Source organism: Centroberyx affinis, unplaced genomic scaffold (assembly GCF_046629955.1).
Source record: "Centroberyx affinis isolate AG114_WGS23_722 - 3 ecotype Tasmania unplaced genomic scaffold, CSIRO-AGI_Caff_v1 ptg004049l_1, whole genome shotgun sequence".
NCBI lineage: Eukaryota > Metazoa > Chordata > Actinopteri > Beryciformes > Berycidae > Centroberyx > Centroberyx affinis.
Window position 1 is genome coordinate 193209 of NW_027281845.1, and position 104147 is coordinate 297355.

General features: G+C 40.8%; 6 protein-coding genes across 9 annotated transcripts; 3 read left to right on the plus strand and 3 right to left on the minus strand.

Moving 5' to 3' along the window:
- Nucleotides 1-1015: 1015 nt before the first annotated feature.
- snrpc (small nuclear ribonucleoprotein polypeptide C) lies at nucleotides 1016-6056 on the minus strand. Of its 2 annotated transcripts, none has more exons than XM_071542321.1 (6): nucleotides 5976-6056; nucleotides 5167-5209; nucleotides 4929-5037; nucleotides 4538-4597; nucleotides 2923-3027; nucleotides 1016-1597 (listed from the first exon to the last, which is right to left on the minus strand). In XM_071542321.1, the coding sequence occupies exons 1-6, from the start codon at nucleotides 5981-5983 to the stop codon at nucleotides 1476-1478; spliced, it is 447 nt and encodes a 148-aa protein (XP_071398422.1). In that variant the 5' UTR covers nucleotides 5984-6056; the 3' UTR covers nucleotides 1016-1475. The 2 variants fall into 2 exon arrangements, with proteins under 2 accessions (XP_071398422.1, XP_071398421.1); XM_071542320.1 differs by having other exon boundaries at nucleotides 4511-4597.
- A 702-nt stretch (nucleotides 6057-6758) lies between these two features.
- Nucleotides 6759-17407, plus strand: ilrun (inflammation and lipid regulator with UBA-like and NBR1-like domains). 3 transcript variants are annotated; one of them, XM_071542297.1, is made up of 5 exons: nucleotides 6759-6958; nucleotides 8218-8372; nucleotides 8581-8778; nucleotides 11471-11775; nucleotides 14756-17407. In XM_071542297.1, the coding sequence occupies exons 1-5, from the start codon at nucleotides 6801-6803 to the stop codon at nucleotides 14789-14791; spliced, it is 852 nt and encodes a 283-aa protein (XP_071398398.1). In that variant the 5' UTR covers nucleotides 6759-6800; the 3' UTR covers nucleotides 14792-17407. The 3 variants fall into 3 exon arrangements, with proteins under 3 accessions (XP_071398398.1, XP_071398401.1, XP_071398400.1); XM_071542299.1 differs by lacking the exon at nucleotides 6759-6958 and adding an exon at nucleotides 7364-7451; XM_071542300.1 differs by lacking the exon at nucleotides 8581-8778.
- Nucleotides 17408-27718: 10311 nt separating this feature from the next.
- Nucleotides 27719-36827, plus strand: LOC139663602 (SAM pointed domain-containing Ets transcription factor). The gene is made up of 6 exons (XM_071542324.1): nucleotides 27719-28076; nucleotides 32902-33355; nucleotides 34132-34329; nucleotides 34629-34676; nucleotides 35069-35203; nucleotides 35575-36827. Exons 2-6 carry the CDS (start codon nucleotides 32911-32913, stop codon nucleotides 35751-35753), a joined length of 1005 nt encoding a protein of 334 aa, XP_071398425.1. The 5' UTR covers nucleotides 27719-28076; nucleotides 32902-32910; the 3' UTR covers nucleotides 35754-36827.
- Nucleotides 36828-40249: 3422 nt separating this feature from the next.
- On the minus strand, nucleotides 40250-68185 carry pacsin1b (protein kinase C and casein kinase substrate in neurons 1b). The gene is made up of 10 exons (XM_071542313.1): nucleotides 68118-68185; nucleotides 48771-48896; nucleotides 45741-45897; nucleotides 44875-45110; nucleotides 44250-44405; nucleotides 43486-43661; nucleotides 43235-43355; nucleotides 42843-42967; nucleotides 41522-41718; nucleotides 40250-40359 (listed from the first exon to the last, which is right to left on the minus strand). Exons 2-10 carry the CDS (start codon nucleotides 48828-48830, stop codon nucleotides 40250-40252), a joined length of 1338 nt encoding a protein of 445 aa, XP_071398414.1. The 5' UTR covers nucleotides 48831-48896; nucleotides 68118-68185.
- A 1196-nt stretch (nucleotides 68186-69381) lies between these two features.
- rps10 (ribosomal protein S10) lies at nucleotides 69382-72690 on the plus strand. The gene is made up of 6 exons (XM_071542314.1): nucleotides 69382-69474; nucleotides 69984-70133; nucleotides 70424-70598; nucleotides 71579-71656; nucleotides 71976-72031; nucleotides 72609-72690. Exons 2-6 carry the CDS (start codon nucleotides 69984-69986, stop codon nucleotides 72648-72650), a joined length of 501 nt encoding a protein of 166 aa, XP_071398415.1. The 5' UTR covers nucleotides 69382-69474; the 3' UTR covers nucleotides 72651-72690.
- An 886-nt stretch (nucleotides 72691-73576) lies between these two features.
- On the minus strand, nucleotides 73577-82680 carry nudt3b (nudix (nucleoside diphosphate linked moiety X)-type motif 3b). Its single transcript, XM_071542312.1, has 5 exons — nucleotides 82438-82680; nucleotides 80870-80980; nucleotides 78291-78335; nucleotides 78096-78180; nucleotides 73577-77763 (listed from the first exon to the last, which is right to left on the minus strand). Exons 1-5 carry the CDS (start codon nucleotides 82534-82536, stop codon nucleotides 77567-77569), a joined length of 537 nt encoding a protein of 178 aa, XP_071398413.1. The 5' UTR covers nucleotides 82537-82680; the 3' UTR covers nucleotides 73577-77566.
- Between the last annotated feature and the right edge of the window lie 21467 nt (nucleotides 82681-104147).

The window sequence follows — 104147 nt, forward strand, 5'->3', positions numbered from 1 at the left end:
AAAATGACATCACCACTCCTAGAGGATCCCGTGGACTCTCTCTTTAAATGGGCCTATCCTTTTCCAAAAATTCCATCTACAAAACATGGCATCCATATTAATGATACAGGTCTAATATAAAGAACTGTGCAGGTAGTGAATGAATGGCTGTTTGCAGGGCAGAAACCGGCAGAACCACTTTGCTCTCCACAATGATTTATTACAGCAGAGATAAAATAAATGTTTGTGGTGTTTCCGGGCCATTTGACCACTCTGGCTATAAATGATGGCTTCCATCAAATAGCAGGTAGTTTTATATTAGTTGACTATATCAGCAATGAATGAAAATTCCGGTTACATAGGCTATTGAGTGCAGTGAAAGTCTTTCATGGGATTCCCGAGAGTGATTTGTTCAATAGATTGCACTCATATTCCCATCACTGCAGCCCTGGGGAACATGAGGCAGATTTAGTGAATTGAAAATCTTTCCACAGCCTCATTGCGGCAACACAATTCTCAATGAAAAGCATGCCTACTCTGCCTTAATAATGGCCAGTGATAAGCCATTTATTTACGCAATAAGCAATTTTTCCTCCTGCAATCCTTTCACCTTGCCAGCAGCAACAGTGTTACTTTTCACTGTTATGTTTCGTATTCATTACAATAGTTTGTTCTTCTTGAGACAGCACAACTTTCACACACCCACTTTTACAGTCTGATTAACGTGACATTGTCAGCAGGATTGTTTATTATATCATTATCTACTAATTGGTTGTTTATTTTTACATTATTGTTCTGGTCTTTATGCCCGACATCATAAACTAATTGTATTTCCCATTGCAATCAAAAGAATACATTCTGCAGAATTCTGGATCCATCATGGCCTATTCCAAAAGAGAAGTATGACTCTTCTGAACACAAAATAGTGAAAACTCAGCTCAAAACAATTCTCCACAACCTTTTTGGTTTTAACAAAAAAAATCTAAATGAACCGTATCTCACTGTGTCATGCATATTAACTGCTATCCAGAAGAAAGAAGTTTGAAATCACTGTTTATTTCTCAAAACAATGCATTGAAATACAAAAAAAATACATGGTGTAGACCTAAAACAAAAAAGCAAGAACATAGTTACAAAATATTGTCAAATCAAACATGTTCTTTAGGACGTGCATGCTGAACAGTATGTCAGAGTGAGAAAACATACTTAAAACATATTCAAGAGTGGAGAGACGATGTTTCATTTAAAAAAAACAAAACATACAATATAAAATCTGACCTGCAAGAGGGGGATCTGAAATTATTTTCTGATGAACTAAATTGTAATAAATACCGGGACTCAAACAGAGATTAATTAGACAGACATGGCATGACTACATCAGGGACCGAAGTTCAAGGTTGAGAGAGTGGGCATTTAAAAAAACCTGCTGGATTGTTGTGTCCTCACAAGACAATGACTGTTCATGGCAGCAAAGAACATGGGAAATCCACTCAGTCTTATCTGTCCGGTCGCATCATGCCGGGCCTGACTGGCATCATCATGGGTCGAGGATGACGCATCATGTGTGGTGGTCCTGGCATCATCTGCATGTGTCCTCCCATTGGTGGCCTCATGCCGCCTAGACACGACGGTGAAGAAACAGACAGCTTAGGTATCGCTTTTTGACATTAGCACATACATGGCCAAGCATGAATGTCTACAACACAGAATATGTCCAATAAAATGTTTGTGATACAGAGTCCATCCATTGAGTCCATTTTCAACATTGGCTACAGTTACATGCAGAGAATTCAATGCATGTAAATATCATAACTCATTTAGAATAACCTGAAGCTCATACTCCAATTTTACGTTTACTGTGGCATGGAAACATCTTACTCCTTTGACTTTTGGTTCTCTCTGTCAGTGGCTGAACTTGTTATTCATGCCAGGGCAGCTCGGGCTTGACGTAGACGGAGTTCGCTGCTAAATTCAAGTGCAAAAGACACCTGGCGGGTGTTGCTTGTATATCTTACAACAAGAATCCTATTTCAGCAGCTATGCGTGGTGTAAACACAAAACATGTTGGCACAAGGATAGAAAAGCATTATAAGCTAAATCACATCTTGCAAGAGAAAACGTAAACCTCTGCCTGCTTGTGTTTTGTCTGGTTCTCTTTCTAACTCCGTTCAGTATCTCAGCCAATAGGAGAACGCTGGTTATGTCAGAACCGGTCTCAGCCGTCAGGTTGAAGCGGGTCATCTGGCGCACACCGTGGCGTAGCCAGTTTTAATATCAAGTGCTGACTCGGTCCACCCGGGCCAGTTTCGGCGTACACCGGTGGCAATTACAAGTGGACCCAGTGCAAACTCAGACTTTCACCATGTTATGGGTACATTTTGATGTCAACAAAACACACGGTGACAAGCAATATACTATTGGGATTATTGTTTCTTTCTCTTGTAGTAGAAATAACCTCAGTTAAATAGGTGGTGTTGGCTGGCAGCCACACCTATTCATACTTTTTTGCTGGCAGGCCGTTTTATGTGAATGGGATACCTTAGGTGGACAGCAATATTTTGTTAACTAGTTTATTCATGACAACAGGGATGCTCAATCACATCGTATCAAAGGTGCATGTAAACAGATTAACCCAAATAAGACCTTAACGTATGCATGTATGTTGTATGGCCAGAAGCCGGGTTACTCTGTGCATATGAACGTAGCTGTTGATGGTTGAGTGAATTGCTGCAATATCTTGACAAGCTTGTGTCTATCATGAGGTAATGGCAAAATGGAATAACTTATTTCTCTGTCTTTTAGCTTCTGTCTTTGTTTAGCTGAAATATCTTTAATACACACAACCATAAAACCACACAGTTTCTCCCAGCACTCTGAAATGTCAAGTAGCACAGATTAGGATTTATGAATCCTTTTTGTCCATCAAAGAATAACATCTCTTACCAGGTCCACCAGGCATCATTCCATGGGGTGGAGGTCCCATCATGGGCATCATAGGAGGACCTCCCATAGGGGGTGTTGGCAGCATGCCTGGGCGTGGAGGACCACCTGTGGAGCAAATGTCAAACATTAGCCTAAAATCCATGTAAAGGCGAAGAAGAAGTACATGGATCAGATGCATCCCTTGTCCATGAACAACAGTAAGTCAGGTTACATTTGGGAGCTGAATTTCAACTGATTTCTCTGACGATTAAACATATAAGTTATAAAATTGTTCAAATGTCTTGTCTAAAAATATTAAATTGCCAAACATAAATAAGTGACTGCTGCTTCTCCAGCATTATCTGCCAACACAAATGTAGCAAACTTAAGTTGCCATCATGTCTGAGTGATCCATTAGCATTGAAAACTTCACATTTTTGGTTGAGGCTATTTTACTGAAATGCTTTCCAATGCACTTGCACAGTTGCATGACAATGTTCAAGAGGACACAGATAACATGCCTGATCTAAAAGCTAAAAATGTATCTCTATATCAAATCAGAACTGAATGTGACGAAAACAGAAATTGTGCGACCTGGAAAACAAACTTGAGCGCACCGTTGTGCATACAAATAATTATCTTGGCGTCATGTTTTTGAAGAACTTCTTTACACGGAGCATGGTAACTCCTCTCATGGTATCTGTTCTGGTCAAATGTGTTTACCTCATAGCTGTTTTTGTTAATTGGCTAGAATCAGAACTCCTTCCTGAGGCTTTCTCTCAGACAGTTTTCCACAAGTGCCGACTGCTGGCGAGACAGGTAATAACTGACTCCTGTTCAGGTAGAAAGGTAATTCGTATTTCTAATATGGGAAAAGCTTAGCGAGGAGAGCTAGATCTCCCATACAGCTGTAGCTTTGGGTCAAAGAGTCTGGTTAGGACCAGGCATGGTAATGGCCATAAATCAATCCAGTCTCCAGGTTTGGTTTCATTTGGTTTTACAGTCAGAAAGCACAGACTGTTAGCATGTATTTGTAACGGTGTGTGTTAGACAGAAACTTGACTTTTTTGTTGTACAAGATTGGACTTGCAAGAGAGGCTATAAAATTCCATTATATAACACTATACGGTGCCACTCATTGTCCCAATCTAGTTTGATTCAAGTTGACAGTCAGGATTTTCTGTGATAGCAGAGTTGAGATGTGATATTTAGGGGCTGAGAGGATGGAAGCCAGGTAAACAACTGATGGTAAAAGTGATGTGTGTGTGTGTGTATAGATATATATACAGTACTGTGCAAAAGTCTTAGGCACCCAAGAGGTTTTTATATAAAGTGTGTCTTAGATGTTTATTAATTTTTTTCTGCATTAGTGTGTCAGTAGACTGCTCTTTATAGTACATTTTTTGATATTTAGAAACTTTTCATTTAATTATTTTTGAAAGCATCTTCGCTTTACTTTGTTTCTTTTACATGTGCCTAAGATTTTTGCACAGTACTGTATATTATTATTATGTTGAAAAAGAGCCCTGATGAAGCTGATAATCTTTCCTATATGAGAGTGAGGGGAAAAGTATGAAGAATCATGGTGCATGTCGTGGTTAGTAATTACTGTGGAGCTGAAGGACGACGGCCTCACCTGGGGGAGGGCCACCAGGGAACGGCGTGGGAGGAATCTTTCCCTGTTGAAACGCAGCCGCTGTTGGGTGAGAGGGACAAAGCATTAACACACAAACTGCCACACAGTACTCTCTCTCCCATGTGGTACACAAATAATCATCTCACTGCTTAAGTGTTTAGCAAGGAATACATTTCCTCTGACAGCTAGTTTACCATCTACATCTGCGAGGCTACCAATTTCAGATACAGTTGTTAAGCATGCAGTTCCCACATTAGAAGTGTGGAGAGGTTCGATTGCATTATCAAAGTCTGATATTTGTTGATTTTGACATACAACCAAGGCAAAGCAGAACAAAACCATGTTGTACTATTTGTTCTACGTCAATTCTACGAGACAATTATTTGCTTACTTGTTTTATCGATCAGGCTCTGAGCTTGCTCCTCCATCCATTTCTGGTAGTAATCTTTCACATTTTCTTTGTGTTTTCGACCACTGCAGTGGGTTTTCCTCACCGATGGCTAGGAAAGAAACAGAATAAGAAAGTTGGGGATATTTATCATGAGCGGAACAGATCAAAGATATGACCCCCTTATGCTTTTCAACTATTTGATTTTGTGAATTATGTGATAAATGCAAACAAATCTTACCGAGTCATGTGTAAGGTAGGTGTCACAGTAGTCACAGTAAAATCTGTGGAAGGTTGAAAAGACAGAAAATTAACAGTATAAATAACAACTGATACATAAAACAAAACCAGAGCTGCAGTCATGACCTGTCCTGTCTGCAAATTGTACTTTAACTATCAGATTGCATGCTGATTTTCTTACTTTGTACTTATTTTATTATTGTGAGTTGTTGATCTTGAGTTTAGGCATCAATCATTGGCCATCAAGGGAGTGGTGGTCCAGAGTTACAGCTGCAGTTACGACGTTAACGTTAGAGGTAAGTGAATGTCACGATGCATCAGATCTTGTGTTATAATATCAATATCGTCACTGAAAAATAATCAAATCAGTACCAACAGTAGCATTGCAGAGCCACAATCCGTCGGACCCAACATTACTGATAACCAACACGACTAATAAAATACATTAACGTTAAATGTTTGTTAGTAAGCCAAGTCGTTGTTTAACGTGGCCTATATTCCACAATACTATATACCGAGTACGTTTGACTGCTGCTGATTAAAATGATTTAAGAGCACAGGACCCTCTTTTGTGTACCAAGCTAATGTTGGCTAAGTTAGCTACCGTTAACGTTCCGGTTCATCCCAGCAAATAGGCTGAGCCAACACAAGGATCCGCGCTTCCATTCGGAAACGAGACGGTCCGTTTCGTTATGGTTTTCAACTTATATCAAATCATCATTCATCAATTACAAACATAAATCACAATATGGTTTGAGAAACAGTGCGAATCAGGGATTAAACATAACAAGAGATGATATGTTAACTTACTTAGGCATGTTTCCTTGCGGTCTCCGTCGAGAGCGCGATTCCGGTGTTCCTAATAAATGTTCCTACTAGAAACGAGTCCAGGCCACATTTAGTTCCGTCTGCACGCTATTCATTGTAAGGCTCCATAACAACGTCGTAATAAATACTGTAACCAGGGATGTAGCGGAGGGTAAACTCAATTTACCAATGTTTTTATTCTTTGAATAATATTTTACAACCTTTTTGGGCTGGCATAAACCTTTATGGGATAAATTTGTAGTATACACCATTGTAACACAATGGGAGATCACTCTATTGTTTATATTGGTTGATGTTTGCCTTATATTGATTATCGAGTGGAGTTCATAGTTTACCCACACTTTTATTTTTTTTTGTTTTGTTTTATTGTATTTACTACTTGCCTAGATCAGTGTAATTGTTTTTTAAATATAGTTTTGTTGAACATATCTCTCCTTCCCTGCAGGTACAATTCTGCGGATAAATCTTGCTTGATTTGTAATGTACATTTTATGATGATGTAGGTTAGATCATTTCATGTGCCAGATCTATTTATCGATACACCACACCGAAGCCAACTTTCATTCATTGATAAACCAATGAAAAGGTGGCTTCAAATAGCAACAGATGACGTTGGCGCCCACATCGTGATTCGTGAAAACTGACGTGCGATTTTGTAGTAACGTCAAACGTTGTCCCCTCCTGCCATGCGTACTGAGGTTGTTGTTGTTGAACTGGTTGTTATGGCTGGACAAGGCCTCGGACTAAATTGAGAGAGGACCCCCCCCCCCCCCGTCACCCGTCTCCGCTACGGGACACCTGCCATCCATGGAGGGCATGGATATGGACGTAGACGCGGAGCTCATGCAGAAATTCAGCTGCATGGGCACCACGGACAAGGACGTCCTCATTTCGGAGTTTCAAAGACTGCTGGGGTTTCAACTCAACCCCGCTGGCTGCGCCTTCTTCCTGGACATGACCAACTGGTGAGTGCGGGGATATGAGGGCCTGTGGTGGGCAGCAGCGTGAAGCTAACCTAGCCATCTAGCAAGCTAGCATACGTTAAAGTGCTACAAAAAGGCAGACATGGTGCCAGGTTAGTGCAGTTCAGAGCCGAGGGGGTTGATTCATCATATACGGGAAATGGCAGTTAACTCCTAACGTTCATCTGGCGCTAACGGAAGTGAAACGACAAAGTTTGCCCTCCCGACTGTGAGCTGCGTTCACGTAAAAAAGCAAAGAGCAAGCCAGCTAACTAGCTAGCTCAAGTCCTTATCTGCCATGTTACATAATAGTCTTCCCAGGCAAGAATGGTCCGCAGCTAAGCTAGTTAAACCTGCTCTTTAGGAGGAAGCCACAACTCACGGCAGCACCAGTCAGTCAGTGTGATGACGTAACCGGTCGTGATCTGCGGACGGCTGATAACAAGTGGTCTTTGTCACGACTTCTTTGTATCCCTGATCAATCGATGCCAGGCTTGTAAGTGAACAGTGGCTCATGACCTTGATCACTAATTTAATTATCAATAGCAGAAGAGTAGGCTCTTTGATTGATGGATTAGTTCATGGGGCAGCAGAGTAGCCTATTGGTTAGAGAGACAGTCCTTAAACTGGAAGACCAGGGTCCAAGCACCCAGATGAGTCAACACGTATCCTATCCTACCGTCCTACTGAAGTGTCCTTGAGCAAGCCACTGAATCTCTACCAGCTCCAAGTGCTGACACTGTGCTCTGACATCCCTGGAGTAGAGGGGCAAGCGTAAAGGGAATTTCCCTACAGAGATCAATGAAGTATCAGATTGTATGTTATTACATGATTAGCTCTTTCAATAGGACTGTTTAGGGATGGGACGATATGCTTCTCTCACGATTCAATCTCACAATTCAATGACGACAAAGCTGACTGCAGAATTATGTTTATTTCTGAGCCACAAATCTTTCTAGCGATGGCATTGGCTTTGTAGAATGTAAGCAACAATTTAAAAATGTCATTACAAGTGCAAATAATATAATTTGGATGAAGAGCTTGTGATGGGCAAGCCGTCTCTCAGCAGAATAAAATGTAACTAATATCACGATTCATTTTTCTGCCCCACGATAGGTGTTGGCTAATTTTTGTATCCCGATATGTTGCATTTCTATATATCATCCCATCCCTAGTTTTGCTTAGTATTACCAAAGATTGCAGTGTCAACCCACCATAACATCACTCTCATGTACTCCCCATCCCCTTTTGTGTTGGAACAGGAACCTGCAGGCTGCTATCGGTGCATATTATGACTTTGAAAGTCCCAATGTCAACACGCCATCTATGTCCTTTGTTGAGGATGTGACAATTGGGGAAGGAGAGTCTGTTCCCCCAGATACACAGTTCACAAAGACCTGGAGAATACAAAACACAGGTGTGGAGCATGTCACTACATTCACACATTTATGAAAATAGCATTTCTGAATGATTGTGTGTGTGTGTGTGTGTGTGTGTGTGTGTGTGTGTGTATTAGCACACAGTTATGCATGCATGTATGTGCAGTTGCAAATGTCTTGCAGTTATACCTTCATGGTTATGTCGCTGAACTGCGTTTTAACTGTACCCCTTTGTGTATATTACAGGTGCTGAGTCATGGCCGCCTGGGGTTTGTCTCAAGTACATCGGTGGGGACCAGTTTGGGCATGTAAACATGGTCATGGTGAAGTCTCTAGACCCCCAGGAAATATCAGACGTGAGTGTGCAGATGCGCAGTCCCACAGCACCAGGCATGTACCAGGGCCAGTGGAGAATGTGTACAGCCACCGGATTATTCTACGGAGGTAGGAAATCGGCAAAGATGAAACTTATCATGAGGAATGTGTTAGGAGGCCAGACCAGAAAGTTAATAACAAACAAACAACGTTTGGCACATCCACTCTGCTCCCGTTGGTACTTTTGGGGCAAGCAAATTTAATTATAACCATATATTAGCGTCCGTCCTAGCGTCATTGGTTGTAGTGACAAAAATCAATGATATACAGTATGTGCAGTTCAAAACCTGTCTTGCCATTGTGATGGCAAACAACTACCTGGGGTCTGTTTCACAAAGTTCACAGAGGTCAACATAGGCTATCTTTGCAAGCTGGCTTCACAAAACCTAACATTGGCGACCCCGGATAACTGGTCTCACGTAAGCTGGTCATCAACTTGCTCTGTCAACCCAGGTTTTATCAATCCAGCTGTGAGTGTGTTCATGAAAGAGGCGGGGTTTGTAACAAATAGCCAATCACATGCAACACGGAGAGAGCAACGTATTTAATATGGGCCCACTTGTTATTCACGCTGGGGTGCACAGGCCCGACGTAGGCGGTCTAGGCGGAGTTCGCTGCTAAAATCAAGTGCAAAACGCACCCGGCTGGTGTTGCTTGTATATTTTACAACAACAATCCTTATTTCAGCAGCTGTGCGTGGTGTAAACACAAAACATTTTGGCACAAGGGTTCAAGAGAAAACGTAAATCCTCATAATGCTTGTGTTTTTGTCTGGTTCTCTTTCTAACTCCGTTCAGTATCTCAGCCAATAGGAGAGCGCCGTCTCAGCCGCCAGGTTGAAGCGGGCCATCCAGCATACGCCACGGTGTCGCCCGTTTTAATATCAAGTGCTGACTCCGCCTACCTGGACCAGTTTCGGCGTACGCCAGGTGGAATTACAAGTGGACCCTATGAGATATAATTAAACTATTGATCTCTGAGGGGAAATTAGGTTGTTGTAGCGGCAAAAATGATATGATTCTGCAGGGAAAAGGAAATATCATATAAGCACACAATTACAATTAAAAAGTATCAATAAAAATGGTAGAAAATAATAAACAAACCATAAAATAATAAGCTATAAATAATTGTGGGATTATGTAAACATGCTGCTGACACTGACAATTTCAACACGTAGCCTAGTAGATTGTAAAAGTGGGTGAGGGAAAGAAATGGATAACATTTGTGTCTTTCTCTCAAGAAGAATAAACTGTTGTAATAAATAAATATGAGCAATACAAAAACATTATAACAGTGAAAAGTAACAGTGTCACTGCTGCCAAAGCTAGGGAAATTGCTGGAGGAAAATTACAAATAGTATAGATGTATAAATTCATATCGCTGCCATCATTAAGACACAGTGTTCATTCTTCTCATTGATACAATATTGTGTCACATTGAGGCTGTGAAAAGATTTCATATTCATAAAGACCGATGGTGCCCAGGGCTTTGGTGATGGAATATGAGTTCAGTCTGTTGCATTAATCACTAAAGAATTCCAGCAGACTTGCAGACTTGATATGCAACAGTAGGCCTAAATTTCATTCAGTATTGATAACTATGGTCAACTAATGTAAGCTACCTGCTGCTTGTTAGAAGCCCTCTGTTATAGCCAGACTGGGCCAGTGGCCAGTGGAAATGCTACAAACATTTATTATATTTTGTAGCCTAATAAATAGCCTATCTCTGATAAAATAAATGATCACATAAAGCAAAGTGATTCTACCAGTTTCTAAACACAGTCACCCTGGTAACAGCCCTTCTTACTATCTGTTAATACAATAGTTACCTATTTATAACTTTCATTTGAATTGAATGCCTTGAATTGAATGAAATGTTTCTGTTCATATGGGGATCTTGTAGGATTGGTGATTCCAAGTTTCCAGAGAGCTGATTGGTGAGGAGGCGGGCCTTTTATACATAAGATCACTTATATAATGGTTGTTTCACAAAGTATTTGAAAGTGACCAAGAAGAAGAGGTATTAAATTCAGTGTGAAAAGATTAAGAACAGTGTGCCTGTTCTACACCCTGCTGCCTTGTATTTGAAAGAACAGTTCCATAAATAGCAAGTTTTGTCCAAAGTGTTGCTAAAGGCTGAGCTATGTTGAAACAAAGTACACAATGTAAATTTTGAGGGAGGTCAAATTTTGGGCCAGTAAGATAAAAGATAACCTTTTAAGGGGGGAAGTATAAAAGAATGACTGTAAAGTGGAGCAGTACTACGTGAGGCCCCACCGACTTTCTGAGCATATCATGATAATAAAGTAATATAGAATGTGCAGAATGCATGCATCACTGTCCTGAAATCCATATAATTTGTGTTTTCAGGCCTGGAAAAGGATAGAAAATGATATACTGTATGTGTAAAAAGTATTGGAAAAGAGAATGGACATTTTTTCAGCTTGGCTGCTTCTCAGGTGGTGGCACCTTTTTGAAGGAATATTAACCCCAAAAAGCACATTTCATAGTTACGTAAGTGGCAAGACAGTGGCAAATATCATCATGGAAATTGTGCTCTGTCAAGGAATTTGGTCAGGAAAAATGTGTCATAGTAATCCATCCAAGTAATTGTCTATCTCCTGCCTTGTTGCAGAATTGTGGACAGGTCAGTTTTATTGCTAATATGTAATTGCATGATTGATTGAAGTTTTTTGATATCAGCTCTGCTTTCTCATTCATATAGTGAGCCTGTGTTTACGCGTGGCTTCTTTTCTTTACAGATGTGATCTGGGTGATTCTTAGTGTGGAAGTAGGAGGTCTCCTCGGCGTGACCCAGCAGCTGTCCTCCTTCGAGACAGAGTTCAACACCCAACCCCACCGCAACGTGCAGGGAGACTTCAACCCCTTCGCCTCGCCACAGAAGAACAAGCATGACGCCACTGACAACAGCTTCAAAGACCCTGGCGGAGCCTGGGAAGGCACGCAGGAGCCAATCCAGCAAGATCAAAATGGACTGTCTCACAATGCTGTAAATAGGGCATCAAATGGTCTCCAAACCAATCTGTCGGTGGTGACTTACGGTCAGGTATGTATGCATCAAAGTTAGAAGTAATTCACTTTTGACTGGAGTTAAAATTCATGCTTATCCAAAGTCATCCAGCTAACTCTCCACTTGAAACCATCATGTCAGTGGAAAATGGCTCCTCCTTGGGCAGCACAATTAAGCGTAGATAATCACATAGCACGATTTTATGTTTGCATGACTATTTTTTGTGTAAGTCAGCAATATTGAAGTGTTTGTTATATCTTCAGTTCCCCCAAAAGCCCTGGTATGGTATATCAAGCGCTTCCATTACATCTGACTAGGGATGGGACGATAGGATGCCTTACGTGATATGGGGTTCACGATTCGGTACAACCACGATGCGATGTAATAAATAGGCCTGAAAGTTCAATGAAAACAAAGTATGACCAGAATTTTGTTTATTTCTGAGACACACATCTTTCTAGCAATCGTAAGCAAAAATTTAAAAACATCATTACAAAGTGCAAATAGTATAATTTTGATGGAGAACTTGTGGAACTGTGATGGGCAAGCCGTCTCATTTGTGATTACTACAGCAGAATAAAATGTTGCTAATATCACAATTCATTTATCTGCCCTACAATACGTATTGTCACATTTTTGCATTGCGGTATAGTGAATTTCGAGATATCGTCCCATCCCTACATCTAACCAATCGCAACCTTTGAATGCGCAACGTACACTTACTGTATGTGACCAATTAAATGAGAGTTAGGATGAAGAACAAGGCGGTTCAGGGGGAGAGAAAGAGGGAAAACTTGCATAGTCTATCTTTTGAAAAGCGACAAACAAAGCAGAAGAGAATCGTTCAGTGTTGCAGAGGAAAATCCTTCTCCTGAATCTGGACATGAAAACATTGTGTTAGTTCCTAAAAGTGGATCCTTGTCTGTCATTTGGAGATTTTAAACCATCTTAAAAGTGCAATAAAATAATTTTGTTACCTGAAACCGAGACAAATAATCCTGATAAATAATCATCATCACAATAAAGCAAAATAATTCTGATTATCATTTTTGCCACTGCAGCTGCACAGTCTGACCATCCAGGGAGAGGAATTGCTGTGATCATTCAGATTTTGTTCTCTTTTCAGCAAGTTGCAGGGAATAGTCTGGCAATCAGTTGTTTTAGAGAAATAACATTTTTGTCACAGTATGCCTATTCAGTTCAACATTTGAGAAAGAATAGGCTGCAGTGGCTGCTGTTGCACCAATGCAGGACAGATAAAAGAGAAATCTATCACTGGGGATTTCTATGATGGCTGGTGCTGTATATGGGAGTTTTTTATCAAAGCCATGACCACATTTTCTGGACTTTACCATTACCATATATATGATGTGTTTGAAGTGGGGGAGAATCAATAGCGCTTGGGGCTGAATCATGTTGGCAGGACAGCCAGATAGTTCTCTGTGAAGTGTTTTTTTTGTTCAAGCCATCTATGAGAGCCGTTGTTCTAATTAAATTACTCAGGTTTTATCTTTTCTAGGCTGATCAAAGGTCTTCTGGCTCATCAAGTTCAAAGTTTGGGCTACTTTTACTTTCCACACATTGCACCACCTTGCACTGCATACCATAAGTAGCGAGACATTTTTAAATTAAAACCTCCATTCTCAAGCTGATAATCTCAAATTCAGCCTCTTCCATAGAAGATAGTAGATATATTTATTTTATAGAGGTGAATTGTCAAAGATTGCCCAACACAATATTATGATTCTTGGGCCACAGTACTATTACAGTATAATCTTTAATATTTTGTGAAACATTAATTACTTAGTTTTGGATTGGGTTAATGTATTGCAGTTTACTGTTCTATTTTTTTCTCCATTTGTTCATTTTCATTTCATTTCATTTGCTCTATGCCTTTTCAAGTGGAACAGTTGGAAAGTTTTGGAGTTTAATTGGCTGCAAATAAAATTGAATTCTTTCTGGTAATAAACTATAACTGAAGCAAAAGCAGCGAGAGGGGACATTATGAAATCTTATGATAGAAAGAATCTCATAGAGTGTAATATACTGAATTATACAATGCATAGTTTCAGCCAAGTGCTCTTGGTTGGTGAAAGACTCATTCCAGCTGTGCTGATAATTGCACTAACTGGTTGCCAACTCTTTTAATTAGTGAGCTTAGTACTAAATTTCTTGCTTTCTTGTGTTTTTTTTCTTATGTACGTTATTTATACTACAATGAAGAAAACTTTTTATACAGTGTGCATGTGTTAGACCATTATAAGAGAAGTGATATCAGAGGACGTTGTATACTGTGATTATACAGTAGGTGTGATTTGCTGACGTATGAGGCAATCCCCACTTGGGTATTATTACTTTTATACAACTGTGCATCGCTTCTATCGCTAATTTATTGTGACATGTGTGTTTATATTTAAACCAAGTTTTATTGTCCCTGGTGATGAAAAGTCCTTAGTCACTGCATCTACTTGTGAGTGTAACAGCTCATTAAGTAATCGTGAATCTCTCAGCTGCGGTCACATTATTACAATTATCACCTCATACCTGTAGTAGTTGATTCTTTGTTCGGGTCTCACACCCACTGGCTAAACTGGACTGTTCAGAAACACTTGGCTCTGCCAGCCAGTCGGGGCTTTTTAAAACAAGGCAGCAATTCAAAGGGACATTGCCTGAGGTATTTCCACACAGACTGCAGGTTTTGTTACAGTACGGCACAAATTGCAGAGATGCATTCTGTGGGTATCATAGGTTGCAATTTGCCCTGTGCACAGTAGTGCGCCTCTCACATGCTGGTTAGAGCAGGGATAATTATGTTTACAGTATACACCACACCCTGAAGTTCTTCGCACCCATTCCTGTACTCTCATTTGCATTCTGTTGGTGTGAGCTTCACCTCCAGGCTTCATTCAGTTTATTCATTGCTATAAAGCTCCGTCTTTGTATACCTTCATACATTCAGTTTCCGATGCCCTTACAGCTTTTGTTCACGTTACCTCTCTCCCTGTCTTTTTTCCAGGGTATTCATGGACCCTATCCATTTGGACAGAGCTAGAACGACAAAGACCCCCCATGGTGGATGATGAGCTGAACGGCCTGGGAGTCCTTGAATGCAGGGGAGTCGGAGGGGGGGAGGAACAGTTGTTTTATATTGACTCTTGACAACCCTCTCCCCAGCCCATGGCCCCAATACCCACAGAAACACAAACTACAGTGAGGACATGGATTACATCCGCTACAGCGAAACGTCCCACCTAACATCAACACCTGGATCCGCATGTGTGAATGCTTCATTTAAGAGTGCTATAAATCCTGAAAAAAAAAAATATTAGATACACACAGCTATTTTTTATTTCCGCTGTCAAACACACTTAATTAAAGGGAAAATCGGCCCTAAACACTTTACATACAGTTGGTTATTCCCATGGACGGTCGGACAGTTGAATACTTGTGAGCATGAACAACTCTCTCAAGGGTTCTTACACAGGTCTGGAAATGTGGAAATTAATGAGAATATTAGATAATTGAATAATGAGATCATTGAAAAGTTTGGGAATTGGACAAAAAGACTGGAAAATTAGGCGGGGGAAAGTTCAGTCTTGATTCAGGCTCGATAGACTTTTGACTACACACTGTGTAATTTCTAGCATTTCTCAAATCATGACATTAGTTGTTGTGAAGAGTGATATGGCCTTAGTGTCCAGCCAATATCGGCGTACATCATATTGAACACTGACCAAAATTTTCAAATCCATTCAAGAAATGAAGATATGGGCAAAAATCTATGGAACTTTTTCATAGAAAATGTGGAGGAACCCTGTGTAGGAACCCTGTCTCTCCCAAAGATAAAAATCCAGAGAACCAAGACACTAATCTGTGATGTCATCAAGCCAAACTTTCTGGAGGTGCCCAATTGAGACTGCATGGGAGGCTGACGATGTGTGTGTTTTTTTTAGGGTGGGTTTTCGCTTTAAGGAGATGCCGATGAGCTTAGCAAAGGGATGTGAGTGAGTTTGAGCAAGTGAGGTGTGAGGGAGTTGAAAAAGCCATCAAAATCTATTTTGCCTGGTGAATGATTGTAGTTTCTGAATCCATGTCTGAGTATACTAGATATGTGTATGTGTGTATATGTGTGTGTGTGTGTGTGTGTGTTTGTGCGCGCGCTTGTATGTGTGCATGTATGTTATGGTTTCCTTTTGGATTTAACTGACATCAAATGGTGTATACTACTTGGGCAAGGATGTTGTGTCTACTCAAATACACATCTATATTGAGACAGCCTCGTTAGGCAAGCACCGCCTCAGTATTGTTAATTGATATGTCACCGATTTGGATCAACCGACTCACTAATTGCCCTAATGTTATTCATTTGCTGTATTAACAATACACTTCAATTGCAAAGATACCCTTATATAGCCAGCAGGTGGTGCTAATAATCAAACGACCAAGTTAAACTTGACACATCATGCTGAATACATCAAGTTAATGAGTTATTTGATCTTGGAAAGACTACCTGAACATGGGATTTGACAGTGTACTTCGGCATTACCAGTACCGATGTTCTGCCTCTGCTATTTGCACAATGCTGTACGCCACTTGTGATGATTAAAAGTGGTGATTTTCTTTCCGGAAGCAGCGGGGTTGTGTGTTGGGCTTATTGTGCGTTGTTGAGCGATACCAGCATTTTCCAGAGAGTTTGGAGGGGTTTGTTTTGTGCATTTTCCCTCCCCCTAAAAGCCCAAAGTTCTTCACGGCATTCGGTGCTGTTTTAGTTGTCATGTTACCCATACAGTTTTTTACAAAAGTCTTATCATTGTGCAGTGTATGTTTATGAAACTGAAGATAGTTACATTCAATCATGTTTGTCTTGATCACACATTCAGGCTATATGTGTCTGAGGATGAATTAACTTCACATAGTTTGCTATCGGAACTGACATATTTAACTCTTGCCACCTTTATCATTTCATCTTAATGTATTTTGGGCTTAAAAATAAAATGGGGATTGTTCTTGAAGGAGCTTAATGTTATTGTTAAATTTTTTTTCTGAAGGGTATTTCAAAAAGGGGGATTTCCCAGGTTACCAGACAGTCAAAGTTCTTGATGTTTTGAATAATTTGTCAAATTTGCTCCATCTGTCTTTAAATACCTCTGTGATTAGAATCCCTTTTTTAAAAAAAGAAAAAAAGATTCACCAGCATACTGTGTTTCTGTGTTTCAGAGCTGCTGTATTTGTTGAAAGTTGAGCTGAGTGTCCTCCTCCCAAACAGTATACACTGTTCTGCCTTGCTTCTTTTTAATCACGTTTTTTTTTGTTTTTTTTGTCTGTGTGCTTATGTGTGTGTGTGGATGCGTGATGGAGAGGAAAGAAGAAGTCTTTTAATTTTGCTGGATTCATTCTTTAGTTTTAGTTTGTGACTATGTACAGATCTGAGATGGGTGGCATGGTGAATGGATGAGCTGAAAGTTTACATAGAGTCCTAAGATAGCACATTTATCTGAAGAGAAATTGTCAAAATAAAGCCTTTTTTTCCTGTATCTATAAATAAGCATTTGTATGATTAAATTAACACTGAAACAAGGTTTGCATTGGTTAGTTGTCTTTTTTCCTGTTTTTTTTTCTATTTTCAGGAAAGAAGGAACATTTCGAACATATTTAGATATTCTGTTACTTTATGTGATCTTAAAATAAAAATGTTGTTGCCATTGCATATATTGTAGGCCCACTTCTAGTATTTATTTATCATTGATGACTAATTCATTCATAGAAATCATATTAATCATGTGACATGGTATTAGATTAGATTAGCTACAATTATACAGACATAGGCTTTCATTTGGCACTCCTTTAATAGATTTTGCTGACAGGTTTTTTTTTTTTTATTATTCTTCGTCCTCTTTTATTGGGAAATCTGAAATAATTGTGAAAAGACAGAAACCGGGAATCTACAGGGAATCTTTCCAACATTTCTTAGACAGTACGTCGCTCTTTCAGAAAAGCAACGGTTTAACGACGAGTCCATGTCCTGCTTTGTCCCGGCTCAAGTTTCTTTCTAGGGAATCAAAGAATTTGGTTATAAAATGAGACGGGCACCATTCCAAACTGACATTTACAAAACAAATGGCACCTTTTAAAGGATGCTAGCTAATCTGAACTCCTTGACTGACAAAATGATTTAAGCACGTATGAACTTGAACATTATTTTAGATATGAATGAATTATGAACTCTATAATGTCACTCTCCTTGTCCAGAGTGTTGACATATCAGATATCACCATTAGTCACTCTCTAATATGCAAAACATAGTTACACAGCTATTTCTGCAAAAGTGTTAACCATTATCTATACGCAGAGATCATATTCATGATCTACAATGTATTCTAAACTGAAAAATAATGAAAACCTGTTTTTTTGCACTCTGAGGGAATCTTTCTGACATTTATGAGACAGATGTTGCCTCTTTCAAAAATGCACTGGTCCATAACTTATGAGGTATTCAACTGTGAGCCATGGAGGGCCGAGGGTATGTAGGTTGCCAATAACCAAAAAAAGGCTGCACCAGGTGATTTCACTGATAAGCACACCTTCAACCAGAGAAGAGGATCTAATCAGTGAGCTCACCTGCTGAAGTCTTTTGTTCTAACGAAAACCTGCATACTCCCGGTCCCTCCATGGCACACAGCCACTGATGTTTGTCTCTGTTTAGGGTCGGTTCGGGTTCAAGTGGAATTAATGAAAAGATATCAATCTTTCACCCATATGCAGATCATAGTTTCCACATAAATGTTGACTATAAAATGCCTGCAGGCTCAGAAATATTCAAATTGCCAACTCTGTTTGTTTAGGGATGGTATATTTGACTGTTTCGGGAGTCATTTGTACTCTTGTGATTTATCTTGATTCACTAAAAAGATAAAGGGTCAGTAGGGATTATTTATAGGGTCAGTAGGGATTATACCACATGTTTATATTAGATACATATAGATTATACCACACCTTGCACTGGTAGATTTTCAAAGAAAATATGCAACCAGGAGCAAGTTCACATTCAACTTTGTTTATTTATATAGCCCTTTATCACAAGCATGTGTCAGAGGACTTTACAGAGAATGAGCCTAACTAGATCTAACTTATCAAAAATCAGTGGTGAACAAAATTATATAGTACGACAAACATAGCAAAAAGCAAGACAGACAAGAGCAGATTTTAGCAAACAGACAAAACAACCTACCTATTCTACATAGCCTAGCCCACCCAGCACCACCAGCCTTAGACCCTCATTGCACACAAGGAAAAACTCAGAAGAAAAAACCTTGGTAGGAAAAAAAAAAAAATGGAAGAAACCTTGGGTGGGCCAAGGTGAGGAGGGAGGAGCTGTTTTTAAACATCCGCATAAATACATTTCTTCCACTAAAAGAATTGCCAAGTAGGAATATTTAGCCGTTATAAATAAATAACATCAGCTGAATTTAAATGAACTGAATTGAAGTGATTGATACTGGGCCATGCAGTTTTTACTATCTTTAAATGCTGTCATTCTATCATATGGTACATGCCCCGGGGGAGAATAGAGTAAATCATGAATACAGGTATATGTAGGTGTGTGTGTGTGTGTGTGTGTGTGTGTGTGTGTGTGTGTGTGTGTGAGCGTCTGGGTGTGATGTATGTGTGCATGCAGGTGATGAAAACCAAGGTAATTATTTGAATGGGTTTGTACAGACATTGTGTGACAGGGTAACTAAGAACAAATATTGACTTTAGCTTGCACTGTAGATTGTGTAAACCTCATATCGTATCTCAGATCTCCCACAGCACTTGAGTCAATAGGTTTTGTTTTGTTTGATAACTGCCCATCATCTCTGTCAAGTCAAATAGGCCTCGCTTGACACTTGGAAAATATAAAAAGTGAAGGAATGAAACAGGAGTAGGGCAGCTTCTTGCACTTGGAAAACAATAAACAAAATATTATATATAGTAAAAAAAAAACCATTCCTTTGCTTGTGAGAGTTGGATGATTTTTGGTAACTTTGGTGACTTAAGCAGGTAGAGAAAATGAATGAATGTCTGTATCTGTTTACAATTACTTAAATAAGATGATGAGCGAAGAAGTGTCTGCTGTGAGACAGTAGGAAAACGCTTGAGGCAAATCAAAACGTTTAATTTTAGAATCTCTTCCTCGGATCATTATCAGAAAGGATTTGAATGAAGCGCTCCATGATGTGATGCCTCTGGCAATGCATGTCAAACAAAAACCACAGACCAAACATATAGCGGTTCTACAGATATTTTTTCATTCCTTCAGCTGATTCGTGCAATTAATGATGAGACACATTAGTCTTGGTGACAGTGATGGTAGCTTTATATCAGCTATTCAAGGTCAGATATTAATTGTTTAAAAGATGACTCTTCACAGTGACTCATTCGGTAAAATATGGGCCACATATGTGAAGAGAAGGGACTTCCTCAATGGCTCTATAGGGCAGATCAGTGCTGAGAAGGGGCTAGTCAAGTGCAGCAGTCAAACATGCTGGAGACAGGGAGCCGCCTTGTGCCTCCACACACCATATGGCTGATAGGCTGCCTCTGCCTTCTGCCTCGAAAGTATCAATGTGATTAGATTAGGGATTTTATTTGTCTGGGTGGGAACCCTGTAAGTATCATAAACGACAAGCAACGTGAGCCAAACATTTTGTAGAGGGACGGCTCAGAGCATCACACACTCAGTTTAGAGTTGCACACACACACACACACACACACACACAAACATATATTTCATTAAAAATCTGCCTACATTTGGGGAGAACCAGTCCATGCCACGTCTACCTGGAACATCTGTGGTACATTTGACTTATTTTCCCTACTTTGGGACACTGTGCTACTCATACATTGGTATCTGGCCTCATATGCTGCCTGTAGCACTTAAAGATGCACATTACATTCATGTGTTTCTGCATTTGAGAATATTGCCAGTTTGATTATGATCTGGAAGACAACACACCTGCACACCTGCCTTGGAAAAATAACTCCTGGGTCCATATACAAATTAATTAGCAGCACACTTGAGAATGGTTCTTGGAGATTGCCAAGACCCAAAGTAAATTTTTCAGTGTCCTAATTTGATCATAATCTTACCCAAGCAAGTGCAAGCAATATGAATGCAACTAGTGGGGAAACTCATGTTAGTTTAAAACCAATATATGAGCATTTTTGTTTTGTTTGATCCTGTGGTAATCATGAAAACAGATTCATACATTTGTCAGTTTTTTTAAATTTTTGTACTTTTTGCCATCTCATTGGGATCTGTTCCACACACAGTGTGTGCAATAACATTATAATCAGCTCATAACTTATTATAGCCTCATCTCAACGCTGTGTTGAGATAGACTGCTGCAAAATGTTATTAATCAGGATAATCAGTGCTTATGTCTGCATATCATGACAATGTGATCTTATTACAGGATCTTAAACCTGGAAAAGTCATGGAATTTTAAAATTGTATTTTCGAGGCCTGGAGAAGTTAGCTCTATGTCTATCTGGATGCCCCAACTGTGCTGGGTGTCTTCTTCTTCTTGGGATTTATCGGCATTATAATGCAGAAGTGTATTGAGGAGTCAGCCTGGCAAAATCAATACAGACTTGCAACTCGACTTGAACACATGATTTACTGTGGACTGGATCCCTATGACTTCAAAGACCTGTTTTGATAGTTCTCCTTTGCCTGAGAGGTCAAACATTGAACTTTGTGTTTTTCCAGTTACAGTTCCAACTCCACTTGGAACCAAAACCAAACCAACAGCCATTCAGGACACAACAGAGATTACTGCCTAAAAACTCATGTCTTGCCTCTAGACATCACGCAGCTGCAGAGACAGTTAAAGCTGCAGTACGCGATTTTTTGCCTTGAGGCAGGAAGTGTATTTTTTTTTTTTTTTGGCATTTTTATGCTTTATTTGAGAGATATAGTGAGAGAGAGACAGGAAGGTATGGGAGAAAGAGCGAGGGGAGGACATGCAGCAAAGGACCACGGGTCGGATTCAAACCCGGGTCGCTACGGAAAGGCCTGAGCCAAATGGTACACGCCCTACTCGGTGAGCCACCAGGGCGCCCCAGGCAGGAAGCGTATTGTTAATCCCCCTCATGTGATGAAGTTCCTGCCCCAACACTTGTCACTTAAATTGAAAAGCAGCCTACCTTCAAACGGTATCAAACCTGTGGTGGACGTAATCGGCGTCTATAAAGCACAACACTGAAGAAGCAGCCGGTGAACGCAGGCAATCTGCAATTAAAACTACAATTGCACTAGAGACGCTACACCTGTGCTGCTTGCATATAATGTAAATTAAGAGTCACAAAGGAAGGTGTCACACATGGCAGTCATGTTTTATAAAGTGGAAAGAGGCTGATTGAGTCTGACCTGTATACTGTGATTATAGTGCAAGTCTGTGAAAGGTTTTGTAGTGTAAGTCTGTCGCTCATAGCCTATAGCCAACTAGTAAAACAGATCCACCTCCTGCCAAATCCTGCAACTGTAGTTGGAAAAAACACAATATCCGTACCAGATAGTCGTTTTGTATGACCAGTTGGCTCATCCCTAGTGTTTACAAGCCCGTGAGAGTCTGTCTCCATGGCTACAGATACTTCCTCATTGGGACTGGGGGGCTTTTATCAGAAGACGACACATCAAAGCAGCGGGTCGGTCACCAACACAAAACAACAATGATATAACAATCACTATGTTGGTCATCTACTACATGGAATTATAATATGCTAAAACACAAATACTGGAAAGCCTAATTAGAACATCAACAATAAAACACATTGCTAAAACATCAAGTGCAAGGCATCATGGGACGTTGCTTGAAAAGAGTCCGTGCCGAGTCTGACACATAAAAGAAGGGGTCAGCTGTAACCCGGTGATAAATTTGAATGGTTTAGTGAAGCTATGTGCTCATGGAAGGGACTTTTGTCAGGATTGCCTGGTTGGAGCATGTGTTATGAACACAGGTGGGACCCAAACGCAGGACACGGACAGGGTGGTGTGGGTAAGGAAAAGGTTTTATTATAAGGGAAGGAGTGGGGCTTGGCGTGAACGTGGAATGAAGGGAAGCGTGGCAGGCAGGGGTAGCTTGGAGGCTAGGAGGTTGCTGGCAGGCAGGCAGGCAGGGAGACAAGCAGGAAGACAGGTAGGCGGGTGATGATCCTGGGGCACAAGAGAGGAAACATGAAGAGACACTGGGAGCTCTAACTATAGTAGACTGGCCTTGAAGCGTAACTACCACTGAGGTTGAAACAACAATCTGGCGAAGAATGGTTGAAGAGCCGGGGTAGATATACTGCAGGTAGATGAGCTGATGAGAGGCAGGTGAGCAGAGTGGGAGAGGTGATGAGCCGATTACAGACGTGTGTGCAGGATGAGAAGAGCCGCGAGCCAGGAGAACAAGGAAGGGAGACCACGCCCACGCCAATACACACACACACACACACACACACACACAAACATAGACAGAGAGAGAGAGACAGACAGGGGAGCACTGGGAACACAGGGAAGGGGAAACACAAGGAAACACTAGGGAATCTTCTGGGGGTACGGCCAGGGCCGTTACAGCATCTTAGTTATATATTATATGATAAAAAAAAAAAATTCTCATTCATAAGATAAGATAGGATAAGATAAGATAAGAAATCACTTTATTAATTTGGGTGCCACCGCAGCAACTGGCAGAACATTACCAGGGAAAAATAAGTACAGAAGATAATAAAGAGAAGAGGTAATAAGATAAAAAAAATAAATAAAGGTAATGTACATAATATAAAACTGTAGAGACAAGAAGATTCAGAACATTCACTTGCAGAAAATGACAACTGGTCAAAATACAAAAAAATACACAATCTCATTATACACTGAATAATGCAAATTAAACAAGTTTCTACCCACAAAAACAACAACAGTCAACAGTCGGTTCTGTGGAATAACCCTGATTCTTTATCACAGCATTGATGCGTCTTGGCTTGCTCTCCACCAGTCCCTCACATTCTTTCTGGCTGACTTTCTCCCACTCCTTTCAACAGTTCAAACAACAGGCAATAGCTGGGATGCCTTGAAGAGAGGTTTGGGAACCACTGGTAAAGAAAAATACAGATATTCATAAAAATATGGGGAGGTCTATTCATTTTTACAGGGGAGTGTAGGTGGGATGCCAGAATTTTCTCCTGGTGGCTTAATACAATGAAACAATTTTAATGTTAGGTTAGTTCATAGTTTGTTTTTGTTTTTTTCCATTTCAATCAGTTGGGCTTCTGTATGAATGCTTGTACTGGATTGTTGCATCACATCTTGTGTATTGGTAAATGCATATCTTAAGTCCAGATCCCAGTCACTACTTCCTCTCCATCCAATAAGTGTTGCATCAAACTTCAGTCTTCTAATGGAAGAGCAAACACAGAACTCCCCTTCTACTTAAAACAAATGCAGACAGTATAATATAAGGAGTCAAGGGTAATGCAAACCGTATGCAAACATCCTCCTTTTGTTTTTAGGCTAATTGTCATCTTTTTCCTTATTGATATTTTTTCATTTGATTCCTGTTTTACCAGAAAATGTTGTGTATAGGCCTACCTCTATCTAGACAAACTTTTACTGTTTTTACTTTATGTCATGTTTTATTACAGCTGCTTCTCCATAGGCTAATAACATTGTGTTTATATACTTGATACTAGTACTTAAAGTACTTAAATAAGTACTTAAATACATAATTTAATCTTTTGAACTTGTGTGAACTTGAACTTTTGTGTTTTTTTATACATTCTTGCTAAGCACATTTCGACATATAGAAAAGTATAGAAAAATAGAAAAGCGCATATTTCGTTTTTATTAACAAAAGCAAACACACACACACACAAACTAGATCATTCCAAGTGATACCTTGGAATATGATATGATGAATGATATCTCCTACATGCTGCTCTGCTCTGTTATATAACATACTATATTATATATTGAGGTTGCCCTTGCACACACACACTCATTCACACACACCTACACACACACACAAACACACACACACACAGACTAGATCATTCCAAGTGATACCTATGTGTTGCGGTTGCCCTTGCAACACACACACACACACACACACACACACACATTAAATCATTCCAAGTGATATCTAGGAATATGATGTGATGAATGATATCTCCTACACGCTACTCTAGTCTGTTATATAACATACTATGCTATGTGTTGCGGTTGCCCTTGCATCACTTTTTTTTTTTTTTTTTTACATCTGCAGGAACAGGCTTGTCTGTGCCTCTGTTTTTAAATGTTACACACCCAGCATGACACACAGCGTGGCACAGATACTGGCACAGATACTGGCATTGATCAGGTAATGGCTCTTCAGTAGAACTAGGAATAATAACAGTGGAATGACAGTGCTGTTTAAACTGACACATTACCCTAAATTACATACTCATGTGCAGAGTGTCAGGAATTAGTAAGATGTAATTTATTCACTGGTAAAGAATAGAACTCTCTGAATATTTTTTTCAGTAGTAGTTACATTTTTTTCAGTGTAATATTTCCCATGCATCAAAAGAATTTTGGATAATTTGTTATAGTTTAATGATTCATAATGTACACTTCAATCAGAAACAGGCATATACACATGAAAATTGCCATGATTAACTTTATTGTTCACCACATATAATTGAAACAGAAGTTGAATGCATCACATTTCTCCAGAGGTAATTTCAGAGCTGAAAGCTTAATTTCCTTCTGGAGAGTCATAACCAACATAAGAGAAGATGAGTCACTTTATAGTCATATTCTTCTTTATATGTCATATTCTAACAACCTGACAGCAACTTGCTCAGAGTATTCACATTGAGGTCAACTATGGGTGTTTGTTGACTTTAATAAAACAACTCAGACAAGCGTGCCATTGACACCTGTAAGGGATTACTTTCATAAAGACAATAAAAACCTCACATACACCTGCACTATCATTACTCACATCAAAAAACAGTGGATCAGTTTCATATTTAACTTCTAGTCTGTTAGTTTGTCTTCCCAACCCATTGTATTTCAGCCATGAGAATGTTATTCTAGAGGCAAGAAAAAGGTCAAACACCTCATCTATAGCTGAAGAAACTGCCATGCAAATTTTGTCAATGGATTGGATGTGGCTAAAGCCCAAAGCAAACAGTTTCACAATAAACAAATTCTCTTAAGAAATCTGTAATTATTTATTTTAATGAGAAAACCCTTTAACAATATTTCAGTATATTTAATTTGAATTATGAGGTGGTTTAGTTGTGTATCATGTCATAAAGTGCAAATCTGTTTGTAATTCAAAGTGTGCACACGCCACCACACACAAAGGAACGCATACACATGCACACACACATATGCACAAATGAATGCCTATATGCACGTGCACACACAAACACACATTCATATCAAATTTCAGCGTTCTTGGTTTGATTTGGTGTGTCTTCAAACACTCAGAAACTAAAGCCTTGACGCAGTTTGTGCACACCCTCGCTGTATCTCACAATTAGTCCATTCAAACTGTGACCGGCGATATGAAACGCTCAGCTCTTGCATTGAAAATAAAGAATGGAAAATACATTCTGGAACTGCAAGATTCTGAATCAACAGGTTTAATCAACGGGTGCTATCAGACGTTTGGTCATTTATTGACTTATGGAGCAAACAAAAAATGCAGGATTAATGGGAAAGATAAGATGTAGTCTCAAAGTATTCTTTTCATTTTGGGAGGTTATGCCATGTTTTGCCAATGACAAGCATTTTTGTGAAAGCCTTTTCACAAACACCTGTCACTTCTATGCTTTTGACAAAAGCACTTTGTTGAAACATGCTTAAACTATGCAAAACCTGTCCTCTAAAAGATTCAGTTTTTCACTAGAATGCATTTCGACTAGCCTAAGGCTTCTCATTTGTTGCACTTACGGAAAGAAAATTGCGTCATGACAGAAATTTTCAGACAATTGTACCTGCACAAAGATTCACTAACTGTAATTAAAGGCAATGAATTAACCGTTTCAAAGGTGTGGTGTGGTGGTATAAGGACACCGGGCGTCTCTTTCAAAATTGAAGTCAGTGTTGTACAATAATGTGCACTGATAGAGATCTCAATACCACTGACTGCTCCCCTCCTCCACCCCCCTGCAGTTGTTATTTATAGTGATGAAATAATCTCAATCAACCATGCAACGGAAGGTCAGGTACAACAGCCTTGTGAACAACATGCTAATAATCTGCCGTAAACGGTTCAATTGCTTTGTGCTGGTGGTTCCCAGTGTTTTGGGAACTTGGTTTGGAAATGTGGGTTGTCTCATAACCAGAAAAGGCTAACAAATTGATGGGGTATTTGGTTCATTCACAGGTTAGTAATGACATGCATCCCCATCTGTCATGTTATAAATTGTGAAGGCTTCATATGCATCTTTTACAGAATTGTTTCAAACATATAGAGCTATGGACTTTGGTTTTAATGATGAATCTGTAAAAGATATGACAAAAGAACACAAAAGTCCTTTCTTTCTCTTCTCTTTGGTTGCGCCAACATAAGAATAAGAATAAAGAACAAAGCATTTCATTCAGTATATTTTTTTTCTCAACTAAATTATCATTAAAACAAACAAAAATTTTACTGCTCAAAAAAAAAAAAAAAAAAACGTTTAGTCATTTGTCTCCTGTCTCTCATCACTTTGAATTGGTTGGCAACTAACCAGTAATATCTACTGAGCAAAACTGTAGCACACACATACACACACACACACACACACACACACACACCTACACACACACACACACACACACACACACACACACACACACACACACACACACACACCCACACACAGGGTTGTGTGCATAAGCAAACACAACTGCCCTATAAATGTTAATTGCAGTCAATGGTGCTGGAATTCCTTTGCTCTCACTCACTCAGCCACTTAGCCACTCTCCCTCTCAGTCGGTACACACCCCCCAGCAGGTGCTTTCACTGATATTCTGAGTTTGCAGTTGTGCTTTAGGCTGTGGCTTTCAGGCTTTTTGTAATTCTACCAAAGACGGTCCAAGGCCACAGGCTGAGGCTCTACAACAGCTATCAGGGGGGAAATCAATTGAAGGGTGCCCGCTGCCTGCTGCACCTCCATCCTCAGGTGACACCCGGGTCTCCCGTCCGAGCTGAGCGTGGGTCCAGTCTGCCCCAGGACAAGAGGTCACTGCGCCAGATCTCCTGCCGTCCCATCAGCACTCAGTTTTTGCCTCTGCCTGTGGTTGGCCATCTCGAGCGCAGAGCATCTTTGCCTAGGTAAGAAGAAGACATCCCCTTAGGCAATGTCTCATATACTGTATATGCTGCTTAATGCTCAAAGTGTGACGATTTGACAATTCTTGCTTGCTTGTTCACAATATATGTGATTTGGAAGGAGTAGTTTTCATGATTTATAGGAGATTAAAATTGTCTGACACTGGTGGTTTGGTCCAGTACATTGCATTTACATTACATTACATTTACAATTTACATTTTACTGCTTTACATGAGTAGGCTACACATGTTTTCCTTTTCCTCCATAAAACTGCAAATGTTTAAATAGCACAACAGTTCAACCAATGTTATGCTTGTCTGTCACGGATGTCGATAAAGTGGCGGCATCATCTTACACTTTCAAGACAAATAAAAGTGTCTTCTTTGGATGCCAGTTTACCTGGTAAGATTAATGACAGCTCATAAATTTCATCATTATAATTTGTATGCAGACCTGAAGCTTCGATTGAAAATAGAATTAATAATCTGATTTACAAGTCTGATTTTTGTTCAATAGTAATTATCAAAACACAACTGTGGTATAGTTTCCCATTTTTTATTTTTGTTTCGTTGTTGTGTTTGGTTACAGTGGTAAACAAGTGGCTTGTCATTGGCGGGTTGATAAATATGAATTATGAAAAGGCCATATATGTCTTGGAAAAGCTTTGATGCCAAAAACTATGATCAATAGATATGTACAGGCATCATTAAAACAAACCCACGGGGGATGAATTATGATTTCACTTAGTGGAACGCATTGGCTGCTTCCCAAACAAAACTATAACATGCCTCCCGCCTCTGATGAGAGAGATTAAGGCACAGGTACATCGTTACCCTCTCGTTCAAAAATATATCATCACTCTTTTAGTTACACTTTAAAGTCAAAATTGGAAGCTTCTTGTCCGTAGAGTACACTGTAAAACTGCTTCATGCACTTGACACATCCGGAATACATCACACACTTCTGTCAGGTTATGTAAGTAATGCACTTAAGAGGAAATGCTACTGAGCTTTAGAATTCATTTGCACCATTTATTTGTCAAACAACTCCGTCACTATTGACCCATAAGGCCAGGCATGAGGGAGTGCAATTTGTCTGGTCCTCTCATCTGCAATGTTATTACTATTATTAAAAAAAACCTGCTCTGTCTGATCTTACAATCAGATGATACGTCTAATCCCACTGTTCCAGCCCATGCCTTAGGCTCCAGCTCATTATCTTCATCATCTCTACAATTTTCTCTAAAAAAAAAGGTCTATTTCCACAATCATCATGATATACTACCAACGTTCAGGTCCAAACTCAAAACTCAGGTATAAAGTTATAAACTATAATAAACTATAAAATATATATCACATAAACTATGATTCTAAACTACGGCCAAAATGAACTAATTTGGACCAGCAATAAAGCATTTACAATGATTTAGTGTCTCAGAGGGTATTGGCCCAATGCCATTGCACCTGACTAATAGGAGAAATGAGTCATCTTTTGAGTCACGAAGGGCACCAACATCCCCTGTTGACAGTTAATATAGGAAATTGGCCCTGGGAAAAAAAAAAGAGAGAATTTTATGGATACCAAATGGGGTGGGGCTAGGGTCTTTAAACAACACTAAACAGTAAATAGCGATGAAAGTAGAAGACACTACAAGAACAGTTAAAGAAAGTGCTATTCATAATAGAAGTTAGAAGTCTCTTTAAGGTCTAAACAATAGGCCACTCTTACACACATTGTGATATACGTGTAAATATTTCAATATTTGATTTAACATCTGTTTTAGGCATTTATGATGTGAACGGAGCTCATATTTTGCACCTGGTCCTGTCAGTTTTGCCATAAAAAGGTCTAAGAGGGTCGAAGGGCTGCAGTAGGTTAAAGCTATCCACATCGTTTCCTTCAGCCAGCAGATGCTGGTGGGTATTATCTTCCCAGCACAGTCATATTGAGCAAGGAGCTCAAACTGCTTCTTTCTCCTTGGTGTTGGAACAATGACTTCCTTAGTTGGTCCAAGTTTCCCATGAGAAACAATAACAAAGAAAGAAATCTCCCTTTAAACCTCACTCCGTCGCTCACACAGCAAACAGTCACGCCTGGCTATATACACTTCTTTAACTCCAGACTCAAACAATGGAGCCCTTTTCTGTGATGAGCACAGGCTGAGTGCTTGGCGAATATTTTGGTGACCATTAGATAGATGTCCTCATATCTCACCGATGACCTTTTTTTTTCAACTATGACTGAACCATACAAGTTAAACATCGTTGTGAAAGACCGGACTCTTGGTGGTTTTAATTACCACTGAAGAGAAATCACTACTCATTAACTTTAACCTAAACACTTTTGGTCGGTTTCTGTGACAGAACTGATTCAGCCACAGTGATTAATAGGTTAGTAGGTTAATTTCAAGCTAGTTTGACTCGATCGGTCTGTCACTTATACCTCTTTCATTTGTAAGGGAAGGTTTGGAAGTGTGGAAATATCCTGATAGATCTCAAGTATCACAAGCTGTTCACATGACTAATGCCAACTCAGGAAGTTTAGCAAAGATAACTCCCTATCACACAGCCAACATGTTTTCCCAGAGAAAATGAAATGCAAAGGTAGTTCTTAGTTTAGTTTAATTTAATTTTGTTTAGTTATTTGCATATAAAAATGACAAAACATATACATATAGATAGCACAACTAAGAACAAATAAAAACAAAGGAAGATTATAAAAACAAAAAACTGACCTCAAATAAAAAAGAAACCACCAAAAAAAAAACCAAGATGACAAAGGCAAAACACAACAGAATTTCTCTCGTTTTTGGTGTCAAACTGAGAGACCAAGAATGCAGAAGAAAGATGGTTACCAGGGAGGACGCCTGCATGGAGGGACTCCTTTGACTGAGTGTCAAAGGCTGACTTTGCTGAGTAAATGGAGCAAGCTCTAATTCTCCTAAAATGAATATCAGCGTCTTGACCAAACTCATTTAGAGATCAGTCAGGGTCTTAATCCCTCTCCCTGGGGTGTGTGTTTGTGTCTTTTTCTTCTTCCCCCTCTACCTTTTGGAAAAAGGTAATATGGCTAAATTTGCTTTGCTAATGGGCTTAGCGCAAGCTGTTACAGAGCAGAGTTGACACGCAGCAGTCAGGCTGGGATGCCAGTGGCTTTTAATCTGACTCCTGATGGAGAGAATGGGAGGGAGGGTTATAGTTTACGAGAAGTTGGGAGATAAAAGGAAGAATGGGGGGTTGAGGACCAAGGACGAGAAAGGGAACTTCTTTGTGAAAAGATAACTTCATTTTAACTTTGGGGAAGTTTGGTAAGAAGTTTCCCCTGTCCGCATCGGAGGAGAGAAAGGATAATAGAGAAAGGATATTGCATAAAGTAGCCTTGTCTCAATGGCATTCAAATTTGGTTACAGCCTTATAAACTAATGTGTCCATAAACAATCAGAGATGATAGGTGTGAAATATTAACATTAACTGGATTAATGTTAAACTTTATCCTCCCACATGATCTTGGTTGATGGGTGTAGTCTATTGTTTTAGCAGTTTTATGAGACTTTAATTTCTTTGCGTCTCCTGACAAATAAAGCCATGACTCTCGCTGAACATGTGCTTTGTGAGAGCACACTTCCTTTACTGGGGCATCAGTCACAACCACTGATAACCTGGTGTGTGTGACAGCAATATGTGCCTTCCCATATGCCAGCTGTGACAGGTACACCTTGTGTGTGCCTTAAGTGAGCTCACCCTGAGATTATGACACTAGTGCTACAGCTGACATCCATAAATATCCACTTATGACGGCAATTTCCTGTAAAGAGAGATTGTCCCTGTGATGGACTGCACACACCATGAGACAGAAACAAAAAGCAGTTCTGACAAAGAAGATATTTGACACAAGTATGTCCTGAAAAAGCCTGCACACCTATTAGTCTAATCTTCATGAAGCAGACAACCAGGCTGCTCTCGGTCGTACTACACTTTGTGCTCGCTCTTCTCCACATTATCTAACTTCCATTTGATTAAAAACTCCAGCTGACAGTGGAGACAGAGGGCTGCAGAGACGGCACCTTGAAAGCCAAGGCAGGCGGCGGAGTTGGTTCAGGTCTCAATACAAGTCACCTACCCCCAAGCCTTCTGCCATTCTGGGCCACTGACCCACAAATAAGAGACTCAGTCAAATCCATTTTGCCCCATGCCTGTTGGCGCTGTGTGTTAACTCTCTTAAGGGTCATTTCCCCAGTATCTTCATTTGGTTTGGAGCTCATTTATAGAGCTTCGACCAACACAGTCTCACCTCAGTTCTCAACTACTCACCGCACATTACGAAAAGGATTCTCGCCTGAAGCTACTCTGATGGAGTTTCTTACAATACTAAAACCACTGCTTGTTTAGCAGCCAGGGAATTGCACATAAAGGAATTGTTATAAAAGGTATCGTAATTTTGACTTAAAGCATACGTTAATTTTAATCAAAGTAACATTGTATTGTGCTTGAATTTTGCAAAATATTGTCAGAGGATTATACTTGATAAGTGAACTCCCATCAACTGCTATTACAAGATATTGATTCTAGTAATATATTTGTCTTCATAAGAACTCTGTAAATGTTTTATAGGCGACAATACTTTGGTGGCATAGTTGGACAATAATGAATTGTTTCTCAGTGTTAGAAGTACTTACTGAAACCAAATATTACTTATTAAATTATGCTACACTTGACTATACATATGGCTTTGCTTTAAAAGTAAACGTCTGAAGTTTGCATGGATAGTGATTCATGGAATGATTCATGGAATAATGTTAATATACTCTTCTTTCTCCCTTTTCTCCAGGTACCAGCTATGTCAAATCCAGTAGGCTGTTTATCAGAAGGCACAGCGTATGGATCCAGGATGGGGCTGACAGAGGGTTCCCTTGCCATCCTGGAGCTGGACAGGGGCTCTGGAGAAACCTGGGACATGGGGGAGACCAAGCCAAGCGTGGAAGCCCTGGAGCGCAGCATGCCGAGCCTCTACCTCTCCTGCTTCGACATGCTCCTCACTGAGGACGCCGCCTGGCTGGTCAAAGTATCAGAGGCATCCCCGACCTTGGCCGTGCCCACGTCCCGCATGGAGCCGCGGGAGGAGCCTGAGCAGTGTCCCGTTATCGATAGTCAGGGACAGGGACTCTCTCCTGGGCTGGAGGGGCAGGAGGAAGAGCGCTCTCTGGAGCAGGTGCAGAGCATGGTGGTGGGAGAGGTGCTGAAGGACATCGAAACGGCCTGCAAGCTGCTCAACATCACCCCAGGTAAGCAGTCTTTCACCACCACCACCGCCCGTGCTACTGCAGGGTTTGTCATCCTTGAGAAGGGTGGTAACGGGCGGTTAAGTATTAAGGCATATACTGGACAAAGAAATAAAATTTCAGAGTACACAAAGCATTGCTCATTTCAAAACCATCCAAAAGTGTTGTCCGTTATTTGCATGTAAAGGGATATTGATTCAGAGCTACTTAAACTACTGGATACTACTCCCAGAATCAACAGATATTTGTGTGGACAGAGCAGAAAGATGACAGATCTCTTGAATAATGTCCTTACTGACGCAAGTCATGTTTGCCTGCTCCAGGATCTGTTTAATCCTGACCTTTGCATGAGTTCTCCTGGATTTTGACAGTGATGGTTGTTTCCTGCCAATAGACGTGTACACAGACTCAAGGGCGAGGTCTTTCCAACTGGCAAAGCAAACATAGAAGCCAGTATGTATTATAAGGCCTCTAGCTGTCATAAATCCCCAATCCTCTATTCTCCTGCGTAGGGTCATGGTGTACACTCCATTTACCCCTCCTATTAAAAGCATGATTTACTTAGGGCTTCAGTAAACCTGTTATATATAAAAGTAACAGAACATAACACATATGTAAGTAGCCGCAAACATTGGGAAATTAACTGACTTAACTTGACTCATTATGAGTTATGACTGATTTCGATCTCAGTGGGAGAATGACCCTAAACCAGGCAACATTTGGTGTTTTCTCACCATTTTCAGTTCTCATTCATATTGTGTGTGTTTTTGTTTTCCCAGACCCTACAGAGTGGAACACAGGAAATGTTCAGAAGTGGCTGCTGTGGACAGAACATCTGTACAGATTGCCCCAGGCGGGCAAAGCCTTCCAGGAGCTCACCGGAAAGGACCTGTGTGCCATGAGCGAGGAGGAGTTTCGCCAGCGCTCCCCCCAATGTGGAGACACACTGCATGCACACCTGGACATATGGAAGTCAGGTGTGTGATATTTACTCGACAAGGTTAACAAGTTCACTAGCTTACTGTGCCGGCTTTATTGCCTGACTTTTGGCTATTTTGAATTCTTGAATTTTTTGTTTTTTTTCTGACTTTTCTTTTTTTTCTTACACTATACCAATAAATGCATTGTTTGTGTGGGTGTGTATATGTGTGCATGCATGGGTGGGAGTAAGAGGGGTAATCAATGGAATTTGTGGATGTATCTTTAGCTTTTCTAAATTAAACATTGATTCTCTTTCTCTCTCTGTCTCTCTTTCTCTCGCTCTCTCTCTCTCCAGCTGCCTGGATGAAAGAGAGGTGTTCCGTTGGGGACACCAAAGTTACAGGTAAGTTTGGTTTTCTTATACCACACAAAAACAATCATGACAATAACTGTAATAACTGTAATAAAAATAGTATTCATAGTTCCCAAGTTCCCCAGTTAGTCATTACTATTCTTACACAGTTTAACTACAGGCTGCTGGGTATTATTGCTTCCCATAATAGGTTGTGAATAGTACTTGTTTTCAAAAAATGATTCATCTTTAATCTGTTCTGTTGCCTATCATACAGGATTTTGGCTTTCAAGCAAATCAAGTACTTGCTTTGTGCATGTCCTAACATGAATGACCTGCTCATGTAGGGCCTCCCTTATCTTTTAGGTCCCTGTGCATGAGTCTTATGTTCCTCTGTGGATTACTACCCGTAACCATACGGTCCAATGTTGTTTGTTGTGTAGGTGGCGAGGAGCTTTGGTCCGAGGCAGATTCCTCCTGTTCAGGCCAGCCTATTCACCTGTGGCAGTTCCTGAGGGAGCTGCTGCTGAAACCACACAACTATGGACGCTGCATCCGCTGGCTCAATAAAGAGAAAGGTATTCTAATTTTTATATACCATACAGCTGCATCTCCATGCATTTAATCCAGACCATTCTTAGCCATCCACATATCAACAGACAACATTACATTAGCAGGCACTTTTGTCCAAAGTGACTTACAATTCGTACATTTTGTCAATAGTAGTCAAACTGACCGTATAGATGTGCTGAATTTTTAGAGTTATATGCTTTACTGAAAGTGTGACAAACTACAATTTTGCGTCTAAAATGTATGCAACATAGAACTGGAGGATAAATCTCCTCACTGCTCTCCACAGGGCCACACATGCTAAAAATGTATGCACCCATTAAGCCAAATGAAATGTCTTGTCATTTCTAAACAGCAGATCTCATGTTATCTCATTCAGGTATTTTTAAAATCGAAGACTCCGCTCATGTGGCGAGGCTGTGGGGCCTGAGGAAGAACCGTCCCGCTATGAACTACGACAAGCTGAGCCGCTCCATACGTCAGTACTACAAGAAGGGCATCATCCGCAAGCCCGACGTGTCTCAGAGACTGGTGTACCAGTTCGTTCACCCGGTGTGAGGAGGACAGTGGAGGACGAGGAGGAGATGGAAGCCTACAAAGTAAAAGGACACACTATCACACCATGCACTTGAACGCCTAAGCCCAAGTTGAAAAGGGGTTTTAAAAAAGCAAAACTGACTGGGAACACGTGCACTGACCAACCCCAATGGTACACACTGCCACTGCCAACACTGAAGTATCAGCTGGCAAGGTGCGTGTATGAAGGCTTATTTGTACATGGCCAAGAGGAAGAAGAAACAAAACAGTGTGGCTCTTGATGCTTATTCCTGCTACAGAATGAAACAACCAAATATATAAAAAAAGAAAAAGAAAACAAAAACAGAAATGAACTGCCTTGTCATTTGCATGATCTGCCTGTCTACTTTATGCCTTTGTCTTTTACTTTTAACCATTTATACTGAAAAGTTAGACCTGATGGCTATCGCACCCTCCAGGGAAACACCCATTGCCCACAGCCACGTTTGTTTTGTCTGTTGGCTGCTTGCATCTTAACCTCCATCTGTATACTGCATGTGTTTGACTTAGAGCTTGTTTTCCTCCCACCATTGAGAATGTGGTTACGATTGTTTTACTTCCCTTTGGGTTTGGTCCTGGCTGTTGTCCAAATAGTCAAACAGCTCACTTTTTACATCAATCACTTGATATGGCACACGTTTGATCTTGTCCAAAAGAAGGAGATTTTAGCACAGTGGTTCTCAACGTGGGGTCCGGGGACCAGCAGGGGCCCTTGAGGGGCTTCCAGCAAATTGATGTATTATTAAACCATTATTTCATTTACAAGAAGTATGCAGAAGAATGACTATTTTGGTCATAGTTTCACTGTTATCTCCCTACCTACAGTACAGATACTCATGGAATTGTGGACAAAATCATATCTAACAAAAATATACTTAGATTTATGTACGAGAGACAAAATCTCATTAAATGGGGGTCCGTGACCCTAATGTGTAGCCTACTACTTTTGGGGTCCTTGATATAAAAAAGGATGAGAATCGCTGTTTTAGAAGTTTGCTGAATCTGGATCCAAGGGTGAAAACTTGTGATCCGTTCATCCTTAACCTACTGTGACTGTGCTGATAAATAAAACTTGATGAAGAGTGATACATTCCCTAAAGACTGTGTTACTGCTGAGAATCCGACATCTTATGCTTTCAACTCTGGTTTATACTGTTATACATTGCCTCTTGCTGTTTTACACTCACTTGGTTCATAAGTTTGTGGGGGATTTGACTCTTGATATCTTAATACAGCTCTGGAAGGCGACCCAAACCTTACATAGGCAATTGAATCTGGTTACTGGTGACCTCTAGTGGCAGGATCCATTCTTATACATCTGAAGTGACCCAGTGGGCCACAGCAGATGGGTGAGTCTCAAAAACCATCTGGTTGACCGCAAACATCTTCTTGCTTTTAGTCTTTCTTAAATTAGATTAAGAGGTGAGGAAGCTCAGAGGTTGTCACAGTCAGATCTTCTGTTCAAATTAGTTTAAAGGGGAACACTGCTCAGTTTAGGTATTTATGTAAATATGTGATTTCTATGGTCTAAGATAATCCAATCAATATTTGTGAACAACTGAAGAACTCTGTCCCAATCCCAGAAACCAGAGAACAAAGACTCAAACTTATCATGTCATCAGGTATAAAGTCTGGAGGTGCTCCATGGACTATGACTGCTGAGACTGATTTCACGAGAAGGCTTGTTTGAGATTTTATACACATTAATTTAATTCTATTATATAGTGTTGTCACTTTAGAAAATGTACTGCTTATCCTCAGAAACCCCCCCGGCTTCTCTCTATCTTTCCCAATTCATTCTGTAAGGAATAGCTGCCATCTTAACACCTGATGATGTCACAAGTTTGAATCTTATTTCTTTGGTTTGAGTTGTTCATTTCCACTATTATAGCTCAGGCTGCCCAGAACCATAGAAATAACATCTTGAAACTCCTAAATTGAGTGGTGTTCCTTGTCACATGATCAAATGAAAGTTATGACATGAAAGGAGGGAGAGGAATTGAGGAAAAATCTTTAGAAATCCACTGCATTCATGCATTCATCGTGTCTTACTTCTGATTTCCATACATTGTATCATTCTATTTTTCTTCTCTGGTCACAGCTTGGAATGGGTAAGGTATAAAAAGCCATCCCAGTGTTTTTAAAACAAATCCAACTCATTGTGAACTGTTGCACCATAGCTGTGTGCCTCGACTTAAGTGTCACTCCTGCACTTATGTGTCAAGCTGAGAGTTGACAACATTGACATATGTGCCTCAGAGTTTTCAGATGACATCTTTTATTTTTGTTTATGCAGATGAACAGGCACTACAGTTTGGAAATTACAGCACTATGCTAAAAAAAAAAAAAAAAAAAAAGACAGACAGACTTCTAAAAGACCTCTAAAATTTTTCCACAACATTGCAGACCAATGTTTCCCGCATCTGTTACAGACAGAAAAAAAAAAAGGATTTTAAGCATTTTTGAATATTATTTACCATCCTTTAGTGTATCACAGGAGTTTCACAGTGAATGCCATAGTTGTACCTTCACACATTACCGCATAAATTACAGGATCATAGATATAAATTGATTAGCACATGTTTACGGCACACTTGTAAACAACCCCATTCTGGTTCAAATGCATTACGTGATGGTTACGGGTGAAGGTAAGTTAAGACAGTTACGACTGCACTCTTTGAATTCATATTACTGCCAGACAATGGGCCTCTGTGTTGCGTCAGTGTGTAAACTGAGCTGGATAAGCCAGAGTCAGATTCTGTGTAAGCAAACTCTCTTTCACTTTGTTGACTGTGACAGTTGAGTGTCATTTGAGTGGTGGGTGGTAGACCTAGATAAGGCAATATTTGCTTAACCACTCAGAGAGCACAACACTAGTTTAAAAAGCAGATAAAAGCATATACACCATACAAAATGATGTTACAGTGAGAGACAAGTCTGTCCCACCGCCTCCCGGATAACTCAAAATGAACTTCTTGCAGAGGAAAAGGCAATTGTCTCATCAATATTTCAGAGGCAGATCCTCTTTCTGCTTTTCTCGTTGCAGCTTTCTCTGCCTGTGTCAGTAAGAGAACACCCTCTCCTCCGCCTCTGAGAACAGTAGGGGTATAGTATTCACCAACTCCCGTGGTTACTAGGAGTAACAAACCAATCTCACATAACACGTACTGTACTGCCACATGCAGTCCTAATCTTGGTTTGTATGTAGTTTGATTTAGATTTACTCATTAAGAAAAAAAGATTTAAGTGTAAAGAATCTACATATGATACAGCCTGCATTTGGTAAACAGTAAAATAGACAAATATTGATTGACTACGTTACGCAATGCAAATCAATGGCATCAGATCTCAACCTGAAAGACTTTTCATTTAATTAAGAAATTGTCGATAATTTGGTCAAAACAAATGCAGGCCATGCTCTGGATCAGTTTGGGTTAAGTTGAGATGAGCTGTAAACAGCGTATGGGAACATCAGCATGCACATACACTCAGAGAGAGAGGAGTCGGAGGCTCATGATGCCACGTTCACTGTCATTCACTCTACTGTAGTAAACAAGAACAAGTCTCATTGATTGCAGAAATAAAAAATACAACCTTGGGTGTAAATTGAAGCTCATCTTCATACAAAACAGCTACGAGTTTACATTTCCAGGCAGGTTTTGTCCATGGCATCCACATTATTAACACAGTTTACATGTAAAGACAAAAAGAAAAAGAGAAATGCAAGTGAGGGGTAGTAGCAATGACAGGCACATTGTTCTAGATGGGCTTGACGGTGGAGGTTAACGTAAAAAATCCTTGCAGTGTTTGGGAGAGTACACATTACTATTCCAATGAGCTCAGCTGAGTGACTGTGGTCTTTATTGAGGGTGAGCTGTCGTTTATCCTGTTTCAAAATGTAAATTGAGTGGCTGATAACACATGCTGCGGTATGGACGGATATCAGGAAAACAATAAAATGCATTTATGCTCAACATGTAAGTATTTCACAAAGAAAGGGAAACCCAACACTGTATTCAATGCAAAAAAGACTGTACAAGCATCCAGACTGTAAAAAAGAAAACATCATCAAAATATATACATGGAATGCACAATGCATAGCTCATTCTTGCTATCCAGGCAAAACTTACTATACCATATCAATGTTATTATGTGAGAACATACTGTATGGCATATCAGCTTCATAACTGAAATTACACACAAAATATACTAAAATGTTTTCCTTCAGTTGCAGGATGTTGTAATATTGATGCGGTATTTGCACATGGTTTTGAGAAGATGTGGTCCCAAACCCAAAATACAGACTGACATGTTATTTCTTCTCTGATGGGTTATGAACAAGTGCTGAGATGAAGACAGCTCAATGTGCCTGACAGGAAGGGGAAGCTTTGCTCTGAAGTCTCTGGCAATGTGCAGTATGATTGGACGGTTCATTCTGGATTAGCCCTCCAATGAGGCAGCGTTCTCAGTACAAACAGCTAGATAGGCTCCACATAATTGGCTGGGTAAAGACCCAGCTGGCCGCTGTCCAGGCGGCCTTTACACCAGCCCTGCTCGTCCTCCTCCTCCAGCTTGGTCAGCTCGTCCCCTGTAGCAAAGGGAGGAGACACAAAATAGTAGCAGGGTGAGATAATCACATCTCAAAACACTCAAATCATTCCATTTTATTTCATTGGTAGTTAAATGTCTTGTTTTTTAGATTTACTATGTACTTTATACTGTTTATTAATTACATTTTGGTTATTCTGTTTTGTAAAGCGCTTTCAAAATATGTTTTTAGAAAAGCTGCTACATACATAAAGATTATTATTATTATGTGAAACAAAACATAACTACTGTAATACAGTGTAGATCCTGGCATGGACTCTGTAGCTGCCAACAAGAACAATATCTCTGTGCATGGACACTATGTACCCAGCTTGAGAGAACAATACACCAGCAGGAATTTCACAAATGCATGATCAAAGTACTTGACAAACGAACATTAATCATTAGCGGAATGGATGCTGGCATGATAAGGCAAATGCCACTGTTGGGCGACACTGTTGTCCAGAGCGACCAGTAGTGACTGAGCTGGTGAGGGTTCAGTGTCTTGGTCAAGGAGACTTGGCAGGACACAAGGGGTGCATCCCAAGTCTCTTAAATTGCATCCACGTTTCCCTCACTTGCGTCTTAGTCCCTCCCACCGAGGATGCATGGAGAGACGCAAGGAAACCATGCGAGGAGAGAGGAAACAAGGAAATATGTTTTTAGAGAAATGAGACGTCCTTTCCTCTGAAGCGCCATGTGAAGCGACGTCCGTTTCTGCATGACAAAACGGGTTGTGGATGAAATAAACGTAATTTAGGTTCCCCATGTTCTTGCATTAACGTTATATATCAAAAAGCATAACATAACGGGCATTTACACTTGTACTGTTTCTCTGCCATCTCGTTCAAATTTGCCAGATGTAGGGGCGGAGAATTGACGTCATGGCGTTCAGCTGAAAGTCTTCCGGGAAGGCTGCTCTCGTGTCTCCTCGCTCATAGCTCCTCAGAGATCCCTCCTCGCTCCTCGCTCCTCCCTCCTCGGAGCAGAAATAAGAGCTTTGGGACGACCTTCAAAATGACGGACCAGAACGACTTCCGGTTCCAGCGAGGATCGAGGAGCGAGGAAATATCAAATAAGAGACTTGGGATGCACCCCAGGCCTTTTGATGGACACACTGGCTACTGCAGGGATCAAACCTGTGACCCAGGCGTCACGCTCACCTGCTTTGAAGCTGAGCTCGTCCTGCTCTTGGCCGTCGTAGTCGTACAGCGCTCTCACCCTCACACCTTTCCCCACGTCCTCGTCGAAGGGGTTGGTCCCTCCGTTGGTGTCGTTGCCTGAGTTGGGGGCCGTCTGGTCCTCGTCTGACCATTCTGTGGAGGCTGTGAAGGCTTGGTTCTTCTCATAGCTGCTGACACTGAGGAGGAAACATCCAGCAGTACATTAACACTCAGCAACACATCACCCATCTTTACAGAAAACTAACATGACTAGATATTCCTGCTATTCTTACTCCTCCTACATCTACTACTACTGCTACTGCCACTACTGTTACTACTATTATTGCTACTACTATTACTGCTACTACTACTATGACCATTTCTACTACTACTACTAATACTACTACTGCTATTATTACTATTAGTTCTACTGCTGCTACTACTACTACTCCTGTTACTACTACTACTACTGTTACTACTACTACTGCTACTATTGCTATTAGTTCTACTGCAGCTACTGCTACTACTATTACTACTACTACTACTACTACCACCACCACTACTGCTACTATTACTATTACTACTACAACTACTACTACTACTCACATTACTTCTACTACTACTACTACTACTACTACTACTATCACTACCACTAATAATAATAATTCATTTGTGGAACATTTTTCAAAAGTTACATAATACATAGAAGAAAGAAGAAATACATAGAAGTATTATGCAATTTCAGTCAGGAAGACTACTTATCATTCATTCTTTCATGCTTTCTCTTTTCCCAATCAGAGTTGGTGAACACTTTCCCTGTTTTTCCAGAGAACCAATCAGAGTTAGCCGTCACTTCCCTCTCTTTTTCAAAGAGCCAATCGTCTAAGTGACGGGAGTATATACAAGTCACCCACTATGCTATTGCCCTTCTCTCAGATCTATGCCGTATGCTGCTGTCATTCCAGTCGCTGTGCTTACCTTCGTCCCTCCGTCACCCCATTACCACCAATGTCCAGGCTCCAGAGGAACTCCCCAGGGGGACTTCCTAATTCCTACGTCTATCCTGTATGTACTCCTAACTTCACGAATGGGAGGAGTTCCTCCATGGAGCTTACGCCAAAGTTTACATCTTGTTTCATGTCATGAATAAAGTTTTTCATTCGAGCATTCATCCTAGTCTCTCCTGATTGAAATGCTATCAAGAAATAAATAAATAGTGATCAGACCCCTTTAAATGCAGGAAGACATCAATCGGCACATATCCTAATAGAAACTACTCTGATTATCAGTATTTTGAGTGTGGCAGGGTGTTCATTCTTACCTTCCCCGGTCTCCAGCCTGAGCATGGTCTACTGCTTGAGTGACATTAGTCAGCATGACTCCATCATTGGCCTTCTTTGCCTTTTCTTTCTTACTGATGTTATGGGAAAGATCTGGGTTGTACTCCTGCAGAACAGGGGACAAAACTTTGTTAATTAATTAACTTGTTGATTTTTTGCTGCACGATACGCTGTCCTATCCTAAGTCTCACCCAACATAAAAATATTGCAACTGATTTTTATAAGACATTTTTTCTTAGTGACTTTCTTGACTAAAATTTACAAATGAATTTGTCTCAGTTATGCAGTATGTTTCACAGTATATGCAACAATAGTACATGCATCACTTTGTGAATTGCTACTGCTTATTATGTCAATGATAGTGTGTCTGTACCTCAAACTGTGGCCAGTTCATATGCATGCCGGGGCCATGGTTGTTGCTGAACCACTTCAGATCTTCCTGTGGGCTGGCTGATGTGATGACGTGTTCAAGATCTCCGTACACCGTGGCATAACTTTGGAAAGACAGCAAGGATTTACAGTATGGGTAATGATCAGGTGGGGACTGGCAGTGAGTGTGCGTGTGCATTTACATGAGCAGGCAAGCACATGCAGATGTGTTTTTTTTTTTTAAATGTCCCGCACCTTTGGTCCTCTGTGAGGTTGAGGTGGCGTTTGACGTCCAACAGCACCTCCCTGAGGAAGCTCAGCCTCCTCTCTTCAAACTGCTGGCACTGGTCAAACACCTGCTCCATGTTCTCCATGTACTGCGGGGTGCACTTACTCAGCTCATCCAGAGCCTTCTCATACTTTTCCTTGGCCTAGGTTGGAACAAAGACACAAACAACACACTCTTAATGCCTTGACAAACATGATGTCTATGTGATAGCTTACTAATGTGGTGATTAGATAAATGAGGAATAATTAATGTTACAGTGAGGCATTTTCAGTGCATATATGGCTGTTTTATGGTCAGCTGGATGTGAATCCTATTAACCTTGGTTAAAGGACAATAAATTTGTATTCCAGCACGAGAAAGAAGAATGTCTTTCGAGGGTGAAGGCCAAGGCAGTCAAGTCATCAAAAAAGGCTCGGGGGACCAGAGTCCACTTTACCACAGACAAGCTAATGCTGATGGAGGGAGGGAGGGACATAAGAGCAGAGAGGGGGTGGGCGGGCCATGCAGTCACACATTAACCATGCTACACTGCCTTCAGCTACGTTGCCTTCACAACACTCGGCACAGAGAATCCAGCTCCACAGTCTGCATCTTAAAATAGCCTGGGAGTTGATTTGATTTCCTCTTGGCTTGATTGCAGTGAATGGCTCTTGCATATTGATGATCCCACAGCCTGTGTAATCATGACAGGCGTCCCCCTGGTCAGAGCTGCAGGGTCCGATGTGCTCACCTTCTGTGAATCCTGTTTGCACTTGTCAACTTTCTCGTGGAGCTTCTTCTGCTGGTCAGCTGTGACAGACGCCTCTCCCTTGCCGTTGGCCTCTCTGGTGGACGCCAGCTTCTCCTCTTTGCACGCTATGTGGTAGGACTTCTTGGCAGCCTCAAGCTGAGGGGCGAGATGATAGGAATAAATTCAAATCGATGGAAGAAAACCTCTTTTCATTGATGATACTTGTTAGGTGAATCAAATGAGAAATGCTATTGTTATTTACTGACCATAAACAAAGCTGGCCTTTTTAGAATGTTTTATATTCTATAAAATTATTAAATGATTAATGATTGGAACAGGAAATACAACATGATAAAAATTTTCTCAGAAAATCTCAAGTTGATCATATAGGATTCCTGTTAATTGTAGAAAAATGTTGCATATTATTTTAGGTATTTTTGCAGATTCTCTTATCCAGAGTGACTTAAAATGAGTGCAGAGGTAGGAGTTCAGTGACTTCAGTGACACTTCAGCACATGGCTGTTGATAGATACATCAGTTGCTGTGAGGATTGAAAGTTGAAGTCTCTCTAACAACTAGACCCTGTTGTCCATGGACGGGATGTTAAAAAGTGCCCACCCCTCACCTCTTTTAGCTTTTTGGCCCATGGTTTCTGGGCCTTCTTGAAGCCCTCGTCCGCCTCTTTGGTTTCCTTGAATCCTCCCATCATCTGTTTGTGGTAGGAGTCTTTCTGCCAGTTCTTCACCTTCTCAAAGTCCTCGTTGATCAGGTTGTTCCTCACTTCCTGGTGAAGCTCGCTCACCTTCTCTGCCTCCGTCATCACCGCTGTCCAGGCCCGCTCGACTGTGCCATACTGGGGACCTGATGGTGGGATGGAGGGAGAGGAAGACACTGATGCACGGACATATCAAGTTAAGTGATTTTATATTGTATCCAGATTTATCAATCTCATTTTAGGATTTTTTTAAAGTGAAATCATCTTCCTGCTCTGGCAGATAATTTTAACAAATCTGTCTTTTTTTTCAGGACAATACATCTTGTTTCAGGACATTTACTTGGTAAAAGTGAAATTGTCTTGGAGACAGTTTCAAGATTTTCTTCACTGTTTTATGATGATTTCTTGAAAGAAGTCATATTGGCATGTATGAAGTGAAATGTATTGAAACCAGCAAGATTATCTGCCTGTGCAGTGAGATAATTTGACTAAAAATATCATGATTTAAGTGTGATAAATTTGGAAACAAGATAACATCAATTGACAACTTGTAATTCTTGTAGTATAGACAGTAGACTCTACATTCAGCATTCTATCACTATGCCCATTCAGGCAGCATTGAATACAGTCTGGATGCAGCTGTAGAGAGGGATGGTGAGAGAGTGGATGGCACCGAAATCAGTGACCTGGCCAGTTGAACACAAAAAAACATGCACAAAGATTTTATGACAAAACACATGCAGACTTTCACAATATGAGTGTATAACACGCTTTACCTTTTTCTACCAGCTGTCTCCATCTCTTGGACCAGTCGGTCAGCTGCTGTGCATACGCTTTTTCAATTTTGGCACGTTCCTGGATACAGTTCATCAGGTCATTGCAGAGCCTGTGGCCATCGTCGATCCGCTTCACTGTACGTTTGTAGTTCCCCACCTTTCACAGAAACAATGGGTCAGGGTACATTAATTAGATTCACTATTAATTAGACCAGTTGGGGGTCAGGACCCCCAAGGAGGTCGTGAGATAATTTGGGGGGATCGCAAGATGACTTATGAGACTGAATAAAAAAGTATATATTTATTTGTATAGAAGAAATATAGTAGAAATTTGTCAGATTTTTCTCAAATTTTTGCTTTTCTCTTGTGAAGTACTGAGTAGTTTTCAGCCTCTTGGCCTCCTCTAATAATTAATCAAATGAAACAACCTGAAAAGGGAAAATCGGGGTCACAAGCCAAAAAGGTTGAGGACCTCTGAATTAAATCACCACTTACACCTACTCAAATCAAAGGAACTGCACTTAAAGCTACACTAGGCAGCTTCACATGGTGGCAGCTCCAAATGACAGCAAAAAGGTAACGGTTTGAAATAATTTGAACTTCAATCCCCAGAAATAATGTAACGTCACTAAACTGCACATGGCACGCTCATGTTTACCAACCTGGTTTGTCTGTGATCACTTTATACCAAATGAAACCAAAGGGATGAGAGAGGCAAAATAACTAACGTTGGTGAGTCCAGCTTTCTCTGGGCGGAACGCTCGCTTACAGCTGCTTAGGTGACAGTTTTGCAATTTGCTCTTAAATTTCAATGTGTCACTTGCTGTGGTTGGCTAAGTGTGTATACCTGACATCAGAATTAAATTTAGAATGAATCTACATGGTCTCTCTCTGTTGCAGACCCACTTTGTGATTTAGGATTATTTATGTTTTTTTTTTAACATAAATCTTGCCATCTCCACCTTTAAAAATCTAAAAGATGCAGAAATGTACAGGTGCCAGCTGGTTTCACGTCGGCATAAAAATATCTGCTATGCTAATAAATTAAACAATAACAAAAAAGGGACAATATTTTATGAATGATTGTCATGGCTGACATACTGCAATAAAGATTTTTCATTATAATCTTGACAAGACTTTAATAATGTGCCGCTGCTGTCCTAATGATCAAGCAGCGAGGTGCCACCTTAAAAGGGAACTCTGCTCTCAGCCTGCAGGGATGTGGACCTGATGCATCGATTGGGCAGGAGGGAACAGCAGGGAAGGGGCTTGTGCTGATGCACATGGAGTTATGTAATGGAAGTAGGGGGTGTGTTAATGTCAGATAATTTATGACTCTCCATGGACACTGGAGCAGCAACCTCCTAGAGAGCTGTATAATATGATAGCTTTGCCCAGAGACAGAGCCACAGAGAGACAAAGAGAGACAAAGAGTGAGAGAGAGAGAGAGAGAGAGAGACAGAGAGAGAGAAAGAGAGAGAAAGAGAGAGAGGGGGAGACTCAAATCCCTTATTTCTTACTGCATCAATTTCACACCTTTGTGACAGAGAAAAAGGGACTGCATTACACCTTGCATCTCTAGCGTTCTGCTGAATGCGTAATAGATGGTTACCTATACCTCACCCTGAAAATGACACTCGACAAATCTTGAATGTCTACTAAATGGAAACCTCCCCGGGACAAACGATTGTATTCTACACCAGCCCTCTGCCTCAGCAGCCAGCCGAGTCAGCTATCAGCAGGCAGCACTGCAGCAGCCACTACTGTAATGCAGTGAGTGACTGTGATGTAGTGACTGTGTGCTGAAAGCAGGCACCTTCGCTGGTTCGGCTGCTTCCTGAACGCCCTGCCTGGCTGATGAGACATGATGAGGATAAAGTGCAGCTAAGTGCGAGTGGCAATGGCGCATAAACCCTGAACCCATGAAATGACAACGCTTCTTTTCTCTCTAAAAGATCCACTGAGCTTCCTTCAGCCCATCCATCATGCAGTCCTTTCACTGGTGAAAACCAGAAGCAGGGAAGGTTACTGTATGTCTGCACTCTAGGCTGCACTTTCATCTTCTGACAGTTATCTGCTAATTGATTGCAAGCTGCAGCATCAATGGTGTCATAGCAATAGCCTGAACATACAGCAATATTAGCATGATATATGATAATATTGCTAACAATCAATGTTCTGGGAAATTTAAGTTGAGGCAAACCTTTTCTTTGTGACAAGCTGCCAACCTATGGCGATCAGTGTCAGCAATTACCAGCTCTCATACATAATGAATGGACTTCTGTTAACTTGTTGCTCAAATTACTTGGCGTGTGGGTGCTTGGTAAAGGTTGTGAGGTGACCTCATGGGAGAAACCCAGCACAACATGTTTTCATCCACATTAACCTGCCATCAGAAAGAGTACTTGCAAATACTTGGTTTAAACGTGGTGCTAAATGGTTTGTTTTAACCTACTTAGGTGTCAGATTGTAGTGCTTGCAACATTGGACAGTATAAGGAGTGCCAGAAATGTTAAACAATCACAGTAAAGCCCTATAAAATCTATGTATCATTCTTGTATGTGATTGACAACTTGCTTGACATGATCTGGACATACCTGATGTGGTTAACCCCACCTATCTGGTACTCCAAGCAACTACTATTTGGCAAAACTATGGGCCCAGTACAACTTGCAACTACTATTTGACATCTGTCTGCCTGTCATCCCTGTTTTTAAACACATGAGCTAAAAAGCAAGGTGACAGAAGTCAGGGAATCACTGTAAGAATCCTTAATATAGGAGTCCCTTGGAAACCCATACGGTGTAGCTGTCATACAGTAATTGGAGACACACAGCAAAATGCTTTTAATAAGCTGGAGAGCCTAATTATGCACTCCTGTTAAGAAAACCAGTAAAACAACTTCATCTTCAAAGGCCAGGTCATTCAGTCTCACCTCCCAGGGCAGCTAGGTTCATTGAGAGTTCATCACTTGGCAGCGTCACTTCCCAGTTACATTTAATCTGTAAAGGCTGTGCCATGCTGTCTCACCTCCCAGAAGCTGTCTGTGGTCTCCTCCTGGCTGGCGGACTCGTCGTAGGCTCCAGACATGGTCCCAGATTTGGCAGAGTGGCTTCAGGCTGTGGCGGTCTGCAGCAGAGTAACGCTCCTCATGCACTGTAGGGGAACACAAGCACAGAGGAGTGTAAACACAGGGACTGTGAGCATCGTGATCACAGGGAGACGTGACAGGCATAATCATTCAGATGAAAATGACATTTTTAGAAGTTATGTATCTGGTCATAGTCTGCCAAAATGTAGCTGTATACGGTTTCTCTGGCTGTATTCACTAAAACAACATGGATGTCATCTGCTTTTAACACTAAACAGCATGATGTAATGATGCTGATATTCAATACAAGCCTTTACATTGTTACTTTGAATACTTATATGGTTTGAGCCCATTACCCTACAGATTAAGTGCTGCTTTTTGTGGCTCATGTCACCAGAACATCGCGGTCTTAATATAGATGTCAACAGATGTTTTGCTCATACTCTCATAATACCAACAAATGTTGTACCATGGTTTTCAAAGTGGATGTAAGATACTTATGTAACCAGAAAAAGGCACGACAAATGAGGAGTTTATACAACATGTTTACAAAATGATTGACCACACAATTATAGTACTTTTTAAAGGATAGCAGGTAACTTGAGTCCTCGGTTGACAAAGTAATTTTTATAGACCATTTATTTTAAAGATATTGAATGATGAACATCAGGTAGTCATTTTTCTCCCAAAATGGACATACAGTGTTTAGGAAATTGACTCTTCAAATATAACTAATAGTCCTAAAATTGTAAGAACTATAATACCAAGCTGCACAATATGCAAGTACATATAAGGTACATAAGGCTAACCCTCCATTCCATACACTTGAATCAGATAATCAGTTACTTGTTACTGTTTAATAGTGCTACTTGATTTGAGCATATCTGGGTCTGAGTTCATCTCATTGTCAGCCTCTCTAACATGTGAAGTTCCCCAGAGATCGATTCTTTGTCCGATTTGATTTTCATATTATTTGTCGCTTTAGGTGAATCTCCTACTCCCTATTTTCCTTCAGTTTTGTCTATCCCTTGGTGTAGACTCAAATCAAATTTTGTCAGATCAGCTGACTCCATATTTATTTTCAAAAGGCATCTAAAAACACCTCTTTCAAAGGGCTTTTAATCAGCATAATAATGTACTTTTAATTGAAATGTTTGTATATCTTGTCTGTATATGTGCTTGCTGTTTAAATGGTTGATTGTTTGCTCTATTAAGCACTTTTTAATGCTTTTATTATTATTCTTATTTTTTTGTTCTTTTCTGTGTGAAAAAAGTCAAGTTTGAAAGGTGCTTTACAAATAAAGTTTACTTACAATCCCCCTCATAACCTGAGTGCTTCCGGCTATTGTCTCCACTCCCCTGAGATGACTTTGTCAATAGATTTGCTGATGACTGGCTATTAATTTTCGGTGGCACTCACCCAACCTCTGTCAGATTACTGTGTTCTAATTGCAGTGTAATCTTCCTCCATCTAATAGCTGTGGCATAGCTAATGATGACACCCGTGCTGAAATGAGGGCACAAAATGTCTCCCAATGTGAAAAGAGGACTAAAGGAAAACACAAAGTGCTATCATGTGAGCAACGTGGTCCAGAGGCTGAAAACTAAAAGCTGAAACTCCCGCAGAGATGATCAATACAAATGAGAGCCTGGCGATGCAGGGTTTCTGAGTCAATTCACAAAATCAAAACACTATTTCTATCAATCTATCTATCTATCTATCTATCCATACATCCATATATAGACAGATATAGATAGAGACATAGACCTATCCTCATAGGGACAGTTAGCAACATTGCCACCTTCAGTGACTGCTTGCTTGTTTGTTCAATTAAAACTAATAGTACAGAACATTACATACCATTCCAGTTATATCAGCCATACAGCACAGGGGCCAATTCCAATAAAATCACCTGCACCTCCATTACAACTAAAAGTGAATAGTGGCAAATAGGATATTTCTATACTAGATAACGAGCCCAGCAACACACCAGCACCGTTCCCTGGACCTGAAACTGTGGCCTGTATAAACATTTTCTTAGTCGATTAGCAGTTTGCGGGGACTCATCTTGAGAACAAGAGGGCAGCTAATTGACTACAGACCTTCACGAGGAAAAAAGGCAGACACAGGCTGAACACGGCAACATTAGCCCAGTGCTGCTGCAGCCTCATCAGAGCCTCGCTGACCTCCGCCGCACGGTTCGGTTCTCAGCCCACACTACACATTCACAAAGACAAATGCACACATACAGTACTCACACATTCTCAGTGGGGATATGACTTATATCAGACGGCACATAGCCTTAACTGTGTCCTGCTGAACACAGAGCTGCCAATGAGCACAGAGGAGAGCATGCTGAGATTAAGATTCTGGGTGGGAGGCAGTTAGCCTCTGCCACTGACATGTAGGCCTGTGTTTTACAGTGTCATAATTACAGACTGCCTCTCTGTTTGTTCTTATAATGTCTCATCCTCTCTAATTCCTGAAATATGAAAAAAAAACCTCCTTCGACTATATCTATTTAAATTGTATTCAGTTCCATTCAATAACGTTAATTGATACATGGATATCCCCTTGAAGTGATGTAGTCGTAAATAAAAAGGTGGGTAAACCATGACAGGTGCTGATTATCATGCGGCATCACAACCACCATTAAACAATAAGCAGTTAGAATCAGAAAAGCATTAATTTATGCTTTTTTATACTTGCCAGAGGGGCAAGTGTTTACATGTTCTGATGTCACTAAGAGACTGTAGGATTTTCATTAGGTCCAAATCAATCAATCAATCAATACTTTATTTGAACTGCCGTGTCTGAAATGCCAGCTGAAGGCCTGTAAGTTACTGCTCCTGCTGCGGTTATCTTGTAGTTGCATTGGAAGATTGAATTTTACCATTTCACATTTCTCTACATTTCAAATTGTGGAAGAGTTTGGCTAGCGAGTAGAAAATTAATTTCAAGTTCTCTGGTTTGATGATAAGGCAACTTGTGTCATTTTACAACATTAGATAGTTTGATTTAGGTTTTGTATATTATTCATTGGAAGTGGTCTTAATCCTTTATCAAGGATGCAACATTACAATAGTAGGCCATGCTAAGTGTATGTTAGCAGTAACATTAGTTGTTTAGTTGTAGTAGTGAGCTATTGTTGGTGATTTGAGTTTGTTACATTATTTTCCAGGATGCTCAGAGGTGGCAAGCATGTAACTAGCACTAAGCTAGTTTTCGCATGTTCCTATCCTTATATCCATTTGATAGTACTTACTTACTAATAATGATGTACAGTATATTAGGTGGATTTACCCTCTACTTTATCCCTGCCCTTGAGAGCGGGGCTGTCATTTACAGGTCTGCTCCAAGGACAATGTTAAGATGCTAAATACTGAACAAATATGAAAAAAAGAAAGATTCAAACACAACAATAACGCAGTTGTTGCTTTCTACGCAAGCCACAAAGTCTGAACTAATTGTCACTTTAAGTTATTTGTAAACTTAACCATAACCTCACCACAGATACACCTAACCCTATACTGTATATATGTGTCAGATTATATTGTATATGTTTGTGAATTTTCAGAGACAGAATTAACTATGGCTGAGCTTGATCAGAAAGTGAAAGAAAGGTTTAGTTTAGTTTTGCAATTTCCCCAAGGATAAAACGCTGAAGTTCTAAAACACAGAGATAAAAAAAAACAATGATAAATTACAAAAAGAAGAGGAAAGATACAAATGTGTGCAGGTGTGATAACAGCTCAAAACAAAAAAGAAAACACACAAACAAACCAACCAAAATCCAGATCAAGATGACAAGCAAACACCCAGCTGAATTGGATAACAGAGACTAAATGACAATAAGGAGGGAATCAGTATTTGGCTATACTCGTCTAGGGAAGCTGAAGCTAAAAACAGGTTTTTCTTGAGCCTGTATTGGCAAACAGGATATCAATAAATAGGTGGTATTGCGACAGAATTAAGTAAGGTGTTCTTCTGTGATGTTATATTGATGCGGGTCGAGATGTGAGGCAGAAAGGTCATTTCTGCTGTAGGGGTTGATAGAAAAACTAGAGTGCTGCTCTTTCGTCTGAGCAAGAAACAACCAATCTAACTCTGACACTGTACACTGCCTTTGCCTCTGTACCTTACACAGTGACACAGACAACGCTGAAACAATAGAAATGTTGTTCCTTTGTCGCCAATAGATTTCTGCAGCAAGTTAAACATGAAAATCACTTTATTTCACATGGCAAGACAGTTCAAGACACAGTAATAGACCGAGACGTTCCAGCTCAGTAGGGTATCTTTGTGTGGTCCATTCCAGCCGAGGCCACCAGCTGATTAGGGGTTGACGGTTAGAGAGGAGGAAGAGCAGTGCATCCACCTCATTGTCTCTCTATTAAGAAACACCTCACAAAACAAAGCAATGCTGTTGATGAAGGGTGAGGATGTAGGAAACAATAGAGAGAGAGAGAGAGAGAGAGAGAGAGCGAGAGAGAGAGAGAGAGAGAGAGAGAGAGAGGGGAGAGAGATGTGCTAGGGGGTCAGGGGGAGGGGTGGGAGCTGCATGGGTATTTGGGTCAACCATGGACCAATGGATGGAGCAACACTTTTGACAATGGAGGGGAGAGATGAAGTGGTAGAGGGGAGTGAGGCACTGACTCCAAAATCCGAAATCCAGTTAATCAAGGGCATTTCAACAGCAGTCCAACCTAAAAGCCTCAGTCAAAACGAATGCCTTGGCTTGGCTATAGAGCATGGAGTGTGCATGGAGAACGGGGTGTTTACCATGCTTGGTTAATCCATTAGCTACATGACGAGAGGGGGGCTTTTGTTCAGGATAGCCCTTGCTTAGCTCACAGAGAGGCTAGATAGCGGTGTGTGCAACCCACCTCCCATCACACACCACTGAAAAGCTTCTTCCACAAAAGTCTTCTTTTAGCAAAGCCAACAAGTACAGCTTGTGCAACATCTAAAATTCAGATAGAGCAGATCCAATGAGAATGAGCCTATATTTCTAAAAAAAAAAAGCACACAAGTACCTACCCACACACACAAAAAAAAAACATTAGCAGCAGCCTCCAAGGTTTAGTCACCATCACACCGCTTCGATTCATTCTTCAGTGATATGAAAGCAGAGCAGAGTTTCAGCCTCTTTTATCAGTGCAGCCTGCAGTCTCAACACTAAGATCCACATCCTCACAAACAAGCAATTGAGACTCAAGAGCATCGGGGGATCCCCATCCCTCTTAACCAAGCGCACAGGCTCCAAACCACAACTCCCAGCACAGCAAGCCAGACGCATCAACGGAGAGCATAAAAACCCCTCCGCTTAACCGAGACAAAGGGCGTCAATGCACCCAGAGAGAGGCAGAGCAACAAAAGCTTACCCCCAGTCCTCCATTAACGTGGCGGCTAAGGCTACAGCTTGGAGAAAGAGACACGTGGGCTCCTCCAGCACTCAGCCCCTCTCCTCCTCGCCTCCCCTCCCCTCCGATTATTTTTGTTCAGCGCAGCCTACCGCTCTCTCCGACTGACTGAGGGTGCATCAGCACACAGAGCAGGGAACAGGAGCTGGTCACTCTAATCTGTGATCTGAGATCTTCCTGCCTGGAGCGCTGTGTAGGAGCAATGTGTGTGTGTGTGTGTGTGTGTCTTTCTCAATGACCGAGGGATAATCCTGTGGTGTTTTGCTTGAATGGCTCAGACAGAGCAGGAGTCCAGAGACACAGAGAGGAGGGAGAGAGAAGGAGGGGGTTGGTGGGTGGGATGGTAAACCACAGGGACGGTGGCTGGTGCTTATGTACAGCATTGTGGATACTGTAGCATCTAGTGTGGATATGTTGTGAATCTTGAAGCAAGAGACAACAGGCGTTGATGAAAATACTGTGGTGGAACGGGTAAAGAATATGAATTGACCTGGTCAGAGGGTAGTAGAAAGGGGAGAGGAAAGAGAGCGAGGGCTTGTAGCTAAGTGGAAGTTGAAAAGCTTTAGCTGAGTTTCAATCCAAAATGATGTGGGATCCACCAGTTGAAAACTGTGACAGTTGATTGCTGTCATGAAAGTAGCACTCACTAGGGATTATTACTGATGTTATTTGTCATTTTCTTCTGCTAAAATAGATGTTTGGAAACAAATCCGATGCAGAGGCTTTCTACAATAATGGGAGGAGTGGCAGGGGGAGGAAGAGAAGACTGGAGGAGGAGAGCTGTGGGCGGTGGAAGGACAGGAAGTGTAGAGGTTTTGGTTCATTAAACAGATTACAAAAGAGGCCTCTGACTGACACTCCTATAGCACTGGAGTGAATGGAGACTCATTATGTCATCACAATACACCACAGATCCGTACTTCCTTTAAAAAACTCCATCAAAGGAAAGGTGGGGTGAGGAAGATCAAGCACATGGCAGAATTTGAGCATATGAGGCGTGGGAGTTGACCTTCAGCTAGATATAAGATGTTTTGAATATGCATGAGGGCCAGAGAGCAATGCCATGCTCTTGATATGGCAGCCATAAAAGACTAATAATAAACTATTAGTCAATCTATCATAAAATTCCAGAACAAAAGTTAAGATGTGTGTAGCAGCAGTTTAGAATCAGCAAATGACAAAATGCCAAAGCAAGGGTAACTAGCAATTAGCTGACACTCTTACACAGAGCAACTTAATAAATTCCTAAATTCCTAGATCATAAACATTACAAGCAAATAAAAAGTACCTATTGAGCCAAACTCCTCTGGCTATACTGTTTTTTGTCCTTACCACTAAACTAACATATCACTAACTAATAAGGAAACCATTTGTCCAGCCGTCTCCTTAGTTGACAGCACTAATTGTTAAGGTGCAAAGTCATTCAAATTCAAGAGGTGCATTCGAAAAATGAGAAAAACAATAGAGCTGAACGATTATGAAAAAATATCTAATTGCGATTATTTTGACTGATATTGCAATTGCGATATAATTTGCGATATTAGAGGGAATGATAATTTTTACATCATTATTCTCATTTTCATTGAAAAACGTATTAAAATGATTATGCTGTGATTTTTGTGGGGATCTGTACCAAACAAAGATGTTTTCTTAAGTCTGTAGAATATGATGTGTAGGCCAGGACATCTCTGCAGCACGACAATATTTAATTTTAAATGGTATTTTGACACATATTTCGCCATATTGCGATTTCGATAAAATTTTTATTAATTGATCAGCCCTAAAAAACAATATTCTAATAACAAAGCTGCCCTCAGATGATGAGGGAGGATGAGGGAGACTTCTGTCACCGCGTCAGCTGGAGCCCAAACACTCCGCCTCCCAGATTGGCATGGTGCAGGGCGAGCTGTCAGGGTGAGAGGAGACCCGGCCGACCGTGGAGAGCAGGTGGTTCAGAGCCGATGACTCCGTGTCTCTCTGCTGATTGATCATCTCTGTGTCGAGTGTTCAATTGAGTGGTGACCGGGGCAGGCGGGGTGGGGGCAGACAGGCCAGGAGGATGTAGTGACTGGCAGGGTGGGGATGATGATGATGAGGAGGAGGAGGAGGAAAAGGCCACAGCAGGAGCAACAGTAAAATTCCACTGCAGTGAAAGGACAGGCCCACAGTCCCATATGATGCTACAATATACTGGTGATTACGGAGGAGACACATAGATATTAGTGATAAAAAAATACTCTCTAGGATATCTGTCCCTTAGAGTCACAATGACTTTTACGCCTTGTTTTCTAATTCTCCTGATCATATCATACACCTATTTAACAAATTATATATTTAATGATGTATTTTTATATCCAAATCACATTACTTTTACTTGGAAAACAGCATATTTGTAGTGGTTACTTCATGCTGCATCAGAAGGCATACACAAAATTTCCAAACAGCACTATCACAGATTTTGTAAACAATCTCCTCCTCCACCCCTCCCATCATATAAAACCTGCAACTTCACAACTTTAAAAGTGACAACATGGTACTGCTGCAGTGCATTTTGGGTGTTCACCCGCAAAACAACCCTGTTTCCTTCTCCTAAGACACCATGGTTGCGTCTCAGTGGCTGGAATTTTATCCTTTTGAAGAATCCATTATTTGTGACAGCTCAAGATTATCCGCAAAGCATTTCACAGTGGATTGCTTCACCAACTACACAGTCTGCACTGGGCTTCACTGCCATGTTGGTTATGGTCCAACCTGCCTTCTTTTGAACAGTCTCTCTCCGTTTCAACCGGAAATCTGTTGAATTATGGAAGGAAGATACTATTGAAATGCAGTTTCCTTGTGACTCTAACGCAAAAATCAATACTATCAGGAAAATATACACTAATAGAAAAAGGTAGTTACTGAGTAGCCTATATTCTTTCAAAATGAGTCAAAGATAGCAGGCTGCAAAATGTTCATGCTGACTCTCCAGCCCAGCTTGATACGAAGTGAAATCAGAACAGCAGGCTAATTAAGTTGCACACCCCACACCCCTTGAGAAATTGTACCATTTGGTGAACTTTACTTCAAATGCAGTCTTGTAGAAAAGCGAACTTCTGCACAATTCTCCCTTTTTTGCCTCATGCACTCCTTCTAGAAAGCGCTCGTATGCTTTGGGAATTCCTCCTCTAACTCTCCATGGAAACAGGGGAGAAAATGATTTAAAGCCGGTTCTTCGTACTGAAGTTCTTGGCAAAAAAAAGACACTACAAAATAAAACAAAAGCTAATTTAAAAGGTATTCAAATAGGTCACTATTTTCCAGGCAAGTATCAAGCCACAGCAGGGTGGAGCATGGCAAACTGATGTAACCTTGTCAGACACAAAAAAATATATATATATATCTACTCTAGAACATGAACAAGAATGCCAGGCAGACATACAGTACATTAACCAGTGACTGGTTATTGGTGAGGCACTTTGAATAAAACCATAGAAGATATTTTGGGCATTTAATCGCTGGTTCAGGATTGCAGGTTCAATCCCTGGTATCAGCAGAGGCCAAACCCTCCACCGTGTCCTTGAGCCAGGATGCCTAACTTTCATGTATCAACTTGCTGCAAGAACAGACACTGAAATGTAGCTAACATTTGCTAAAATACTGTGAAATAACACAACAGGCAGTTGCTTGCAATCTATTTGTAGTTGTATCTATCTATCCTTGTGAAAAGCACTGTAACTTTCATGACAGAGCTACAAAATAAAGACACTGAAACACACGAGTGCACTCCTCTTCAGTGCATCCATCAAAATGTGTTTTGATATAAAAAAAGACTGCAGGAACAAAAACAACAGGAAAAGACTGCTGACATTTTCCAAAATAGGTGAGAGAAATTAGGCTGCACCTCAGGGAAAAGCAAGCAAGCAGTCTTACATCGTTCTCTGAAAACGTTTGCACCCTGACAAACAGTCAAACAGCAGCTTTCAGTGCTGTTTGAAAAATCAGCTAATTGGACAGAGGTCACTTGATATCCCACTTTACCTAAAACATCTCTGCATAAACACACACACACACACACACTAACACACAGCTACTGTATCTCTCACTAGAGCTGCCCACTGTCTTCTAAGCACAAACACTTGCGCTGAGATCTTGGCCACATTCGTCAAGTGCCGCATTTTTCCCCCCCCCTTTCCCTCAGGACAGAGTCTGCTGCTGCCCTCATCAGATTCAGCTCCTATATATAGAGCCAGATTCATCAATTATTCAGATCACTGAGTAAACAGATAGAGGAGATGACCAACCTCACTCACCTGGAGGACTCTTAAGGTTTGATCTAATCCCGTATCACTGTCAAGGTAATTGGATTATAAAACACGTAGATCGATACAAATGTGCACCACTATCTCACTATCCTGAGCAAGCACTTTCTGTGTAGTGTGTTTCACACCTTGAGCACAGCTGGGTGTTTACATCCAGGAGGACTGTGTCGCAAAACTCAATGCCAGCAGCTAATCTCAACAGCAAAGAACATAAACTGCAAACTATAAACTCTAGATCAATGTCCGAAGGCTTCATCTAAAATGTTATCTTATCCCTGACCTCAATGCACTGGACTCTAGCTTTCACAAACAGTAATATTACCACTAATGGTCGCTCTCCTAACAATTACAGGATGTACCCAACCCTGCAAAGCAATGTGGATATCCAGCCTATTTCTAGACCACAGACTAGATATTTATTTTTAGTTGCTTAGAGAAATGGGATTCAAACTCAAAAGGTTGCTGGTTTTAATCCTCAGACCACCTAGAAAGAGAATGGACGGCGAAAGTGAATCGGTAAAGCTCTCCCTTCCCTCAGTAACTGTATGAATGCAAAGCAAGGCACTGCTGAAAAAGAGCGTGCATGCTCTGCAAAATTACCTGGTTAAATAAATATGAAAAAAAGGCACTGACAACAAGCGCAACAGTAGAATAAGCTCAAATTCATGTAACACTAACATTTCAGACAGCCAACAATGAGTGCAAGGGTCAGAACCACAGCAGCCAGACAGTGGAATACCTGAAACTCATTCCTGTTTCCCTAGAATATTCATGTATCATCAATAATAGAGACGTTCTGGGTACAGAAATAAAAGCCAAGCAGAGACTTTTTAAAGTGTCCAGCTCATTTTTAGCAGCCAAGCCTTTATACAGTACAATCAATGTCCAATTGATTAAAGCGGGCAAAAGGTGAGCAGCTCAGGTCGCTGACTTGGAGGCCAATTATCCACAGAGGAAACAGATCTGCGTTCCTCAAATGATCAAGCCAGAATAAACAACTACAACTAACAATGGAAAACTAATGAGTGTAGGAGAGAGGGATCAAAGAGCTGGGGGTCTATTTATAGAGCATGAATGAGAACATAAAGAACAGAGGAAGCTAGCCATTACAGGGTTGACCATAGTATCACATGTAAATGAATCTGCATATCTATTTGCTTAGCAAACATACAGAGGGCAAGGTAATTTTTCTATGATGGCATACATCAGTTTGCCAGACACGCATTCAGAATACTTCAAGTGTGTAACTTCAATTAGACAGAGCAAGAATCAAGGTCAAACCTTTTCTATATATTGCTTGGTGTGTGCTCTTTTTGAACATGACCATTTTGAAATAACATTTGCATAACAAAAGGAAGAAAAAAAAAACCTCATTCATCAGATTCAGAAGTACAACGGGTTCGCAAGGAATTTGACCTGGTAACTGAAGACAACTCCCATATAAACAATGGGGGGAAAACCCCTTTGGAAGAAGCTCACAACTACAAATTCAGGTTATATACTGTACAACTCTCAAGCCTAAAAAGTAAACATTGAGCTGTGCCATTACAGATTAATGCAGTTACTGAACCTGCTCCCTCCTCTCTGCGGCTGCTAAGTCCTTGGCAGCGTCACTCCGAGCAATTTCTGACAGGAGAACGACAGGAGAACCGTCACAAGACAGAGAGTCAAAGAGCGTTACTGTTCACCTGCCACTATGACACATCATGCCCACCACGCCTGTTCTGCGCACACACACACACACACACACACACACACACACACACACACACACACACACACACACACACACACACACACAAGCAATCAACACACGCACAAAAATAAGTGTACACATATGCACATGAATGCATGCCACACACACACACACACACACACACACACACACTCACACACACACTGGGAGACTGAACTTTGACAGAAGACACATTAGGCCATCAATAATTAGCCAGCTGTTAGGGAGGGTGGAGACTGAGGCTTCACCCTTGTTACACACATTCCTTAGAGAGAGAGAGAGAGAGAGAGAGTGAGTGAGTGAAGTATATGTATGAATGTATGTGTGAAAAGCTTTGGTTTTAATGTCTAATATTAGATGTTGCTGATTTATTTTTCCTCACAAACACAAGTTACAGAAACACAGAAACACTGATAATCAGTGGACAGTGGGTCTGACAAAACACACACACGCACACACACACACACACACACACACACACACACACACACACAATGATACATGGCAGGGGATGGGATTCATTTTCTGAAATGTTGGTTAATTGATGATTCATTTCTTGTTACATGCTTTGGCAATATGGTTTGTTTGTAAACTGTCATGCCAATAAAGAACACTGAATTGAATTGAATTGAATTGAATTAAACTGAATTGAATTGAATTGAATTGAGAGAGACAGAGAAACAGAATTAAGCATCAAAAACTGAGGAAGACAGACAGAGAGGACAGTGGAAGTGGAGACAGACACGGAGGTGGGTAGATAAGGGTGGCTCTCTGGAAGACAGACAAGGATGAGTCACCCGCAGCAAAGTGTATGAAAGGGCATCGGGTCAGCTGTGCCGCCCAATCGATCAATACAGGGTTTGCCGATGTAAGATCAGACTAGACCCAATAGTCTGTGTCTCTTTCGATCGAGGGAGACAGATGTATGAGCCACAACGTGTCGATAATAAAAAAAAAAGATTGTGAATAAACGAATAAACAAGTGCACTTTCATCAATAATATACAGTGGCATCCTCAAAAAACTGTCACCGAAACAAACGCATAATGGGTGTATAAATACAGTGGTTTGAAATGCTTAATTTGATTAAAAATATACAGAACTCATTGTCATTTAGTGTGCACTGCTTGGAGCAACAGGGTTCAGCACAGACGGGTGTGTCTCAGCGGAGAGCATTTCTGCAGTCCTCTGATAATGAACAGAGAAGCCTAGCGGGGGTGGAATACCTCCCAGCCATCAAATAATTGCTCCACATTGGAGCAGACAGCAGTCTTATTCCATTGATCATACAAGCACTACGTCAGACACACACACTCCCTTTGGAGATAAACTACGGAGAGGATGATGACCTCCGGGGATGCTGATCGGGGCTGTCTCCTGAAATCCTCCAGGACTTGAAAATCTCAAACAAAGGCAGTTGTCTTTCCTTACAGACAGATGCTCATCTCCCCAGTATGTGCCATCTGTGTATTATCCAATCATGTGCTCCCTGTGGGGTTCACTCCATTTGACCTCAGTGTTATGTCCCATTATTGCAGGAAGTAATTTACGACCACAGTGTGGCCAGTAGAAACGGAGGGGCTGCAGGTCTGCTCAAATAGGAAACACACTCTTATAATTGATTCTGTTTCCCCCTCTGATTTTCTGACGACATCCTTTTTCGTTGTTGGGATATTTTAGTAGGAAATGAAGCAGAGCCAGACATAGTTGGAGGGTCAACTCACTTCATTTCGATCAACAGAGGCTTCTCAGTTGCGTCACAAATCTCCTAGCCATCATGTCTGGTGCCATCTTAGAGGTCACAACGGAGAATTGGCTGCTTGCTAACAAAGCTAATTATATTAAAGAAAAACTTACATATCAGAAAGATACAAGTAATGGGTGTAGATAGAGTTATGGCTCAAAGTGAATGGTCTAGTTTGGGAAGTGTCAGCTCAGTTAACCTATATAAAGTTGGTTTTGAGCTTTGTTAGCTCGCAAGGTAGCCAGCATTGCTAACTTAGCAAAGCCACTATCATTGTTAATATGTAATTACTAGCGACTACTAGGTACTAGCCAGCTAACATTAGCTACTGTGCAAATGAGATGTGTTAACAAGACTGATAGTAAGCTGACGATGCTATAGTTAGCTAGCTTGCTGACTACTTTATCTAAACACAATTATGATGTATCATGATGATGAAGTCTCCAGCTTAAAACAGCACAGACATTAACCAGGTCTATTCAATTCTATTGAGGAATCTAAAAAAAATTAAAACTTATTTTTTCTTAGAAGTTCATGTGTCCTCTCTTGAGTGAAAATGAATGCTCTATCATTAACCAGTAGCAGTTTCACTTCACATTTAGAATTGATTGAACACAAACCTGACACATACTGGATATTTTGCCATCAGAACTCTGTCAAATGCGATCTCATCCTGACTGTGACTGGGGGGGAAGAAGCATGAAGCAAAGAGAAACGTAGTGAGGGCAAGGTGCAAAATTTGTATGCAAGGACGTGGAGTAACATTTGGCATTCTGCGCAGAGCCAATTTCTCATACAAGGTTAAAAAAATTCAATCGATGCTCAAGTGTAGAGGCCCCCTCTGTGTTCTCCATTCCAGTTTGTTTTTAATCAATAACCTTTTTTTTTTTTCTCCATTGCCCGGTGTATAGTTGGGAGAGTGGACAGGGCATTTATTGAAGCCCCCTAGCTCAGCTGCTACAATCAAAGTGCACTCACACACTCGGCCCGGGGCGGAGGAATGCTATGAGTGGGCAAGCATCTGAGACACCAATGCCAAGTGGACAAGGTGTAAGTGACTCATTCAAAAACATTGCAGCTGCTAACAGCGACGAGACACACACACACACACACACACACACTCACACACACAAACAGCCTCTGTTGATGTTCTCATGAATGAGCGCTCATCTGGCTGTGAGAACTGTGATCCATTGAGAGGAAACACCATCAGCGATGCAGTCGGATGAGTGCAAAGTCATCACAGCAAAGTGGAAACTCAGAATCACAAAAAGGCTTAAGATATCGTCTACCAAAACAGCCTTTCCCGATCGAAAACGACTGCTGTTTCTCCATCGCAACACCTATACGCACACATAAACACACATCAACCTGCATGCACATAGTCACACATGAGCACACACACAGTAAACACACACACATGCACAAACACACACAAATACATCTATACACACACGCATACATACATACACAGTTACACACATTCACAGTCAATCACTCACGTACACACACTCATCTGGTGAGCCTATGGAGGCCCTGTCTTTAACAGTCGCCATGGCAACATCAAGCACTCCTTCTACCTCCTCCTTCCGACTCCAAAGCACTTCCCTGACACTATAAATCTGAGAAGCGCTGTGCCTCAGAGGAGCAGGGAAAACCTGCAGCCCGCAACCTCTAACAGCCTCTCCCTGTTCCTCCTCCTGTGCTAGGTGGGTTTTAGATTTTATTCCTTTTAAACCTGAAATGCCTCGGAGATACTAAGGCTAAATCTATTAAGCTCCGGAAAGTGGAAATGTACGTTTCTCTCTTCTAGTCTAGTCTAGTTATATATCCCTTTATCACAGTCAAGTCTCAAAGGGCTTTACATACCATCATATACATGTCATATACCATACTACATCATATAGCCTATATATACTACATATACTGTATATACACATCATATACATCCTATACTAGGTCATATACATTCTTCATATATTTTACTGCATCATATACACACTATACATCCTATACATCTTATACCATACTACACACAAACACACTCACACCTATGTCCAATTTACAGTCTTCAATTCACCTGGCCTGCATGTCTTTGTATCTCACATGCTGCAGATCCACAAAGACTTATTCCACATCAATTGCCTAACTACACTCTCACTTTTATCACAGTCTTGTAAGGTCGACTTACATCGCTCTGTGCTATTTGTACTTCTTGTCCTTTACAGGGTGAGGGGGCGTTGACTTCAGCAAGGCATAAGACTGCTTCGTACAAACTAACCAAAACATTTGAAGCTGCCATGCAATGCGATATTAGGTAAAAGTATTACAATTATCAGAAAACCAACAGTTAAAAAGTGGAAGAGAGATATCCAACATTTGAAAAACACTGACGTCTACTCAGGCAAAATTATTGCCGGCATGAAAGTTAAAGACTTTTGTTTACTAAATATTATGTTGTAAAATTGACAACATCTGTGGTTTTGAAATGTTGGCTGATGAATAAGCAAAGTAGCAAAGTATGTATAAATCTTGGGAATGAACTGGACCCAGTGCAGCCTCCATTCTTGACATATCTGCAGAAGTATTCACCATCTGCCGGAGATCTGGATGCCCTATAGGCAGAACGGTTCAGTTCCTGCCCAGCAGTCGCTGCAGCGCTGCCAGCAGGATTCTGCTGATTCAGAATCCATAGGCCCGCTGCAGACTCAGACCGTATAGACAAAAGGGGGAATTTCTGATCAGTGACTGGGAGGATGTTTATAAACTAGCTCATGTATAATATAAAACTCAAGACAGGGTACTTTGCCATACTTGTATACATGCTTTGCCTTTCCTGATTGATTTAGTGAATCAGGTTTCCGTAAAAAAAAACAAAAAAAAAAACAGCGAGACTGCTTTGGGACTGTTCCCTGAAGACCCTTAACAGTTCCACCTACACTACATAGATGCTGTGTAAGTGTTATTTATATATGTTATATATGGAAAAGAATATGGAGGAAATTTGAAAACCGAAAAAAATGATTGTTTGTAAGATCATGAAGACCCAGGACAATACAAGGTCATATATTGAAAAATGAGCAGTAAGTTTAACATTTGTTTAACATCACACATTCAGATTCATCATGCCCCCTCTTTTTCCAGCTCAGAGCCACCTGTCGTCTCCCTAAAAATCCACCTGATGTGTCTTCCTCCGACTCCATCTGTGGCTGCTCTTTTAGTGAAGATGATAAGAAACAAAAAGAGATCAATGATGATTTCTTCTCTGCCAAGCGTCTGCCCTTTCTTCATCAAAAAAGGGTGCCGAGGCATACAGCCAGGCAATGCAACAAAATGTGATTATCCTTTTTGTTGCATTGAAAATACTGGCACCGAATTTGGTATCAAGGTCTAATGACTGTCATCTGTGTTTTGCTATAATCTCATCATCTCACAGTTAATTTCCAGAAGGCTACACAGTTTGGAGAAGAATCACTACTTGAAGTTAATTATTATGTATCTCTAAAATATAGTTTGCTCTGTAAAAGTGTTATCATTTTGTCAACCAAGGACTTTAATTACCTACTATTCTTAAAAAAGCAGCACATTTGTCATTTTTGCTATCAATCATTTTGTAAGTAAAACTAGCACTGGTAGATATGGTAGATATCTCATTCTGTCACTCTTCAATTCATCAATCGCAAAACCAACCACGCCAACCAGCTGCCACATGATGATAGCTCTGCCTGCTCTTTCTACGTGTGACATCAGCTGGACAGAAATGACGGAAAAATGCAAACCCTGGGCCTTTAAGGACATGCAGTCTGCCTCTCTCTCCCATGATCCACGGTGAGGATCCTATCACAGGCTCCAATTACTTTACAGTTCAGGCCAAAGCCGGGAGCAGGGCCGAGCGGGATGGGCGCTCTGCTGCCCCGTAGGAGGAAGCATTAAGGGGATCCGTTCCATTCAGCGGTGTAAATCATCTGCTTGGGCATGAGTGTTTGTCTGTAGGCAAGCACACAGCCTTGATGAGATAGACTCAATCCACTCATCCCAGTCAGACCTTGCAGGGCGGCAATAAGCAACTTTGAGCACGTCATAAAATATGAATGAAACGGTATGTTAGTGTAGAGGTGATTCTTAGAGGAATAGAGATAATACGGCACTCGCATTGCTAACAACAACAACCACCAAACTGCAAATACCAAGGGGACGTTTGTGGGAACTGTGCTTCATCTCTGAAGCTCAGGGTCACTTAAGTCATTTCCCAGGTTAAAGAGGCAAAAAGGACTAACAGAAAAGAATGAGCTAACTTAATTGTTTTCTCTGGATCATGTAATTTTGGGCAGGGATCGTGAGCAGCAGATGTGACACGCCAAGCAAATGAAAATGGCAGGCAAACAGTGGCGTCTATCCCCACTGGGAATAACACAGTCAAATCTATATTTATTTATAGAGAGAGAGAGAAAAAAAGCTACTAAGGATGTAGTCTAATTAATTACATTAGGAATGACGCCTCATCTGTCATCTCGCCTATGCAACGGAGAGGGGTTGAACTGGGCTCTCCAAATCAAATGAGTGGCCCTAATTTGTCACATGAATTAATCCAATTAGGTACTCACTCAGATAAGGGCACTTAAACATGTGTACAGAGACACACACACACACACACACACACACACAAATCCATCCACACCTCCTTCTCTCTCTCTCTCTCTCTCTCTCTCTCTTTCCAAATGACCCTTAGCTATATGCCATTTCCCTGAAACAATACACTGAATTTTTCGGTGCTTGATCACAAGATTATGACTCCAAAGCAAATATTCAACCTACTTCTGCTTGAATGGCCCTCAAAAATCTATCTAGCATGATAATAAAGTTGATAAAAAAAAAAAAAAGGAATTAAATCATATTCCTCCTCTTGTTCATTAGAGGAAAGCAATCCACTTGTTTGTATTCCTCTGCAACACTTCCTTCCTGCATCAAAACGACTCCCTTGCAAAACACAGCCGCATGTTTGTTTAGACCTTGTTATGGCAAGTTGATGAGTTTGGTTATTAGAAATGAGATGATTTCTTCATTACAAACAGCAGCAGAGGAGGCAGATGATTGCTGTTCAGCTTCTGTACTCTAAAGACAATACTAATATTGAGTGAGAATGAAAAAGCCTCTGAGACAAACGGTTTCTCTTAAAAACATGTCATTGGCATAAAACTAATTATCAGTTAACAATGTGTTTTATAACAAACAGGTGGAAACTCATTGTAGATTATTCAGCTGCACGGACTAGAAAACAAAATGCCTGCAAGAACTGAGGTACATGCATATGAATAAATGGGGTAGTATATCAGGCATGGATCAAACTTTTGCTATAGATGGTGCATTATAGTCATGATTTATAATCTACAGCTAACCTGCTCTAGGCATTAGAGGACCAGTCTGCTGTGAGATGCAACAGTCCCTCAGTGCCTGTGATGAGAGAGAGTTCAGAACCGCGGACAGCTCTCTGTCTGCAGATGGAGGTCAGCACCTGACACAAACTCATGAGTCGGGTCCGACCAGCTGCTCTACAACAATAAATGAGAGAAATCTGCTCGTCTGGAAGCAAAGGCACTCGTCCCCAGAGAGCAGCTTTCTGGTTAGACACTCACAGCTCCTCTGATGCAGCAGGTACAGGCTGCCGAGGGTCCAGTCAAATATACTGTAGCCTACCTATTCTATTCTTATTTCAAACTAACTAAGCGTATATCCTGACGGTTTGCATAGAGCCACATAAACATGTCTTCAGTCTGGCAGCGGTTCGAGTTGTATTAGCTACACGTCTCCCACACTTAAGCACAAACAGCAAACAAACTGCAGACTTTATCATGCCAGCAGGTGGGTAATACAATTAAGAGTATGCTAATTCTTCTCAAATTAAATATTTTCTAATGTCATGTTCTTTCATTTGGTTTCACTATCAACAGCACTGGCTGGCAAATACCGATTCTTAACCGAGGAACAGGCTAAAGATGTAGTCCTAATTTAGAAAAGAAAAGGAAATATATATAGATAGATAGATCTAGCTATAAATAACGGATATGTGTTAAAGCATGACATACCAAAACGAAAGTAGCATCCAACTTAAATAAATTTCAGTATGTTATCATTTTCTTCATAAGCCGGGACCCTTGGCTCCGTTGTATCACCAGCAACTGTGCTGCTGCTGCTGAAAGGGGCGGCGAGCCGCCAGATGCGAGTATAGATGGGGGATGGTCCGCTGTCAAGACACCACAATGAAAAATAACACTTCCGGTTATAGCTTTCAAAATAAAAGCCTTGTGTATGAACATGTGTTGCAACGCTTTTTTAGAGATATAAGATAAGTGCAAAGAGTGAAAAGAAAGAATAGCTATGTTTAATTTCTGTTGTAAATGAAAATACTTTTTTTTTTGCAAGGGGACATAGTTGTCTATGCAAGTTGCTATGTAGCCTAATACTCCCAAAATTGCACAAGGAAATACAATTTGGAAGGATGTTATCTTTAAAAAGTGTTTTAAGGATTAAGTGTTTTGAGGTAGGCTAGTGGCACAATTGTCCCTAAATATCCTTCAAGATAGCTGAAATCCTTCCAAGTTGGCCAGTGATATGCCTTGTGTTTGAGCCTTTGTTTGTGACATTTTGACAGCCCAATATAGGCCACAGTAGCCCAGTTAGCAAGTACATGGCATTTCAATGATGGCATTTCAGTGATGGCCCAATTTTGCCCCTATTGTGTGTTAAAATAGACTATTTTAGATAGAAAACATTTTGTGTTTTCTGGTAGGTTTTATGTGTGTGACTTATCAGATGTTATGTTTTTGTAAATTTACCAGTCAATAAGGCACTCTTTCATCAGGAAACACTATATTACTAAAATGATTACAATGTAATATTTTTACTTAAAAAAAAAATATATGTGTAAGTATGTTTAATGCAGCTAGAGTTGCATTCCTTAGTTAATATCCTGATTCCACCTTTGATAGAATGTTTGTCTATTTCTGTCTGTTTATTTCTGGAATTTTTATTTTATTTATTGATTTATTTATTTTTTAAAGTGATATTTTTACGCTTTTATTAAGTTGGCAAAATCGCCAGACCGTTTGTATTTTTTCTGGCTATGGTGCAGGTGTCTATGGCGAAGTGTTAAAACAGCAGAGCCTCAATTAGAAGTTCAGCAGTGAAACCTCACTTAAAATAAAACAATAACTCAAGAAAACAAACATTAAGGCTGAGTATTGCTATATGAATTACCAAGCACCTCCATAACACCAACACCAATCAAAACGTAGCTTATTACCACTTTATACATTGTGACCCCTCTTCCACTCCACGGCAGCAGGTGGCGGTATAGTTCCCGCCGGACCGGAGCGCGAGGATAACCTTTCCTGATCAACGACAGTCGTTCCTTCCGGCTCCGGTCCCTTACCAAGTGGAAAGGTAAAGAAGTACCCAGCATACCAATCTAAATATATCGTTAACATCTTATGTGCTATGAAACTCTGATTTCGTTGTGTGTTTTGTGTTGATGTCATAATTAAATGCCTTAACGTATTTTTGCTTTAAATATGTCAAAACCGTAGATATTTGTGTTGGAAATTGGGAAGTAACCCCGGCTCAGATATCCTCGAACGGCTGCCATTTTTCTAGCCTAAAGCAGCTCGCTTTCGTATATAATATATAAAGGAGTGTGTGGTTGGTAATGTGACTAATTGGGCAGTATGTCAGCTTACCTTTTTAATAAAGCATTGCTGAAAAAAACTCTAAACACTACTTCATTTCCCATCAGTAGATATGTCTGTTAGCTCACACGCTAGCTAACATGCTATCGTAATGGAAGTTGCCGCTTCCAGTGCCTGTCAAGTAGACTGCTTGCGCTGAATTGCTGGCACGTTAAATTCAACTCCAGGTCCGTTATTGATGAAACTCTTGCACGTCCCTTTTGACAGATGCTGATGCCCAAGAAAAACCGCATTGCAATCTATGAGCTCCTCTTCAAAGAGGGGGTCATGGTTGCTAAAAAGGATGTCCACCTGGCCAAGCATCCAGAGCTTGCTGACAAGAATGTGCCCAACCTTCATGTGATGAAAGCGATGCAGGTGAGAAATTGGATGGAGTCATGAGAAACTCTTATTTTGTGTCTTTGACTCGAACAAGGTGACTTGTGAAGATCACGACATGGTGTAGCAGTTGTAGAGTAAGCAGATCTGTGATTTGCTCCGGCACGCTTAACACTGACTTGTACTGTAAAGTTAATTACATTTTAAAGTTGTTAAATGCCTATGCTGTGCTGGATTATTACACAGCAAGTGGCTACAATAGGGCAGTTGGAAATGGTTGTGGTTTGTATGATGTGAAACGTGCATGACCTGCATGCTTGTCTTTCCAGTCCTTGAAGTCGTGTGGGTATGTGAAGGAGCAATTTGCCTGGCGTCATTTTTACTGGTACCTCACCAATGAAGGTATCCAGTACCTGAGAGACTTCCTCCACCTGCCCCCTGAGATCGTGCCCGCCACTCTGCGTCGCCAGACCCGTCCTGAGACCGCAAGGCCCAGGCCCAAGGGTAAGCTCTCTGTTACACATGGGATGTGTGACTTGGGTACAGGGATGATGCTCACTATTGATGAATGTGTTTTCAGTACTATTTCTCAAGGAAATCCTGTTGTGCTTTTGAAATTAATATAACTTAGTTAATGGATTATCAAATGAATTTACAGTATAAATTCTCACACACAGGCAAATAGGAAGTCCTTGCTATTCAGTTGATGCAAACCTGCTGATGGCAGCATTCCAGAGAGCCTGTCAAAAGGCTGCCGCTCTGGTTCATTGTAGAGATTGAGACAGTTTAGTGTGAAGTGCCATCAAAATCTCATCCAGTTGTCACACATTAGCTGGAGATGATCTTTAACTCCCTGAACATGACAAGTTTTTTTGTGAAAATGTAAGTCTAGCCACTCAAACTATTTTAAAGAATAGGGATTTAAAGGTGAAGTGTAGGCACTGCAGGTTGAAACTGGCACCGTATTCAGTACAACTGATAGTAGACTGCTTGTCTGATCCAGTATCTATAACATAAAACAAAGACCAAATGGGTTTTATCAGACGAGGTCATGTTTCCTCTACTTGAATGCATACTGGCCTCTTGTGATTTACAGCAGTGGCTCTAGGTTTTATCCTTGGCTAGGGATCCTTGTGTGGATCTTCATCAAATAATTTATTTCACTGCTGTTTTCTCAAAGGTAAAACTACGAGAATGCATATTATCGGTCGTTTCTACTATAGGTTTTAATCTCTGGTTATCTTCCATAAAATACAAAATCTACCCAGGAGTCCCTCAGGCCATATTTTTGCTAATAGTGGTCTCTGGGTCTCTTATTTAGTGAAGACCCTTGACATGAGCTGAAGAACCCTCAAATTAAAGTATTCTCATTTTCCACTGGTGTGAGAGTTGATCTTTTATCTGTGAAATTACCCTTAACCAAAGTGGAACTTCAGCTGGATGTTCTTTCTGTCACTTATGATTCTCACTCTTTCTTTCCCCAGGAATGGAGGGAGAGAGGCCCGCCCGCCTTAACCGTGGGGAGGCCGACAGAGACACATACAGGCGATCTGCTGCACCCCGTACGTATAATGCTGACAACACTTTGAATTGAGCTGCTTTTGTAGTTTTATGCCAAGTATTTAGAGGTTAAATGGGTGCCACGCAGGCTTAAATGTAGTGGAGAATACCCTTTTCTCCCAGATAGTAAGTTTTTCCTGTGTTGGCTCAAAGCAAGTAATGGCTTTGTGTGCAGTAACAAGTTTCTGAATCTGTATAGTAATTGACTAGAGCTTGATGACAAAGCAACTGTCTCCTGGCTAATGTGTGGTGTTTTCGAAGTTCAGGACATGAAACTTGCGGGTTGAATTGCACAATATTCATTGATAACTTTTCTTTCAGCTGGTGCTGACAAGAAAGCAGAGGCCGGTGCTGGAGCAGCCACAGAGTTCCAGTTCGTAAGTACCGCTACCCTTTTGGACTGTAGTACAGATCCTGAATCACCATTTCATCCTAGTAAAGACGTCTTTTATTTCCCTTTTGCAAGTTCTTTAAAAGGCAAAGCATACCCTGGAATTTTAAATTGAATTTCTTTCTTTACTGGCAACTGAGGAAAATGTTTCTCCAATTTTTCTGTTGACAATTGCTTGTCAGCGTTAACATTTATCATTGAAACCTTGTTGGCTTGTAGCTGGGGTTGCCCATTGGTTTCAATAAGGAATACTAAAAAGCTAAATGCACATTGGACATGCACATGACTTTGCACATTTGGACAAGAACCTGGTGAAGGAAGACTAAATTACAAAATGTTAGGTGAAGCCTTCACCAGGGCTTAGGATGCAGATCACTTTACATCACTAAACCTTGCAAATCCTGTCAAACTTCCCAAGTGTTTGTGACATGAGGACTGTTTGGTGCTAGTTTCAGGACTGCAGTTTTGTATTATATGCTATCACAGAATTATGTTTTCTGTATAACCAAGGTTGACTTGTATGTAAGGTTGTATTGACAAAACTCCTCTTTTCTCTTCCACAGAGGGGTGGCTTCGGACGTGGCCGAGGACAGCAGCCTCAGTAAATTTCCGCATCACTTTCTGTACAATAAAAGTCAAAATACAGCTTGGCTGTCTCGTCGTTATTATACAGTCATGGTGAGGGAGGATGATCATGACTTTAAAATTGAACAATTGTAACGCACGTACTTGGAAGCATGCGTTTTCTCTGCCACTGAGCAGAGGGTAATAGTTAAGAATTAAGATTGAGCAGAAGTGAAGATTATAATTGAGATGGTAAATGGAAGATGGTTAGTGCTTGGATGCAAGATTGGCAGTAATCGGATAAGTGATAAAGGACCTGATCAGCACTTCAGCGTCTAGTTCAGCCTCTAGTGTGGAAGGAAGCTGACATGGACAATAAAGGTGGGACTGCAGTCATGAGGATGAAATGGTGTTTTGAAGATAACATTTATGTAGCTGTAAGAGGAAGAACGGAGCAGTTGTAAAACAAATCTTGTTCAAATTCGGGAAGTAAAGATCCATTATATGGGCAGCATTTTACAAGAGGAAAGATATTTAAGGGATGTAGTTTGTGGGTGGCTCTGAACTGCAGACTGAGGATGAGGTGGCAGTTTAAAACTGCAAGTAAAAGCTGCTCTTTGTTCTTTTGGCATCTTCTACAAACAGTCCAGATGGAATAGCACACAGTAATGTGTAATGATTTTTTTTTTTAAATATTAATGCATACCCATTGTCTGAAATTAGTTTTTCTCCAAACCATTTGAAAGTTCTTTAAAACTTCAGCTAACAAAACAGCAATTTCATCAAATATATTTTGGTGATGTTGAATGATGCATTTCAAGTAATATTTCCAAGCTGAATAGGTATCTTTTTGCAAACACATCCAAATGTACATCCCAGTGTATTGCTTTGTCTTTGGTATGATGTACAGTACAGGATGGTGCCGACAAATGCAAACATCAATAACGACACTGGACTGAATGTGAAATACTGGTGTTTATTTGTTGGCACATTTATATTACAATCTTCAGTCTTCTCGCACTGGTTTATTCCACAGTCCCAAATGACAAAAGAGAGGAAAAGAAAATTCCAGTGACACATATACCTTGGAGAACACAATTACAACAAATATGTAGGTAACTTCAAGGCTGAGGTCAATGGCTAGAAGTGCACACGTGTTTAATCCATTATTCAATTTAATTCAGAGTACTTTTGGGTAATTTTTAATAACTTTCTTTAATCAATTTATAATTAAAGTTACTCAATTAAGAAAATTATCCAACAAAATCTAATTTAAATTCTATCAGGCCAGCTATGCTAAAAGAAATTGACTGCAGAATGTTACAATCCTCAGTTGCAGTGATGTGCTTTAGTTGTATTCTTTGACCACAAGATGGCGCCAAATATTCACGTGGTGATCAACATTTAAACCATCACCACTCGTGAATTCAGGAAATGACTATCTGAAGCTCCAATTGTTATTTAAGTAATACATCCTCCATTTCTTCCTTTCCTCACTGATTTTGCCAAAGTTGAAGATCTTCAGTCTCATCCAAAACAGATAATTCTGTTAAATATTAAATATCAGGAAGATGTATTTGCTCCAGTTCAGCTCCACAAAGGTCTTACCTCATTATGTGGAAACATGTATTTCATAACGCCCCCACCCCCCTCCTCCACCTCAGCCTCCATCACCCATTCTATCTATAACAGAGGAACTGGCTGAATTTTGAGTTAGATGGGAGCAGTTAAAAAAATAAAAGAAATGACATTAACCATTATTGACCAAAGGGGGACCTCTGGCTGTAAGGGTGCCGTGTTAGCTATGTACAAGACATTATCTTGTCAACACAAGAGATTAAAGTACAAACAGAAAAAAAAAGGATAAAGAACAAGTGGTCATAATTGTTCAGTCATTGGCTGTTACTTGTGGAAATCCTCCTCACATTCATTTCAACAGTACCTGTCATCCACCTCAAACCACCGTAAGTAAATTGAATCCATATACTGGTTCAACCTGTTTTCATCTAATCGCACACTCAGACAAAGACTGAACAGTCTAATCAAGCTGAAATCTCGCTTGTAGTGCCAGGACATCATAAACCGAGACTTTGACCGCCACACCCTTCTGATGCACAGCGATAAAATCCCGGTTCAAAGTCTCAAGCTGTTGTAAAAGAGACATTTCAGACACACCTAAGCAATCTGCTACCTTTCACTTTTACTGTCATTCAGAAAATCCTTCCTTTAAAATTCAGGGATCATCACAGGACATAAATGCAAACATCGGGAATGGGCCGAATTGATAAACTGTCTAATGCTCGGTTTGGTGATGAACCCATAAACAATGAATGGGACAAAAGAGATTGAAGAAAGGGCCAGTAAGAGTCACCACTACTTGACTGCTGCTTCTCTGTCACTATTCAGGCCGGCCAAATTCAAAATAAGGGACAGATGACAACAAAGTGGTATAAATGACAGACTAGTGGTTTGGAAACTCAGACTGCAGCTGATGTCCATTTTATAGCTCGGCCTAGCAAAATAAAAACAAATGGTCAAGGGATTTTAATGCATGTTTGCTTTGGTTTACGAAAATTTAAGCATTCTGAAAATATTGTGTTATTATAAATAGGCTCTTCACTCTCACCCACAAACAGCCACACAAAGCCAGCAACATTCCTTGTTCTTTAGCCTCAGATGTACTGTATGCCACCTCTCCAGAGAAAATCCTCAAAAACTTCAAAGCCAATGCCACAACATCAGTCAATTCCTCCAGCCTCGGTTGAAACGACATGTAGCACTCACAGATGTGTAAGAGAAGTGTTTGTCATTTGTACTCTCACCTTTGATCTATACAGAAATAAACAATTTACAATAAAAACGTCTTACATGCTATCTACAGCGCCTCCAGTTTCACAGTATTGAGCCAACTGCTCCGTGCCACATCAAGGCAAGTGCCGCAGCTTGGCTAAAGAGACTTTTGCCAGACGTTAAAGAGAGAGAAAAAAAAAAACTATTATCCAAAAGCATTTTACATGTTAAAAACGAGGTCTCAAACTGTACAAGGCTTGTTTGTTCTGCATCTTACCAAAGACAGCATTTTAGATTCCATTACTTTCAATGTCAAGCAGGTGTTTGAGTGTTTTTGGGGATGCAGATTAAATACTAAAGAAGGAAGGGTTAAAAAAAAAAAGGAAAATCATGACCATACAGGAAAGTGCCCACTAAAAAGTCACCTGTGCTGTTATGAACACAATGTAAACAACTGCTATAAACCAAACTGAATGTAAGGAGTAGAAATACGGAAATGGGTTTGAATAACTTAAGTGGTAAGTGCTCAATTTTGAAATTACAAGTCCATGATTTTGAAGTCTGCACTACTTCTACCCTCTCAGTATATGGAGGAAGACCTTGCAGTCATTCACAACCTAGAATTAAAAAAAATATATTACAGACCAAAGGGATTAAACGGAGGTAAAGACACTGAGGAGAAAGATGGTTCATTGTACATTGTGTGTTGACATTCTTTCACTCTCGCTCTCTATATATATGCTCTATTCGAGAGTGAAACCTGTAGTGATTGGCTAGCTTCCCAAATAACGGAGAAACATACTTGACACTTGAAAGTTAAAGACTGTATCAAGGGGCCGTATCCTTCTGATTAATCAGCGAGACATCAACAACCACAATAAGGAGCAAAATGAAGAGAATCCAAAGACCTTACTACAAAAGACTATCTTTTGCACAGTCAGCATCAGGTCACTCGAGTTGAGTGAGACACAACATAACAGTGCTCATGCAAGACAAGTCACTTCCCACAATTCTGTTCATTCAGATACAGAGAACATTTCCTATCCTTATAAGAGGGGAGAATACACTAATGGGCACATTCATTCACAGAAAAATAACAAAAAAAAAAAAAAGGAGACGTTAAAAAGACCACCAAAAGTCTTCAGCTTAAGCACTAAGTATACACTTTTACATTACAACAGTAAAAAGTAGTTCTTGCATTCAATAAACACCACGCTAAGGGCGCGTTAAGGAAGGAGATTGGCCCAATCCAAATGTCCGGACTACAGACTCGCGGACTGAGCCCTCGCGGACTATGGTTTCACGTATGCTGACATTGACTGAAGTGCTCAGCGTGACTACGTGAGTTCGCAAGGGCTCAGGGGGTGCGGGACTGCATAAAAGGGGCGAACGGGACAGGCCTTCTCCCCTCACTCGTTGCCGTGGATATCACCGATGCAAAATCAACGTTAGACAATCGATCACTGAAGGGGTGCAGAGCAGAAGAGTCCATTAGCCGTTATGCTGGCTGAATATATGCTTTATCATATAAGTAGATGCTAATAACTTACACAGGAAAACCCTCTTTGGCTGTTTTCCTGTCATGTTGACATCTGCCTTTGTTTGTGTCAGCTGATGTATTATATCCGTCGTGCAATGAACGATGGGAAATATTGCCAGTCTGGCAATGGAGCGCCCCAAAAGTCCGCATGAGAGCCCTTACAGACTTGATAAATTTTGACAATGGACAGCCCTAAATCCTCCTGGACTTCACGGGAGTGCGCCGTAAAGTCTGCAAGTCTGCCGAAGTCCGGACATGTGGATTCAGCCATTGAGGGCCGCGAGGGGGGTGAGGGACATTTCATGCAATTGTCAGTAAAAAGAAAACAGAGGGGGGGGGATCAAAAATTACATTTACATTTACAAAGTGTTTCAGACTATTCACCCAACACTTGTCATCAAGTCTGTGCCACAGCTCTGGCACAAAGGAGTTGGCAAGGCAAACCATGTTATTGAGACAAAATAAAAAGGAGAATGATAGGAAGAGAAAAGAGAAGAGAAGAGAAGAGAAGAGAAGAGAAGAGAAGAGAAGAGAAGAGAAGAGAAGAGAAGAGAAGAGAAAAACAATGATACAAGTAAGAGCGCAAGTGGTGGCGAAAGCTCCTGGGGTGTCAGTGTTATGTTTTAGTTATCTGATACCCGAGACAGAGCTCTGATTGATGTTGTAGGTAGGGGACAGGTCCCCACCTATCGTGGCCACCAAGGGTGTTCCATTACTGGTCAGGCAACTCTCTTGGAGAGCCTCGAAGTAGGTGGCCTGCACAGGCTTGTGACACTGCAACACTTGTATGGCATCGTCTATTTTAAACCAATCCCTTTTTCTCCCTGTTGAGAGGAACAAGACACCATTGTTGAACAAGTTCAGACAGAAGCAAGAAGCAACAACAACAAGAAAAGAGCACTGTTGGAAAAACACATAAATTAAGTCTTGACTAATTATCAGCATTGTACACACCATGAAAGTGAAAGACAAAAGGGGAACAACAGAGCCGGTGTTATAATCCCACCAACAAACACACAATCAAATCCCCAATCTGTGATATCAGTTGGGCCCGGAAAAAGCCTAAGACTTTTAAAGCCACAAACACCATGTGATTGCCTGAGAACTTTGTCCATATGATCCCCGTTTTGAGAAGCAAACAAATGTTATACTTTACCAATGTTGACCGAATCCTCCCAGTCCTCCAGCACCTCTGTTACAATGAGAACATAGACGTAGGTTCTGTGTTTCCTCTCTCGGTTCTGTTGGGGAGAATTTATGTGTTTTTTACTTCTCAGCTGCAAACTTAAGGCAGAGTATGTTAAAACTCAAATAAGACAAAATAAAGTCTACAGAACAGATAGATGCTCACCTCAAATACTCCAACTAAGCGACCTAAAGTCCCCTTCACACCGGCCTGTTCAACAAAATAAAGAAATATGAGTTAAAATAGTGAGTGAATACATGGAATACAGGATATACTGATAATGAACAAGGTTTTTTTGTTTGTTTTTTTTAAATGGAGAAATAAACCTGCGCTACCAATTCCTGGGTTGTTGATGATTCCTCCAAATAATGTAGGCGTAAGAAAATAAAGAAAAGCACTCTCAGTTAACTTTAAGCATTTAGAAGTTTAAAGGAAATGTTCTGCTGTATTCTGAATTCATTCTTTCTTAAATAATGAATTTCACACAGTCACCTTCAGTGCGTGATTAAACTTGTCATCCAAGAAAGAAATCTAATTTAGGCCTGTGCTCTGACGGTATTAAAAGTAAAAGACACAATTTATTTGACAATCTAAGTTTTGGATATAGTTATTTATATTCATGAGTTTGACTCATAGTTGGAAAATTTTTTTTCTTTCTTTCTTAACCTATCATAACTCAAAATACAGGTGCGTTTTATTCCACTGATTAAAAACAATGCAAATGTAAAACGTTTTACAGCCTCAACAAATGTAGAAACTCATCATTAACAGTGTCACATACTGACAGTCCCTGTATAAAGTGTTTCAGCTGAGTGTACTGCAAGATTGATGATGTTACAAAGGCAAAAACAAATAGCAGACTATCCCAATTCTGTACTCCCAGTCACTCTCCACCCGTGATCCTAGAGCCTAAGCTAAGCAAATGCCACAACCTTTATTTCCTGGAAGGATAATCGGAACCATTTCATGTTGCTCATTATCGTAAAAACATTTCTATCAACAAAATATTCTCTGGGGTAGATACAGATCTAACTTGTCCCAGAGGTGAATAGGAGGCCAAGCTTAGATACAGATCCACTGCTGACATTTTTGCAGCCTCTTCTTCAGGTTCCAGTTTCAGTCTATAAATAAATGTTGACTCCATGAACTGTACCTCAGTCTCAATCTTACACTCTTCGCCGTCTTCGGGCCTTCAGCAAGATCATATGGAAAGAAGAGGCCCACCACTAGAAACCCCAGAGAAGTGCCAGGGCTTAGGTAATAGGCCAAAAGTGAACCAGCATGTTTTCGTGAGACCGAGAATGTTTCTCAGCTCAAGCATTCATGTAACTAATTAGGCTAGTGGGCATCATCATGAAAGAAGATGTCAGGCATTGAGGCTGGAGTACAAATTATGCAATGCTGTCCTGTGTCCTCATCCTGTACAACCAGGGTGTATTACTGCTGAGCATGAGCTGAGGGTGTGGGCAGCCAGACAGACACAGGAGCCCTCTGTAACCTTTGGCCTGCTCCAGAGTCCTGTGTCTTCTCTGCCATCCCTGGCAAGACTCCAAACCAATAAGCATAAGCGGTCAGTCACCACTCATATAGCCATCAGAATAAGCTAGCGAGGATTAGGATATGCCCTGTTACACCACCGCCCAATAAGAGGCTTAGGAGCCAGGGTAGGTGGTGATGCACTGAGTACCACTCAAAGTCACCGCAAAGTTCCTGAATGGCGCCATGCTGCCTTTTACCACTTTCAACAAACTTCAAGAGTGATGTGACATCGCTATAGACTTTGACCCAGTGGAAAGAGTGTTGGCAAGCCACGAGATCCCTACAGCCGCCAGACCGACCGAGTAGCAGCCAGGATAGGAGATGATATCAGCATCCATCAGTGTGATGGATCATAGACAGAGAATAGGCTTTATGCGGTCAGTGACCCACCAAGGACTGACAGGCGCGTGAGATTCAGTGCCTTGGCCCTGTGACCATTCGGTTCAAAACGCATGACTGATGCATCCCTGATCCCTGCCTACTGATTTTATGGTACACTGGTGGGATGGTTCATTTAAGAGATGGGCTTAGGGGATATAAGCAGAATATTGATTTCCAATGAGCTTGAAATTGCTACCTTTGATATGACCCCCGCTCCCCTCCACAAAAAAAAAAAAAAAACGAAAAAGAGTCAAGCCTCGTCCTTGGACCATAGATATTCATGAATAGGAGTATTCAAAATCAGTGTAGGCTTCTTTAACAAGGCTATTGATGTAAAAATAGAACTGAAACATACAAATGATAAAAGCCGATTGTGTTCCTTCGTTTGCAGTAGTTATGGGGCTGGATACTGCTGCACTGCAACCACTGGGCAGCCAGCGTTCAATCTCAGTGTGACCTCCTTCGGCACTTATACGCTGCTTTGTAACATGATGCTGTGATACAGCTTAGATGTTGCTAGGCTCTCTCTGTCCATGCAAACAGGATGACTGCACTGACGAAATGGGCTTTGAGAGCAAGGTATTAGACCCAGTGTTAAATACAGACATGATTTAATAGAAATGAAATACAATACATCTATCGAGGCTGTACTCAAACTAATTCACCATGCTCCAAATGGAAATCCATTTTCAGAACAATATTCCTGGGCATGAACAGAATCTAGCCAGGCATGTTTCACTTCACATTTTCAAATAGATATAAGATTCAAGATGTTTGTTTTATATAATATTTGGGCCAAAATTCAGTGACAGAACAGAACCAACCTCTTCACACACTTCTCGAGCAGCAGCAACACTGGGCTCCTCCTCCGGCTCCATTCCCCCACCAGGAACAATCCACTTGTCAGGATGTCGACTACTACTCACCAGCAGCACCTGCAAAGAATTGCAAATAAGACTGGTTAGGCTCAACAGTCCAACTCAGTGTTTTTGGTTATGGTCCTGGTGTGTGTGTACACTACACAAGGGTTGATGGTTGAGGCATATATTCACTGAACTGTGTTAATAATACAGGTAAGTACAGCCAAACCAAAGAACGTGACTCAAAAGCTACCAGCCAAGGTGGCTATGAGATCCAACAAGAAAACTTCCAACTATCATAGAGACAGGCTGGGTAGTGTGCGGTATGTATGTCCTGTATGGGATTGTTGTCATACAAATTTGTCAATAGCTTAAGTACAGCTCAATGAGTTTGCTTTGCTTTCACATGAGTAGAAGATTCAGTGTCAACAATCTACTATAGAAAAACTGAGATCTGGCTGGGTGCCCATCCGGTAGACTAGTGTTTCAATTAAATGGTAAAAGTTTCTATTTACTGGCCAGTGATGATTTACTGTAGTCAGTTGCCCATGTTATTCACTATTTGGCCTCTATTTTTTTTTTTAAATCAGAAAGAGGAATTAGTGTAGTCTCAGCTGGTCTCCTCCCCTGGTAAAATGTTCCCACTACAAAGACATCTTTGTGAGTGTTGTTGACTGGACATCAGCTTCCCAAAGCTCTACTGATCTCAAATAACCCTTAACGGGCTAGTTCGAGTGATTTTCATGAGAAAAGTGGAGGAAGGAAGCGATGTAACGTTAGCATGGTGAATTCTGTACATACAGCGGAAATATATGGTGATCATCGAAACAGGTTTCGAGTTTGTCACTAACTTTGAGACTGGGCGCTCTAAATCCTTGTCTCATAAATAATTAGTAGGTAAGCAGAGCGAAATGCATTGTGTTGTAAGTATCCCACCTTCAGCCTCCACTGGTGCCTGACGGCTACAGCTAGCTCAGCTGGCTACTTATCAGGCCAATGTTTGGCTAGCAATACCAGCAGCATTAACGTTAGCAGTCAACACCAGTTAGCTCGCCAAATTAGCCGTAGCACCAAAATATTAACTTATCTTGACTCTCTGGACAGCTTAATAACGTTACCTGCCCAACCACCTACTCAAAATCATAGAGTGGGCAGCCTGTGCTGTGGGCTGTGGTCGCTGGCCGACAGCCGGCTGCCTACAGCAGCAACACTGCTAGTTAGCAAGCTAACGTTAGCGTTAGCATGTAGCTAACAAGTTGACTCGATACAGTTCGGTTTGCAACCGACTAGTTAGCCTGCTATCTGCACCGCTAAAGAAGCTTACATAACACTTCGCTAAGTAAAAAAAATCTAAACTAAAGCACAACCCTGCAAGACAATGAGAGGCTCAAAAACGAGCTAACCATTGTTATCAACTGCCATAAAACACCAACTGTGTTGGTGTGGTTTATTTCCAAAAAGAGAAGTAACGGAGAGAAGCTACGCTCGCTAGCTTGGCCCGCCAGCGAACACCGCAACATCCTCGGACTCACCTCCTCTTCCGTCTCGCTCCTGAAACACAGACAGGCGGCTCGTTTCTTGTAGCCATCCCCATCGTATGTCCGGGTTTGGTTTGACTTCAGCTTCATCATTTCGGGGCACAAAAGTTAAAAAGTATAGCTAAGTTTACCCCTAAGAAAGATGTTGACTACAGACGCAAAGTCCTCCTCTGGGGAACCTCGGCGTTTTACTTAAAAGAAATAACTTCTTCTTCGCTTCATTTTCACAAACCTAGGCACATCTACGGCACGGTCGCCATTACAAGAAGCCGCTACGCCCACGACGTAATTTACCCTTTAGTAGTAAGCAGAGCGTAAGAAAATCACCTATCATGTGTTGAAGAATTGAGGCAACGGATGGGGGGAAAAAACGCAGTACCACGCTCTAAGTGCTATGAGCCGGCGGTGGAAACTGGCACTTTTGGCTCAAACTAGCCTGCTATGGCGACTTGTCTGAGGTTGATTTAATTCGAAGTTTGCACCAACTTAGGACCCATTTAAATTTAACGTTGTCCCTTCACGGTACAGTCAAAGTTGCGAAATGGGATGCAGAGTTGATTCATCCCGTATTTGATTAAGCGCAGTTTCAGCACCGCAGGTGATGGACAGCGCCAGCATGGTCCTCAAAACTGAGTCAACAATGTGAACCAAAATGGTGTAGGCTACATGGTTAGGTCATGGGCTTATCTTACATATGATTTCAACAGTGGTAAACAGTGGCATGTAACTAAATAGGCCTGATTTTCTAACAATCATATCGCCCCCTGACGCATGTAAACATCTCTGAAAATGAATAATTAGTAGTTTGAGAGCGGCTTAATAGCCTATAGCCTAGATTATAAAGGATAAACTATTCTCTGATCATATCTGGTTAGAATTTGATGCAGAGATTGGAAGTTATCATTGATGGACAATAAAGCCATTTGACAGTCTTGTGCTCCCTCTCTTCCTCCTTGCCAGTGACTAGATTCATGAAATGTTTTTTAAGATTAGATTGAAAAGTAAACTTTTGTTTTTGTTTTTGATGTCTATAGTTTGTGCTTCTCTCAGAGGACAATCTGTAGGTCTAGTGATTTAACCCTTTCTTGAAGAATAGACTTTGAACACAAACATTTATATATATATATACTTACATATACATACATATATTTATAAATAAAGTCTTAAGAAATGAAAATAAGAATATTTGTAAGCAGCAATTAAGGAGTTAAAGTCAAAATGGGGATGTTGACAAGATACCTGTTAAAAGGTTTAAACAGGAATTTTTCATCAGGACAGTACTTCCCTTCAACAGAGCTTATCAATCATCTTCTAAAAGCATCTTTGTATTTGCATTTGTATAAATGGGTAAACAGTGAATGTAAAATTTGGCCTCCTTGTTCAGATTTACAAGAAATGAAAATTATAACAAAAAAAAAATCTATACCTATGTTATTAATGGAGGGGCCTATTGTACAAACTCATTTTGAGTTATGTACCATGAGGCAATAGGCCTACACACTCACCAATCACAACCAGTATTCCTACATTGACTAATATGTGCCTCTTAAGTAACTGTACCAAATTTCATGACTTTTTGCCACCTAGATTCAGATACAGTATAATCATAGTTGGTAGTTCATGCGCCCCCTGTTGGTCGGTTTCAGAATGCATCTGCACAGGGACATCAGGGTAAAATGCCTTTTTGGCAGATCTTCTCTCCAACACAATTTTCATCCAGATTCCCTCCCATGTGCATCCATATCTTTGTGGACACACACACACACACACAGATACTGCCAACAATATTTTTGGCTGTCACTACAGACACAAAAGTAGACACATTCACACAGGCGCGCACGCACACACACACACACACACATGCACGCACGCACGCACGCACACACACACACACACACACACAGACAGACAGACAGACAGACAGACACACACACACACACACACACACACACACACATTCCACTCTGAAGCACAGTTCCAGTCTATAGATTTCATTGTCTATAGTCCTAGGCATATGCTGCCCTTGATGTGTGTGTGTGTGTGTGTGTGTGTGATGGAGAGTAAGAGAGAGAGAGTACTTCTATCTCTCTTTCTCTCTCTCTCTCTCTCTCTCTCTCTCTCTCTCTCACACACACACACACACACACACACACCATGCAAATATGAAAAATAAATTGTTGCTTTGGGGTTTTCTGCTATCAACCAACAAACAACTGACTTTAGTTCAAAGCACAGTAATGGAGTTTGCAACCAAGAGAAAAAAGCACTTTTCTTCTCTGAGAACTTGTGTTTGGAGCGAACAGAGGACTAAACCCAGTTACAGCTGTGTTGATGCACAGTACCATCCTGTCCACTCACTAGCTCCACTACCATCACTGCAAAATGGAGAATTCAATTCAGTAATGACAGAGCTGATAGATGAACATGTATCAGAACCCATAAATGTCACTGTCTTCACTACTGGAGGTTATGATGCCGTTGCCCAGTGAGGCTCCTTTCGCCCCAAAAAAAAGGATCCTTGTGCCGAGTGTCTGTGAATATCTGCAGATATTTAGACAAAAATGCTGACCAACGACACTATTTCATATCAAAATACATTGGACATCGAGAACAACAGTACCAACACAACCTGTAATGTAAAGAAAACCAAAAAGTCTAAAACTTGTCTAAAAAGTTTAATCACATCTGGTAGTAACATCTGTAAATAACAACTGTAAGTAATAACTGCAACCCAATCCATGCATGACAGTAATCTGTACACTTTCCCATTATTTACAGTTGTGTTGAAATTGTCAGCAGCATATTGTATGCTTACCTCACATTTGTTATATTCTATTTTATTGCTTCATTGTTTCATTGTTTATATTATTTCTACTGTTTTTATTGCTTCTTTTATATCATATTTTTGCGCTCATATCCAATTTGTCTTTTTCCCCTGCTGAATCCTATCACTTGTGCTGCTTCAACGACCCAATTTCCCCCCAGAGATCAATAAAATTTTGTTTTATCTTATCTTATTTACCTATATTTACTCTCAAGTTTCTGTTCCCCGCAGACGCTGATGTTTGAAGTCTATCTTGCCTTCCTCTCACTACATCTCAGATGCGCCATGAAAGAAAGTCCCTGATTCCCTCATCCAGTTTCATTCCAAAATGAGGTATAATTAAAAAAAAATTATACTTACCCTCACAAAATGATTAATAGCACAAAATCAAAACAAATTATGATATGCCTTGAGGAAAAGTAGATATATTTTAGATATACCTACTGGATATTGAATGGAGAACTAGAGATACAGAAATGCAGGTCATGATTTTTATTTTTTTCCTAAAATGGATAGCTTTTTGCAGTCAAGCCCTTCATATATATCAACATCTGTAGCTTGATAGATTGCTCCCAGACATGTTATAAACATCACAAAACGCAGGAATAAAAAGCATCTTTGACGGATGGAAGAGATTTACTTGGGTTGCCCAAGGGAAGCTGTGGGCAGTAAATGTGCAATAATAAAACGTAAATATAATTAAACTACAATAACGATGAAAAAAAACACCTGTCATTAAATTTTAATCTTTATTTAACCAGGCAAATTAACGTATTCTAATTCACAGAATACAGCGAGTCTCCCACACTGGTGTCGGATACAGGGAGACTCACTGCAGGAGGAGGACGGGTTGCATGTATTTGTACACTCCCACAGGAGCCACCGTGGTTGTTGGGGGATCAATGCCTTGCTCAAGGGAACTTGGATGGCAGTTGTTGGAGGAGGGGGAGCATTAATCTGTCACTTCCCCTACACAGAATTTTCTATCTAGCCTGGGGATTCAAAGTCACCATCTGGTCTCACTGCACAGAGCTTGTGCACCAAAATGGCCCAAAGGATTTTATGGATTTTCTAAGCACACGTTTTTCTAAAAGGTTTAATAAGATATCTAGGTGTTTCAGAGGAATAGTGCTGTTTAAAATGAAGTATAATGTTGTATCAGCCCTCTTGTAATCTTCAGTTCTCTCCAAGCACTTTTTCTTACCACAGGTACTTTTACTTTTCTTGGTTCCAAACACATTTACGGTCCTCCCTTTTCTAACACTGACCAAGCTTACAGTGCTACATGGAGCGAATGTCTAGTCTGTTATGGGGGAAGATTACTGGAGGAGGAAATCTCATCGATTTCACTTTCTCCAAGAGGTCGTAGCCTAAGGATAAGTGGTTAGCTGAAGGTTTGAAAAAAATGACAAAATAACAAAAATAAAAAAAATGTAATTAACTCTATACCTTTGGCTAGACTAACCCCCTTCTTAATCAAGGTACAAATGAAATCCCCGGTTATCAACCCAAACAAAAACCCCCAAAAAATGAATTCACTTGAAATGTGCAATGCAATGAATTGGATAGTAGTGCTGTTGTATGGATGGACATGCTGCAAAGGCAAGCAAACTGTATAAATTCATCATCCAGCGCTCACAGGCCATGACGAAAAATGATCTCTCTCCTGTGTTGTCCTGTGCTTTCTCCTCCTCCTCTTGTTATTCAGGAGGATCAGAGGAGGTTTTACACAATTAAACACATCTTTATAGGGTTGTACTTTAACTATCTGCAGTTGCTAAGGCAACCCCTTCTCTTTGTAAGTCTCCGGTGAGCCATTCACAAACACAAATAGAGACGCAGTCCTTCCCCTCTCCAACAGAGGGGGCTCACTTCTTTCGGTAAATTTGTGAGCCATGCCTTTAAAGGAGAATGCCACTCAATTTAAGGATTCCCATATGTTGTTAATAAGACTTAATCACTATTTGGTCATGAAGAACTGTCTCCCAAAGCTAGAAAACCAAGCTGATATCCAGCCTGCAGCCAGAGACTGACTCTGAGAATGTGGATTTATCAAGTGTTTGTCTGAAATTTGAGTTCCACAAAATAATAGTTATATTAGTCCTGAACCAGAAAAGATCAAAATGTTTGTCTAACACATTAACAGGTGCAGGACACGAGTGTATGAAGGGGACTTACTTAGAGAGGAAGCGCCCTGGATCACATGGTGAATGAAGCTCTTCATCTGAGGACACTGTTGCTATGTGTGGAGTGATTTTACTAGAGGTGAGTGTAACTGAGCTGGAAAAGGCAGTAAAAATACTATCCTTGGTTCAAATCAAAAGTGTGCCTTTGATATGGCTCAGTTGATAGCACAGCTATCTATCTTGCTGGCAATCACAGGACTTGAGGATTCAAAATTGAGAGGAACTCACCCTGAGAGGAAGCTGTAGTCCTGACTACTAGGCTGTGAATGGTCGCTGTAACACAATGCCACAAAAATGATTTATTGATGTTTTAATGCTGAAATTCTCACTCACTCACTCACTCAATTCTATCTCACCTTTGTTTGACACACAATTCACATTACATTCAACACATTCAGTGAAATGCATGGTGTTTTACACAGAACAAAGAAATGTGTCTGCTTTCGTTTCTTCCAATCTGCAATGTTTTGGTAGTAAGGCTGTAATATTATCCAATATTTCTTATATGATAGTAGCTTCCCCAGTAGGCCGAACAGTCATACTCTGAACCTGACATAATGCTGTGGGAAAAGTAAATGAGCAGGCAAATTTGACTGTAGTGCTGTCAGTTAATGCGGCGATCCCTCCTTTGAGGATGTATGGCAAACAACCAAAGTGTATGAAATGGCACAGTTTTGTTTAATCAAAGACTGCAAAGCTATTGGCAACATTAACCTTTAGAGCATGTTTTTTTCTCCAAGTAAAGCATGCAAGTTAATGACTAAATAAGCAGGAGATTGTGTTGTTCTGCCCAGGGCCAGTATAGATTGTGCTGCCTTGACACATAAGAGAGACAATTTACTTTGCTATAATTTCCTGCAGTTAAAGTAAGATCACCCTCTCTCTATACAATCCTTTGCTAAAAGGTATGAGCGAGCTGACAAGAGACATCATCTCAAATAATTACCTTGGTGTCACTGTATTGTAATCTGGCACAAAGTTACTTTTTATTGAATACTGCGAATAAAGTATAAAGACTGAATGAATAATGTCCATCTTTCTTACCAACTGATTTTTTGCTACGTAATAAACACAAATGAGTGTCATTGTGTAATTTGCAATACTCGATAAACCATTTGGAGAAAACTAAACAATCTAAATGGTGTAACCACCAGAGGCTGCTATCATGCCAGTTAAAAGCGGACTGAATTGAAATTTCTAGTGCCATTCTTGTCTTGAACAAAGATGTATACATTTATTTATTTATTCATTTATTTATTTATTTATTTATTTATTTATTTATTTCAAACACTGAGAGCCAAGAGAGTTTAGGTAGGAAATTTTGCGGTTTTGCAGTCCTGCATGAGACTTTGCACTTTATTTTCCTGCAGTTTTTGAGTGTCAGTGTCACAGTGTAGATGACACCAGTATGAAGCCTGGAAATTGACATCAGTCATAGCAAAACTGTTAACTGCCCCTATAATAATCAAATTTTTCCTGATTTGATTTCAGGGTTGCTTCAAAACATAGTGAATGCCAGTCATAAACGGATGCAGATCCTGAAACAATGACCAGAGATTCAAACAGCACATGTGAGGCTACAGTGAGAAAAGTGGAATAAGCATGCTTGTACTGGGTTAGACACCCAGTGAAATGGAAAAATTTTAGATCAAAGGTACATTTACACTTAACATCCCCATGTTGTAGTCCATATAAAGAAATTATCCAACCGTGCAGTTGGATAATTTCTTTATATGGACTGTCTTATTCCTGCGACCAACCTGCACCTGATCATAAGTGGCTGTGCACGGGCGTCTTGACGACTTATCCCCATATTGTACTTTGTTGTCCTGTTGGTTATTTTGGCATGCAAAAACAAGCATCCTTGGCTGTCACCGCTGACTGACAACTACACAATATTGCTATCCTACTCCTGACAGTTAAGCTATTAAGAAAGACTGGTATGTTGCTAGCTGTCAGCTGAACTTAATACACCTGCTATACACCTGTTCTTTAATAAAGAAATTGTCAAGAAATCTACATAACACAACAAGGAAGCAACAACATCACAAAATCTCTTTAGTCCATGCACCAGTGATCTAAAAATAAGCTATTTTGCATGGTTTTTATGAATGGAATACAAGGATGCATCCTTGTTCTACATTTTCTACTCTGAACCTCACTTGGTTATGTGTAACTAGAGCTTCATAGTGGTAATGACATCACTCGTTCACTACTCTGATTGTATTCTGTATTCACAACACAAGGCTGTTTCCTAACTCAGAGGAACCCTCAAGGTCAAGGTACGATGTTACGTAAAGCAATGCAGCACAGTTATGTCAGTGTTTAGTGATGTACTGCAGATGAAACAGACTATTTTCATATGAACATACTCTGTACCACAGCCAAATTGTTCTGCAGCCAGCCTTATATAATGAGTGTGTAGAGTTCACACGTTACACCTGTGACAAGTGTCAGCCAGCCAACATCTCAACCAACATATCACTCACACATGGAGCACATGGCCGTTCTGTCCGCCCTCTCCGGCCTGTTTCATGCCTCAAAGAGAACGTGCCAATCTGATGCTTTTCTCTGTCTTCAAAGATCTGGGTGTGTTAGACAGTCAAAACCTCATTTCATACAATCAAATAAGACTATCACTGGATAGTCTATTGGCATACTGTATCACCTTGTGTACTATATTAGATGAGACTGACCCCAATGAAAAGCTGCAAGACTGCAACATCATGTTTTCATTCCAACAAGCAGATTATTATTTTATATTGGGAGACTGCCAGGTCTTCCTCTTTTTTTTTCTTCTTCTCGCTCTTATTATTATCATTATTTACTTACAAATTAAAGCAGCACTTCTTCTCAAGTTGCTCAAGTTCAGTTATTTTGTTTATTTTTCATTTAACCTTTTTTTTTTTATTAATCAGGCAAGTCAATTAACAATAAATTCTTGTTTAGAATGAAGGCCTGGCAATAGGCAAAATGCCTCTTTATGGGGGATTGGGGGAGGGGACAAAAAAAACAACAACAGAAAAAAAATAGGTTAGAGCTGTGACAGGCAGAGGGTCATAACCCAAAAGCGCTAGTGTAACTTTAGCAATCGTGTAGGCTGCCAGTTTAGCCTATTACAAATGCCATTAATACATTGAACATTTTGTGGATGAAGGAGTGACATGTTTGAATCATTCCTATAATGCACCCATGAAATTAGAGACGTCTGGGGGCAGGTGATTATGTCTCAGTGGTTAGTCTTTTTCACTGGGATTTTCACTAGGGACTGGAATTAGCATGGCTTAAATTCTCTCCGCCCCATGGCTAATTGAAATAAGTAATCTCCAGAGTTTGCATTGCACTGAGGGATTGGGAGGACTCAGCTTAACGTGATATCCTCAGAGCAGACATGTTAAACAAGACCAAGAAGTCCCTCAACCTAAATCTCCTAAAGCGTTGCAGTTGCAAAGCAAAGCAGGACCGGGTCTCCTGCTGAAAACAACTCTGTATCCATTCTCCACAACTAAATTATTCACCTATTATGCTAACTGGTTAAACAGAAATAGAACACTGGTTTGAGGAGCTGACAGATGCAAGAAAGTAGATGCTTTATTGAGAAATAAAGAGATGTAAAACACTCTGTTCAATAATCTGCACCAGTTAGCTCTGTGATTTTGCATGCCTTAGCGTCCCTTGACAACTCACAAGATTGTCAGCCTAGCAGTGTGTGTGCTTACTTAGTTGGAATTTGCTTCAACGGAGCTGGGTATGAATATTCAGTGGCTCAGCTGCCTCCAAGGCCCACAGAGAGATACATGCTGCAACACCCCCCCCCCACACACACACCCCCTCCCCACACACACACACACACACACACACGCACACACACGCACACACACCCTTCCACCCCGCTCTGACGTGGAGTGTGTCCAACACTCCACAGGTGTGACCCACACGGACCTGTGAAAGCGCAGCCTGCAGCCTGTGTGTATCACTCGGCCCTGTGATCAGAGGGGCAGAAAGAGACGTGCGAGTTGCACAAGAGCAGCTGCGTGTATAGGAAGCAAGCAGGAAGCACACAGAATATTATCACCTGCATTTTTTTTTCTTTCACAAGCCAGCTTCATGATAGAGTGAATCCCTTCAGGACTACTGTTGCACGGATGCCACTCACTTAGCATCGTGCTAATTAAACTGATAGATGAGGAAGTTCTTTGTCTTTCTACAGCACACACTCTGCAGAGTTTTGAAGGTTAATAGCGCAGGTTGGATACATCAATCACTCTCAAATAATAACACTCCATCGTTTCAAACTAATTTCTCGCTATTTCTGGTTTGGAAAAAACATCATGTTTGGCACAGGCATGCCATCAGACATGATTTTTGTAGACTTTGCAGCAGAATGTGCCTGCTGCCAGGCAGTGAAACAAAAAGCATCTAGATTGAGTTTTCGCACCCAGTGATTGGACTTGATATGTTCGTCATGGTCTACGCACAGCATCCCAAGCGCTTTGAGACGCAACATACTGCATAGGCTGCGCAACAGCGCCTGGAACGTTAGAGTCCACCGAGAAGCGTTATATTTGAAATAATACAAGCATATCTTCATTTGGCACCGTGGAAAAAAAATCTAATTGCTTGCACTGTGTCATACCGTTGCTAATTATTCCGTAGTCAGAAAATATCTGAAATATGTTAGAATATTAATGGGCTAAAATGGAATTGCTTGCACCGTGGCATACCACTGCAAACGATCTGGCAGTTATGAAATGTTTCTATGATAGAATAATATTTATAGCCATTTCTTTATGAAATGTTCAGGAATACTGAGGGGGATTTCAAATGTAACGTGCAGGACTTAAATTACATTTAAATGCCAGGAGCTAAAGCATTAACACGGGTAACCTACTGTGATTTGTTGTCTGTCACTTCATAGATGAAATAAAATGTACAAAGCCGAGATTGAAGTGTATCTGCTGAGAGAATAGGCGACAGCAGGTGGCCGAGTCGACGTAGGGTTGTAAGAATGGCAGCACAGCTTATATGGCATGTCACACTTTCACTATGTAGACCAGTCACTGCTATAACACTGATGGTGTTGCTTCCTGTAATGAAGCATTCACACCTTTTTCCATGCATTGATGGTGTATTTCTTCCCTGATATGTGCGGGAGGCTGCGATGCATTTACCATCAAACCCTTCCAGTGCATGGGCGCATATAGTCTCAGTCCATCAGTTGGAAAGTGCTATTGCCTCGGGCGTGGGATATGTGCTTCTCCGCTCTGTTCTTCCATTTTTTCGCGTAGAAATGTGATCTTCTCTTGACAGGAGCTGTATTAGTGGATAGTTCTACTGGACGTGCGATTTATTTCCTATTCGCACACAGCCAAAGTTGGGACTTGAGACTTTCAGCGGCACTTTTCCACGGACAGCGCTCGCAGTGATTTTGGGGATCGACGCAGCCTCGAAATGCATGTGGATTCCCTTTGGATATTCGGAAACAGTGTTTAGATTTTGATGAAAGCGAGAAAGACATTCATCAGGAAACCCACGTCATATTGACAGACCCAACAATCTGGCAGTGATTAGATACGATTTGCTTGGGATATGGGTCAATTCCTAAAAAAAGGATTCTTCCTGGGCATGAGAAAGCGGTAAGTACAGCCACCCAACCTGTCAAAATGGGTCAGCTACAGCACTCAGATGTTTGGAAACGTCGGTGACATAAACCAAGTTCAATCCTAAGGCTGAGTAGTCAAATAATACAGACTATTAGGATGCGTGGTATAAATCTGGGGATGCAGTGAATGAACGCAAAACACATTCCTTGCAACTTGGACGTTTCAATCCCGCGTTAAGAGTTAAATGAATTAATGATTCGTATGATATACCAGTTTTATAAAGTAGATGTGTGTGTGTTGCCTATAACGAGGAGTGCAACGCCCAGGACTATAGGTGCATTGATTGTTTTTATGCGTAAAGGCGCAGCGTGTTGTGTGCAGCTATATGCCTGGCTGCGCTGCAAGCGTTGCAGGGCCGCCCAAAGTATCACCAAATCTGAAAAAGAGTAGGCTAACTCATCTGTGTCAAAACTGATGGAGCTACAGGATTGAAATGTAATTAGTTACAGCTTTGAAAGCACAGATTAAGCCACTACCATGGACAAATAACCCGTCCCCCCCCCCTCAAACAACAGAAGCCAGAAACAGAAGCCTATTACGATTCAATTATATCTCCTCCCCAGTTGCCTCTGAATGCGAATGACAGACCAAATTCATGCGATTCTCATCTCTCTGTCTGTCTCCCCCTCTCTGTGTGTGTCTCTCACCCCTGAAACAAGTTGAATCACGCTGGAGAGCACCCTGGTTGGGGAGGGAGGGGGAAGGGGGGGATCGGTGTGTGAACCATCCATTGTCAGTCACTATGCTTACAGATGTGCAGCCTCCTGGCAGCGGAGGGAAGACTGGAGACTGGTGGTGGTAGAGCTGCTGATGTGTAGCCACCCCACAGCAAACTTTAATAGGTTATTTAGGTGTGTGTGATTATGTTAAGGGCATTTTTTTTTGTTGACAGTGATTTACATTGTGCTTAATTTACCTTTACATGTTTTGGCCGTTGGCATACAAAATAAGGTTGGAGATACTGGTCAAGGACCACAGGACAAGCGGAGATACAATCACATGGACCTGACACAGAAACCATGGTATTAATACTGCTTCCATTTTGGGCTGTTCCCTCAGGCCTTTTTGGGGGGCCAGAGATTGGCTTTGTGCTATCTTGCTCTCATAGCTTCACTTCATACTGGGGGGGCTGCTGTGATTGCAGCCAAATATGCAATTGTCTGCATTCCCTCTGAACTTGCAGCCAAGAGGGGAAGCTTTCCTCATATCACTGGGTTAATTATCTAAAGAGACTGACTAAGCACAAAAGAGATTTTAATTCAATCTAGTCCAGCCTCTGAGCTCCCACTAGATGGATTTTATGTCTTATGTTGGGTTATCCTTGTTGGCGTGTTCTTCACAACTGCAGTGACTGATAGCCTACCTGGATCCAGCTACAAAGCATGCTTAAGAAATCTCCCCCGGAGACAGATTGTGTGGACTACTCAGTCAGTAGAAAGTAGTGGGGAATGAGGTGCAGGGCTCATTCAAACAGCCTTAGATTTACTTTACCAAGCTCTGCCTGGCTTATCTTGTCCTCTGTGTTAGTTTAGCAAGTGCAGAGTCAGCGGAAGACCCCCGGTTCGCCTGCTGCTGCGTTCTCTTTAATATGTCACGGGGCAGAACGTAAGCCGCTATGAGTAGATCGCACTGCTTCATTCTATCCTTAATAATACATGAGGACACACATAGCATTGATTGGCTTGCCCACAGAACGTAATTGCTGCTTTACATTGCAGTCTGGTGGCGATGGGGTGATATAATGAACACATCAAGTTCGCGTTATGGAAATCCTAGAAATCAAAATGATTAAAATCATTCCATGCCAAGAGGGGACAAGCTTGATCAATTTCTCCAGACTGCAGAGAGATGTGAGGTTCTCTAGTATCCTCATCCTTTACTGTAGCTCACACACTGCTGGTTCCCAGACCAAAACTGCAATAAACAAACGTGTGCACTATTTCCCAAAACAGACCCATGGCTAAATTCCCGGTAGACCGCTGTTGTTCCCTTTACAAAGACTTGTGCTGGAAATGGGAAATGTGTGTGCAGTGTATAGAGTCCAGGTTCCAGCTTCATTCTCCTCCCGGCAGACGCCATCTGCTCATTGGGGAGGTTTTCCAAACAGCTCCATAGTAAAGAGAGGAGAAATGAGAACCAAGGCTTCACTACAAGCACACCATAATTACCTGATTTTGCCTATTAAAAAGAGGAGTGGGTCTCTTAATCCTAAAGCAAAAATAAAATTCCCCACGCAAGCCCAGTGCCCACATGTGCATCTGTACATGTGGGCAGGCACACGCCCTCACATATATGAACAGACAGACAGACAGACAGACAGACACACACACACACACACACACACACACACACACACACACACACACACACACACACACACACACACACACAGAGCTGTACAGTAATCCTTCTCGATGCATTTGGAATAAAGTGTGAATTACTTTTGCTCTTTTGGTAATTTGTAACGTTATTGTAATATGTTTTGCTAACTATAAGGAGAGAATTTTTGTATTTTAAAATATGTTTGTATTTTAAAAGGATGTTTCAAAGCGCAGATGTAGTTATAACCCGTGTTCAGGCAAGGTTACTGAACAGCTAAAGTCTATGATAGTAAGATGATGATACTGTTAAGTGTATTAGTAGATATACATCAAAAGGGTTTGTGATTTCTAAGTAGTATCATGTATTCTAATAGACCAATGACACTTAAAGGATTAAGTGTACAGGATGCCCTATTCTTACATCATTAACAACATAGGGTGTTATCCAGCCTTTGGGTTGAAGCTGAATGAATCAAAAACTTTGAAAATAACATTTTGAACCTTGAAACAGAATATCACATATAAACAGAAACACTGTTTTCTTGGGCTTATAGCATTTCAGTTTTGTGCATAATGTTTTTAACTTGGAATAATGCAATGGATAGAAATTAGGCCTTCAAATAGCATTTTAATGTAGGCAATATATCTTTTAATGTAATTTGCAACAAAATACTGACTTACACTGACTAGTGTAAATTTCATAGATAACATGGATTGGGTCCTTATTACGTTCCTGACATATCATTAATTCTAAAATAGTGTGCAAAAACGATTGGATTTCAAATAATTAACGAAGGAAAGAAACGGCAAGATCCAGAAGAGTGATGTTGTGTATTTCCTGAGTCATCATACACAAAGCTTCCTCCTAGGGCTGCCTTGTGTGAAATGGAGTGTGAAATGAGTGCACTTAACATCCCTGCAGTGGATTATACACATTATCTTACACCAGGGTACGAGAGCATCCTGCCCCTCGCCTCGGAATCTGTCCTCAAGTTACATTCACCTTTACTCGAGTCCGGTTTACTTTCCCTGTGCCGGACTCCTTTTGTTCAGTCAATCCGTACCACAATACCAGACCTGAGTGAAACAGTTTTTTCAAATAGTTTACTGTAACTTATTTGGAACACCACATGGGTGTTTCAGCTTTAGCAGATAAGTTGTCAGTCACCAAAACGTATACTAAACTGCTCTCTGTATTGTCCTATAATGCAAACCCCTCCCATATAGAGCTGGTAATATTTGAAAACCCTAGTTGACACTATAGGTAAGCCTACATCAATGAAAGGAAAATGATATCTTGTACACACCTCTATTAAACACGATATACATTGTTGTTTGATGGTGGATTTTTCTTATTCCCACGGCAAAAAAACAACATATTTGCAGCACACCTACGACGGAAAATGTTTAGAAATTTTCAGCTATCTAAAATATCAACGATAAACGTCAGGTTTTGGTGTCAGCCCCTCAGAATAAAAGCACAAGGGCTTCTCACCATTTTGCACAGACGTTCAAAGTAATCATATGGGGAGAAATCCATCGCAGAAGAAGCAGAGGGACCAATTTCTCCACCGACAGCCACAAGACATGTTGCGTTTTGAGTAAGGGGCATGGCTGAACACTGGGGAGACACCCCAATGTTCACAGTTCACTAGTTACATTCATATGCCCACACATCCAGCTTTAATTGAAAGCAACAAGTTCATGCTCCTCCTCTGGGGGTTATTGAAAGTCATTCTGGGAAATGTAGGAAATCACCAACTGAAGTAAAAGTAGAGGAGGCAGGTTGAGGGAAAGTAGATACACCAAAAAAGTAAATTACAACACTTCATCACAGAATATCTCCTGGAATTCATTGAACATCTCAGATTGATGTTATCTAAGAGTATCCAAGGGTGGCATTTTACCTTTAAGTATCATAAGTATTTGTAAATAACAATAATGCATTATTTACTGACAGACATAATAGATGATCATGACCTATGTTGATAACCTGACTAAATTGCAGCCATGATAGGGCTGCTTTCAATTTGCGTCATGAAGAGACTTCACATGGTAATAACACATTGTATTTCATCGACCTATAAGTAAAGTGCTGCCAGTTTTGGTATTGATATATACTGTATATCTCAAGAATATGTCTTTACATAGACAGTTCCAAGACAGTATGTATTTATAAGCAGCAGCAGCATACATTATTTTCTTGATACGACATTATGCCTGCCCTAAAGGGAGCGGCAGACTCTTCAGGTGAGCCTATTTCACCCTTCTTTTCCATCTAAGGAGTGACAATTACGACTGTGCCAAAGATGAGAGCCTTGGCTGAGAGTGAGAGCTGAGACAGCACTGTTGTTACCAGTAACTGATGCCTCCTATTTCTAAAACTATTATCTGTGATTTCTTTTTCTGCTATTCATGACCGCCTGTGTGATGTTTTCCAATGTCAGTGCGTCTTCTGTATTGCACCTGCATAATGAAATCATAGAAAATGAAAAGTGCTGTCATGTGCTAGCTATTCAGAAACCGTATTTAGACATTTTGCCTCTCTACCATCTTTACATCACATGGTATATGCATATTGGCATCTAAATGTTCAAGAGGATGTGAAGCAAAACATAGGCAGAGGTGAAAAATAACAAAATACCAGTTACTGTAACTGAAATTTTTTTTAGTAATGGTACTTTTTGAGTTCTCTTAAAAGGCAGTACTTTACTTCTACTTGAGTCATTTATTTTAAGATTTACTTAATTTATTTACTTCTACGCATTATTTGTAGATGTAAGAAAATAAGAGAAGTGTGTACAGTTATCATTTACAGTAATACATAATCTTTCTTAACTTCCTATCACAATATTAGCTTATGGGTTAATAATGACTAACCAGTTTTTTGCAAAGGTCATAGCAAAATCAGTAATCAGATACATTTTGGGAGACAATTTAGGGGCAAACTCTTATTGGTTTGATTGAAAGTAACTCCATGAACTGCTCCTTTATACTCTTAGCTTGCTTGAGTAAAATTTACCATAACATAGCAATACTCCTACTTGGAGTATGTCTCAGCATTTTCTCCACCTCTGAATGTGGGTGTAGCTGGACAGAGGTGGGCATACTGTGATCGCACTGCACTGCACTCTGTAAATCCCATCTGTCAAAACATATAGGGTGTGTGCTCACTTTCCCTTTAAACCTCTTCTCTTATTTTAGAGATGGCTTAGCATGCAATCGTTACGCTTTTTGTTTAGATTAAGAACTTTCTCTATTATTTAGAAGTAGCTTTTTTCATTTAGTCATCAGCCTAATAATACATGTGCCTGTCAGTGTAATTCTCAGCTCTTGTTTCATATTATCTCACAAAAAAAAAAGTCACAGTGTTCGTTGTGGTGCCAGAAATAGTATTGCAATATCAGAATGGCATGATCAAATCTCAGCATTTTCAGGTTTGTAACAAAATTCCTAATCAATATCACAGCCAATGTAGCACTGTATCACTGTGCAGCTTATATATTTAATTTACTTTTAAGTTCAGTTAAAGTTGAGTACAATTTAAGCATGCTTGTTTCTTCATTTATAGTATCATATTGGCAAACCAGTACTGTGTCTTGAATCGTACCACCAGATTATCATACTGTTACAGACCCATGAATGCTCCTCACATCCTGTAAGTGCAGCCTTGTGTTATAGTTAGGATACATTCAAGTGAGAATAACTTCCCCATAGACCGGTGTAGAAGGGGCCCGGTGCACACACAGATGCCAGGATGGCCTTATGGCACATTAAAATAGTTTCCTAAATGTTTTCCTGGAGAATGGGCACTGGCTGAATTATATATTGCAATAAACTTTTTGAACTCTACTTGAAACTATCCATTTAACAAACTTTTAAGTGACAAGCTTGTTGAGATTTCAGGTTAGGTAATGGAGCAATTTGTAAAAACTGAACCCCTGCAGATGCACTACTTTTCACAGGCCTGCAACTGTGTTGCTTGACCCCCAATTAAAAGGAATTGTGTTGAGGAAAAAAAAAAAATAACCCTGCAGTTTTAATGCCAGTAGATGCAGGGCTTAGATTGGTTTATACAATGACTACCTCTGTAGCAGTCCGGAACTCTGCAGAAATCACTTATCAACCCAGGTGTTGATAAAGGAGGTGCAATTATAGGCTCAGACATCAGCATTACAAATGGATGCCTGGGCCGTTACCTGGGGACAGCTCTGGTTCTCACAGTCACACTCTGCCGACTGGTGAGGGAGGTGTGAGATTCGAAAAATGACTGCTCAGAAATAGATTGCGGTGCTTGCTATGATGAGATTAGGGTGGAGGTGATGCAGGTGCTGGAGGATCGGCAGAACGGGAAGAGAGGCTTTATAGCTGCTATATGGCTGATGTGCTCTAGAGTTAGTGTGTATGGGCACCAAAGCGAGGTTTGATTCCTCTGATGTCCTGCGGTGATTCATTTAACTTTGCAAAGGCTGATTAAACTGTCGCTCCCTTCTTTTTAACCAAGCATGACAGTTTGACAGTGAAACCTGATTTATTTTGAATCTGTGGTGCACCATTTAAAGCTACTATATTGTCATACTGAAGTGAATTGCAGTGCCTGCCATCACTGGTGCAGATGTACATGCAAACACACAAAGGCAAATTGGCATGACTAAATTTCTGTGAATATCTACCTCAATCATGACCATCGCCACTTGTGTGATGTGATTTTTAAGCTTTGTATGTATTCATGGAGGATGAAATTGAGGAGGGAAGGAAAGGAGGAAGGAAGGAGGAAAGGAGGAAGGAAGGAAAGCAAAGCAGGAAGGAAGGAAGAAGCAAAAAAGGAAGGAAAGGAGGCAGAGAGAGGGAGGGAGGGATTTGTGCCAAATTGAGGTATTTGAGTTATCCCTTGAGTATTAGTTATTCCTGTAGTATTTTCCATACTGTAACAAATAAAAGTAGCACAAGCTGACTTATCAGCATTCACATACATGAATATTTACTGTATGCATGTGTTATTGCTCTAATCCTCAATGTGTGGGTGTCATTAATAGGTGCTTCCTAAAATAAAATCACAACTCTATATCCTCTGACCAACCACTGCACAATAAAAGGCAGAACATGATTAAAGTTCTGTAAATATCTGTCTCAACCACAACCACCTACATTTTGCACACATACGCACAAAAGCATATGCACACTGTGTGGAAAGACACACACTCACATAGATAGACACACATATGGCAGCACATCACACATATCACATACATCCACAAAACACGCAAATCACAAATGCATGCACAGCTAAGGGGGTGGATGCAAAGAGAGTGAGTCCGTGTGTGTTTGAGAGCTCCTCTCAGATCCCTCTAGCCCACCGTGGGTGTTCTGTCTTTCCCGCGAGGGATGCTCGTTGTTTTGCGGAGGCAGGTTCAGCTCTAGGATTAATGAAAAGCTCCATCTTAGTCATAAAAAGAGCATTTTCACGATCTATTTAACATCATGCATACCAAGGGCTCACATTAGGCACTGTTGACTTATGCTCGCCTACAGCAGTGCTTTCTGATGCGTTCATTGCCACTGCTGTGATCTTCTGTGGGTAGGCTGCCCCCCTCCAGCCGTCCCCATTGAGTATCTGGCATTTCTCACGTTCACCGTCAAAAAAACTCATTCTTCAGCAAAGAGATGAAATATGGCATACAACTGGAAGTCTGAAAGAGGGGCTAAGAGAAAGCTTCCTAGGACTCTAGTTTTGAATTTCTTTTTGGATAATTTCCTCTCTCTTCCGTTGACGATTGTCCATTTATGCGTGCAGCCAGAGAATTCAGAGCATAGCGCATGTCATTAGCCAATTTGGTCAAACATTTATGGGTCACATGCAGCACTGTGAGTGCTACCAGGTCATAGGATTGTAATGCAGGATGCATCTATCTCAGTGGACCAGGCTGACCCTACAGAGACTAAAGTGGTGAGATAGAGTCTGTAATGGGCTGGAGTGGAAAGGCTTGCAGGAGTGCATTCCATGAGTGCTGGATGTTATTTCAGTGGTTGCTGGTGGTGAATTATTGATTTAGTGCAAACGGTTGTAATTACACAGTGACTACGGCAGGGCGATTAGGTTGTGGCGTGTCTGGATCATCACAGGGATCACAGGACTACATGATGAACTCAAAAGGCATTCCAGGAACTGATGCGCGCTCCCGCTCCTCTCTGACCGCCACCCCCCTCCCCCCCTCCCCTTCGCCCTGTCAGCGATTTCTCTTCTGTGAGTGGCTGGCGTCAGGCTGGCCCTCTCAGAGCTTTTAAAAGGCTGTTAAAGGTCCTTGTGAGACGCTGCCCCTACCCCTCTGCTGCCACCCACACCCTCCACCCTGCCCGCCCACAAAGCCCTCCAAGCAATCACAGCTTCTCAGGATGTCAGCTAGCATTACCGTAACCCCCTTACGCCTGCGATCAGGGCTCAGCCATGCAGGGGAACTGGGGCAGAGTGGAGGCACTCAGTCGTAGCAGCCAAGAGAGAGAGAGAGAGAGAGGCCAGTCATCTACGCCACACTGACCTTTGAGGGCCTTTCGAGGATCGGAGAAACACGCATGTGATGGTGTAGGCGGTGAATGATGGTGAAAGTAATGCTCTGATTCATCTATTGGTGTAAACACAGAATGACTAGCACAGCAGAACAGGATGCAACTAAGGACTCAAATAAGACACAAATGTCATCCAATTTCCTTTTTTAAGGGAAAGACAACTGGAGGGCCCATTATGTGGCCCCTTGCTCCTGTCCTGTCCAGGTTGGTTTTGTCTGTCAAGGTAAAATGGCAGGGCTGCAAATTCTGCTTGACAGCAGAAGCTCCCCTTAGGGGGACTAAGTGGCCTCGACCTGTCGTAGTCACACACTGTTGCTGACAAGGTGATGATGAACACCTTTCATTAAAAGGCAAAAGCTGGGCTTTTCCTCTGAGAAAGCATGCTCTGGTCTTAATGTCAAAGGGCCAGGAGTGGGACTGGAAGACAGAGCCTAGGGGCCCAAACTCTATATGGTTTTATATGGTAAGAACTCCTATATGTCACCATGATGCACAATCAAATAAGCACAGGCCTTACAATAAGAGGCATTGGAGGATATGCACCACAGCTTGGCTTTGAGCATTCCCATAAACACTGCTTGAATCTTGTGACAAGCATGCCAGCATTAGAGATGCTAGTACAATAAACACATAATGCATTATTTACATTCATATGGCTTAAAGCTACACTTGGCAATGTCGCATGGCTCCAAATAGCAGTGAGAGGTAACTATTTGAAAATTTTGAACTTCAATACCCAGAAATCATGGGATGTGGCATCAGCAAACTGCACACGGCACGCTCATGTTTACCAACCCGGCCGGTGTGTGATCTTTCACACCAAAGGAAACCAAAGGGACGAGAGAGGGAAAAGATCTTTCTGGACAGAGCGCTCGCTCACTGCTGTTTAGGACACAGTTTGGATTTCACTCCTTAGTTTTGATTCCTGTGGGTAGAGAAGTGTAAAGGCCCGACACCAGAATTTCATTTTGATAAATACAGAATGGGACGCTCCTCTCTACTGCAGCCCCACATTGGTGATTTCGGCTGATAAGACGGGTGGATTTTTACATAAAAATCTTGCCTGGTGTAGCTTTAAAATGTAATGTAGAGTCCCCGTTTGATAGAAATGTATGCATAAATACTGCACGCCGTTGATGAAATATTGACGGTCTTCGCTGTGCTGTCACACTCCTGAGAATTTTTGACAGATTTTCAATATCTGTTAGGGAATTAAGTCATATTGTGTGGTATAAAAACAAATCCCCTATCCCCCATAAGAATCAGCACGTTGTAGGCAAGATATTAAGAAATTGATGAGCCACCTGACAAATGTTCCATCATAAGAAAAAACTATAAATAGTAATAATAATAATAATAATAATAATAATGATAATTTTAAAAGTACTGTAAAATAAAACAAAATGTTCAGCTTCAGATACATTAGGGCCCACTCAGCAGAATATAAATTCTGTCATTAGGAGCAATAAAATAGCTGGATTCCTCAGTAAACACCAGTGTCTGAAGTACCACCTGAGTGTATGGCTTCAAATGAGACACAGCTCCCACACCTACAATCTATCCATAAATCACTACTGGCCTAATAACCGTCATTACACACTGACATTATGACAAGTTCCTTCCATCTCCATGACAACTCCATGTCACTGGCACTTTTTTTTTTGTGTCCTTTGGTCACTGTAGATTTTATAAAACTTGATTTCATCAGATTCTGGCACTTTCAGACTTGCACTGCAAAAAAAAATCGCCATCTTAACAAGTCATTTAGTCTATTATTGAGTCATAAAATCTTAATTTTTTTACGATAAGTGAAAAAATCTGCCAGTGGTGTTAGATAATTTCGCTTGATCCCAATGCAAATCAACTTGTTTCAAGAATTTTGTAGAATCAAGTGTAATTTTTGTGATAGCAGTGTGGAACTTGTGCGATAGCAGTTGTTGTTGTTGTGCAGCCACTGGCATGTACATGTGCAGGAGAGTGTTCTGCCCTTTTCCTCTAAACAGTAGAGAATCTACGCTCTCTATCACAGTGACCACACAGTGTTCAATTACATCGATTTTTTTCTCTTCCTGTGTTACCCTGCTGGTTGCTTGATAAGCTTGTAAGGTGCACTGTCAGATAGAAGGCAAGTGAAAGAGATCCACTG

Coding starts and splice junctions, on each gene's coding strand:
- rps10 (XM_071542314.1), top strand. CDS start 69,984: ATGCTGATGCCCAAGAAAAACCGCATTGCAATCTATGAGCTCCTCTTC. Junction 70,134..70,423: donor ATGTGATGAAAGCGATGCAG/GTGAGAAATTGG, acceptor TTGTCTTTCCAG/TCCTTGAAGTCGTGTGGGTA. Junction 72,032..72,608: donor CAGCCACAGAGTTCCAGTTC/GTAAGTACCGCT, acceptor TCTCTTCCACAG/AGGGGTGGCTTCGGACGTGG.
- snrpc (XM_071542320.1), bottom strand. Junction 4,598..4,928: donor GAGCCTGATCGATAAAACAA/GTAAGCAAATAA, acceptor CTCACCCAACAG/CGGCTGCGTTTCAACAGGGA. Junction 3,028..4,510: donor CGTCGTCCTTCAGCTCCACA/GTAATTACTAAC, acceptor TTTGCTCCACAG/GTGGTCCTCCACGCCCAGGC.
- pacsin1b (XM_071542313.1), bottom strand. CDS start 48,830: ATGTCTGGAGCCTACGACGAGTCCGCCAGCCAGGAGGAGACCACAGAC. Junction 45,111..45,740: donor GAGACAGCTGGTAGAAAAAG/GTAAAGCGTGTT, acceptor TCCCACCATCAG/GTCCCCAGTATGGCACAGTC. Junction 43,662..44,249: donor GCAAACAGGATTCACAGAAG/GTGAGCACATCG, acceptor GTTCCAACCTAG/GCCAAGGAAAAGTATGAGAA.
- ilrun (XM_071542297.1), top strand. CDS start 6,801: ATGGAGGGCATGGATATGGACGTAGACGCGGAGCTCATGCAGAAATTC. Junction 8,779..11,470: donor CACCGGATTATTCTACGGAG/GTAGGAAATCGG, acceptor TTTTCTTTACAG/ATGTGATCTGGGTGATTCTT. Junction 11,776..14,755: donor CGGTGGTGACTTACGGTCAG/GTATGTATGCAT, acceptor TCTTTTTTCCAG/GGTATTCATGGACCCTATCC.
- LOC139663602 (XM_071542324.1), top strand. CDS start 32,911: ATGTCAAATCCAGTAGGCTGTTTATCAGAAGGCACAGCGTATGGATCC. Junction 33,356..34,131: donor GCTGCTCAACATCACCCCAG/GTAAGCAGTCTT, acceptor TTGTTTTCCCAG/ACCCTACAGAGTGGAACACA. Junction 34,677..35,068: donor TGGGGACACCAAAGTTACAG/GTAAGTTTGGTT, acceptor TTTGTTGTGTAG/GTGGCGAGGAGCTTTGGTCC.
- nudt3b (XM_071542312.1), bottom strand. CDS start 82,536: ATGATGAAGCTGAAGTCAAACCAAACCCGGACATACGATGGGGATGGC. Junction 78,336..80,869: donor CTCGAGAAGTGTGTGAAGAG/GTTGGTTCTGTT, acceptor TTTGTTGAACAG/GCCGGTGTGAAGGGGACTTT. Junction 77,764..78,095: donor GGAGGATTCGGTCAACATTG/GTAAAGTATAAC, acceptor TCCTCTCAACAG/GGAGAAAAAGGGATTGGTTT.